Genomic DNA, 142,259 nt, shown 5'->3' with positions numbered 1-142,259 from the left:
CCACTGGTAGCTTGTTAAAAGGTATTAATAAAAGTATTTCTGTAGCAGGAGAAGGTCACTGCCTGGTGGGCATTCACAGACCAAGGTCAAAGGTGACTGTGTGAATAAGGCAGCCATCTTTTAACATCTTGAAATACAGCGTGTAGGTCAGTATTCAATTTAATTCTGGAGAATTAATGGAGAAGAATTAATGGAGAATTAATGGAGAAGGGAGGGCACTTTCTTTTGATTGAAATGGGCATGGATAGCTCCCTGAACCTCTGTAGGGCTGCTTCAGAGGTACAAGGAGCAGCTCCTTATACCACCACTGATAAGATTTGGAGAAGAAGGGCTACCAGTAGGTCAAGCACCTGGACTTGAGAGGAACTAGTAGACTTTAAGTTTGGGACATATTTGTTTGTCTCATCTGTGCTCTGTGTTTTCTTTCATGTCATGGTTGTTGTTAGAGGCAGACCCATTTTCTTAAGACTGGGGCTTGAGGGAACACGCTCCTGCCTCTTGTTACATAAATCCTGGTGAGTTGGAGCTGCATTGTGTGTGTGTGTGTTTTGGGGGGCGGTGGTGGTGGTGAGAATGGTCTGTGTGTGGCTTAATTGTGCCAAGGGAGGTGTCCTGGTCATGAGTAGCAGGACAGCAGGGCCAGGAGCCCAGTGGGGGTGATCCAGGTGCTGGGCAGTACTGTTTCTTTAAGCCTATTCACCCCCACCCCACAACCCCATGGCCTTGGGAATAAGGCTGGCATTTGGGAGCCCCACAAGCCATCTGGCCCCATTTTTCCACTCTGATCACCCACCCTCAGTTTGCTGTTTTTAAAAAATTTTATTTCTTATTATAGTTTTTAAAAAATATTTATTTTATTCGGCTGAACTGGGTCTTGGGGCTTCCCAGGTGGCTCAGTGGTAAAGAGTCAGCCTGCCAGAGCAGGAGGAGTGGGTTCAATTCCTGGGTCGGGAAGATCCCCTGTTGGAGGAAATAGCAACTCCAGTATTCTCGGCTTGGAAATTCCATGAACAGAGGAGCCTGGTGGGCTACAGTCCATGGGGTCACAAAAGAGTTGGACATGACTGAGCGACTAAACAACAAACAGCCAGGTCTTAGTTGCAGCATATGAAATCTAGTTCCCTGATGAGAGATTGAACTCTGGCCCACTGCATTTGGGAGGGTAGAGTCTTAACCACTGGACCACCAAGGAAGTCTCTATATGAGAGAATAATTGATTTATAATGTGTTAGTTTCAGGTGTACCAGAAAGTGAATCAGTTATGCATGTACATATATCCACTCTTTTTTAGATTCTTTTCCCATATATGTTAGAACAGAGCATTGAGTAGAGTTTTCTGTGCTATACAGCAGGTCCTTGTTGGTTATGTATTTTATATATAGTAGTGTGTATTTGTTAATCGCAAACTCCTAATTAATCCTTCCTCCCACCTTTCCCGTTTGGTGACCATAAGTTTATTTTTGAAATCTGATCACTCTCACTTTGGGAGGGCTAAGCAGATTCCCCTCTTCCAGCAAGCCCCTGAAGACCACTCTCCCTCCCACTGCATATCCCTTATATTGGAAAAACAATGCAAAAATACTGGAGCCCATGTATTTCATTCTACCATGTACTCTGATTAGTTTCTCCCGTCTCCTCTGTTCGACCAAAAGAGAAGGGATGGAGAACTAGTTACGTGTCTCCCTCCCTTATGTTTTTCCCATGGAGCTCAGAATAATAACCAGATATGCATTAAAATTAGACTTTATTTAGCATATTTAAGAAGAATATACCAAGGACAGATTAACAGCACCTATTTAAGAAACACAAACATTATTTAATAATATTTAGTTAAACCACAAACATCAATCTCTCTGCATTCCCCAAGCAGGAGTCCATTATTCCTGTCCAGCAAGAACATGTGCTGTAACCATTTTTAGAAAGGATCCAACTGAAGTCAACCAATATATGAAACCTTGTCCTTGGGCAGAGTCTCTGAGACTCCTGATCTGTGTAACAGTATTGATGTATGAATTTGATTAGGGTGTGAAGGGGTTTCTCTTCTTGCTGGGGGGAGGAGGATTAAGTCCACCCCTTTTGTGCACCTGAAGGTAAGTTGTGCCAGTGGGAACTTGGCCCCAGGATTGTAGTTTGGCAATCCTTTGAAAAGGCACTTTTAAATTGCAAATACTTTTTGAAAAGGAAAAGGAAAAATTCAAATTCAAAATACTAATGAAAACTGTTTATTGACTGAATGCATTTTCCTCCTGCTTTCAGTCTCAAAAACAGCACATAAAATTTGGTATTAAAAGGCAGTTTTAGAAATTATTCAATATATATATATATATAGCTTTTAGCTTTACTATTTTTATTCTTAAAATATAATGAACTCATCTCATAGTTCTCTTTTCTTGTCTGATGCAAATGCTGTTGCTATATGATTGTAATTCTCAAACATCTTAGCTGTGACTCCCGGAGGTGTCCCACTACTTCTTTATCTATTTACTCATCTAAGCTCTTCTCAGGCAATCAATCAAAGAAAATAAAACAGAGCAGCCTTTTTCTGGTTTGTGGTACTGCTTTGGGAGGGGAGAGATGGTCACAATATAGATCTGCTCAATGCAAACTGTCAGTTCACAGTCAGGTACTGGTTGGATTTTGAGAGTACATCATTCTTTCCATCCTGCTAATAGGATTCCAATAGCCTGTCCTGGGGTCTTTGCTTTATAAGGATGAAAGGATTGTCTTTTTCATTTTGCATTCTATACAATGAATGGAAAACAGGCGTGCCAGTGCCAAGCGTGTCATCGAACTGCCAGCGAGAACTTCACCCAAGACGATTAAGTTGCCGTAATTACCAATTGTACCAGAATCAGTTCTCACCTGTCGTATACTGTACCAGGGATTTAAGAAATGAAAGGCACCACTTCCTGCCACCCCACCTTGAAGCCTCTTCTACATCCTGTAGTATACACTTTAAAAAGAAAACTTTAAACACAAATATACTATGTTCTACTTCAGAAACTGACCAAGGTGTGGGTCACAAATAGAATCGTGCATGCATTTGATTCACTAACTTTACATGGACACACTACCCATTTTTGATGGTGACACAATCTATAGACACATACAGTCTAATATCTAGCACCTTATCTCCAAGAACACATATTTTGTATACAGTAATAGCTTACATTTAGAAGAATTACTACAGAATGGAATACACCACTAAAACGGACAAAAATACCAAAAGTTTTAACATCAAAGTTGTAGCACAGATGAAGGGGTGGGGAATCCACTCAACTTTGAAGCACCAAACTGAAACCAATCTTGTTTTTGCGTGTATTTTAGAACAAGAGAGATCCAGGAAGGAATTCTCGGCCATAGCAAACCTCTTGTGAGTGTACAAGTTACTGTGTTTTCCCCTTGGTGTGTAGACACTGAGATAGGTGAGCTTTGAGAGGCAGTGATGAGAATACTTGACAACTATTGGCAACCTTCACTGACCTTGAGGATTCTTACTCTACTTTTTAACAAAGAGCAATGAACTTTAGTTGTGAATTTTAGCTTTCCTAGTTCTTCCTTCAGTCAGCAGTGCTGCTTTTAGCAGAAGACTGCTGTAAGCAAGCTGGGCCTTTGCCGTAGAGGAAGAGATTGTAAGTAACTGGAAAGAATTTATGACAAGGGTCTCTCTCCTTTTTGACTTCTAAGCTATGATCTGTTGTTTGTGGCGCTGCTTCTGTCTCCTCATGCCTTAACTTGGAAGGGCTTTGAGAGGGGCCAAGAGCACCTGTCTGGCCCATAGAAAAGGAGAGACAGAGATAAAGACCAAGAAGGTCAAAAGCCATGACTGGCCAGATTTTCTCTCCTTATCTTGGTGACTGGCTCACAGCCACCTGTTCCTTTAATCGTTTGTCTGCTCTAGAGGGAAAAGACATTTTGCTTAGAGAAGCCTCTCCTGACAGCACAAGGGTGTGTCTTAAAGAAGAATACAATAAGAAAGATATTATGAGGGGAAAACACTTCTTTTGATTTTTTTTTCTCAAAATCTGGGAGAGGGCAGTTATGAGAAAAAAAATACAGTCCACAAGTTGACACTGGTACTCTCTTTGTTTGATCTTAACGACCTCTGAGGGTTTTATTTTGAAGCATTCAAATGACCAGATGATGCATAATTTTTCTCTTCCAAATGGTATATTTCAGATAGTTTTAAGAGCATTTTGGCAAAGTCTAAAAAGAAAGTGTAGTTTAATCTTACATGTTACTCTCTAGGTAGTATGAAAAAATCTTTTGAAGTAACTTTACCTAGTTTAATTGGCTAATTATGTAGAAAATAAGGCAGTATCAGGCACCTTACAATTTTATAGGTAATTTTTTAGTGGTTTTTTTTTTTCTGAAATAATTGGACAGTATCTACAGAATTGAATGTGCTCCCAAAGATGTGTTGTAGTGGGTGTTTCTTGATAAGAAATGAGGTGCCTACCCCCTCCTATGATAAAATGGCAGTTTTCCTTACCTGCTGAATTTGAAGTAGATATCCCCTCATCTTAAAATTGGACTGGAGTTGGGGGAGGAGACAGAAAAATACCTTTAATTGCTGGTCCCTCTGTTTACTTCTGTTCTTCCCTGCTTCATGGGCCCCGGGGTCCCTGTCAGCTCTGGGTGGGAAGGGGATGAATGGGGGTGAGTGAGCACACAGAGCTTCAAGAAGGGCCAGCACAGCAGGGGGAGGGCGTGAAGGCAGTGGGCATAATGGCAGGAGGTAGGCAGGGGGCCGGAAGTACACAGGACTTCCAAGCAGCTGGTATTTGTGGTGCCATAGAGAAGATGGACCCTTGCAATCATAAAAGTCACAGAAGCCTGGGGCTTGCTCCTTATTACTGCCTTCCCAAGCTTGTTGAAATTGGTGTGTTAGTCAAAGCACCTGCGACTCCTTGGCAAACTGGATGCTCTATTATTTTTAAATAAGGAAATCATTAAATTGGAAACCACATCATTTCAAAGTCTGGTTTGTCTGGCCCCTGGACTTTAATGGGATTTTTACTGCATGTATGAAGTGGCCTTGGCAGAAGAACACCTCCTTTAAAAACATTCAGGGAAAGCTATTGCACACGAGGATCTGTGAGGCTAATGATGACTTCTGTGTGTGCTTTCAGATTTTCAAATGACAAAACAGTATGTGCAGTAAAACCTCATTAAGTTGATAGTGTTTTATTCAAAATAGCCTACAATTTGAAGCAGTTGCTATCTCCAAGCTCACTAGAGGCCCTATTGTTCATTAAGAAAATGTCAGCAAAGCAGAATGCTCTTAATTCAAAGGTTCTCTTTACCCAGTCCCCTGTTTTCAAAAGGTTTTCGACTTTGAAAAATCCAATTTGCTATGAGAATGGACAATGACTAAATTAGGGAAAAGAGGAACTTGAAAAAGGAAATTGGTGAGTGTTGGTGCCCTGGAGGATGTTGTGTGTATTAAGTGAACTTACCACACTTGGACAGGTTCTGCTTCCATTTGGATTTGGGATTTTGGCAAACAATTTTCTCTGATACACTTTGAAGGGGTTGCGCTTTAAAAATAAAACAAGAAGTTCAGTTTCAACAAAATATTTGGAGACACTTATGTTTGAAAACCTGTTTCCTACCCAGGTAAGCATTTCTACTTAAAGGGCAGGCTACCAGTACGTCAAACTCCTTTGACCATGACTGATCTTCAAGGCAAAACCCCTCCCCCCATAGAAGGACTGGTCACATGGGCCATTTCTTCACCCAGAAATCCTTTGAGGACAGACTGTTACAAGAGCTTGGCAATAAATTGGTATCATAAATTTATGACTGTTAATTCACATTTTGGTAGAAAAATAAATGATTTACAAAGGTAAACTTTAGCCCCCATGTCTTGTCTGAATTACCACAAGTTCCAAATTACTGGGGTTGAAATCAATATGATTTTCATGGATATATCAAATTCATGGGTCAGCTCAATACTATTTGGGTCTATCCCCAAATTTATTTCCTAAATTCTGAACATGGCAATGCCAAATTCCATGCAGACTTATTCATAGCCCAAATACACTGACTGCTGTTTACCTCTTCCCCCTTGAGATGCTCATGCTGGAATCTGTCAGGAGGAAGAGATAAAATATAAGTGAGCTTGGCTTTTAAATGAAAGAAATTTCAGTTCTAATACAGACATGGTCATCACACAAGAATGAGACTAAACCCTGAATATGGCCATCTTTATATACACCACCTGATCAACCATTTTTTCCATGAAATGCTCTTTCCTCTCCCTCCACCCATATTAACATTGGATTTCTGCCTGAACACTTGATCACAGAGTTGCTTTAATGTGATCTTCAGGAGGATCAAAACACTGTCTTGACCATTTTTTGGTTCTGTGTTATTTGGTCATGTCAATATGGTCTGTGCCTTCAGAAATACACAAGTATATACCCACTCAAAGTGATTTCAGGGTTTGGGATTTGAAATTTCTTCCTCTGTATTGACCCTAAGGATGATTTAGATCTTGTAAAGGTTTTCCCAAAGTGATATACTTCGACAGAAATAATGAGGATAAGTCTGACCTGAATGTTTCGATTTAGCATTGTCTGGAACAGGTCAAGTAATAGGCCAGGTATTGAAAAAGCATCCTCTCTGTTATTTCCAACTCTTATTTTTCTCTGCCACATCTGTGGAGAGCTTATGGGTTTCAGAGATGGTCACAAGTAGAAAAGACTCCTGGGTGTGCCTGGACGAAGGAAAACATTTATCTTGCCTTACTTTTGCCCCATGTGGAGATCATATGTCTTGTTTATGATCTCAGGGGCACAAAAGACATTTCTAGTGGGCATATCTCTCTTGATTGGCAGTGTGAGTTTTGTAGGACAAGTGACTGGCAGAGGTGATTTGGAGGATTCTCATGAGCATCTCAATTCAATCACAAAGGGAAAATTGTAAAACAGTGGTGATTTCTGTCCCACTATTATTCAAATAGGAGACAGAAAATAGTTCAGTGTTAACAGACAATTTTCCATTTGCATAAAACAATTGTGGCCTCCACCCATGCCCAAACCCAGGATTGTATAGAAAAAAGTCAACTGTTTAGACCCACAGATGTGTGATTTTCCTATCTTCTCCCTTGGATTAGCTCCCCATTTCATGCTCTATTATCTTCTTTGACTTTTCTGGATCCCTTTGGAGGATATAGAAACCTTCTTGGTCTTTTAACTACACAATGCCCTTAGTTTCTGTAATAGTCTTTGCACCAGATTGTGGGGGCTCTTCAGTCTAGAATTTGGCTAAAACGTTGATCAGTCGGTCAGGTTCTGCTTCCTGGGCTCCATGAATGACTTGGTCCATTGCTTTTCTTTCTGTTGAACATACGCTGGAGCCCTTCCCATGAGCTCACAAGTCCTTAAGTTCACCAGCATCATCTTCCTTTTCCCTCAGAGCAAAAACTGATACATGGTAGCTCTGGGGAGACAGACATAATACCAAGCACGTGCCCAAATTGGATAGCCCTTGTTGCTTTAAGAAATTTAGAGCCTAATAACTTTTTTTTTGGGGGGGGAGAGAAATTTCAGTCAGAATCCTCAAGTTTATTCTTTGAGGGGCACACTTTTTAGGGAAGACCCCAGTTCCTACCTCTTCCATATATGTATCTACCTTGTGGTGAGAGGAGCATGTGCAGAACCTTTGCCTGGAATGGTATGGGTTGGCATTAACACGATTGTGGATGGTCCATTTAAGAGAAAGCTGCTCCTGTATTCTGTGAACAGTTCAAGGTTTACCTTAGAACCAACTTCAAGGCGAAGTGGCAGAATCATGAGAAGGGACGATCTTGCCTTCAGTTCCACCCTCGGTGCCGGCTTCGGTTCCGGGCAGGTCTGGGTGGCTGTTTTCTTTGGGGGGCTTCTCCTTGCAGAAAAACTTCTTCAGCATGTCCTGGATCTCCTTCTTGATGGTCTTATGCATGTAGCCATAGACGTAGGGGTGGATGCAGCACTGCAGGAAGAAAAGCCAGATAATTATGGTGATCACCCACTGGGGTACCTTGGTTTGGACATCCACCCACACGGCCAGGACTGCTAGAAAGCAGTAGGGCCCCAGAGACAGCACGTAGGAGAAGATGATGAGGAAGATCACTTTAGCAGCTTTGCACTGGTAGCACCTGGGCAGAGGGGGGTCACCGTTGCTGTTTCGACGACTGACTGGGAGACTCTCTGGAATGTTCACTGCCTCGATGTCATCCTCACTGAAATGGAGGTCATCCTCACCAAACTCTAGGTCGTCTTCACCCAGGTCAATGTTGCACTGGGTGACCTCTAGGCGGCCCTTGTCTGCCTTCCTGCTGCTCTGAATTTTGGTGCTGCCTTTGGCCACCGAAGAGTTGCTTTCTCTGACCTCTTCACTGCCAGTGGCCTCCATGCTCCCCTCACCAGTCTCCACGCTCCCTTTTTTGGCCTTCTTGCTGCCCTCCATGGCTTCCACGCTGTCCTCCTTGGCCTTGACCTCACCTTCATCCTGGCCATGGAACTCACTCTCGCTCTGGAACTCATCCTTCTTGCTGCCCTCTTCGTTCTCATTCTCCACCCGGTCCTTGGCTCGCACTTCCAAGCTGTGGCTCTTGACGTTGTAGAGCAGTGCGTGCTGCCGGCGGGCAGCCCCGAACACCACAGAGTAGCAGGCAATCATGACAATCAGCGGGATGACGATGAAGGACACGACACTGACAATTGTGTAGCTGGGGCTGGCCCCCCAGATCATGGAGCAAAGGGCATTGCGCTCATCGAAGGCAGCCTGGCCCCAGCCATAGAGTGGGGGCGTGCTCTGCAGGATGGCCACGATCCAGGTGCCATAGAGGAGCAGGTAGCCCCGGCGTGGGGTCATCTTTGCCGGGTAGGAGAGAGGGTGGATGATGGACAGGTAGCGATCCACGGACACCACCACGATGGTGTTGACGCTGGCGAAGGCAAACAGGTGAGTGAGGCTAACCAGGGCAGTGCAGAAATGGCTGTTGAGGGGCCAGAAGATGGGTACGGAGGTGGCCACCACCCAGGGGGCCACGAGCGAGATCTGCAGCAGGTCAGTGACGAGGAGGTTAAAGATGAAGCGGTTGGTCACCTGCAGCAGCTGAGGCTTGCGCTGCAGCACGAACGCCAGCACTATGTTGCCCACGAAGGAGGCGGTGAGGAAGATGAGCAGAACACTCGAGCGAATGATGCCATGCGCCAGGCTGATGGGCATTTTGGAGAGGGGCATGCACGCGTGGCTGCTGTTGTTTTCGCGCGTGCTGTTGGTGCAGGTGGACGCCATGGCGGCAGGGGCAGGAGGGCGACAGGTGCGGGCGCCGGGCCGGCCCCGGCGGGCGGCGAAGGGGCGCACGGAACACACTCAGCGCCTAGGCTGGGGACGAAAGAAACACGCGGGCTGGGTTAGTCCCCCTGCTTGGGGCGCGAGGGTGGGGTGGGCGCTTCCACGCTGGGCAGCAGCGCTGCAGGACCCCAGCCCCGGGGACCCCGTGCGCGTGCCCCGGTCTCTCCCCCGCGTCCGGGCAGTTTCTCTAAATCCTTCTCTTATTCTCTGGGTCTCTCTGCCTCTCCCTCTTTTGGGGGGTTTCCGAGACACCCCTCCCACAGCTGTCTCCAGCTGGCGCGTGCGCCTCCCACACTCTCTGGGGGTCTCGCAGTTTGGGTTTCTCCAGAGGTCTCTCCCGGGCTCTCCCGCTAGCGCATGCGCGCGAGCGCGCTCCATCCCTGCCTGTTTACGTGTGTACACTTCTCTTTTTCTCCCCAGAGTCTCTAATTAGCGCACTTTCCCTGTATCTCGTGTGTGTGTGTGCGCGCGTGTGCGTGCGCGCGTTACCGGTTTTCTCTGGCTGTCTCACCCTTGTCCCTCACTCTGGGGTCTGTCCCTATTTCCCAGACCCTTGCCAGCACGTGCACGCTGTCTCTCCTCTGCCAGTCTGTTCTCCTCTCACCTCCGCTTCTGTTACTCCCCTCTCGCCCTCCCACTCGCGGTCAGCTTCTCCGCCTCAGTTTCCCTCTGAGTCTGCTTTCGCCAGCGCACTTTCTCCGTGGCTGTGTGCACGCGCGTCTCTGCGTCTCGCCGTCTTTCTCTGGGTCTCGTCCCTGTCTCCTACCGTCTCTTTCTGATGCCCTCTCGTTTCTGTGTCTCTGCCAGTCACTGTCTCTGTCGCTCGCCAGTGCGTGCGCTTCTGCGTCTTCCCCGGATGCTGTCTTGTCTCCCCACTTCTCTCCCACAGTCTATTTCCCTGACAATCTCCGTGGCTCCTCGGTGCACCTGTTCAGTATCACTCGCTGACTGTGTGTCTCTGACCGTCTCCGCATCTCTCCAGCTCTCCTGTCACCATGTCTCTCTCGGGTTCTGTCTCTCAGCGTCTCCCATCTCTCGCTGCTCTTGTTCTGAATTTCTCGCATCCTCTTCCCTCGGTGTCTCTCCCTGTTTACCCGCTGCAGCTTCTGTCTTCCCCGCGCCTTAAGTTCTCTCCTTATCATTATCTGCTCGTGTCCCTCAGGATCTACTGCGTTTCTCCTGATTGTCTCTGCCTCTGCGTTACTCAGACTCTTTACAGCGCGTGCACTTAAAGGAAGTCAGCTTCTCTGTCTCTCACTCTCTTCTCTGGGACTTTCGCGAAACACTTTTTTTTTTTTTTGGTATGTTTGAGTGTGTGTGCAGTCTCTCTCTTACTATCCTTCTCCGATGATCTCTCACCTCGGTTTATCTCTGGCTGGATCTCTATCTCTGATCTCTATCTCTCTGTCGACTTTATTTTACCATGGAAACCAGCTGCCGCCTTGGCCGCCGCGGGCTCTGGTGGTTAAACCTCCCAGTTTCTCAAAGCACAGAAGCTGCTGGATGCAGGGGGGATGCCTACTGCGGACGCCCCCCGCCCCCTAATTCGGCATCCTGTCTCCATTCTCCAGCCCACCCGGCCTCAGCGGTGGCGGGTGGAGGGATGGGTGAGCTGGGGAGAGCCAGGGAAGAGGCGGAGGTGGTGGAGGAGAAGTCTGAGAGAGAGAGAGCGCCCAGAGATTGAGAGGCAGACAGAGAAAGAGAATAAGAAAACATCAGGAGACAGAGACAGAAAAAGATGAGAGACAGAATGAGAGCCACTCAGAGACAGAGAGAATGATAGAGAAAAGAGACCTAGAGTCAATGAATGAGCCAATGAGAGAGACAGAAGAAGGAGAGACGGGGAAACAGAGACAGAAAAATTTTAAAAAGAGAGGATGGGAAGCAGAGAATATGAGAAAGAATGGGAAGACATCGAGAAGATAGGGGCGGGGGACGAGGGAAAGTGCGAGTGAAAAAGCGAGGGCGAGGGACTGGCCGAGAAGGGGCCGCGCCAGGGGTTGGGGCGCGGGGTGGGGGGACTCCACGCGGGGCAGCGCAGTCGCCGACCGGCCGCGGCGGACGGGGCGTCCGGGGCGCCAGAGCGCGGGGGTCCGGCTGGGCGCAGGGAGCAGGGCTGGGGCCGCTTACCTGTTGCTGCCGGAGGCGTCGCGCCGCGGGAGCTGCGTGCCGGTCCCTCGGGACGCGGAGCGCTGGACCAGGCGGCCTCCCGAGGCGCCGGTGGCGGCTGGCTGGAACCCGGCGGCGCGAGCCGCAAGAGCCGAGGCGCCCGAGCCCGCACGTCCGGCCGGCGCGGCGCGCTGCGAGCTCTGAGCGGCGGCGGGGGCGCGCGGCTTCTTAAGGCGGCGCGGGGCCCTCACCTTGCGGCGCCCCCCTCCCCCCCCGCGCCCGCCCGCGCCGCTGACGCACGAGGCCGCGGGCGTCCGGAGGAGCGGGCGGGCGGGGGGCACTGCGTCGGGCCCGCTTAGCGCCGCTCACCCCGCATCAGCGCCCCGGGCGGTCCGAGCTCACTGGAGACTCAGACTGGGGAGCGTCACCGGGGCTGGTTTCCCTGCCGACTAGGCCCCCAGATTTCGGTCCAGGGACAGGCCCCAGATTGGCGTGCGTCTTCCGAAGAGAAGCAGAAAGCTGGCCAGGGCCCGGGGCCTCGACCTTGGAAGACCCTCCCCCCGCCTCATTCCCACCCTCCCTCAAGTATGAACCTCCCCGGGACTCAGAGGAAGTGACTCTGATATCACCGATTTGCCACAATTTGCTCTAGCTCCCAGTAAGAGCTAAAGAGCAGTTCCTTTCCTGTAGGCCTTGGGAGCATTTCCTCTAAGACGAGCTGCTCAGTTATCCGCTCTAGTATTTGATTGAAGTCTGTCTATAAGTCAGTCTCTTGGTCCACCCACCCCCAGGTACTGTGGGAAAACTGTTTACATAGAGAATACCGCTGAATCCTTACCCCAGCCCTGTGAGATAAGTGCTGCTATTATCTTCATTTTTATAGAGACAGAAGCAGAAGCCGAGAGAAATTACCCGACTTGCCAGAAGTTCAAGTAAATGTACCTGCTCTGTTAACTAGGGGCTTCCCTAGTAGCTCAGTTGGTAAAGAACCTGCCTGCAATGTGGGAGACCTGGGTTCGATCCCTGGGTTGGGAAGATCCCCTGGAGAAGGGAAAGGCTACCCACTCCAGTATTCTGGCCTGGAGAATTTCATGGACTGTATAGTCCATGGGGTCCCAAAGAGTGGGACATGACTGAACGACTTTCACTTCACTATTAACTAAGACTTTCTGGGCCTCTCTGAAACACATGCACATCGTTGTTTGCTCTTTACCAGGCGGGCAAATACCAGACTCCCTCTGCCTCCCAGAAGAGAGTCATGTCCAGGAAGGTGGTCCAGATGAGGGGTTGTTTTCATCTGGTTTCCAAGGGATGATGAGACGCCTTCTGGGCATGACAGACGGGGAGAATGTGATCTTCTAGAAGGAGATGCATGGGCAAAGAGGGCTGCAGCAGAGAGCTGGGTGCCAAGAGAGGCTGCAGCACACTGAGTGCCAGCAGGTGAGCCGGAAAAATGGAGTGGAGGCAAATCCTGATGGGCCCTGAATGCCGGTTTGGACTTGATCCCGAGATCTGTGGAGGGCCGTTGAGGATATGTTTTATTATGCACAGTTTCAAACATGCACAAATATGATGAGAATCATCATATAACTCCCTGTTGTTCTCACCATGCAATCCTAACAAGTATTTTGCCATTATTGTTCATTGATTTTTTTGAAGGTTTAATGAGTGAGAAAAATCAGAGTATAAAATTAGATACTATTTTTTGTTTTGGTTGTGCCACAGCTGCTTGCGGGATCTTAGTTCCCTGACCAGGGATCAAACCTGTTCCCCCTGCAGTGGAAGTTCGGTGTCTTAAACACTGGACCGCCAGAGAAGTCCGCTAGATACTTTTGTTTAAAATGGCCTATACGTTTTTTATACATGAATTCAGAATATGAAGGTGGATGTGTTATACGTTTTTTATATGTGAATTCAGAATATGAAGGTGGATGTGTTATAAGTTATCATCTAGTGTATGATAACATTATATATTATTTTAAAATGATTTTCAGTTTTCACTGATGGTTTCTGTGTAGGGCCATATGAAAAGAGTTCTGTTTTTCTAGGGTCTCCTCGGAGAAGGCAGTGGCACCCCACTCCAGTACTCTTGCCTGGAAAATCCCATGGATGGAGGAGCCTGGTAGGCTGCAGTCCATGGGGTCGCGAAGTCGGGCACAACCGAGCGACTTCACTTTCACTTTTCACTTTCATGCATTGGAGAAGGAAATGGCAACCCACTCCAGTGTTCTTGCCTAGAGAATCCCAGGGATGGGGGAGCCTTGTGGGCTGCCGTCTATGGGGTCGCACAGAGTCGGACACAACTGAAGCGACTTAGCAGCAGCAGTGTCTCCTAGAAGCAGAGGTGGGGTTGGGAGTGGAGGGGGCAAGACTTTGAATGGGGAAAGAGCACAAAGAAGGCTGTGGCAGGAAACAAGACAGTCTCAACAGGTCACAATGAGGGGGCTGAGCATAGACCCCTAGACAGGCAAAATTGACAGTGGAGAGGGATAAGGACAGGGAGGTGCTGGGGAGGGTCTAGGATGATACAAGATTCTGAGTTGATTGATGGGATGGATGGAGATCCACCCCTCCCCCCACTGCACCCCATGCCTTTGGGCAGGAATACAAGGCAAGTGTAGAATCAGGCCCCAAGATGTTCTTTGGATTTCAAGTCCTATCATTTGCTGTAGATTTCTTTTCTTTTTTTTTTGGGCGGGGGGGGGGGGTAGGCCTGTTTTTATCTTCTGAAGTTTGAATAGTATAACTGTGGATGTTTTTCTTTGGAGACAGTTTCCATGATAGTCACTCACAATTATTAATTCCCAGTCTCACACTGGCCATGGTTCAGAATCCTGGGTGGCATGAACTGTCATGTGGCAGTTCACTCAGACTCCATATTTTAGAATCATTTGGGAGACTGTCAAGCTGGGAGAAATGACCAAAGACAAAGGCTAGTCTAGTCTGTCCTCCTCTTTCTTCTTTTTTACTGTAGTCCTGAGAATTTCCTGGACTGCTGGGATCCAGCAGGGAACAGGGAGAAAACCTCTTGGTACATGTCAGAAGTAAGTGCCTCAGAGAGGTGGGCTCATGGAATCAGCATCTACACCCCTTAGTGCCAAGGGACATGATGGAAGAGCTTGAGTGTGATGAGGCCTCTGCACCCAAAGTCAGTCTGCCTGCAGGAGACAGTACAGAAGGTGGGGAAGCCCTGAGGAAGAAACGTAAGCCACTTTTCTGTACAGGGAGTTGTTTGAGGGTTGTTAATCCTCAGGTGTCTATTTCTTCTTTTTTTCCCTCCAGGCGGGAGCAGAGTTGGTGTCCTTGAATTTCAAAAGCATGCAAGTATCTGCATCCCAACTCGAGGTATGTGGGGGGCCTTGGGGAATGTGGATCTGGCTTCAGGCCCTGCAGGGTCTGATTCTAATGGCCTTGGGAGAGCCCTTCGACTGACAAGCTTTGTTAGATTCTGTGGAGGTTCTTTGGGATGAGACAGGGAGAGTCTGGGATGATGGCACCAGAAGTCACCTTAGCAGCAGAGGTAAGATCGGGCTAGTGGTGTTAATGAAGCAGAACTGGAGGGCGGGAAGCTACTAGAAAGCCTCTGGGGCCTGATGACAACCACAAGTTGCAATACCAGCCAGCAGTGTGCCAGCCCGGTCTTCCCAGACTTGTTCACCTCATCAGACTGCCCCAATGCATATACCAACTGCCAGGTGAGGGAAGTCAGAGGCTCAGGACCCAGTCAAGTATTGGTTCCAGTAACAGTGGGAGTGCAGGAGTCCTTCAGCACCTACCACATGCCAAACTGTATGTATGCTTGCTTTATCCTATTTAATCCTTGAGGAGACTCTGCACGTTAGAGATTAATACGGTATTTTTAGAATCCAAGACATCATATACTATCAAGAATGAAAAACTGCAAATTTAACCTTCATACCACTGCTGGCAATATGCATCTTGATTTCAAAGATGCTAAACTGCAAAAAGAATGAGCATTAAAATCAATATATGCCAGTACCCTCCCAGTCCTTACAGAGAGGTTAAGTAACTTTACCCAAGGTCACACAGCAAGTAAGTATTGGAGCCGAGATGTAAAACCTGTTCTGACTCCAAAGCAGGAGCATATCCTAAGCAGGAGCATATCCTAGGCTGCTTCTTGGAAGAGTCAAGAGGCAGGACAGAAAGAAAAGCTCCCAGAGACCAAGCCCAGAAAGAGTTTTTGAATCCAGATGAATAGCTAAAATTGTGGGAAGACAAATGCAGTTGCGGTGATAATGGCTTCTTTGTGTAGGATACATGGTTCCCATAGGTGGTGAAATGACTAAATTAGCCAATCTAGATTCTAAGTCACACTCTTTCCTGCATAGTGAGTTCATAATAAGTCAATTGGGAAAAATATATGGTTTTGTTCTGGAGTGCCTACCCGTGGGGGTATTTTAAGTTTTTCAGTGTTATGAGCTGCTCTAGTATTCACTTTAGGCCAACCCTAGGGATTGTGATTGCAAAAATCACATGAAATTAAATACCCTCTGGGTGTGAGCTAATTTTTCCCACTCAATGGGCTTGGGCAAGACAGAAGGTCTAGATTTCTAAGCTGTATCTATCCAAATAAAATGGTTTGGAAGAAAAAATCAGCAGAAAATAACCAGATGGAATACAAATAAAGAGCAGGAGACCTGATTTTTAGTCCTAATTCTGTGGCTAGAATTAGGTGTGTGACTTTGGGAAGATACCTTCCCCTCTCTGATCTCAGTTCTGTTAATCCACCAAATGAAGTGGGGGTAGTGTTAGGTAATCTCCAAGGGTCCTATCAGGCTTTGACTGATTCCATCTATTTTATATCTTGATGTTACTAAAAATCTCCAAACTAATCTACCTCAACTATTTAAAAACTGAAAACTGGACCTATGCCTCTGGCCATGGACGAGTAACAGGAGCTGGATTTATCCTTCCTTCTTAACTAACTAAGAAAGTGGGCAAAATATATGAAATAATGGTTGTCCTGCATTGGAAAATAGGATGTGCAGGACAGTGATTGTCAAGGAAGGGAAACAAATGAGGTGAGCCCTACAATTGCCCCAGTTGACTACCTAGAGAAAGTTTACCAGCTTGGAACCCAAGGTGAGCCTAGAAGTCTGCCTAAGCTGAGAAGACAGAGGTCAGAATTCAGGGAGGTAGGTAAGGGTGGCTAGAATTTGCAAGGGATGTTTCATAGAGGAGCTTCCCAGAGAGAGAGCTCTGAAGACCTGACTCAAAAGGGTAGGTGGAGTGATTTCTAGAGCTCACACAGGACTTGGAATAGCTCAGTTTCCCAATAGCCAGAGAGAAGAAACTCGTAATATTCAGGGCATTAGACTGAGTACTCAAAGAGGATTACCTCAGCAGTGGAGCCAAGTTAACCTTGGTGTAAAGTTTGTTCGGTTCCACGTAGCAAAGCTTAAAAGCAAGCTTTAAAAGAGTTGAACTGTTTTCAAGTATCTTTACTGCAATTTAAAGCAAGGCTCAGAAATATTTAAAGGAGTACAAAATTCTCTAGCACACCAGAAGGTAAAATTTGCAAAGTCTGAAATCTAATAAAACGTTATAAGGCATGCAAAACAGGAAAATACAACCCATAAGAAGAAGAAAAATCCTTAAATAGAAATAGACATGAATTATGAAATTGGGCAAAAAAAGTAAAGTGACTTGAAACATGTCTTTTGTATGTTTACGAAGGTAGAGGAAAGTGTAGGCATGTCAAGGAGAGACAGAAAAGATAGAAAATAGATGTAAATCTTACTTCTGGTGATGAAGAATATAATGTCTGAAATAAAAATACAATAGATGACATTATTAGTACATTAGATACTGCAGCAGAAAAGTTTAGTGAACTTGAAGACATAGAAATAGAAACTGTCCAAAATGAGAAAAAAAAAAGAAAAAATATAAGTAGAGAAACAGTGAGCTGTGGGACAATTTCAAGTAGCCTAATATAAGTGGAGCCCCAGAAGAAGTTAGGAAGACAGAAGTGTTATTTGAAGAGATAGTCACTGAAACTTTCCCAAAGGTAATAAAAACTAAACCAACAGATCTAAGAACCTCAACAAAATTCAAGCACAGGAAACATGAAAACCATACCAAGGCACATCACAGTAGTTCCTGTTTCTCCATAAATCCTTGCCATATAATTGGCGAGGATACTTGGAGAAACTATAACTTTGATACACTGCTTTTGGAATGTAAAATAAAACAGCCACATTGATAAAGAGTTTGGCTGGCTTAAAATAATTTAATATACACTGAACATATGACTTAGCTTTTCCATTCCTAAAAGAAATGAAAGCATTTGTCCATGTAAAGATGTACATGAATGTTTATAGAACCTTTATTTGTAAGATACAAACTGGAAATAGCTTCAGTGTCTATCAACAGGTGAATGGTATATTCACACGTTGAGGTTAAGAAAATATTCTAAAATTGAGTGTGGTGATGGCTACTTACCCAAAAAGAGAACAAAGTGTTGCTATATACAACAGCGTGGCTGAATCTCACAATAATTATGCTGAGTGAAAGAAACCACTCAAAGAGAATACATACTATATGGATTCCTTACTATGTAAAATTCCAGAAATTCAAACTAAGTGACGTAAAGCAGATCAGTGGTTGTGTTGAGATGGGGGAAGAGAGAGGAAAGGGTATGAAGTATCTTTTAGAGATGACACATATGTTCTCTATCTTGATGGTGGTGTTGATGGTTTGTGGTGTATTCCTATCTCAAAACTCATCAAATTGTACTGTTTAGATTTTGCAGTTGAATCTACATGTATTATACCTAAATAAAACTGTATGTAAAAATAAGTCCCCAGGGGAAAAAGACCCAAAGCGAATGGTTTGGGTGTCCAGGATCCCACCTCCAACACTAGAATACTCACCTTTCTTTGAGGGAATCATCAGGCCTCCCAGCACCCCGTCCTGGTTCTCATCAGCATACCCTTGTGTTTGAGTAATCAGTGTTCTTGCCCCTCTGACCCTCTGTGATGGGAACATGATGTGAGCTCTTTCCAAATGCTTGCAGAATTGTGTACATCCCCTCATGGCAGTTTAGCAGCTCTCATTTACTGAGGATTTAACAGTGTACCTAGCACTTGACTTCTCCCAGCTCATTTAATGAACACTGTGCTATCATTTACCTCATTTTATATGTGGGGAACCAAAGGCTTAGACAGAAGCTGTGGCTTACTCAGAGTCACTTGGAAACAGGCAGGGCTCGAATTTGAATTTAGGACTGACTATGAATTTATAGCCCAGATGCTTAGCAGAGACACGATTTTGCTTCCTTTTTCTAAGCAATTTTTAAAAATGTATTATCACTCATAAGTGAGGAACTTTATACACCTTATCTCATGTAATTCTCCAACAATCTTGTGAGGTGGGTATTGTTAATATTCCTTATTTTATAGATGAGAAAACTGAAGCTCAGAGAATCTAAATAATTTGCTCTAAGCCACCCCAATAGCATATGGATAACTACAGTGCCCACTCTCCATAGCTGTTTTGCTTACTGTCATCCTCAGGGTCAGAAAGATTTAAATCCTCTCATCTTTGGAACCACACTTAACTCTTCTTGAATCCAGTTGTTCAAAGGCTGTAGAGTTTCACAGCCTAACTTTGGTGCCGCGTCAGGTGCCAGGAACACTGAAATGGCCTGCTCTGTTTTATGACACATGAGTGGAGTACTTGGGTGGTTAAAACTGATGTATGGTTGGTGAGTACTGGATATTCAAAGTACCAAACACTTCAAACCTCCCATGTCTCTGCATGAAATGTTAGGGTCTGTGGAATTTTCAAATGCAAATTTATATTTTGCTTTTCATTGAATTAAGACTTGGAAATTTGATTAAAAAAAAGAGTTTGATGGTGGTTAAGAATCAGAAGGGAGCCGCAGAACCTGTGGGTCAGCTAGAGAGAGAGGTGGTTCCTCAAATATGTTCTGGTGCATTCCTTGAACTGTTAGTATTGCTTGTTGGCTGTAGAGATGTGGCCAAAGTGCCTCAAAATGGAGTTGACAGAAAGTAGGATTATGTTTCCACATTTAGGAAAATATTTCTGCCATGCTCAGATATCAGCATTAGAGGGGGAGAAAGCAACCTCTTCAAGTTAAACTGTAATGACCATATAATTTTTAGAGCTTTTGCCCAGAGGAATGCAAAAGGTGGCAGTTTTCTGGAAGCTGCTCATGTGAAATTCTTCAAAAAGAGTGTTCTGTGGTACAGTGTGGTAGAGACAGTCTAGAGACAATCTGTACTGGTTCGTGAGAGCTGGTGTACTGGTTTGTTGTGTTATCAGGAATTTTGCAAGTGATGGTTAAAAATTAAATTGCATAAGTGTACAGTTAAATGAATTACATTAAAAAAGGTAATAAATACTCAAAACACATCACTTCCTAATTATTTCATCACCTTTTACTATTATCCATGATTATCTATGCCCATTGTATATGTGTAGTGCAAATACTTTATAATGGTGTGCTGCCACACAACTCCTTACAACTCCATGTTGACTGACATCACATTGATCACTTGAAATTGGCCAAGGGAGTATTTTTACCATGGAAATCATCAAACACTACAAATCAGGACTTTATTTCTCTGAAAGCCAGATGTTAAACCTTTACTGACACATCACTGTCTGTAGAACATACTGTTTTTATTTATGTAGCTTTATTGAGATATATTCTACATGTAGCTCAGTCAGTAAAGAATCTGCCTGCAGTGCAGGAGACCTGGGTTCGACCCTTGGGTTGGGAAGATCCCCTGGAGAAGGAAATGGCAACTCACTCCGGTATCCTTGCCTAGAAAATCTCATGATGAGAGGAGCCTGGTGGGCTGCAGTCCATGGGGTTGCAAAGAATCGGGCACGACTGAGTGACTAACACTTACTTACTTACTACATGCCATACACCCATTTAGTGTACAATTCAACTGATTTGAGTATATTAACAGGTATGTGTGACCATCACCATGCTCAATTTTAGAATATTTTCATGACCTCAAAAAGAAACCGTTTAGCTAACAGCCCATTATCCCACATCCCATGTCCCCACTCCTTAGCCTTAAGTAATCGTTAATCTATTTTTTGTCTCAAATCTATTAAATTGACCTATTCTGGACATTTTGTATAAATGGAATCATATACTATGTCATCTTTTGTGACTGGCTTCTTTCACTTAGCATTGTGTTTTCAAGGTTTATCCATGTTGTAATATGTGTCAGTACTTCATCCCTTTTCATGACTGAATAGTATTTCATTGTATGGATATACCACCTTTTGCTTATCTGTGTATCAGCTGATGGACGTTTGAGCTGTTTCTACCTTTTGGCTATTGTGAATAGTGCTGCAATGAACATTCATGTCCAAGTTTCTGTTTGAACATCTGTTTACAATTCTTTTGGGCATATGCCTAGGAGTGTAATTTCTAGGTCATGTGGTGATTCTGTTTAACTTATTGAAGATCTGCCAAATTGTTTTCCACAACAGCTGTACCATTTTACATGTGCACCTGTAGTGTATTGGGATTTCAATTTCTGCACATCCTCGCCAGTGCTTATTTTCCTTTTTTGATTATCGCTATCCTAGTGGATGTGAAGTAGAATCTTATTGTAGTTTTGATTTGCATTCCCGTAATGACTAGTGATGTCAAGCATCTTTTCAGATCCCTTTGTAGAGCACTTTTAAAATACTTCTACTGATAACAACCTTGGAAAGTATGTGTCATGATTCCCATCTTACAGTTAAGGTAACCGAGACTCAAAAAGATTAAGCAACTTGCTGAATTTGTACACAGCTAGAATGTATCTGAAAACCTGTGCTCCCTCCATTATACCATACTGTTTCCAAGACTCCTTCATCTGTCCACTCATGCTGCTGCTGCTGCTAAGTCACTTCAGTTGTGTCCAACTCTGTGCAACCCCATAGATGGCAGCCCACCAGGCTCCCCCATCCCTGGGATTCTCCAGGCAAGAATACTGGAGTGGGTTGCCATTTTCTTCTCCAATGAATGAAAGTGAAAAGTGAAAGTGAAGTCGCTCAGTCGTATCTAACTCCTAGTGACCCCATGGACTGCAGCCTACCAGGCTCCTCTGTCCATGGGATTTTCCAGGCAAGAGTACTGGAGTGGGTTGCCATTGCCTTCTTCACTGTCCACTCATACTTTAAGGCTAATACTCTTTGCTGGGGCTTCCCAGGTGGGGCTAGTGGTAAAGAAGCCGCCTGCCAATGCAGGAGACAGAAGAGACACTGGCTCAATCCCTGGATAAGGAAGATCCCCTGGAGGAGGGCACAGCAACCCACTCCATTATTCTTGCCTGGAGAGTCCCATGGACAGGAGCCTGGCAGGCTACAGTCCATAGGGTCGCACAGAGTCGGACACGACTGAAGTGACTGAGCGCACATGCATGCACTCTTCTGTGATTGCTCTGCTCCCAGTGAAGTCCTTTGGCCTGTGTTCTAGTCCTGGCTCTGTCCCTCAGCCTCCATATCCTCATCTCTAGCTGGATGACCTCTGTGTCACTCCATTTATATAATAGAAGAATTAGCCCTTTCATTTTGGATGCAGATGTCCTGAGGATTGTACAAAGAAGGCTTGATTGCTTCATGTGTTATTTTGAGTGGTTAATGGGATTCTTTTCCATGGTGCATTATGTTGTGCTTGCCTACACTGACGCTCACCTGCTACTTTTCAGCCCACTCGTTCAGCCTCTCAGCATCTTCTGCAGTTTAATCTAAAGAGCTTAACATGTTACTACTCAAAAGGGTTGAGTGTTGCCTGGAAACCTGAAGTTTTTACTAGGCTGATTTTCTTCCACATAATTTTTGAGTACGTCAGATGAACTAGATCTCTCCATCAGTTTTTTTGGGGGAGGCCATAATGTCTAGAAGGTGTCCCAGGTGGCTCAGTGATAAAGAAATTTGCTTGCCAATGCAGGAGATGTGGGTTTGATCCCTGGGTCAGGCAGATCCCCTGGAGTAGGAAATGGCAACCCACTCCAGTATTCTTGCCTGGGAAATCCCATGGATGGAGGAGCCTGGTGGGCTACAGTCCATGGGGTCACAGAGAGTTGGACATGACTGAGCATGCACACACACACACGGGGTCTAGACTTCTCTCCTCAGAGAAAATCAGGTTTTTCCGTGTTTCCTGTCCCTGTGCTCATGATTTATCCTGATACAACCATACTTGCACTCCAATGGTGGTTTGGAACTGTGTCAAAATCTTTTGTTTTCACGTTCCCTTTTTAATCCATATGTATTTTTACTGCTTAAATATTTCTGATAGATTGGTTTGGCATGACTTCATCTTGTGTAAACTGTTGTCCAAATGGTCATTGAACTCATCCTTTGACTTAAAACTTATGTGTTGCCCCGCCTGTGCCCTAGGATCTCTTTAGGACCCTACTTTATGAATGGAGCTCTTATTGGCAATGTGGCAATCTTGTCATGGGACTCTGGATGAAGATAGGCTGCATCTTTGGACTTACTTTCACGTAGATACTTTGCCCCTGAGTCCGAGTAACGGGTGCATAGTTAAGCTATTCTGTAGGCCTTGGACATCCACAGCATTTGCCACTATCTAGTCTCATGACTTGGACACTTCTAGTGGGGGCAGGGAAGCAGACATCCCACTGATATTCTGCTTGGTATTTGTTCACTTTTTGGTCTCCCAAGCATGGCTGCTATCCGAACTGTCAGTTGTCCCCATTGATTGTCTTGCTGGCATTCTCCTTAGACTAGATCTCAAATTTGGCTTTTAGGTAACTTGTCTGGTTCCTTTTCAGTTCCCTTGGTCCCCCTGAATTTTAGTGCCTTTTTTCTGACACTTTTCAAGAGCATCTTTGTTCCCTTTGCTTGAGCCACCTTTCCATTTGGAGAAGGAGCGTTTGTCTTACAGCTCCTCTCTCTCTCACTTGGCTACTTTGTTGCTCAAAGGTAATTCTTTCAAAGTTTCTGATATTTTGCATTCTTGGTACACATTGTCTTGGGTTTTTGATAAGGTACTTTCTAATCTACGGCCCTCTTGTGGTTATTGCCATCAGTTCAGTTCAGTTCAGTCGCTCAGTTGTGTCCGACTCTTTGCGACCCCGTGAATCGCAGCACGCCAGGCCTCTCTGTCCATCACCAACTCCCGGAGTTCACTCAGATTCACGTCCATCGAGTCAGTGATGCCATCCAGTCATATCATCCTCTGTCTTCCCCTTCTCCTCCTGCCCCCAACCCCTCCCAGCATCAAAGTCTTTTCCAATGAGTCAGCTCTTTGCATGAGGTGGCCAAAGTACTGGAGTTTCAGCTTTAGCATCATTCCTTCCAGAGAAATCCCAGGGTTGATCTTCAGAATGGACTGGTTGGATCTCCTTGCAGTCCAAGGGACTCTTAAGAGTCTTCTCCAACACCACAGTTCAAAAGCATCAATTCTTCAGCGCTCAGCCTTCTTCACAGTCCAACTCTCACATCCATACATGACCACAGGAAAAACCATAGCCTTGACTAGACGGACCTTAGTCGGCAAAGTCATGTCTCTGCTTTTGAATATACTATCTAGGTTGGTCATAACTTTTCTTCCAAGGAGTAAGCGTCCTTTAATTTCATGGTTGCAGTCACCATCTGCAGTGATTTTGGAGCCCCCCAAAATAAAGTCTGACCCTGTCTCCAGTGTTTCCCCATCTATTTCCCATGAAGTGATGGGACCGGATACCATGATCTTCGTTTTCTGAATGTTGAGCTTTAAGCCAACTATTTCACTCTCCTCTTTCACTTTCATCAACAGGCTTTTTAGTTCCTCTTCACCTTCTACCATAAGGGTGGTATCATCTGCATATCTGAGGTTATTGATATTTCTTCCAGCAATCTTGATTCCAGCTTCTGTTTCTTCCAGTCCAGTTCTTTCCTAAGGAATGCTCATGTTTGGTCAGGGTTCTGTTTGCTGGAATGAAGTCAGTCAGTCTGTGGTGGATTTCTTTTGGTTTTCCCTCTCCCACTGGGATGCTGACTCTGGTTATTCCAGGATCAGCATTTTATAAGCCTTATTCAAAATGACCTGATCAGTATCTATTACTAACTATAGGCCTCTGTCTTCCATAGGGGCCCCGGGTGCAGGGAGATGACAGGTGAAACCAATAGGTGCTATGTGGTAATATGGGAGTGTCTGAGAAATCCAGCTTGTAGCCAGTCTCAGTCACAGTTTTCCTGAATGATAGTAGGTAGGCCATTTCCCTGCCCTGGGCTCAGTTTCATCCTTTTAATGAGAGGACTGGCCCATAGGAAGGACAGGGATGTGTAAATGTTATCCCAGTGATTCAGTTTGCATTACTATGTTTTCAATGCACACTCTTGTCCATGGATCAATCAGGCAACATTTTTGCGATACCTGAACCCTGGAGCCAGGATTTCCATCTGGATTGGTGGCTGGGACTGGGCTGTGTGGCTCTGAAGAAAATGGCCCTGAGCTTTCATCCTCAATTTCATCATGCCCGGCCCTGTATTCTGGCTCTTTGTTCTTCTTCGCAATGCCGTGGGGAGAACTGCTGACCAAGCTTAGTGTTTCTTTGAGTACAGTGATGCTAAACTGTTTGGTTTTTAGATCAGGGACCCCTTTGAGAAACTAATGAAAGCTGGGGACCCTGTCCACCAATCTGAATATAGTTGTAGGGGGTTCATGACCTGTGAAGGCAAGTCCATGTAATGTGGAGTCTAAGGATCCTGGGTTCATTGCTGCAGTTCATTGCTAAACTGTTTGGTTTTTAGATCAGGGACCCCTTTGAGAAACTAATGAAAGCTGGGGACCCAGACACACCAATCTGAATATAGTTGTAGGGGGTTCATGACCTGTGAAGGCAAGTCCATGTAATGTGGAGTCTAAGGATCCTGGGTTCATTGCTGCAGCCCTAGAAGGTGGCTCCTAGCCTGTGCTGAGCTCAGCATCCCCTACTCCGGCTTGGTTATGCTCTGACTTCATGGTCTAGGACTAGTGTTGGTGATCAGCAAACCACCAGAATTGATCAGAGCCTTGACTGTATCTGGAAGGAGTCATTTGCCCTTGGACAATAATTCTGTGCTGAGCCCCACCAACAATACAAAGGAGAGGGAATGAGGGTCAAGTGGCAGATTCTCATGGCGTCTCAGGTCAGGGTGCTTTCTGTGATGGGAGATATAGAATCACTGGGACGTACTTCTGTGGCTGGCAAATGGGGAAGAGACTCCATTGCTTTCTATTATAGCAGCCAAAATCTATGAAGAAAATAGGCAAGAGTAAGGTAAAAGCTCAATTAATAGTGAAGTTATGTTTGAATGCAAAGCTGTGGCTTGATTGAAGGTGAAGGACTAGTGGATGAAATGAATAGACTTAGAAAGCCAGTGACACAGAAAAGAAGTGAGCCTAATGAAAAGTAAATGGTAGAGGAGGGTGAATGTTATTAGTTAAAACCTTTCTCATCCTGATATTTTATTTCTTGATGGAGACATCATGATTTCCTTCAGGAGAGCTTGCTCATGTGTGCCACGGAGCTTTGGGGACATGTGAGCGGAGAAGGCAATGGCACCCCACTCCAGTACTCTTGCCTGGAAAATCCCATGGACAGAGGAGCCTGGTAGGCTGCAGTTCATGAGGTCGCTAAGAGTTGTACACAACTGAGCAACTTCACTTTCACTTTTCACTTTCATGCATTGGAGAAGGAAATGGCAACCCACTCCAGTGTTCTTGCCAGGAGAATCCCAGGGACAGAGGAGCCTGGTAGGAGGCCGTCTATGGGGTCGCACAGAGTCAGACATGACTGAAGCAACTTAGCAGCAGCAGCAGAGGGGGGAAGCTGGGATCCAGAAAGTAGAGATTAAGAGTTGGGCAAAGAGCACTTCAGGGCATGCACACTTGTCCTTAATGTACCCGAGTCTGGTCCATTTTGAAGCAGAATGTCCTTTGTGAAGGCTGAGCTGTGTTGAGCTCCTCACATTCGCCATGGTGAGCAATTAGGGAGAGTGACTAAGATACAGAGCTTGGGCAGCAGCTTTGGCTAGACTGGTCCCATCAGAGACATGCTCCTTTGGTGCTTACAGGCAGAGGGAAAAGGGGTCAGTTAGTTGGAATTCACTGTGGCAGTCTTGAGTATCTCTTTGGCATCATGAATTTACCCCAGCATTTGGCTGGCATTGACCCAGCCAAAGAGCTGGAGTGGCAGCTGAAGTGTAATGCAGCAGGCAGAGAGTCCTACTTTTCCTGTGGTGTATTCAAGCGGGACAAGCCAGTGGGGCTTGGAGGCTGAATAGCTTTCTTTGCTCAAATGTAGCACTTTCCCTGCCTAAGGCAACACGCCACTTGTGTGGGAGGTGGTAGGTGCGCTCATGGGGTAATAACCGAGGAAATGTTTGTAATCAGCCTCTTCAGAGGTGGCAGGAGTGACCTGCTGCTAACAGACCACTCACTGTCACTTACTTGCCCCACCACAAGAAGGCAGACACAGGTCTGGCCACCCAGAAGTCTTGTCTTTTTCTTCTTAAATCTCTCTTATCATCTTTATGGTCAATTAATTTTGGGAGAAAACTCTTGAGAGTAGGTTACCAGAGAAAAGGCGTTGAGGAGAGGTGCTGGGCCTGCTGAATCACTGACCTCTATAGGTTGCTGGGGACTTCCTGAGTTTCTTTAGGTCCACACTTAATGTCTGTGGGCCCTTAAGAGGAGTTTGACTTGTTCTTTAACCTTTGCCTTCCAATGCTAGACCAGGGTACATCCCATCACTTTTTGTTCATTCTTGCTTGTTGAGTTTCAGACTCAACTGCTAGAGCCACACGCAGGAAAGGCAGTTCCCAAAAGGTAGCACCTTCTGTTATGTTCTATGGGCAACAGGAATGGGGTCTATATGGGACATGCTAGTGTCTCATTCAACTTTCACTTCTAGAGCAAATAGCCTATTCCACAGCCCCCTCCCCAGGGAACTCAGTACATATCATTTTGCATGTCTTTCTTTCTTCCCCTTTCCTGCCTTCCTTCCTCCTTCCTTCCTTTCTCTCTTGCTTTCCTTCCTTCTTTCTTTTAAAAAATTATTTATTTATTAGGTCTTAGTTGTGGCATGCATGATCTTTGGTTGAGGCATGTGGGATCTAGTTCCCTGCCCAGGGATGCAACCCAGGCCCTCTGCATTGGGAGCATGGAGTCTTGGCCACTGAACCACCAGGGAAGTCCCGTCCTTCTTTCTTTCTTTCTTTCTTTTTTCCTCCCTTCCTTTCTTTCCTTCTTTCTTCACTGTTTGGACCAGAAATGGGCACCTGACCCAAGAGTGATCTTACCGAGACTGGCACCAAGGGCTTGGCCTAACGGTGGCCTTGGCAATCAGCCAGACCATGCAGACAGTGCCATCTGGAATTTGGACTAGAGAGTGTTGAGTGGCTTTGTCAATTGGTCATTCGAGTGTCACAGGACACCGTGAGAGGTAATGTGACACGTGAGAAACAGAAATGGAGAGAGTAGCAGGTCTCCAGAGAAACCTCACTTCTGGATGACTTTTAACTTCCACTTCCTCCAACTTCCTCCTCTCACTTTTTAATTATTTTTTATTGTGGAAGTTCTCAAACATATGCAAAATTAAAGACAATAGCTTAATAAACCCCATGTACCCATCACCCAGCTTAAGCAATTATGGCTGATCTTGTCTCATTTAATTCCCACCCACTTCTTCCTCCCATCTCCTGGAGCACTAAAAGCAAAATAGGTTTATTGAGTTATAATTTACAAACTATAGAATTTACTCATTTTAAAAAATTTACCCATTTGAAGTGTAAAACTGAATGGCTTCTAGTCAATATACAGAGTTGTAGAACTATCAATAACCACATCCAGTTTTAGAACATTTTTTATCACTCCCAAAGAGATTCCTTGGGCTCATTTTCCTGAGCACACTGAGCACTCTGCAACTACCAGTTTGCTTTCTGTCTCTATAGATTTGTGTTTTTAGGGCATTTTATATAAATGGAATCATACAGTATGCAGCTTTTGCTTCTAGCTTTCTACATGTGGCATAATGTTTTTGAAGCTGTGGCGTGTATCAGCTGTTCATACATTTTTAATTGCTGAATAGTATTCCATTGTAGGGATTGGGGGCAGGAGGAGAAGGGGACGACAGAGGATGAGTTGGCTGGATGGCATCACCAACTCGATGGACATGAGTTTGGGTAAACTCTGGGAGTTGGTGATGGACAGGGAGGCCTGGCATGCTGCGATTCATGGGGTTGCAAAGAGTCGGACATGACTGAGCGACTGAACTGAATTGATTCCATTGTATGGACATATCACATTTTGCTTATCCATTTACCACCTGATGGGCATTTGAGTTGTTTCTACTTTTTGTCTGTTATGAATAATACTGTTATAAATATTCACCCCTAGAACATTTTGAAGCCAATCTCAGATATTATCATTTCATCTGTAAATACTTGGATATGTATCTCTAGATCAAGCATGGGAGTCTTAAAAACAATCACAGACATACCACCATTACCACATGTAAACTAATTAATAATAATTCTTTAATACCATAGCTCTCCAATGAGATTAAAATTTCCAATCATCTCTCAGATGCTATGGGACTTTGGTAGTTATATATTTTGTTAGAATCAGGTTCTAATTATTATCTATACACTACAATTGCTTGATATGTATTTAAGATTTTTTTAATGACTTTTTTGGGCCATGCTGTGCAGCATATGAGAATCTTAGTTCCTTGACCAGGGATCGAACTCATGCCTGCTGCTTTGGAGTCTTAACCATTGGACTGCTAGGGAATCCCCTATTTAAGCTGTTTAATCTACAGGTTTCCCCCTATCTTCTCTCCTTCTTACTTTCTAATTTATTTGTTGAAGAAATGAGATCATTTGTTATGTAGAGTTTCCAGGAGTCTGGATATTGCTGATTACATCCCCATGATGTCTTTTAACATGTTCCTCTGTCCTCTGTTTTTCCTGTAAATGGGCAGTTGGATTGATGTTTGATCAGACTCACATTTGCTTTTCAGCAAGACTTCCACAGAGATGGTGTCATGTGCCTCTGTTAGGATATGCGTGTTGTGTGGTCATCTCACTCTTTGTGATGTTAGCAGCCACTGGGGATTATTAACTAGAATGAATCCTGAATGAAATTCTCCTGTCCTTTTCACTTCAAAGTACCTAGCTAGCCTGAGGAACTCATTTTCAAGCTGAAGCAGCATGGCAGGGTGGATCTGGAAACTCTGAAGCTTCTGCAAATGTGTGCATTTTGAAAAGAGCTGCTTGGGTGGCATACCTGGTCTAGCAAGAAGTGCCAACTATTTGGGCCTTCCTCTGTGTCTTATTTTGAGCTGCCATAATGAAAGAAATTAAACAGCAGAAATTAATTTCTCATGGCTCTGGAGGCTGGGAAGTCCAAGATCAAGGTAGGAATAGATTCAGTGTCTGGTGCGGAGATTGCTCCCTTTTCACTGTGTCCTCACGTGGTAGAAGGAATGCGGCTGCTCTCTGGGGTCTTTTATCAGGGCACTAACCTCATTCATGAGGCCTCCACCTCTGTGACCTGAGCGTCTCCCCAAGTCCCTACCTCCCAACACCATCACATTGGGGGTTAGGATTCTGACATATGAATCTGGGGGGAGGGACACAAATATTCAGTGTGTAGCACTTCATCTCTCAAGTTATGGGGTTCTGTATATGCATACTGGGACTTCCCTGGTGGCTCAGTAAAGAATCTGCCTGCAATGTGGGAGATGCGGGTTCCATCCCTGGGTTGGGACTATCCCCTGGAGAAGGAAAATGGCAACCCACTCCAGTATTCTTGCCGGGGAAATCCTATGGACAGAGAAGATTGGTGGGTTACAGTCCCTGGGATCACAGAGAATTGGACACGACTGAGTGACTGATTACACACAACGTACATACTGCCTTGCTGCTTTCCCAGGTTCCAGCATCCCACCATTCCACCTTTTTCATCACGTTTCCTTATCAATTCTTGCTTCCTCCTCCTCACTGCCCATCTTTCCATTTCTTATCAGTAACAGCCTGTTTGGCTACTGCATTATGAGAGAGAAGGAGAGATATCCAGCCCAACACATCTGATTGCTACACAGCACTCTAAGTGCATTACTAGCAAATGGTGGAGAAGATGGGAATTGGCCAGACAGTGGTGTCTCCTATTAATATTCATTTGTATTTTGGTTTTCTATAGCATAGATGAGTACCTGTTATCAAAATACAGCTGTGAAAGAAAGATGAAATAGGGATCCAAACAAGAAGAGAGGACACAGTGAACATTACATCACGCCAAGGAAATAATTCACCTTTTCTCCATTACTGTTGTCTTTTTATAAACTCTACCTGTCAGCAGGCATCAGTGTTTCAAATAAACAAACCCCCGAACTAGATGAAAAACAGACAGGGCCACCTTGTTTAATTGGTGGAAAGTGATAGATGCTATGAGCAGAGATGCGGCCCTAATTCAATTTCACAAGTCCCCAAGAGCTACTGCTTGTCCAGTGCTGACATGGCCTTTGCTCCCGTGGTTCTTGCCAGCTCTCTGTGGAGAAGGACACACACAAGAGAATCAGAGAACAGGAGATGGAAACAAGCAAGTCGCTACAGGGTGGCTCCTACATTAAGTACTAGGAGGAGATCAGAGACAGGAATTAATGTGGGCTGAAAAAGCTTCTGGAAGGAGGTAAGATCCTGGCATCAGTTAGTTTATGCCAATGTGTTTAGTGATACCTCTGGACCACTTATTGGATGCTTTTCCATTCTGTGTCCAGAAAGTAGATCTTGCAAATGTTGACAAGAAGCCAGGCCTGAGAGTCTAAAGGACTCTGGGTGTCTGGGGCCACTATGGCTCCTGGTGTGGGCGATCACTTCCTGACTCAAGTGGGGAAGGCTTACTTCAGCCAGTCTGAGATACCGCATTCAAAGGACACCAGAGGAAGGTTTGGGGGTTATTTCCAAGTGAAAAGGAATTAAGAGTCTGGGTTATTTTTATAAACTCATATGCATACTTTTTAGCTCCAGTATTTCTTGCTGGATTGAAGAATTGTGTAAGCAGTCATTTGGCCAGCTGTGTTCCCCATCAGGGAGGTGGTGTGGACAGTGAAAAGAACACGGTTTTTGTGTGAACTTCAACAGATCCTATACCCCTTCTGAGCTGCAGTTTCTGCCTCTGTAAAGTGAGGCTGAGAATGCCTCCTGGGATAGTTTTGAGGATTAAACAGAATGATTGATGTGCAAGTGCTCAGAGCGACAGTGGCAAGTACAATAGTAGGTGCTTTTTGGATGACTGTGATGCAGTCCTTAGCGGACGCCCCCTTGGTGGGTGGCACCTGGCATCTCTGAGGTGGGGTACATTCCTCAGGACAGAGCCAGCGCTAAGGGATTTGTGAGGTGCGGCAGGATGGGGTCTGATGGCAATTGCTCATTCTCAGCCGTTTAAAAATGACATTTGCTTGAGCTCCCGTGGGTGTTATGGATGCTTCCCCCTCCTTCATTTGCGTTTTGCCAGCTTGTTAGCAGAGGTTACCTGATCCGATGTTTCCGAGAAGCGCAGGCCTCTCCCTGTGGGCTGCAGAGGGAGGCCCGGGGCCGCGCGCTACCGGGGGCGTGGGTGGAGAGGGCGGTGGTTCAGGCGGACGGGCGGGCAGGTGAAGCCTCGCTTCCGTCCCTCGCCTCCCGGAGGCCCCTAAGTCCCCGCCGGTCCCCGGCTCGCGGCGAAAGCGAGCTGTGCGCGCGGCGCCCTCTCGTGCCGCGAAGCTGTCACTGCGGGAGTGCCCGAGCCCCTAGCCCGCTCGGATCACCGAGAGTGATTGCGAAGACCCCTGGCACCGCCGCGCGCCTCCACCTCCAGTCCCCGGGGTCCTGGGTTCCCCTGGACCCCAGGACGCAGACCTAGGGGGTGGCGCTCCGGGTCTTTTATTTCTTTAGCAAAACTGTGCCTAAAACGGGGCGCTCGGCCTTGGCCCCGAGGGCGCGCTGTGCCTGCAGTAGCGTGCAGCCCGGGTCCCTGCCGCGCTCTCTCGGGACCGCGGTGCCCGCCAGGCTCAGACATTGCCGCTTCCAGCCCCCATCCCGCAGCGCCCTGGAGGCTGCCATCTGCTGCCCTCGCCACCATTTACGTTTGGGGAAGCACTCTGAGGAGAAAGGGGGGCTTCTCTCTCTCTGGTACCCTGTTGGGAACCACACGTAATGTGCAGCCCCAGGAAGATGCTCGCGGGTCCGTGGAGCGCAGGCGCTGCGGGTTAGAAAACCCTGAGTTTGATCAGACGTAGAAATGGATTTTCACCCCTGCGCAGCTTCAGTCTATGTTTCGACAAACTATTAAAGAAAACTGGGTTTCACAAAGGGAAATAAATTTGCGAGGGCCTGCTGTGCCGAAATGTGGGTTGCTATCAGCACCCGGCGTTTAATGAGGACTGAATTATCATTAATACGTGGACGAAATTTATAGTGCATCATTAATACTTTTGAAAGACAACATTTCAGGCGTCGTCTCCCTCTTCCTTCTGAAAAAATATGGATGGGCTTCAAAGTGTGTGTCTGGATCGCCTGAGCGTTTCGAACTGCAATCTAATTGTCATTCATTTCTGGGTTTGGCCATAGGGCTTGTAACACCGGCCTTCATTTCCCCCTTGCTTGGTGTTCTTAATGCTACCGAGATTCCTCTCTGCTCCCTTGTAATGAATTGTATTATTGAATAGCAGAGCCTGAGAGGCTATGTATTCATCCCTTCAAATGTTAAAATGTTTTTAACGGTAAAAGTAAGAAGAAGAATTACTATTGTCTCAATTATGGCATTATCTTCTCTTACTTGAGTTCCCCCTCCTTGTACCTCCCCTCTCCTTTTATATAAACTTGGCAGGACAGGTTTATCACAAGTAGAGTGTTCCAATTCAGTACCCATCACCAAATGTGTTTCTGTGAAAGGCAGATCTGTAAGAGGTTGGAGAGAGAAAATGATAAGAGAAATACAATTGCAAGAAACAATTGCATGTCACTTTTAAGAAAACCCAAGGCTTGCAGAAGCACTGCCATTGTGTGGGCCTTCTTAAATGTACGTTTTTCTTCTTCTTTTTTCCCCCTTACCTATCCTCTCTATTTTTAATTTTATTGTTGCACATATGCAAAGTTCAAAGTTCAAACTTGATTTCTTCTGACAGTGTTCAACTGCTTGCTTTTCTCTGTAACTGTGCAACCTCCCTACAAGGGGAAAATCAGGGAAGGCATAGCAGGAAAAATACTGAAGGCCACTTCTACTGCTCAGGACTTAGTATAGGTCTGTACACCTTGGGTTAGAGGGAGATGTGCTGGACCGCCAAGAGAAGGTGGCAGAGAGCCCCAGGGGCCTTGGTTTTTTTGTTTTGTGTACTTGGTCTTCTTGGGAGATGGGGCTGGTTGGTGGACCTAAGGCTGGACTCCCAGCAAGGACCACTGAATATTTTCATGGTGTTCTTAGCACTTTTCAAGGAGGGAGGGTGGAGGGAGTGGCCTGCCCCACCCCTACAGTCTGAGACTCTGCCCTTGATCTCCAGGCCTGATGGTGGGGAGCTGTGGCAGCCCCAGGGGTTAAATTGGGAATTTCAGTTGTGCAGAGCGCTAGTGCTGCAAGGCTTCTGCTTTGATTCTCAGCCTCAGTTTCCTCATATGGAGAAGGAGGATGACAACCTGTAAGGCTGAGTGAGGATCAGAGGGGTTCATCAAGTGGATAGCTCATAGGACGCATTCAAGTTATAGTAGTGCTTTCCACTTTGTTGAGAATGTGGACCATGTGAAGTGTGTATATGTAAGGGGAGAAGACAGAGGAGAAAGAAGATTTCCATTAGACTTCCTTTGAAATGGGAATAGCAAAGTGTAGTGACTCCTAGGAGAGAGAGAGAGAGAGGAGCACTCATGTTCAAGTGGGACTAATGTCAGGGTGAGCATAGTGATGGAATAGAAATATTTCTGAGTTTATAAACCAGTGGACAAGACTGGATTCAAGAGCCGAGGACTTATCTCAAAGTGGCAGGATGCTGAACCTACCAATAAGGTTCAAATCTACTTAGGAAATCTACCAATAAGGTAAAAGGAAAGTCATCTCCAGAAAAATGAGAAGCACTGAAACCAGGGCAAGAAGAATGGAAGTCAGACCCAGAAAGAACTCTGTGAGTGAGGGCTGTGAGCAGTGTTTAGCAAAAGGAGGAAATGAAATCTCATTCTGTGGAAATACAGTATTTCTGAAGAGCCCTGCCTGAGAGCAAAACCTGGCTGTGCAGGCAGGTGGTGCAGTGGCTGCTTCACATGCTCACATAAATACAGATTTCTCCTTTCTGTTTTCATCAGAAACTGAAATTGATATCTTCTGTGTAGGATTAGACTGAAAAAAAAAAAAAAGTTCCACGATCAAAGTTACCCCTTTCCCTGAACAGTCTTAGCAGCCCTGGAATGGATTTTATTTTGAGGGAACCTTTTTATTCATACACTTATCTACAGACACACACCAAATGCCTGACCATCAGGAAGATTTTTATTTTCACAAGACAACAAGCAGTTTTGGTTGCTATGGCATTTGTCAGTATCGTTTTCACTATATAACCTCTTACAGACCCTTCATTTCTATAAAACCTACTCAAGATTCAATCCTACTATTGCTACTTTTTTTTTTTTTTTTGCTGGCTAAGTGTGTGATGGTTATAGTATTAACAAAGCTTTCTTGGGCAATGCTGACTCTCCTTTTCATGGATTAACAATACCAGGCGAGCTGTGACATTGCAGTTCTTTAAAACTCTTTACCAGGATTTCTGTACAGACGATGGCTTTGAATGTTGCATTCTTTTCTGCCTGGCTAGAAAAGTAAGCTTTTGCAAATATATTTAAGGGGAAATTAATCTGTAGCTAAGTGGGAGTGGGGGAGGTATGTGACATGTTATATAAGCTTCTCAAACATCTTCTTCTTTCATGGATACAATTGCAAAAATCTCCCTTTGTGACTAGAAGTCAGTTACTTCTGGAGGTGGAGTCAGCTTTCATCAGAAATGGGATGTACATTTTCTATTATTTATTAATGGGTAGAGTCTTGGTTTTATGGTTGCCCTGATGAGGAAGGAATCATCTCAGCCTCAGATTGGTTTTGAAATCAAGGCTGAGATGTCATAATGCACCAAGATGGTATGAAAAAGCTATTCCATCATAAGGCGAGCATGGCAAGCTCCCAAGCAGGTCCATTTAACTTGAATGAAGGAAGAGACTAGTGCTTGTTTTGGTTTTATTGTGATTTCGGCATGGGGTAAGGGTTAGGGTTCCTTTGAAATTTTGATGGTTTGAACCTCCCTGCTGGCATGAAGGGAGGGATCACTTGGACTTTATTTCAGAGTTGTGCAAACTTGGGACAAATGAGAAAGAGGGAGTGGGCTGGAAAGCCATCAGCAAGCATAAAACATGGATTCAGACTCTTTATTTTTGATGCAATTAATCTCTGATGTTTCACTGATGACTGAATTATGCTGTGTTTCATTTAATTGAATTTGAACTTGTTTAAGTAAGCCATTATGATGCTCTATGAGGTCTGCAGCCTGAGACCAGTGAGGGTCTTGAACGTTCCTTTGAATACCTGCTTCAAGAGCCTAGCATTGTGTATTCTGAAAAGTGAAATGAATGCCTCATTCACTATCAATGATGTCTGGAACTCTGAAGAGGATAAGAAGTGTCTTGCTGGGACCTTGCAGAGACATGTGTGACCTTGATTTATATTTTGGGTAACTGTGAAGCCATAAATTCCCAGAATTCTTTACCCCAAAGGAGCAACCTTGGATAAGGAATTGTTGTTGCTGTTGGTCAGACTAGGTGACCACACCATTGGCAGTGGCCCAAGAGTCTATAGAAAAAAAAAGAAACAACCAAGCAAATGCTTATGGGATTGATTGTCCAGGGTATCCTGTAGTGCTAAGATGATGGCCTGTAGTTGACTCAGTTTTGATGACTCTTGAGTCCTGTCTATGATTAGGGATGTCCAGGTTAGATGACGAACAGCAGCAGCTCTCCAGCAGCGCTGCTGTCTGTAAAGTGGTCCAGTTCCCTTTGCGGATCTGAAGTTGATCCCAAGGGGCTCTTCAGGTGATCATTGAATCTGGAAGAAGGTAATCTCCTTCAGCATCATTGGATCTGTCAAGGGCCTGGGGACAGAGGAGGCCACCCATTCCTGTAGGTGAGCTATGCTAGAAGGCCCAGGTTTGGCCCTATTATGGAAATATTATTTTCATTTCAATAAGGAGGGGTGCTGCCACCATGATCAAAAGCATCCTGGGCAGCTGGTGTGGAGAGTCTCCTGTGAGAGTCTCCATCTGCAGAAGGGCCTGGTATGCTCAAATAGCCAACAGTTGTTGCTCTAATGCATGTAGTCTGGGGCTGAGGAGCAGCTTTTGCACCAGAAAAAAAAGGTTTTCTGCATAAACAACTTATGGCCATCCTAGGTGGTCCAGAGACTCCAGGAGGCAGGAGAGGAGGTTCCTGAAGCCTCTACAGTGAAAGACTCTCTGGAAGACACTAATGAGAGTGCCTGCCATCTTGCGCTTTGGACACATTCAAGTGCATTTCATTGGTAGGAACTTCATTCAAGATGGGCTGATTTGTAAGTAACAGCATAAGTGGGTTTAAGTAAAATTTGAAAAGAAGGAATATATTGCCTTGGGAACCCCGAAATGTCTAAAAGATATTTGGCTTACTTTAATGATGTGGCTGCTGAGATGGTCAATAGTTGTTTCTTGACAGTATTGGGGTAGAGTGGCCCTTTGGCCAAATGATTCCCAGGAATTTAGCCAAATGCTGGGGCAACAGCTCATCCCCCTTTGTGAGTTCCTTTGTGGATATTTTTGTATCCTGAATCAGTGTGTCAGATGAATCTCTTCAGAGGAAGATATCATCAGTGGGATATTATACCTGTGCTCATGAGGAAAGTTGGAGACCATTGACATCTTCCCTGCAAAGATTGTGTGTGCCATGGCAGGGTTGTTGAGATACTCTGTGTGTAGCTGGGTGAAGGTGTATTATATCTCTTTGAAGATGAGGGAAGACTTCAATTGAGAGACTATGGAAATAGGCACTGAGTAGCAAGGAGATCCAACCAGTCCATTCTGAAGGAGATCAACCCTGGGATTTCTTTGGAAGGAATGATGCTAAAGCTGAAGCTCCAGTACTTTGGCCACCTCATGCGAAGAGTTGACTCATTGGAAAAGACTCTGATGCTGGGAGGGATTGGGGGCAGAAGAAGAAGGGGACGACAGAGGATGAGATGGCTGGATGGCATCACGGACTCGATGGACGTGAGTCTGAGTGAACTCCGGGAGATGGTGATAGACAGGGAGGCCTGGCGTGCTGCGATTCATGGGGTCGCAAAGAGTCAGAGACGACTGAGTGACTGAACTGAACTGAACTGAGAGCATATTCACCAAATATTTAGTAGCAAAACATTTTCTAATTGTGGATTGGGTCCAGTAATTTCAATAACATTAGTTATGGAAGCTGTGTAGTAAAGAATGTAACCTTGCCCAAAGGCAGGTCCAGCCTTTTCCCTTAGCTTCTTGGAGATAATTCTAAGCCCTTGAAATGCCATGCCTGATAGGAATATCTTCATTTGTCTCAGGACTTTGGGTCACAGTAACAGTCTGATTTAGGGTGGGAGACCTCATGATGTCTCACTTGACCTCTGGAGGGACTGAAGTTTGAGATCAGCCATATTGACGGCTGGCCAGGTGTGTACTATCAAGCCCTGATAAAGACTCTGAACTCAAGGCTCAGGTGAGCTTCCCTTGTGGACTGTACTCAATGTATATTGTCACATATTGATGCCAGGAAACGAATGCTGTCCTTGACTGTGGAGAGAGGACAACTGGAAGCTCCAATTTGGAGGAACTTGGTCCCATGTATCTCTTCCCTTGGCTGATTTTCATCAGGGAGGAGGTCTATGTGGTTCTATTTTATCACACCAGTTGTAAATACCAAATATTTAATTTTATTTCAATTTATTACTCATTTGATCAGAGCATCCATGCCCACTATGGGATGTGTTAGGGAAGTGGGCAGTTTGACCATGGGGGCTTTAGTCAAGGCAGTGGTCCTGATGGTTAAAGGTGAGGCATACCTTTCCCCGCCTCTACTTTATGTTTGGTAATTCTCTGAAAGTATAGAGGATACCTGGTGAGACCTACAGGTATGGCTTTAATTTGGGCCCCAGTATCAATTAAGGCCATGGAAGTGTGCCAGTTGGTTCATTTCAGCAGATGTTAAAATTAATTTAGAATGTTTTAGAAGTGCAAAATCCAATCAGCACACTTTTGCTTTCTGTTGCATAAATTGTTTTCAAACAATTTGGATATGCAATTGAGTCAAATTGTAGGTCTCTATTGTAGTTTCTCTCTTTACTCCATCCCACATCAATTTTTGTTTGTTTCATTTTTTTGTTTTGGTCATTACTGGATATACCTTGTGTTGGAGGACTCCTCTCTACCCTGGTCATGTTTATAAGTTTCTTCCTCCAAAGTATCCCAAATCAGTATTATCAGGGTTAGGGACCTTTGTTATGGCAATTATTGTTTTATTGGGCCTAGAGACTCTGGGCTTAAATTGAGTTTGAATTAACCTTTTGGTATGTTGATCACATGTGGCACTCAGTTGAACCCAGAGTCTTAATTGATCCATTTTGCAACCATCTAATAAGGTGATGGTGACCCCTTATTCTTTAAGAGAGTTGGGAATAAATCATTAAGGATGTTTTTCATAAGGGTCTTTGCCACAGGGGTACCAGGGGTGCATGCTTTCCACTATAATACTGAAGATCAAGATATTTGTTGCACCAGAGGCATTTAGGGTCCTAATATGCCATCTGCTTTTAGGCATGTGACCTCAGCATTCCACATGACAACTGTTCCTTACCCCGATGACCACCCATGACCATCATATCACACATGTTTTCAGTCTTTTCCCTGAACACTATATAGAATAGGACCAATGCCTGGTTGAAACATACGCTCAGCAATCACTGGATAAGAGTTGTTTCCTTGAGTATGGCATCAGTCATACCTTGTGCAGGAATTGAGACATGTGACTCAATCTGAGACCAATAGGTCCAGGCTGAGATACCCAACACAGGGCCACTTTAAGTAGGGTCCCAATCCCATAGTCTTGGCCCAAAATGCAAATCTTCTGACTCGGGTAGATTAAATCAGTGACCGAGGCTTGCTGCTGCTGCTTCTGCTAAGTCCCTTCAGTTGTGTCCGACTCTGTGTGACTCCATAGATGGCAGCCCACCAGGCTCCCCCATCCCTGGGATTCTCCAGGCAAGAACACTGGAGTGGGTTGCCATTTCCTTCTCCAATGCATGAAAGTGAAAAGTGAAAGTGAAGTCGTTCAGTTGTGTCCGACTCTTAGCGACCCCATGGACTGCAGCCTACCAGGCTCCTCCATCCATGGGATTTTCCAGGCAGGAGAACTGGACTGGGGTGCCATTGCCTTCTCCAGACTGAGGCTTGCTAGGACTTATTAAGTGCTGCAGCAACTCTAACGTGAGTTCACTAGTAGGTAGCAGCATGGTTCAAAGAGCACACTAGGCAGCAGGCCCTAGGGAGCAGCTCAAAGTGTAGATTTGCCTGCAGGCTGTAGAGCCAGGTAGTTAACTGGAAGCAATAGAAGAAAGGCCTCCAGGAGGTGCTGGGCATCTTTTAGACACTACTGCTCTCAGCACCAACCATCTTGGAGTTCCTCTGTGAAAGGGCAGTATCATACCTGCTACTCACACACCAAATTGATTTGAATCTTGAGGCCAAAGATGCCACACATGTACCAGGAGGATGTGAAAGTTTTATTATTCATATCATGAGTCTTTCTGGAGAGAGTAGGGCTGGCATTCAAGCCCATCCACTTGCCTTGTGCAAAGGATATGTGGTGAGTGGCTCTGGTTTTTAGTGTGTGTAGAAGATGGGGTTGGGGTGAAGAGTCTTGAACATGGCTTGGGGTGTACTTGGTTTGAGCTTTCTCATCAGCACCAGGCGAGAGAGGGCCCAGCCTTTCTTATTAGCTTACTAGATGTGGGGCAGAAGGGGAAAAGGGGAAAGTAGCTTGAAAGCTGTCAGCAGTCAGATATCAACAATGGAGCTTTTTGTTACCGTCTTCCTGTCACTTCAGATAATATATTGCATGCACAAATACAGTTAATAGGAAAGTAAGATCAATAAAATGATGAAACCACCAAATTACTTCAAGGGAAAATATCACATATTGAGTTCAGAGGAAATCAGTTGGGAGTTAAAAATGATCATACACCATAGAAGCAAAAACAGAACTCTGAAATGAAATGACTTTGGCCCAAACTAAAGAAAATGGAGCACTCCTTGGCTTTGCCGTGGTCAGTTCCTGAGGGCCCTAAACTATTGAGAGAAAGTAAACACCTAGCACTATTCCATTTAATACATTTTCAAGCAAGGTCAAGATTTGTAAAAAGTTCTTTGTTTATACTTAATCCTCAAACTCCCTGTTTCCCCGATGCCTTTCTTTCCCTAAGCTACTCAGCCCACTCTGAGGGGAAGACAAATTGCTGTCTCTCAAGCTGCACTGTCCGGTAGGTAGTCACTAGCCCTGGTTGACTGTGGAGCACTTGGAATATGTTTAGTATCAGTTGAGTTGTGCTGTAAATACAAAGGCTTTGATTTTGTATTCATTTCCTAGAGCTGATGTAACACAGCACCACCCATTGAGTGGCTTAAAAAACAGAAATTTATTTCCTCCTTGTCTGGAGACTGGAAGTCTGAGGTCAAGATGTCTGCAAGGTGGTTCTTTCTGAGAGTTCTAAGGGAGGATCTGTTCCAGGCCTCTCCCCTAGCTTCTGGTGCTTTGTTGGCAATATTGGGCATTCCTTGGCTTCTGCTCCATCACCCCAATGTCTGCCGTTGTCTTTACATAGCTTTTTCTCTTTGTATGTGTCTGTTTCTGTGTTCAAATGTCCTCTTTTAATAAGGATAACAGTCCTACTGGATTAGAGCCCATTGTAATGACTTTGTCTTCATATGATCACCTGCAAAGACCCTCTTTCAAATGAGATCATATTCACAAGTACAGAGGGTTAAAACTTCAACACCCTTTTGAGAAATTCAGTTTGGCTCATAACCAATTTCAAAGACTTGGTATGATAAAAAACATGTAAAATATCTCATTAATAATTTCTTTGTTTGTTGTGTGTTGAAATGATAAAATTTTTGATATACTGGGTTAAATGAAATATACTATTAAAGTACTCCTCTAAAAATACACTACTAAAAAATACACCTCTTTCTTTTGGCTTTTTAAAATGTGGATGCTAAAAAAATTTAAAATTACCTCTGTGGCTTGCATTTGTGGCACAGATTATATTAGATAAGGACTTCTCTAAATCAGAGATTGGCAAGCCATGACATGAACACCAAACCTTGCTCACTGCCTGTTTTTTTCTTGTGATTGAATTTATTTTTTAATTAAAGGATAATTGCTTTACAGAATTTTGTTGTTTTATGTCAATCATCAACATAATACAGCCATAGGTATACATATGTCCCCTCCCTCTTGAACCTCCCTCCCATCTCCCTCCCCACCCCACCCCTCTAGGCTGATACACAGACCCTGTTTGAGTTCCCCAAGACATATAGCAAATTCCCATTGGCTATCTCTTTTACATATGGTAATATAAGTTTCCATGTTACTCTCTCCATACATCTCACCCTCTCTTCCCCTCTGCTTGTGTCCATAAGTCTGTTCTCTATGTCTGTTTCTCCATTGCTGCCTTGCAGATAAATTAATCAGTACCATCTTTCTAGATTTCATATATATGTATTAGTATATGATACTTACCTTTCTCTTTCTGAAATACTTCACTCAGTATAATAGTCTCTAGGTTCATCCATCTCATTAGAACTGACTCAAATGTGTTCCTTTTTATGGCTGAGTAATATTCCATTTTGTATATATACCACAATTTCTTTGTCCATTCATCTGTCAATGGACATCTGTCAATGGACATGCTTCCATGTTCTAGCTATTGTAAATAGTGCCGCAATGAACATTGGGGGTACATGTGTCTTTTAAAATTTTGGTTTCCTTGGGGTATATGCCTAAGAGTGGGATTGCTGGGTCATATGGTGGTTTTATTCCTAGTTTTTTAAGGAATCTCCATACCATCTTCCATAGTAGCTGTATCAATTTACATACACACCAACAGTTCAAGAGGGTTCCCTTTTATCCACACCCTCTCCAGCATTTATTGTTTGTAGACTTTTTGATGATGGCCATTCTGATCGGTGTGAGGTGATATCTCATTGTAGTTTTGATTTGCATTTCTCTAATAATGAGCAGTGTTGAGCACCTTTTCATATGTTTATTAGCTATCTATATGTATTCTTTGGAGAAATGTCTGTTTAGGTCTCTTCCCCACTTTTTGATTGTTTTTTTTTTTTTCTGGCATTGAGTTGTATGAGCTGCTTGTATATTTTGGAAATTAATCCTTTGTTAGTTGTTTCATTTGCTATTATTTTCTCCCATTCTGAGGGTTGTCTTTTTACCTTGTTTATAGTTTCCTTTGCTGTGCAAAAGCTTTTAAGTTTAACTAGGTCCCACTTCTTTACTTTTGTTTTATTTCCATTACTCTAGGAGGTGGGTCATAGAGGATCTTGCTTTGATTAATGTCATCAAATGTTCTGCCTATGTTTTCCTGTAAGAGTTTTATAGTTTCTGATCTTACATTTAAGTCTTTAATCCATCTTGAGTTTATCTTTGTGTATAGTGTTAGAAAGTGTTCTAATTTCATTCTTTTACATGTAGCTGTCCAGTTTTCCCAGCACCAGTTATTGAAGAGGCTGTCTTTGCCCTGTTGTATATTCTTGCTTCCTTTGTCAAAAATAAGATACCCATAGGTGTGTGCGTTTATCTCTGGGTTCTCTTTCTTGTTCCATTGGTCTATATTTCTGTTTTTGTGCCAGTACCATACTGTTTTGATGACTGTAGCTTTGTAGTATAATCTACAGTCTGAAGATTAGGAAATTTGATTCTTCCTAATCTGAAGAATCTGAAGTCATGAAGGTTGATTCCTCCAGGTCCATTCTTCTTTCTCAAGACTGCTTTGGCTATTCAGGGTCTTTTGTGTTTCCATATGAATTGTGAAATTTTTGTTCTAGTTCCGTGAAGAATACCATTGGTAATTTGATAGGGATCACACTGAATCTGTAGATTTCATTTGGTAGTATAGTCATTTTCACAATTCTTCCCACCCAGGAACGTGGAATATCTCTCCATCTGTTTAGTCATCTTTGATTTCTTTCATCTTATAATTTTCTGTATACAGTTTTTTTGTCTCCTTAGGTAGGTTTATTCCTAGGTATTTTATTCTTTATGTTGCAATGATGAATGGGATTGATTCCTTAATTTCTCTTTCTGATTTTCCGTTGTTAGTATACAGGAATGCAAGTGACTTCTGTGTATTGATTTTTGTATCCTGCAACTTTGCTAAATTCACTGATTAGCTCTAGTAATTTTCTAATGGTATCTTTAGGGTTTTCTATGTATAGTATCATGTCATATACAAACAGTAAGAGCTTTACTTCTTCTTTTCCCCATCTGGATTCCTTTTATTTCTTTTTCTTCTCTGATTGCTATAGCTAGGACTTCCAAAACTATGTTGAATAATGGTGAGAGTGGACACCCTTATCTTGTTCCTGATCTTAGAGAGAATGCTTTCAGTTTTTCACCATTGAGAATAATGTTTGCTGTGGGCTTGTCATATATGGCCTTTACTATGTTGAGATAGTTTTCTTCTATGCCCATTTTTTGAATAGTTTTAATCATAAATGGGTGCTGAATTTTGTCAAAGGCTTTTTTCTGCAGCTATGTTCATCAGTGATATTGGACTGTTGTTTTCTTTTTTGTGTGTTGTCTTTGGTTTTGGTATCAGGGTGATGGTGGCCTTGTAGAATGAGTTTGGAAGTGTTCCTTTCTCTAAAACTTTTGAAAGAGTTTTAGAAGGATAGATGTTAGCTCTTCTAAATGTTTGATGGAATTTACCTGTGAAGCCATCTGGTCCTGGGCTTTTGTTTTTGGGGAGTTTTTTTTTTTTTTTATCACAGTTTCAATTTCAGTGCTTATAATTGAGTTGTTCATTCAGAAAATGAAGATCATGGCATCCAGTCCCATCACTTCATGGGAAATAGATGGGAAACAGTGGAAACAGTGTCAGACTTTATTTTTTTGGGCTCCAAAATCACTGCAGATGGTGACTGCAGCCATGAAATTAAAAGACACTTACTCCTTGGAAGAAGTTATGACCAACCTAGATAGTATATTCAGAAGCAGAGACATTACTTTGCCGACTAAGGTCCATCTAGTCAAGGCTATGGTTTTTCCAGTGGTCATGTATGGATGTGAGAGTTGGACTGTGAAGAAGGCTGAGCGCTGAAGAATTGATGCTTTTGAATTGTGGTGTTGGAGAAGACTCTTGAGAGTCCCTTGGACTGCAAGGAGATCAACCCTGGGATTTCTTTGGAAGGAATGATGCTAAAGCTGAAGCTCCTGTACTTTGGCCACCTCATGCGAAGAGATGACGCATTGGAAAAGACTCTGATGCTGGGAGGGATTGAGGGCAGAAGAAGAAGGGGACGATGGAGGATGAGATGGCTGGATGGCATCATGGACTCGATGGACATGAGTCTGAGTGAACTCCGGGAGATGGTGATGGACAGGGAGACCTGGCATGCTGCGATTCATGGGGTCACAAAGAGTCGGACACGACTGAGCGACTGAACTGAACTGAATTGAGTTGTTCATAATCTCTATTTCTTCCTGGTTCAGTCTTGGAAGAATGAACTTTTCTAAGAATCTGTCCATTTCTTCCAGATTATCCATTTAATACCATATAGTTGCTCATAATAGTCTCTTATAATCCTTTGTATTTCTGCAGTGTTTGTTGTAACCTCTCCTTTTTCATTTCTAATTTTGTTGATTTGATTCTTCTGTCTTTTTTTCTTGATGAGTCTGGCTAAAGTTTTGTCAATTTTGTTTATCTTCTCAAAGAACTAGCTCTTAGTTTTGTTAATCTTTCCTATTGTTTCTTTAATTTCTTTTTCGTTTATTTCTGCTCAGATCTTTATGATTTCTTTCCTTCTGTTAATTTTTTTTGTGTGTGTGTGTGTTCTTTTTAGGTGTAAAGTTAAGTTGTCTATTTGATGGTTTTCTTGTTTCTTGAGGTAGGATTGTATTGCTATAAACTTCCCTCTTAGAACTGCTTTGCTGCATCCCATAGGTTTTGAGTTGTCATGTTTTCATTGTCATTTGTTTCTAGGAATTTTTAAATTTCCCTTTTGATTTCTTCAGTAACCTGTTCATTATTTAGAAATGTATTGTTTAATCTTCATGTGTTTGTGTTTTTTACAGTTTTTTTCTTGTAATTGATATGTAGTCTCATAGCATTGTGGTCAGAAAATAATCTTGGCATGATTTCAATTTTCTTAAATTTACTGAGATTTGATTTGTGACACAAGATGTGGTCTATCCTGGAGAATGTTCCATGTGCACTTGAGAGGAAGGTGTATTCTTCTGCATTTGGATGGAATATTCTGAAGATATCAACGAGATCCATCTCATCTAATGTATCATTTAAGACGTGTTTCCTCATTAATTTTGTTTTGATGATCTGTCCATCGGTGTAAGTGGGGTGTTAAAGTCTCCTACTATTATTGTGTTACTGTCAATTTCTCAGTTTATGTATATTAGTGTTTGTCTTATGTATTGAGGTGCTCCTACATTGTGTGCATCAGTTCAGTTCAGTTCAGTTCAGTCTCTCAGTCGTGTCCAACTGTTTGTGACCCCATGAATCGCAGCATGCCAGGCTTCCCTGTCCATCACCAACTCCTGGAGTTCACTCAAACTCACGTCCATCGAGTCAGTGATGCCATCCAGCCATCTCATCCTCTGTCATCCATAGATATTTACAATTGTTATATCTTCCTCGTGGATTGATCCCTTGATCATTATGTAGTGTCCTTCCTTATGTTGTGTAATCTTCTTTATTTTAAGGTCTATTTTGTCTGATATGAGGATGGCTACTCCAGCTTTCTTTTAACTTCCATTTGCATGGAATATATTTTTCCATCCTCTCACTTTCAGTCTATATGTGTCTTTAGGTCTGAAGTGGGTTTCTTGTACATAGCATATATATGGTACATATATATATATATATTTGTATCCATTCAGCCAGTCAGTGTCTTTTGGTTGGAACATTTAATCCATTTACATTTAAAGCAATTACTGATATATATATATATATATATATATTCCTATTGCCATTTTCTTAAGTGTTTGGGGTTTGTTATATTTTTCTTTTTCTTTTAATTTTCTTTTAATTGGAGGCTAATTACTTTACAATATTGTGGTGGTTTTCCCATACATTCACATGAATCAGCCATGGGTGTACATGTGTTCCCCATCCTGACCCTCCCTCCCTATCCTGTTTCTCAGGGTCATCCCAGTGCACCAGCCCTGAGCACCCTGCTTCATGCATTGAACCTGGACTGGTGATCTATTTCACATATGTTAATATACATATTTCAATGCTATTCTGTCAAATCATCCCATCCTCGCCTTCTCCCACAGAGTCCAAAAGACTGTTCTATACATCTATGTCTCTTTGCTGTCTCACATATAGGGTCATTGTTACCATCTTTATAAATTCCATATATATGTGTTAATATACTGTATTGGTGTTTTTCTTTCTGACTATATTTGCTCTGTATAATAGGCTCCAGTTTCATCCACCTCATTAGAACTGATTCAAATGCATTCTTTTTAATAGCTGAGTAATATTCCATTATGTATATGTAGCACAACTTTCTTATCCGTTCATCTGCTGATGGACATCTAGGTTGCTTCCATGTCCTGGCTATTATAAACAGTGCTGTGATGAACATTGGGGTACACATGTCTCTTTCAATTCTGGTTTCCTCAGTGTGTATTCCCAGCAGGGGGATTGCTAGGTCATAAGGCAGTTCTATTTCCAGAAGAGTTGACTCATTGGAAAAGACTCTGATGCTGGGAGGGATTGGGGGCAGGAGAAGAAGGGGACAACAGAGGATGAGATGGCTGGATGGCATCACTGACTCGATGGCTGTGAGTCTGAGTGAGCTCCGGGAGTTGGTGATGGACAGGGAGGCCTGGCGTGCTGCAGTCCATGGGGTCGCAAAGAGTCGGACACGACTGAGCGACTGAACTGAACTGAAGGAATCTCCGCACTGTTCTCCATAGTGGCTGTACTAGTTTGCATTCCCACCAACAGTGTAAGAGGGTTCCTTTTCCTCCATACCCTCTCCAGCATTTATTGTTTGTAGACTTTTGGATAGCAGCCATTCTGAATGGTGGGAGATGGTACCTCATTGTGGTTTTGATTTGCATTTCTCTGATAATGAGTGATGTTGAGCATCTTTTCATGTGTTTGTTAGTCATTTGTATATCTTCTTTGGAGAAATGTCTGTTTACTTCTTTGGCCCATTTTTTGATTGGGTCACTTATTTTTCTGGAATTGAGATGCAGGAGCTGCTTGTATATTTTTGAGATTAATTCTTTGTCAGTTGCTTCATTTGTTATTATTTTCTCCCACTCTGAAGGCTGTCTTTACACCTTGCTTATAGTTTCCTTCATTGTGCAAAAGCTTTTAAGTTTAATTAGTTCCCATTTGTTTATTTATGCTTTTATTTCCATTACTCTGGAGGGGGCTCATAGAGGATCCTGCTGTGATTTATGTTGGAGAGTGCTTTGCCTATGTTTTCCTCTAGGAGTTTTATAGTTTCTGGTCTTACATGTAGATCTTTAATCCACTTTGAGTTTATTTTTGTGTATGGTGTTAGAAAGTGTTCTAGTTTCATTCTGTTACAAGTGGTTGACCAGTTCTCCCAGAACCACTTGTTAAAGAGATTATCTTTTCTCCATTGTATATTCTTGCCTCCTTTGTCAAAGATAAGGTGTCCATAGGTACGTCGATTTATCTCTGAGCTTTCTGTTTTGTTCCATTGATCTATATGTCTGTCTTTGTGCCAGTACCATACTGTCTTGATGACTGTGGCTTTGTAGTAGAGCCTGAAGTCAGGCAGGTTAATTCTTCCAGTTCCATTCTTCTTTCTCAAGTTTTCTTTGGCTATTCAAGGCTTTTTGTATTTCCATACAAATTGTGAAATTATTTATTCTAGTTCTCTGAAAAATACCGTTTGTAGCTTGATAGGGATTGCATTGAATCTATAGATTGTTTGGGATAGTATACTCATTTTCACTATGTTGATTCTTCTGATCCATGAACATGGATATTTCTCCACTCTTTGTGTCACCTTTGATTTCTTTCATCAGTCTTTTATAGCTTTCTATATATACGTCTTTTGTTTCTTTCGGTAGATATATTTCTAAGTATTTAATTCTTTTCGTTGCAATGGTGAATGGAATTGTTTCCTTAATTTCTTGTTCTGTTTTCTCATTGTTAGTGTATAGGAATGCAAGGGATTTCTGTGTGTTAATTTTATATCCTGCAACTTTACTGTATTTATTTATTAATTAGCTCTAGTAATTTTCTGGTGGAGTCTTTAGGGTTTTCTGTATAGACAATTATGTCATCTGCAAACAGTGAGAGTTTTACTTCTTTTCTAGTCTGGATTCCTTTTATTTCTTTTTCTGCTCTGATTGCTGTGGCCAAAACTTCCAAAACTATGTTGAATAGTAGTGGTGAAAGTGGGCATCCTTGTCCTGTTCCTGCCTTTAGGGGAAATGCTTTCAATTTTTCACCATTGAGGATAATGTTTGCTGTGGGTTTATCATATATGGCTTTTATTATGTTGAGGTATGTTCCTTCTATTCCTGCTTTCTGGAGGGTTTTTTTTTTATCATAAATTGATGTTGAATTTTGTCAAAGGCTTTCTCTGCATCTATTGAGATAATCATATGGTTTTTATCTTTCAATTTGTTAATGTGGTATATTACATTGATTGATTTGCAGATATTGAAGAATCCTTGCATCACTGGGATAAAGCCCAGTTGGTCATGATGTATGATCTTTTTAATATGTTGTTGGATTCTGTTTGCTAGAATTTTGTTGAGGATTTTTGCGTCTATGTTCATCAGTGATATTGGCCTGTAGTTTTTTTTTGTTGTTGTTTTGTTTTTGTTTTGTGGCATCTTTGTCAGGTTTTGGTCTTAGGGTGATGGTGGCCTCACAGAATGAGTTTGGAAGTTTACCTTCCTCTGCAGTTTTCTGGAAGAGTTTGAGTAGGACAGGTGTTAGCTCTTCTCTAAATTTTTGGTAGAATTCACCTGTGAAGCCATCTGGTCCTGGGCTTTTGTTTGTTGGAAGATTTCTGATTTCTGTGCTTGTGATGGGTATCTTAAGATTTTCTATTTCTTCCTGTTTCAGTTTTGGAAAGTTATACTTTTCTAAGAATTTGTTCATTTCTTCCTAGTTGTCCATTTTAGTGGCATATAGTTGCTGATAGTAGTCTCTTATCATCCTTTATGTTTCTGTGTTGTCTGTTGTGATTTCTCCATTTTCATTTCTGATTTTGTTGATTTTATTCTTCTCCCTTTGTTTCTTGATGACTCTGGCTAATGATTTGTCTATTTTATTTATCCTCTCAAAGAACCAGCTTTTGGCTTTGTTGATTTTTGCTATGGTCTCTTTTGTTTCTTTTGCATTTATTTCTGCCCTAATTTTTGTGATTTCTTTCCTTCTACTAACCCTAGGGTTCTTCATTTCTTCCTTTTCTAGTTGCTTTAGGTGTAGAGTTAGGTTATTTATTTGATTTCTCTCCTGTTTCTTGAGGCAGGCTTATATTGTTGTGACCTTCCCTGTAGCACTGCTTTTACTGAATCCCATATGTTTTGGGTTGTTGTCTTTTCATTTTCATTTGTTTCTATGCATATTTTGATTTCTTCTGTGATTTGTTTGTTATTCAGAAGTGTGTTGTTTAGCCTCCATATGTTTGTATTTTTAATATTTTTTTCCTGTAGTTGACATCTAATGTTACTACATTGTGATCAGAAAAGATGCTTGAGATGATTTCAATTTTTTTGAATTTACCAAGGCTAGATTTATGGCCCAGGATGTGATCTATCCTGGAGAAGGTTCCATGTGCACTTGAGAAAAAGGTGAAATTCATTGTTTTAGGGTGAAATGTCCTATAGATATCAATTAGGTCTAACTGGTCCATTGTATAATTTAAAGTTTTTGTTTCCTTGCTAATTTTCTGTTTAGTTGATCTATCCATAGGTGTGAATGGGGTATTAAAGTCTCCCAGGACTATTGTGTTATTGTTAATTTCCCCTTTCATATTTGTTAGCATTTGCCTTATATTTGCGGTGCTCCTATGTTGGGTGTGTATATATTTATAATTATTATATCTTCTTCTTGGATTGATCCTTGTTTGTCTCTTTTCATGGCCTTTTTTTCAAAGTCTATTTTATCTGATATGAGTATTGCTGCTCCTGCTTTCTCTTGGTCTCCATTTGCATGAAATATCTTTTCCAGCCCTTCACTTTTGGTCTGTATGTGTCCCTAGGTTTGAGGTGGGTCTCTTGTAGACAGTATATATAGGGGTCTTGTTTTTGTATCCATTCAGCCAGTCTTTGTCTTTTGGTTGGGGCATTCAACCCATTTACATTTAAGGTAATGATAAGTATGATCCCATTGCCATTTACTTTGTTGTTTTGGGTTTGAGTTTATACACCTTTTCTGTGTTTCCTGTCTAGAGAAGATCCTTTAGCATTTGTTGGAGAGCTGGTTTGGTGGCGCTGACTTCTCTCAGCTTTTGTTTGTCTGTAAAGCTTTTGATTTCTCCTTCATATTTGAATGAGATCCTTGCTGGGTACAGTAATCTGGGTTGTAGGTTTTTCTCTTTCATCACTTTAAGTATGTCCTGCCATTCCCTTCTGGCTTGAAGAGTTTCTGTTGAAAGATCAGCTGTTATCCTTATGGGATACCCTTGTGGGTTAATTGTTGGTTTCTATTGCTGCTTTTAATATTTGTTCTTTGTGTTTGATCTTTGTTAATTTGCTTAATATGTGTCTTGGGGTGTTTCGCCTTGGGTTTATCCTGTTTGGGACTGTCTGGGTTTCTTGGATTTGGGTGGCTATTTCCTTCCCCATTTTAGGGAATTTTCCCACTATTGTCTCCTCAAGTATTTTCTCATGTCCTTTCTTTTTGTCTTCTTCTGGGACTCCTATGATTCGAATGTTGGGCTGTTTGACATTGTCCCAGAGGTCTCTGAGGTTGTCCTGATTTCTTTTAATTCTTTTTTCTTTTTTGCTCTCTGCTTCATTTATTGCTACCATTCTATCTTCCACCTCACTTATCCTATCTTCTGCCTCAGTTATTCTACTATTGGTTCCCTCCAGAGTGCTTTTGATCTCAGCTATTGCATTATTCATTATTGATTGACTCTTTTTAAATTTCTTCTATGTCCTTGTTAAACTTTTCTTGCATCATCTCAATCCTTGTCTCCAGACTATTTATCTGTAACTCAATTTTGTTTTCAAAATTTTGGATTAGTTTTACTACCATTATTCTGAATTCTTTTCAGGTAGACTCCCTATCTCCTCCTCTTTTATTTGGTTTTGTGGGCTTTTATCATGTTCCTTTACCTGCTGAATATTTCTCTGCCTTTTCTTCTTGTTTAGGTTGCTGTGTTTGGGGTGACCTTTCTGTATGCTGAAAGTTTGTGGTTCCTCTTTATTGTGGAGTTTCTCCCCTGTGGGTGGGGTTAGGGGAGTGGCTTGTCAAGGTTTTCTGGTTAGGGAGGCTTGTGTTGGGGTTCTGGTGGGTGGAGCTGGATCTCTTCTCTCTGGAGTGCAGTGAGGTGTCCAGAAGTGAGTTTTGAGGTGTCTATGGGTTTGGTGTGACTTTTGGCTGCCTGTATTTTTGTGCTCAGGGTTATGTTCCTGCTTTGTTGGAGAATTAGCTAGGTATGTCTTGCTCTGAAACTTGTTGGCTCTTGGATGGAGCTTGGTTTCAGTGTAGGTATAGAGGCTTTTGGATGAGTTTTTGTTGATTAATGGTCCCTAGAGTCAGGAGATTTCTGGTGTTCTCAACTTTTGGATTTAGGCCTCTTGCCTCTGTCTTTCTGTCTTATTCTTATAGTAGACTCAAGACTTTTCCATCTATACAGTAGTGATGACAAAACATCTAGGTTAATGGTGAAAAGCTTCTCCACAGTGAGGGACACCCAGAGAGGTTCACAGAGTTACATGAAGAAGAGAAGAGGGAGGTGGGAGATAGAGGTGACCAGGAGGAGAAGAGAGGGAATCAAAAGCAACAAGAGCAAGCCAGCCAGTAATCAATTCCCTATTTGCTCTCCTCAGTCTGGAACACTCAGAGAGGTTCACAGATTTCCACAGAGAAGAGAAGAGGGAGGAAGGAGATAGAGGTGACCAGGAGGAGAGGAAGGGGAGTCAAAAGGAGAGAGACCAATCTAGCCTGTGATCAGTTCCCTAAGTTTTCTCCACAGCCTGGAACACCTAAAGAGATTCACAGAGTTAAGTAGAGAAGATAAGGGGCAGGGACGAGATAGAAGTGACCTTGGGGAGAAAAAGGAGAGTCAAAAGGGAAGAGAGCAATCAAGCCAGTAATCACACCCCTAAGTAAAAATGAGTACTGAAGATTTGATTCTTAAAAGTTCAAAATTGGTAACAATTACCAAACAGCTAAGATTAAAAGTCAGAGTAGAGGTTAGACTCTCAAAAATCCGATATTAAAAAAAAAAACAAAACAAAATCGCAAAAGTGATAATAAAGGAATATGAAATTTGCTTTAAAAATAGGGTCTTTTTTTCCTCAAGTTAAAAGTAGGATTTAAAAATGAAATTTAAAGGATTAATAAAAAAACTTTAAAATAAATTAAAAATGATAATAGTAAAATACATCTAGTAATTTCTCTGGAGCTGTTGAGGGCAGTGTGTGGTCAGTTCAGTTTCAGATAGTTCCATGTTTCACCTTATACTTCTTAAAGTCTGTAGGTCCCTTCCAATGTAGTCAGTGTTAACTACAGGGTTTTAATCTGTTGCACCTGTCACTTCCAGAGCCATTCCCTCTTCTTGGTTTATTTTGGCTTCCTCTGCTTGCAAGTCTCTTCAGTATCTAACTTCCGCCCTGACACAAGGGGGCGAAGGCAGTCATTTATTTAGGCTCATTTGTTCAATTGTGCTGCAGGAAGGGAGGAACACTGCAAACAAATGTCACTGGTGTGTGTGGGGAGTGCTCGCAATGTCTGGGTCACACTGGGTTTGCCCCTGCTCACGGCATGTGTGCTTTCCCCGTCTACACTGCTTAGGCTTCAGGTTGCTCTGCTGGGGAACTTTCTGGGGCATGCTCTGAGTTGCATGGACTTCCAAGATCTACGTCGCTCAGGTTCAGGTTCTTGGGTACTCCACAAGGCACAGACTCAGTTGGGCCTGCGTTTTGTGCCCATGTTTTGTGCCCTTCCTAGGTCTGAGCAGCTCAGGCGACCAGGTGCTTGGCAAGTGCACATTCCCCAGATGCGGTGTGTCTTATCACCTCCCTGGTCCGAGCTGCTTGGTTTCCTGGGTGCGCAGCTGCATCTTAGGTGTGCCTTGTGTCTCTTCTGGGGTGCTGATCTCTGGCTGGGGCCCTCCTGATGGATCCCAGGAAGACTTGGTTAGTGACTGAGAGCCTGCTTGCAGTTTGATTGGGGATGCCGTCTCTGAGGCTGAGATTGCCCCTTTCCTTCTGGCTCTGGCTGTCACCTGCCTGCCTCCCTGCCTCTGGCGGGGGATGGGCTGGTCTGCAGCTGGCTAGCTCTCCTCTGGTATTCTCTCAGGCTTTTGTTCTGTGAGCGGTCCCGGCAGTGCCTTAGGTTAGAGCTTTTCACGGGAAAATTCTCTCTCCTTTATCCTTTTATTTATTTTTTTTTCCTCTCTGGCTCTCCCGCAGTTTGGTTTGCTATCTCATGTTAGCTCCCTCAGATTGCCCTCAGGGCGTTCAGGCCCGGTACTTACCCTAAGCAGTGCAGCCTGTGCCTCCCTGTTCAGCCGCCGCTTGCTGATGGAGGACAGGAGCGTCTGAGCTACTTGTCCTCTGGGAGTTGTAGTTAGACCCCCTAATCTGTGGGTATTATTTATTTTATTAGTATTTATTTTACTGTTGTTTATTTATTTTATTTATATTTTCCCGATTATGTTGCCCTCTGAGATTCCAAAACTCCCCACAGACCCGCCGGTGAGAGGGTCTCCTGGTGTTTGGAAACTTCTAAGACTCCCTCCCCAGGATGGGCCTCCATCCCTAACTCTTTTGTCTCTCTTTTTATCTGTTATATTTTGTCCTACCTCCTTTTGAAGACAATGGGCTGCCTTTCTGGGTGCCTGGTGTCCTCCGCCACATTCAGAAGTTATTTTGTGGTATTTTCTCAGTGTTCAAATGTTCTTTCGATGAATTTGTGGGGGAGAAAGTGGTCTCCCCGTCCTTTTCCTCTGCCATCTTAGGATTGCCTCTGGGGTTTGTTTTTGTAGATCTTTTTCTTCTCTTGTATTTCCTGACTATATAAGTCCCGTTAACATTTGTTGTAAAGCTGGTTTGGTGGTACTGAATTCTCTTAACTTTTGCTTGTCTGTAAAGCTTTTTAATCTCTCCATCAATTTTGAATGAGATTCTTGCCAGGTAGAGTAATCTTGGTTGTAGATTTTTCCCTTTCAGTACTTTAAATATATCCTGCCATTCCCTTCTGGCCTGCAGAGTTTCTGCTGGAAGATCAGCTGTTAAATGTATGGGGGTTTCCCTTATATGTTATTTGCTGCTTTTCCCTTGCTGCTTTTAATATTCTTTTTTGTGTTTAATCTTTGATAGTTTGATTAGTGTGTGTCTTGGCTTGTTTCTCCTTGGATTTATCCTGTATGGGACTCTCTGCACCTCTTGGAGTTGATTGACTATTTTCTTTTCCATGGTGGGGAAATTTTCAACTATAATCTCTTCAACAATTTCCTCATACCCTTTCTTTTTCTCTTCTTCTTCTGGGACCCCTATAACTCAAGTGTTGGTGTGTTTAACATTTTCTTAGAGATCTCTGAGGCTATCCTAAGTTCTTTTCATTCTCTTTATTTTATTCTACTCTTCAGCAGTTATTTCCACCATTTTATCTTCCAGCTCACTGATCCGTTCTTCTGTTTCAGGTATTCTGCTATTAATTCCTTCTGACTGAAAAAAAAAAAACTGAAGTCACTCAGCCGTGTCCGACTCTTTGCGACCCCATGGACTGTAGCCTACTACACTCCTCCGTCCATGGGATTTTCCAGGCAAGAGTACTGGAGTGGGTTGCCATTTCCTTCTCAGTGCTTTTAATTTAATTTCAGTAATTGTGTTGTTTGTCTCTGTATGTTTATTCTTTAATTCTTCTGGGTCTTCTTGCATTTTCTCCATTTTATTTTCTAGGTTCTGGATCACCTTTACTATCATTATTCTGAATTCTTTTTCAGGTAGTTTGCTTATTTCCTCTTCATTTATTTGGACTTGTGTGTTTCTAGTTTGTTCCTTCATTTGTGCAGTATTTCTCTGCCTTTTCATTATTTTTTTAACTTATTGTGTTTGAGGTCTCCTTTTTCCAGTCTTCAAGGTTAAATTCTTTCTTTTAGTTTCTGCCTTCATAAGTTTGGTCCAGTGGTTTGTGTAAGCTTCGTGTAGGGTGTGACTTGTCCCTCTGGTGGGAGGAAGTGAGGTTTTTTTCCCTCTGATAGGCAGGGCTGAATGAGATGGTAATCCTGGCTGCTGACTGGATTGTATTTTTGTCTTGTTTGTTGCTTGGAGGCCTTCCATGGTGGCTCAGCTGGTAAGGAATCTGTCTGCAATGCGGGAGACTTGGGTTCAGTCCCTGGGTTGGGAAGATGCCCTGGAGAAGGGAACAGCTACCCACTCCAGTATTCTGGCCTGGAGAATTCCATGAGCTGTGGAACTTTGCAACATGGGGTCTCAAAGAGTTGGGCATGACTGAGCGACTTTCACTTTTGTTGTTTGGATGATGCATCCTGCACAGAGTGCTACTGGTAGTTGGGTGATGCCGGGTCTTGTATACAAGTGGTTGCCATTCTGGGACTTCTCACTATTTAATACTCCCTAGGGTTAGGATTTCTTTGGTAGTCTAGGGTCTTGGAGTAAGTGCTCCCATTCCAAAGGCTCAGGGCTTGATGTCTGGCCAGGAATGTAGATTCCACAGGTGGTTTGTTATGGCATTAAATGAGATTGAAACAGATACCCTAAAATGAGAAACCAAAGACAAACCCCAGACAAATGGCAATTACAAAACCAGGCAAATAATAATTAAAATAATGGAATATACACACATACATATACACCCATAAGCAAAATCAAAACAGTCCAACAAAAATAAAGTACAATAGGTTGACCCAGCAAACAGAGGAACCCAAAAATGATATCCACCAGTTAAGAACAAAACTAACTAAAGCACAAACTGGAAAACAAAACTAAAGCGAGGTACCAACTGGGGAATAAAGCAATGAAAACAAAACTAACAAATATGGTGAGGAAAAAGAAAGGAAAGAAAGAATAGAAATGCAAAGTTAAATAGAGATAGATAAAGTTTTATATCTCTTTTTGTGCCTAGCTCAGCCATGGCTCAGGGTCCCAAGAAGCACCTGAAACACGTAGCAGCTCCAAAACATTGGATGCTGGATAAACTGACTGGTGTGTTTGCCCCTCTTCCATCTACCGGTCCCCGCAAGCTAAGGGAATGTCTCCCACTAATCATTTTCCTAAGGAATAGACTTACGTATGCCCTAACTGGAGATGAAGTAAAGAAGATTTGCATGCAGTGTTTCATTAAAATCAATGGCAAAGTCCACACAGATATAACCTACCCTGCTGGTTTTATGGATGTCATCAGCATTGATAAGACTGGAGAGAATTTTCGTTTGATCTGTGACACCAAGGGTCGCTTTGCTGTTCATCATATTACACCTGAGGAGGCCAAGTATAAATTGTGCAAAGTAAGAAAGATATTTGTGGGGACAAAAGGAATCCCTCATCTGGTAACCCATGATGCTCGTACCATCCATTACCCTGATCCCCTCATCAAGGTGAATGACACCATTCAGATTGACTTGGAGACTGGCAAGATTACTGATTTCATCAAATTTGACACTGGTAACCTGTGCATGGTGACTGGAGGTGCTAACCTGGGAAGAATTGGTGTGATTACAAACCGGGAGAGACATCCAGGTTCTTTTGATTTAGTTCATGTGAAAGATGCAAATGGCAACAGCTTTGCCACGTGGCTCTCTAACATTTTTGTTATTGACAAAGGCAACAAACCATGGATCTCTCTTCCCCGTGGAAAGGGTATTCGCCTTACCATTGCTGAGGAGAGAGATAAGAGATTGGCAGCCAAACAGAGCAGTGAATAAAATGATCTCTATGTGATGTGATTGGAAAAGTCTTTGTAAATTAAAGATAATACCAAGTAAAAACAAAAGAAGTTTTATATATTGTAAAAATTAACTGCAAGGGGGAAAAGAATAGTAGGAAAAGCAAACAAAGGAATAAATGTAGAAAAATTAATGTTTAAAAAATTTAAAAATTTAAGGAAAACTCTACAGAACTGTGGAAGGCCAACATAGAGGCAGAAGTTTATAACAGAAATAAAAAGCGTGATTTAAAAAAAGCTTAAATAGATTTCATAGTGCTAATAAAATCAATGACTAGACAACTACAACAGACTGGAGTGGGGGTGGGGGAGAGGAAAAAAAGAAACCAAAATGAAAAAAAATAATCCAAAAGTAACTACAGAACAAGTCGAATATAAGAATAATAAATGTTTTTCTTGAGTCTCTGCTGTCAGTGTCCTTTCCCTCGCTGGGAGTCACAGTCCACCTCACCTCCCTAGGATGCCCTCCAATGCTGTGCTCATCTCTGGACCTGCTCTAGGGGCAGCTCGGACTCTAATCTGGTCCTACTCCTGTGTGTTCTTGCCTCCAATGTCCACAACTGTCAGAACTAGTGCATTTTCTTTTGTGGGAGGTCCCAATGTCCTTTCATGTATTCCATAGACACAGAGTCTGCCTAGTTTATTGTGTGGATTTAATCTGCAGCTTGTACAGCTGGTGGGAAGGTTTTGGGTCCTCTTCCTTAGCCACACTGCCCTGGGTTTCAATTGTGATTTTATTTCCACCTCTGCATGTGGGTCATCCACTGGGGCTTGTTCCTGAGGCTGCCCTAGAGGACTTGGGTCTGCCCCAGTGAGTGCCAGGGGTAGAGGTGGTGCAGTTGCTTGGGTCACAGGTGCCCTGGCAGCACCAGGTACTCAGAGGAGTTGGTGGCTAGGAAATACAGTGCTCTAGAAGGGTATGGTATCCCACTCCAGCATTCTTGCCTGGAGAACCCCTCTGGCAGATAAACCTGGCAGGCTATAGTCTACAGGGTCGCAAATAGTTGGACATGACCAAAGCAACCACATGTGCATAGATGCAAGACTTTTCCCCTCGTGGCAGCTTTGCCCTGGTGAGGGTTGAGTGTGAAGGTGGTGCAGCTGTTTGGGTCGTGGGGACCCTGGAGGTATTAAGTATGCAGGGACATGGACTGTGTCAGCCACAGGAGTTATGGCCCTATCAGAGCCTTTTCTCAAGCCTCTGGTAGCTGGCGATCATAAGGCCTCTTTGGCTAGTCTTTCTGCGTTGCTCCGCCTGTCCAGGCACTTTGAGGGCTCCCTTGCCTGGGGTCCTACTCTGTTGTTTGGTGCATCAGGCACCAAAAGGGAGCACCCTGGGTGGGGTCCTACTCTGTTGTTCCACACAACAGGCGGTTGATAGGCCAGCCTCTCTATTGTTCAGCTGCCAGTGCTGATGTGTGGGGAGAGAGAGGCTATGGTGATGGCTCCACCCGCTATGCATGACTCAGCAGCATCACCTTACTTCCATGGCTGCCTGACTTTCCCCCATAGGCATTTCCCACCACAATCTCCTCCCTCACATCCCCTCAGTCCATCTCCCAGCAGTCAACAGCAGCCCTCACCCTGGGATTGCTCCACAATCCCTGAACTCCAGCTCCTAGCCACTGCACCTTCCCGGGGACCTGTGTCTCTGTCCAGGGTACGTATGGCTGTGGCAAATTGTCTGATTCTCATTCCATTTAGGCTGTGACAGATCAGCTGCTTCACTCTCAGCCTTAAATGTTTCTCCTCTGACCCATACAATTGCCCTGAGGTGGGAATTAGACCCCTGCTTCAGTTTCCCCACCCACCAAGGGCAGGTCCAGTCCTACTAGTACTCCTGTTTTGCCCCCTACTTCCTTCATCCTACTGAGTTTTTGTGTGGTTCTGTATATTCTTCTCCACTGGTCAGGTACTCCTGTGTGCTCTCAGCTGGTGTTCTGCATGCACTTCTGTGTCTGAAGGTGTATTCCTGATGTATCTGTGGAGAAAGATGTATTCCGCATCCTCCTACTCCTCCTCCATCTTGTTCTATCTGCCTGTTTTGTTTTAATGAGGAAAGTTTTATTGGAACCCAGCCATGTTCATTCATGGATGTTTTGTCTATGGCTCTTTTCATGCTGCAGTAGCAGATTTGATTAGTTATAACAAAACTCATATGGCCTGCAAAGTCTAAAAATTTATAATCTGGCCTCTTATGAACAAAATTTGCTGACATCTGCTCTAGACAATGGCTCTGATTATGTCACTGCCCTCTCCAGAACCAACAGAGTCTATTGCTTATCAGAGGCCCTTCAACCAGACCACCCTGGCTCCCCTTACACCTCACTCTTCCCACTGATCATCAGAGGAAACCCTTTTAAAAAAAATGTATTGTGTGTTTATTTGGCTGCACCAGGTCTTAGTTGCTGCACTCAGGATCTTTGATCTTTGTTGAGGCTTGGAGGATCTTTAGTTGTGGCATGTTTGGTCTAGTTCCCTGACCAGGGATTGAACCCAGGTCCCCTGCATTGGGAACGTGGAAACTTAGCCACTGGACCACCAGGGAAGTCCCCAGTGGAAACTCTTTTAGGCTGTTGGGCTGTTGTGGCTCTTCTGTAAATTCTACACTGCTTAGCCATGGTTTGGTACTGTAGGGCCATAAAAGGTGTTCCAGAATTAATTGCAAGTGTTACAGGCACTTGGTTAGCAAGTAGGGTGTGGCAAAAGATGAATCCAAACTGAGATGAGCTTTACTGGACTTTTGTTGCCTCTCATCAGATTTGTGAAGGAAAACCCACATTGAAGTGGTTCCGGGTTCTACCTGCAGGCACTGTAGGGCTACAGTGGTTGAGCTACTAGTGTTGCTTTGGCTATCTGCAGCTATCATTTACTGGAAGCTTACCAGGTACTAGGCTTTTTGCTAAAGGCATTATTTCATGTAATCTTCCCAAGCCGAGGAGATTGGTACAGTCAGTTCTGCTATAAAATCTTCTTTTGAGAAATGTGAATTTGTTCTAATGGGATTGATTTTTAGGGACCAGTTTGAGCATAACATGAACTTCATGTATGCTTGTGTACAATCTCTCCATGAGAAAGTCTTAGTGAACACAGGAAACTGCATGTAGCTGAACTGAGCCACAGAGTAGTACACAAAGCATGTGCATGCAGGAATATGAGTGCACTTGTGCATGCATGAACACACACACACACATACACGATCCAAACGTCCACCAGCTCTGTCAGTTCACCATGTGTGATACGAGCCACACTTGCCCACATCTGCTTGACAAATTTCTGTCTGATTTCATATCACCCTCCCTCCACCATGGCGTAAGAACTCAAAAGCTGCAACCCTCTTAACAGCTGCCTCCACAAGTCAGGTCTTTTTTTGTTGTTGTTGTTACAAATCAAGTCTTTTTAAAGTGCTACCTTTATTATAGTTTTTATGTATCTCTTAACCATCTAACATGTAAAACTGTGATACATCACATTATTGCAGAGCTCACTGTAGTATTCATGTATGCTCAGTCCCTTTAGTCATGTCTGACTCTTTGCAAGCTTATGAACTGTAGCCCACTAGTCTCCTCTGTCTATGGGATTTCCCAGGCCAGAATACTGGAGTGGGCAGCCATGTCCTCATCCAGGGGATCTTCCTGACCCAGGGATCAAACCCTAGTCCCTTGCATTGCAGGCAGATTCTTTACTGCTGAGCCACCAGGGAAGCCTGACTGTACTATAATTACTCCCATTTTGCAGGTGGTAAAACTGAGGTCTCAAGAGGCAAAGTGGTTTGTTCAAGATCATACAGCTAGGAGATTTGGGAACTGGCTTTTAAGTCTAGATCTCTCTGACTCCATAACTTCAGCTCTTAACTACTCCATTGTATTGACTTATAGCATAAAAAATAAAGTATAATTTTGGTTATAAAGTTTTCAAATCAAAAATTGGAGAGATCTGGGGAAATTAGGCAAAAAGCCTTTAGTTTACTTCTTGTAATGCTTTTGTCTTTTTGGTTGTTGCTTTTCAGGGCTTTAACAAATAGACCTGAGGGTTTTGTTGCTTTCTGCATTTCTCCAATTTTGGTCCAGAGGATGGGAGGGTGGGGGGAAGATTGGGAGTGGTGAATGAACAGGAACTTCTTATGGAGGGCTGGAGAGGAAATCAATTCTCTCTTTGCCTGGAGATGCAAACATAATGGAAAGATCTGGGCGTCATAGGAGACCATAGAGTGAGTCAGCAGATCAATGCTGGTTTGTTTTTTGAAAGCTAATGTGATGCTGTGGTGTGTAATAATAATAGGAATACAACCTGCAGGAATCATAAAATAACTCCTTAGCATTGATCAGGGCCTTATTAACGTGGTGTGATCAGCTTGGGGTCTGTAATTGAAGAGGGAAGTGAAGATGTCACAGAGGAAAGAGAGTGCTGTTGTGGCTTGTCCCTGGATCCTGCATGCTGCAAGGACTCTGTACACAGCCCATCCCCCTCTGCCGCCAGCTGTGGTAGTCGCTGTTGCCATAATGCCATACTGGGCCTATAGGCTCTGTGAGAGAAAGATAGGGGTAAGGGATTGTGGGGGATGGTTTGCTAGGAGGCAGAGAACCTGGGGCCAAAGCAGAACAAGGGATTAGACCAAGGGAAGCCAGAAAGCTGGATACTAGGGACTGCAGAGGGACACAGCTAACTCCAGCCTCTGTCAGGAAGCATTGTTTACACTTACAACTGGAAATCAGGTAGATTTGGCAAGGGAGGTGAGAGCACAGTGCTAGGTTAGGACTGCAGGGAAGTGGATCTGCCCCAAGATGTGAGAGTGGAGTTGGGTCCAAGGGCTGAATGTGAGTGCTGAGAACTTCAAAGTTCCTGGGTAAATTCTTGATTAAAAAAAAAAAATCCGAGTAAAAAAGCAATGCATAATTATGGTTGGATGGCACCACCGACTCAATGGATGTGAGTTTGAGTAAGCTCCGAGAGTTGGTGATGGACAGGGAAGCCTGGCGTGCTGCAGTCCATGGGGGTCACAAAGAGTCGAACATGACTGAGTGACTGAACTGAACTGAACTGAACTGAATTATTATAGGGAATTTGGAAAATAAAGAAAAACAAAAGCAGAATGTACCAATTCCTTTTTACCCTGTCAGCCAGAGATAAGGTACTGGTAACATACTGGTGTTTTTCTCTCCTTGTCTTTTTTTCCCTATAAATGCTGAATCTGCATGGTGTTACTGTATTGTTACAGAGCTTAGGCTGTGAAATCAGACTGCCTGGGTGGGAATCCTAGCTCTGCCATTTAGTAACTGAGTGTCCTTTGATACAATTATTTACCCTTTCAGACTTTCAACTTCCTTTTCTGTAAAAATTGATACAGTGCCAGTAACTGTCTCACAAGGATTGTGGTAAGAATGAAATGTGGTGTGTACAACATGTAAAGGGTTTCCCAGGTGGCGCTAGTGGTAAAGAATCCGCCTGCCAATGTAGATAGACATAAGAGACGTGGGTTCAATCCCTGGGTGGGGAAGATCCCCTGGAGGAGGGCATGACAACCCACTCCAGTATTCTTACTTGGAGAATCCCATGGACAGAGGAGCCTGGCAGGCTACAGTCCATAGGGTTGCACAGAATTGGACACGACTGAAGCGACTTAGCACACATGCATGCACATACCATGTAAAGCTTTCTGTGTAGAGTGTGATACATTGTGAACACTCAAATATTTTAATCATTCAAAGACCGTGTTATATAATGTTACATTCAGTTCAGTTCAGTTCAGCCGCTCAATGGTGTCCAACTCTTTGTGACTGCATGGACTGCAGCACACCAGGCTTCCTGTCCATCACCAACTCCCAGAGCTTGCTCAAACTCATGTCCATCAAGTCGATGAGGCCATCCAACCATCTCATCCTCTGTCATCCCCTTCTCCTCCTGCCTTCAATCTTTCCCAGCATCAGGGACTTTTCCAATGAGTCAGCTCTTTGCATCAGGTGGCCAAAGTATTGGAGTTTCAGCTTCAGCATCAGTCCTTCCAATGAATATTCAGGATTGATTTCCTTTAGGATGAACTGGCTTGATTTCCTTGCAGACCACAGGACTCTCAAGAGTCTTCTCTAATACCACAGTTCAAAAGCATCAATTCTTTGGGGCTCAACTTTCTTTATAGTCCAACTCTCACATCCATACATGACTACTGGAAAAAAACATAGATGGACTATGTTTTTGAGTTTGACTAGATTGACTATCACATATTATATATATATGACATTTATCCATTTAATGATTATTTATTGAACCAAGCACTATTACATGGCAGCCACTGTTCTAGGCACAATAGACAAATTGTTTACACAATAAACACCATCAAAAATATACACATACTGCATTTGTAGTTTTGCATTTAGTTTATCCACTTTAATTATATCATGAGCATTTCCCCAGGTCATTAAATATTCCTTGAAAGTACAACTTTCATTGACTGCTTAGTATTCCCTTATATCTGTTACCCAACCCACTATTGTTGGACAGGTCGGTCGTCCATTTTGTTGACCATTATAAATGTGTATCATTATGTAGAATTATTTTTCTGGATTTTGTTTCCCCACAGAGGATTGATTTCCAAATGGGGAATTGCTGGGTCAAAGGCTTATGATGCCGAGAGCCAAATTGCTTTTCAGAAAGGTTTTACCAGTTTCCATCATCTTGGTTAGATTCTTATAAAAATTATTCTTCTAAGGTCTTGAAGAAATTTATTTTATGTTCTCTGGTGTGAGTAACATCTGTGGAGGAAAGGAATAGTATGGGTACATTCTGAGTATAAACATTTCCGTGTGTAGCCAGTCGGGGACCACTCTGCTACCCATGGGGTGTTGGCAATGTGCAGGGCAAAGGCAAGATGCAGTTGTACTGTGGGCCTTTCTTTCCATCGTCCTTCTCTTTGGGTGGTGTTCTCCTTCTCCCCTATGGGCTAATGCATTCACATGAAGGAAGCAGATGTGATGCACCACTAATACTTTGGTGGGACATGCCAGGAATGCTGGCATTTGAAATAGACTCAGGAACCCAGACAAAGGAGTTCTGATGTTGATATTTGAGACGTGTGAGCACTGTGATGGGAGAGAGATGCTCTCTGGTGCATGACATTGCAGCATGTAAACAATTGCCTTCTCTTGGCACGAGTGTAAGTGAGGTAGCATCTCTGTCTCAAGGAGCTTGCACTCTTCTAGAGAAGACTAGAAAAACACCTGCTGCTGTACTCCAAGTAGACTGTGATACGTGTTTGAGAAGAAAGCTTGTATGATTTCTTGATGCACTTAACATATGGTGTAAGAGCAAGAGAAGAATCAAGGGTGTGGCAAGGATAGGGGAGACCAAAGGAGGGACTGGTAGGGGTGGGAGTGGAGAGTTGGGAACTGTGAGATCCATTTTGGCTTCCGAAGAGTTCATAGTCTTGACAAAAGATGATGGTGGCTTGGAGTTGGTTATTTGCAAAAAAGAAAGAAAACGGAAAAGGGGCCAGAAACAAGACCAACTGAAGAGGGAGCATCAACAGGACTTAAAATTGATTATATTCTTAGGACACAAAAAACAAAAATCATAAAAGAAAAATATGATAAACTAAATATCATAAAAATTTGTAACTTCTCACCAAATGATACCATTCAGAAAATGGATACGTAAGTCTTAGATTGAGAGAAAATATTCACAGCACTAAGAACTTATACACAGAATATATAAAGAACTCTTATAACTCAATAATGAGAAAGTACAGTAAAAAAATAGGCAAATGGTTTCAACAGACACTTCTTAAAGGGAGAAAATACAAATGGCTGATAAGTACCAGAAAAAGTGTTAAACATCATTGGTCATTAGGGAAAGCATACCAAAATCATGGGATACCACTGTACATTCACTGGGATGGCTAAAATTTAAAAAGACTGACTGGCAGGTGTGGAGAAAGATGGAAACAATTGGAATATTCACACGTCTTTGATGGGAAGGTAAAATGGCATGCCACTTTGGAAAAAAAATCTGGTAGTTTCATATTTAACTAAGCACACTTTTACCCTATGACCCAGTCATCCCACTCCTAGGCATTTTCCCAAGAGAAATGAAATGGAAGCCTGATTCCACTTGTAAAAGAAGGATTATACCAGTTTTATTACCTCCAACTGGAAACAACCCAAATGTCTATCAGCTGGTGAAGGAATTAAAAAAACTATAGTATAGTCATGTATTAGAATTCTACTTAGTGAATAAATATATAGATGAATATCTATGAAAGTGAAAGAAGTCTTATCCAAAAGAGTATATGGTATTATGTTTCCATTACATGAATACTGTGATGTTGGAGAAGACACTTGAGAGTCACTTGGACTGCAAGGAGGTCAAACCAGTCAATCCTAAAGGAAATCAGTCCTGAATATTCATTGGAAGAGCGATGCTGAAGCTGAAGCTCCAATGTGTTGGCGATGATGTGAAGAACTGACTCATTGGAAAAGACTGTGATACTGGGAAAGATTGAAGGTGGGAGGAGAAGGGGATAACAGAAGATGAGATGGTTGGATGGGATCACCAACTCGATGGACATGAGTTTGAGCAAGTTCTGGGAGTTGGTGATGGACAGGGAGGCCTGATGTGCTGCAGTCCATGTGGTCACAAAGAGTTGAACATGACAGCAACTGAACTGACTGACTGAAGTACTAAAATAGGGTGTAGTGAGAACAGTCACACCACTGGGGCTCTGAGGGTGGTGTGCACACATGTGTTTGTATGAGCATGTGTGCTGACTACAAAGAGGAATGAGGGAACTGGGGTGAGTGATATATTCTATGTCTTGATTGGGATGTGGGTTATCCTTGTGTGTGCATTATCAAAACTCATTGAATGGTTCCTTTCAGGGATCACAGCCTTGTTGAAGGTGTTTGTGTAACTCAATAAAGCTGGGCCATGCCATACAAGGTCACTCAGGGTGGATGGGTCATACTGAAGAGTTCTGACAAAACGTGGTTCACTGGAGGAGTAAATGGCAACCCACTCCAGTATTCTTGCCTGGAGAAACTCATGAACAGTATGAAAAGGCAAAAGATATGACACCAGAAGATGAAACCCCACAGGTCAGAAGGTGTCCCATATGCTACTGAGGAAGAGGAGAGGGCAATTGCTAGTAGTTTCAGAAAGAATGAAGAGACTGGGCCAAAGTGGAAACAGCACTCAGTTGTGGATGTGCCTGTTGGTGAAAGTCAAGTTCAGTGTTGTAAAGAACAATATTGCATAGGAACCTGGAATGTTAGTTTCATGAATCAAGGACCTGGTCAAGCAGGAGATGGCTAGATTGAACATCAGCATCTTAGGAATCAACAAACTAAAGTGGATATGAATGGATAAATTTAATTCAGGTGGTCGTTATGTCTACCACTGTGGGGAAGAATCCCTTAGGAGAAATGGAGTAGCCCTCATAGTCAACAAAAGATTCCAAAATGCAGTACTTGGATGCAATCTCAAAAATAACAGAATAATCTTGGTTTGTTTCCAAGGCAAACCATTCAACATCATAATAATTCAAACCTATGCTCTAACCACTAATGCTGAAGAAGCTAAAGTTGACAAGTTCTGTGAAGACATACAAGACCTTCTAGAACTAACACCAAAAATGATGTCCTTTTCATCATAGGGGATTGGAATGAAAAAGTAGGAAGTCAAGAGATGGAGTAACAGGCAAGTCTGGCTTTGGAGTAAAAAATGAAGTAGGGCAAAGGTTAACAGTTTTGCCAAGAGAATGCATTGTCATAGCAAACAACCTTTTCCAACAACACAGGAGATGACTGTATACATGGACATCACCAGATGGTCAATACCAAAATCAGATTGATTATATTCTTTGTAGCTGAAGTTGGAGAAGCTCTGTATAGTCAGAAAAAAACGAGACCTGGAGCTGACTGTGGCTCAAATCATGAGCTCCTTATTGCCACATTCAGACTTAAATTGAAGAAAGTAGGAGAAACCACTAGGCCATTCAGGTATGACCTATATCAAATTCCTAATGATCATACTGTGGAGGTGATGAATAGATTCAAGGGACTAGATCTGGTAGACAGAGTACCTGAAGAACTATGGATGAAAGTTCATATTTTGCAGGAGGTAATGACCCAAATTGCCAACATCTGCTGGATCATTGAAAAAGCAAGAGAGTTCCAGAAAAACATCTATTTCTGCTTTATTGACTATGCCAAAGCCTTTGACTGTGTGGATCACAAGAAACTGTGGAAAATTCTTAAAGAGATGGGAATACAGACCACCTGACCTGCCTTTTGAGAAACCTATATGCAGGTCAGGAAGCAACAGTTAGAACTGGACAGGGAACAACAGACTGGTTCCAAATAGGAAAAGGAGTACATCAAGGCTGTATATTGTCACCCTGCTTATTTCACTTCTATGCAGAGTACATTATGAGAAATGCTGGGCTGGAAGAATCACAAGCTGGAATCAAGATTGCCGGGAGAAATATCAATAACCTCAGATATGCAGATGACACCACCCTTATGGCAGAAAGTGAAGAAGAACTAAAAGCCTCTTGATGAAAGTGAAAGAGGAGAGTGAAAGAGTTGGCTTAAAGCTCAACATTCAGAAAACGAAGATCATGGCATCTGGTCCCATCACTTCATGGCAAATAGATGGGGAAACAGTGGAAACAGTGTCAGACTTTATTTTGGGGGGCTCCAAAATCACTGCAGATGGTGACTGCAGCCATGAAGTTAAAAGACGCTTACTCCTTGGAAGAAAAGTTATGACCAACCTAGATAGCATATTGAAAAGCAGAGACATTACTTTGCCAACAAAGGTCCGTCTAGTCAAGGCTATGGTTTTTCCTGTGGTCATGTATGGATGTGAGAGTTGGACTGTGAAGAAGGCTGAGCGCTGAAGAATTGATGCTTTTGAATTGTGGTGTTGGAGAAGACTCTTGAGAGTCCCTTGGACTGCAAGGAGATCCAACCAGTCCATTCTGAAGGAGATCAACCCTGGGATTTCTTTGGAAGGAATGATGCTAAAGCTGAAACTCCAGTACTTTGGCCACCTCATGTAAAGTGTTGACTCATTGGAAAAGACCCTGATGCTGGGAGGGATTGGGGGCAGGAGGAGAAGGGGAAGCCAGAGGATGAGATGGCTGGATGGCATCACTGACTCGATGGACGTGAGTCTGAGTGAACTCCGGGAGATGGTGATGGACAGGGAGGCCTGGCATGCTGCGATTCATGGGGTCGCAGAGTTGGACACAACCGAGTGACTGAACTGAACTGAACTGAATGACAAAAACCATGTGTGCATGTTACATCGCTTCAGTCGTGTCTGACTCCTTGTGACCCTATGGATTCCCTCTGTCCATGGTATTCTCCAGGCAAGAATACTAGAGTGGGTTGCCATTTCCTCCTCCAGGGGATGTTCCTGACCCAGGGATTGAAGCGCGTCTCTTACATCTCCTGCATTGGCAGGCAGGTTCTTTACCACTAGCGCCACCTGGGAAGCCCAATGACCAAAAGCATCCCCAAGAAAAAAAATGCAAGACGGTAAAGTGGTTGTCTGAGGAGGCCTTACATATAGCTGAGAAAAGAAGAGAAGTGAAAGGCAAATGATAAAAGGAAAAATATACCCATCTGAATGCAGAGTTCCAGAGAATAGCAAGGAGAGATAAGAAAGCCTTCTTAAATGAACAATGCAAAGAAGTAGAGGAAAATGATAGAATGGGACAGACTAGAGGTATCTTCAAGAAAATTAGAAATATCAAGGGAATGCTTCATACAAGGATGGGCATTATAAAGGACAGAAATGGTAAGGGCCTAACAGAAGCAGAAGAGATTAGGAGGTGGCAAGAATACACAGAACTATACAAAAAAGTTCTGTGTATATATGACCCAGAAAACCACAGTGGTGTGGTCACTCACCTAGAGCCAGACATCCTGGAGTGTGAAGTCAAGTGGGCCTTAAGAAGCATTGTTACAAACGAGGCTAGTGGAGGTGATGCAATTCCAGCTGAGGTATTTAAAATCCCCAAAGATGATGCTGTTATTGTGGTCCACTCAATATGTCAGCAAATTTGGAAAACTCAGCAGTGGCCACAGGACTGGAAAAGTCAATTTTCATTCCAATCCCAAAGAAGAGCAATGCCAAAGAATGTTAAAATTACAAAACAATTGTGCTAATTTCACATGCTATTAAGGTTATATTCAAAATCCTTCAAGCTAGGCTTCAGCAGTGCATGAATCAAGAACTTCCAGATGTCCAGCTGGGTTTAGAAAGGGCAGAGGAATCAGAAATGAAATTGCCAACTTTTGTTGGATCATAGAGAAAGTAAGAGAATTCTAGAAAAAAAAAATCTACTTCTGCTTCATTGACTACACTAAGACCTTTGACTGTGTGGATCACAACAAACTGTGGGAAACTCTTAAAATGATGAGAATACCAGACCACTTTACCTGTCTCCTGAGAAAGCTGTATGTGGGTCAAGAAGCAACAATTAAAACCTTACATGGAACAACAGACTGGTTCCAAATTGGGAAAGGAGTATGTCAAGGCTGTATATTGTCACTGTGTTTATTTAACTTATATTAACTTATATTCAGAGTACATCATGAGAAATGCTGGACTGGGTTAGTCACAAGCTGGAATCAAGATTGCCGGGAGAAATATCAACAACCTGAGATAGGTTGATGATACCACTCTACTGGCAGAAGGTGAAGAGGAACTAAAGCACCTCTTAATGAGGATTAAAGAAGAGAGTGAAAAAGCTGGCTTGAAACTCAACATTCAAAAACCAGATCACTGCATCCTGTCCCATCACTTTATGGCAAATAGAAGGGGAAAAGGCTCCAAAATCACTGCAGACAGTGATTGTAGCCATGAAATTAAAAGATGCTTACTTCTTAGAGGAAAAGCTATGACAAATCTAGACAGTGTATGAAAAAGCAGAGACGTCACTTTGCTGACAAGGGTCTATATAGTCAAAAATGGTTTTTCCAGTAGTCATGTATGGATGTGAGAGTTGGATCATAAAGAAGGCTGAGTGACGAAGAATTGATAACTTTCAAACTGTGGGGCTGGAGAAGACTCTTGAGAGTCCCTTGGACAGCAAAGAGATCAAACCAGTCAATCCTAAAGGAAATCAACCCTGAGTATTCATCAGAAGGACTGATGCTGAAGCTGAAACTCCAATACTTTGGGCACCTGATCGGAAGAGCCGACTCATTGGAAAAGACCCTGATGCTGGAAAAGATTGAGGGCAGAAGGAGAAGGGGACAAGAGGATGAGATGGTTGGATGGCGTCACTGACTTAATGGAAAAGAGTTTGAGCAAACTCCGGGAGATTGGTGAAGGACAGGGAAGCCTGTCGTGCTGCAGTCCGTAGGGTTGCAAAGAGTCAGACACTACTTAGCAACTGAATAACAACTTTGAATGGTACACTTAAGACCTGTGCATGTCTCTGTATACATTTTACTTATAAAAATCAGAAAAAAGCAATCAAGGGATGGAACATAGGTGCCAGGGATGAAACTGACCATGAGCATTTGCAGGGAGTTGGGTGCTGTAGAGGCTGGAGCAGCCCCTCCCTTACAGTATCTTGGATTCACTGGTTGCCACTGACGAGTTCTGGGAGCCCTGACTGGGAATTGCCACAGAAGCCAGTGATCTCTCTCTGCCAAGAAAATCGCTTCATTGACCTGACCGAAGAGCTACCTATTCCAGTTCAGGGAGAGCCTATGGTTCAACTGGGACACACTTGAGCTATTATTCTTGTTTTGCACTTAAAATACGGGAAGAGACACAAGGAAATTGACTCTGAGATGAGAAATTTCCTGCATGAACCTAAATCACTCCAGTTCTCCTTGGCTCTACTCCTGTGCCCTCCTCCTCCCAGTTTACTGTTCTCTCCCACTCTGAACAAAGCAGTTGCTAGAGTTCTAATTTGCCTGAGGGCTTTCTATTATGATCAGTTCAAACACAATGAGGGAGAAAGCTCTCACTGTTGCATAATTATTTTCAGTAATTAGTAGGGCCAGGGAGTATGAAATGACTTGCCGTGTTTGTGGGTGAAAACCATGACTCTGCCTTATTTGTGGCTCTTCTCCAGTGCAGAAGTTCATAGTCCTGCAGGCATAGTCATTATATAAAAACAATAAAAATAGCTTTCTGAGAAATTGATGGGCTCATGAGAGATACAGACCAGGGCAAAATTGGGTAGAATACAACTTGTTTAAGGGCAGCCCCGTTTATCTTTGAGGTTTTTTTTTTTTTTTTTTTTTTTTTGCCATGAGTGCTGATGAATGGTCCAAGGTGTTCTCTTTGCAGGGCGGCAAGCTTTCCCCTCCTTGTTCCTGAAAAGAAGCCATGAAGCTGAGGAATTGGGTGAGTTCATAGCCATGTTGTAGGGTTACACAGTGTGATTCTGGAGATCAGGCTGGTGAAATTCCAAAGCTGAGTTTCCAGGGAGAAGGAGATGCTGGGTTAAGCTCAGTGTTTTTTGGTGGCTGCAAGAGAATATGCTTGTTAACATGGAGCACTTCTCTTTGCATTCAGTGGGACAGTCAGTCTTTGCATTGAAAAGCTCAGACATCTTCCTTTGTCAGTGCTGCATGTGGGTGGGCCAGTGTGACGGGGTGCTGATGAAGCCATTCTAAGAGCTCCTCTGTCTCTCTTACCTATACTGACCACAACTCCCTTTCTGTTGACACCTAGCACCTAGAGAGAGCACTGGGAGTCAGGAAGCCTGAGTTCTAGGCCTGGGCCTCTCACTGACCAGCTGTATTACTTTAAAAAAATGTATTGAAGTATAGTTGATTTGCATGATGTGTGAATTTCTGCTGTACAGCAAGTGACTCACTTTTACAGATATATATTCTTTTTCATATTCTCCTCCATTATGGTTTATCACAAGGTATTGAATATAGTTCCCTGTGCTACAGCTGTATTACTTGGAACAATAACATTCTATGTCTTAGCCTCATCATTTTGAAAGAGGAGAGAGTAGCACCTATCTTACCCACTGCCTCCCAGGTTGTTATGAGGAGAAATGCAGAATAACATGAGGCAAAGTACTTCATGAGAATATAACACTCATATAAGCTGGTTTCATATGCAGTGTATACGTGAACCACCAATGACACTGGGTTATTAGTTGGTTATTCGTCCTGGCACGGGGTGTGAATATTTTTGTGGAAAATAGCTGGAATGACATTGTTTAGCCATGGCTTGAGCTAATTGCCATCCTGTATACATCTGTGAGCCCAGGAGGGGTAAAGGCAATCCTGTTGGCAGATGGACTCTAGGATTTGAATGGCCAACAGCCAAGTATCTGCCAGTTGGTTGCATATAGTAAAGGAGTCACATTACCTACATATTCCCTCTGCCTCCCTCTCTCTTGCATTGTCTGATGCCTGGAGGTGGGTGGCAATAAGGCAGACACTGAGATGAGAGGGTACACCTAGCTCTGGGTCAAAGCAATTGGTACACTCTTCTACTCAGTCTGATTGGGAAGTGGAGTGGCTGAGTAATCAACTGGTCTGCCTAATAGATATGTACTACATTCATGGAAGATGAGAGCTGAGAGGAATGAAAACAGACCTAACTATACTTACTGCTAAAAGCACTTTGGAATCTTGCAGCTTCTCCCAGCAACCACATGAACTTGGGTGGTCCCTAAATTGTAGAGAACATTACCTCACGTTTATAATCTGCTTGAGAATCTGCAGGCATTGCCAAGTACTTTATAGTGTCCCATCCTCTCATCTTGATTTTAAGTGTCATAACGATGTTGTGCAGTAGATACTGTGATTTTCCTATGTGCTACTGTTCAGAAACAGTTCAGAGAGGTAGAATGACTCAGGCTCACCTGGCTCGAAAAGAGAAAAGACTGGACTTGAACTCAGGTGACATAGCAGTAACAAGAATCCTGGCTTAGTGTGCAGAATAAGCCAATTTCAGCTATGTTACTGGCTGTGTTTTAAAAGAACACATATTTTCCTAAAGAATAGGGGAACTGATTGCTCTTGGTTTTGACTTTTGACTTTTGACCATTAATTTGGGGGGGTTAAATAAACACTATTACTATTATTCTAAGGGATTTAACTAAGCTTTAGTGCCTTTGTTCCTTCTCCCCTTCTCCCTCTCTGCCTCGCTGCTCAGTCCTGTCTTGTTTAAGAGCAAATGCAGGTGTTATTAGAGAAAAACTGACCAGATGATTACGCTGCTCCTTGGAGGCATTTGAGAATGTCCCCCGAATGGGGGAAGTCAAGAAGTCAAATTGAGTGCCTCCTTTGACCAGCGAGTTTCATCGTCAATAAGTAGTTGAATGTCTTCTGCACAAATAAAGGGAGAAGTGCTTACAGAGTATGTTTCTAAATCAACAGCAAAAGATAGTATTGGCGATGTCATCAGGCTAACTGAGAAATCTCTCAGCAATGACAAAATAGCAGGATTGTATTTGGTTTATATTAACTTTACCGGTTGTGGGCTTAGGAATGATTTCTGGTTCGTTTCATAATCATAAAAAGTTTGTTAAATCAAAACATGTATTAATATTTTGCAGCCCTCCCAGGGCTGTACCCATAGCTGTTCAAAGTCTTTCATCAATGCATGCTTCAAATGGTTATCAATGGATATTTAGAACATTTTTACTCTCCAGTAGGGTGGGAACATAGGGAATTTGCAGCAGTATCCATATAGGATACTGAACTGATGAAGCATTTGACCTCAAGGGGGATTTAAGGTCTGCTGTACTATCAAGGAGAGGAATTCTTTCACCAAGTCTGCAAGTATCTCAGCTCTCATGACCTAACCTTGAGGCCACTGATTGGGTGATTGCGTTAGAGACTGTTTTACCGCCTAGACTTCCAAGTAAATATGTGGCATTTTGTAAAAAGGTGCTACATTTGCACAAAGGTGCTTTGTAAAAAAGAACAAAATAAAAGGATCTGGTCCCAGGTAGTACCAGACAAGCTCCTGTGAAATTACTTTTTGTCAAACTTGATGTATCCACAAACTTCAGTGGCAGCAAATACAGCCTTTGAGAGGGATTGTATTCATGCTCTGAGATTCACTAGTGTCAGGCAACATGCCCTGCTGAAAAAGATGACTAATTGGGAATGTCCTCTCTGGCTAGTAGTCCCAGGAGAGCTGGGGAAAGTACGAAGTCCTTATGATCAACCAAGTTCTCATGAGACTCACCAAGAGGCAAAGTCACCAAAAATCATTATGAAAGGAAATAATATGGCAGAGAAAAAAAAAATCTGCTCCCACAGCCAACCCTTCTAGTCTAGGGCTTCCTGTTTCTGTTTATAAGAAAATCTGAATGCATTTAGGGTCATGATGGTACATTAGTGCTGCTAAGACATTTCTTGATGCAGATGGATTTTGCTGATGGGGCAAATGTGCAGCGAGCATGGGTAATGTTTATGGCTAACATTACTAACTTTCTGGCAGTGCTTATTACAACATTTCATTGGCTTATAAAATGATTTGAATATTGTCATGTGCTCAGGTTACATGTAAAACAGATTTTTCTCCCTTGAGGAAAATTAAAAACCAGACTGAGGAGGAGAATGACTAAAGAGCTCTTAGAGGCTTGTACACCACACACACAAATAAAGAGTATTTGATTGAGCCTTGACTCTGATAAAGACAGCCTAGTAAGAGAAAAACCCTGGGGAAGAAATCGAGCATTTCCAGTTCATGTGGGAATGTGAATTTTACTCACTAATGAGAATATTATAGATACCAATACATTTTGTGTAGAATGTGCTTTTCATAGCAGATCCTCAGTTGGGTATTTCAGCTGGGTTTCACTTGAATTTACCTAACAAAGTCAAACACAGGTCTAAGGCTGTCAGAAAGCCTCTATGTTAACCCAGAGCAGCATCTTAGACCAGGAGGTCTGTGAGAGTGATCTCAGATGGCCCTCAGAGGATGAAGAGGGATGTAGGAGCCTGGTAATGAAAGGCATGAAGAGGAAGGTGGTAGGAAGCTTCAAGAACCCAGTGAACCTCCAATAAATTGCCCCAAATGACTGCTCCCTGGACGATTTAGCATGAGATTTTCAATGGAATCTAAGAGCAAATGCTAGATTTCACAGGACCACTGATAAATGACTGAATCCACTGTATGCTTTATTTGAAAAGAAGATCATGAAATTCCCCTGCTTTCCCCCATTGCTTATTGATTATAATGCTCCCAGCCATTTCAAGGCAGTATATAATCTAAGAGATATAAAATGCAATTTAATTACAGTATCAATCCCATTCAGAATGGCCTTGGGTTTTCTTTCACATTTGCTTAAGGGCTAGCCACAGGTTGGCCATCCTTTACTCAGGCTATTTTTGAAGTGCCCCTTTCTTTGCAACTCCCACATCCAGAAAGTCCCACTGCTTGGCCCAGGGATGTTACATTGGTATCATATCCCTAGCACCAAAATAATAATTCCCCTTTATATCCTTTTTGGCATTCAAATGCAAAAAGCTTGACACATCATGAGAATGTTAAAGTGATGTGCTATTTGCATGAAGGTAATTGATCCATGAAGCATATATCTTATTTACTTAGCAATGTGGTTTGGTACATCATGCTTATGTTGAGATGATTACTTCCTGCACAATAAATATACTAGAAATTTTATCAGTATGAGCAGGAGAGACAGCTTTGAAATATGTATTTAATGGTGGTTGCAAGGATGACCAACTGGCAGCTGGTTTGCCACTGCCTGTTTATCTCCAAGCAACCACCTGGCAAAGGGCCTTGCTCTCTCCTCTCACAGACATACATCAGGCAAAGTAGGAATAGAGTTTTATACCAGCAGTGAATTTATTCCTGGAGTAAACAGTTCCAACCAAAGGAGAGTTGCGGAAAGAAATAGTTTGTTTCCTGTTTCACTGTGAATAATCCCCAGGGAGCCAGTTGGTTTCTGGCCACTGCAAAGCAAAGGTCAACTAGCAACTTGTATCCAGCAGTAGCCCTTCTAGGATCTATGAATGTCGGCTGGAGAAGGCAAACTTTCTGGGACATTACATTTAGAGGGAAAAGTTTTGTTTTCTAAATCAGAAAAGAACTTCTCGATTCCTTCTTGCCTGTTTGCCATGACATTTTCAAAAGGCAAACGAGATGCTAGATGTTGGCGAGGAAGAAGCCACTCTATTGTCAAGTTGCATTCAGAGCCTGTCACATGTTCCTTTGAATCTCCTCTGTGGTGATAAATCTTTCCTCTCAGAACAGGCTATATTGGAACAAACAGCCCAAAGTCTTTAGAGCCCACACTGGTGGATAAGGTGGGTGATCATGCTCAGCAGTGAATGTTTTAAATTTTGAAATGAGCTCTGTCTCTCTGGTGAGGAGACAAATTTTCCTGTGTAGCTTCAAAGTGCATTTTGTAGGCAGTTCTGATAAAGAGGGTTGAAGAAATGTTGGAACACTGGATCAATGCTCATGTCCTTGGAATCAGTGTATGTCCTCCCATGGGTGCCACTCAGAAGGTCATCATTCACTTTGATACAGAAGTTCTGGTGGTTGATTGGAAAAGAGAAACCACATTTTACTTTGTTGTCATGCATTGTATGAATGTGGATTATAACACTTGGAGTTCTTTATAATATTTGCCCAGTTCTGAAAATATGATTCTTAGTGGTGGCATGGAGGGACACCAAGGTAATGGACTTTGGAGTCAGACAGACCTAGTTCTACTTACTAGCCATGCTAGATTTTGATTGTGTGTTAGATTTTGACTTACCCTTCTTCATCTGTAAGTGTCTATTTTACAGAACTTTAAATGAGTATTAAAGGAATCTGTATACATAAATGTACATTTACTACTGTGTCCAGCACATATTAGGGGCTCAATAAATTGTTGCTATTATGACTGTCAGTATTATTACTATTCCCCAGTGGCTCAGAGGGTAAAGCGCCTGCATGCAATGCGGGAGACCCGGGTTCGATCCCTAGGTCGGGAAGTTCTCCTGGAGAAGAAAATGGCAACCCACTCCAGTAGCCTTGCCTGGAGAATCCCATGGATGGAAGAGCCTGGTGGGCTACAGTCCATGGGGTCGCAAAGAGTCAGACACAACTGAGCGAGCTCACTTTACGTCACTTCATTATTACTATTACTACTGCTATTATTGCTGTTAATACAATGAAGCAGATAGCCAATGGTAGAGAAATGACTAGGAGACTATTTTGTAAGTATTCACTGATAGGATGGCATTGTTGCAGGCAGGGGATATGGGAGTTGGGGAGATATGGAGGAAGGAGAATCAAGGTCATGGGTAGATGTGAATCTAGGGACATTTTGAGGACAGAATGAAGGTGATCCCCATCTGTTTCTGAGCCTTCCATTTTTAGCAGGATATGTTTGTTTTTCAGAGAAGTTGGTAATGAGAGATTTGTTTAGAGTTTATTATGCAAATGTTAGAGGTCAAAAAACTGTATTGATGTTCTCCTCAATTAAGCTGGAAATATTTAAGGCATTTATTCAATTAACTGCCTTGTTTACATGAACACTATGATAAATTAAAACATCCTAGATTGGCCAGAAATCACCGCCCACCACACACACAAGCGAGATCAACAAAGTGAAATTTTAACCAGAGCTGAGTTTTCTTTTCTCTCTCAGCCACTTTCTGCTCATCAATTTCATGCTGGTCACTTTTGCCTTGGAGTTGCTCTTTTTCACTGATGAGTTTCACAGTAATGAGGATATTTAAAGGTAGGCTCTGCTGCTGCTGCTGCTGCTAAGTTGCTTCAGTCATGTCCGACTCCTAGCGACCCCATGGACTGCAGCCCACCAGGCTCCTCCATCCATAGGATTTTCCAGGCAAGAGTACTGGAGTGGGTTGCCATTGCCTTCTCTGAAAGGTGGGGCTTCCCTGGTGGCTCAGAGGGTAAAGCGCCTGCATGCAATGCGGGAGACCCGGGTTCGATCCCTGGGTCGGGAAGTTCCCCTGGAGAAGGAAATGGCAACCCACTCCAGTATCCTTGCCTGGAGAATCCCATGGATGGAAGAGCCTGGTGGGCTACAGTCCATGGGGTCGCAAAGAGTCAGACACGACTGAGCGAGCTCACTTCACTTCACTTCTCCGAAAGGTAGGCTCTAGGGTTTTAAATATTTGTTATGAACATGTTTCATATGCATACAGTGACTCAGTTGATCCATAAGCTTTAGTTCAAAGCTCACGTGGAATGACTTTGATAGAGCCCCTGGTGATAAGGAAACAGAGTAGAGATGAGCAACTGCAAATTCCCATGCACTGTTCCGTAGAGGAGATTGAATATTTCTCAATATCAATTGGAAAGCAATTGGTGGGAAAGTGCTTGTCTCATGCACTTCTGTTTTCTTAGTCTCCTGCCCTGAAGTAAAGCTTACTTGTAGGATCATAAATAAGAAGCTACAGAAGTCATGGCAGTGGAAGAGAGACGTGTGTTGAGTGGTGGGCCCTCAATTCAAAATGAAGGGCATTGTAGGAGATGCCTGGGACTGATGGCTTAATGCTGCCTCACCAAGGCCCTTGGATCACTGTGGAATCTGCATCTTCTAATATTTTTTCATTGTGCTAAAACCAACAAAAAAGTTTACCATCTTAACTACTTTAAGTGTACAGCTCAGTAGTGTTAAATATATTCATCTTGTTGTTCAACAGATCTCTGGAACTCTTTTCATCATGCAAAATGGAAACTCTGTACCCATTCAACAACTTCCCATTTCTCTCTCCCCCTAGCCTGTGGCAACCACCATTCTGCTCTCTGATTCTATGAATTTTACTACTTTATATAAATGGAATCATGGAGTATTTGTCTTTTTGTGAATGGTTTATTTCACTAAACATAATGTCCTAAAAGTTCACCCACATTGTGGCATGTCTCAGAATTTCCTTCCTTTTCAGGGCTTTATTCATTCATGGTGGATGAACTTTTAAGTCCTTCTCCTAAATTTAAGGGGATATTTCCTCCACTGCCCCTACCTTACAATCTCACACAGTATAAAATGCAAAAGATAAGAAGATCTTGGCAATTAGGGAAATACATTACAAGGATTGGCAAAGTGAGGAAAGGGAAAAGAACACTATTTAATTTATCATGATTCCTGCATGCTGAGGGAATCCTACCAGCTATACTATTTTAAAGTACAAGTAAAAGTGTAAGTCAGAAGTGTCCTGGGACTAGGATTTCCAGATCTCAATTTTCACAGACAACAGAGCTCTTTCTTATCATTAACACAGCTTCTAGAAAATGATGAAAAGATTTTCAACCTGTAAGATTGAGTTGATGAATAATGTGGTAAAAAGAGAAAATGTGAGTGAAAACACCTCGACTAGTGAGGAGGCTCAATAAATGTTGATTAAAGTAATAATTAACTTACTATTTTAAAAAATTTTATTGAAATATAGTTGATTTACAATGTTGTATTAGTTTCAGGTGTACAGCAAAGTGATTCAGTTATATATATATAACTGAATTGTGTATATTGTGTGTATATATATACACACAATACTTTTATAACTTATTTTTTATTTTTATGATTTTTAAAAATTAATGTATTTTAATTGGAGGATAATTACTTTACAATATTGTGATGGTTTTTGCCATACATCAACATGAATCAGCCACACACTGTACTTTTTAAGATTCTTTTCCATTTCAGTAAGTCCTTGCTGGTTACCTATTTTATATCTAGTAGTATGTATATTTTAATCCCAAACTCCTGATTTAATGCTCCCCTCTGTGCCCTTTGGTAGCTATAAGTTTATAATTAACTTACTATTAACTATTTCATTAATATGGGTCGTGTGCTTTCTGTGTGCAAGGCCGGGTTGAACAAGTGGAGTGGAGTATAGAACTATGAACTGATATAGCTGCTGTTTCCTGAGCGTGTCAAAGACAAAATGGAGTCACAGACAGAATTAACAAGGGTGCTGATTCATAAACTTGCTGCAGTAACTTTTGTTTCAGCAGGTGGGGCACATGTTACAAAGGAGAGTAAGTTTTATAGAGTATAAAAGAGGAAATACAAAGATAGTCTTTGATTGGCAAGTGTTCAATTGGTGTGGGAATTTTGGAAGCAGGGTAACTTTTAATTCAGGTATGGTTGGCAGTCGGTGATTAGCTCCATGGGGGTAAACAAGCATTTTAGGGACATTTCAATAGAGGTAAGATTATTCATTGTTAAGAGTGTCAGATTGTCTGTAGCTGGCCATTTCCTGAAACAGGTCAGGGTCAATAGGGTGTGTTTTTGTGCCCAAACTGTTATCATGGTCCTTACGGTGAAGTACAGAGAGGTTAAATGCCTTGTCTGAAGACCCATATTTGGTAAGTAGCAATATTCTTTATAAAACATGATCTGTAGTGACAGATGGGAAAGAAGGGACATTGATTCTATTACAAAAGAGAAGGCTGAGATGTGTGCCTGGTGGAGAGGTATTTATTCTTATGAAAATCATCATCTTCATCATCCCCTTAAGCAATATTTGTTAAGTGCCCTGACACCATATGCTGAATGAGGCCTTTGGGATCTCAAGAGAGAAGTAGTAGATCTGTTTTTCTCAGCATAAAGAGGCGCATTTTGTGATATTTTTGTTTGTTTGTGCATTTCCCCCTATTTTAAGATAATCCAACTTTATTTTTCTTCAATTGCTATTGCTTCTGAAGGAGAAAATGAAAACAATTGTAGACCAAATGCTTCTCAGCAACAACAATATGTATAGTCATCTCAGAAGTCCCAACAAGAGATTGGAAAGAGCCTTGTCGGGCCAGTGAAAGAAGAGACAGGGTGACTCATCTCAGGTATCTAAGCAAGGCTTAGATGATTTTGATTTTGAATTTGATGTGTGAGAAGTCAAAATAGCATGTTTCAAAGTCATGTGTTCTGCTAAATTCAGATTAGGGCCCTAAGGTCTAGGAGGGAGCCAGGGGGACTTTCTCAGGAAGTTTCCACCTTTCATTTTCCTTGGATCAAGAGAGATTAAGTAGTGTGGACACTAATAGGTGCTGAAGAGCAATGAAGCCATTGTTCTTCTGCCCTACCTTTTGGGTATTTCTCAGATGGTTTCCAGGGTTGAGAACAGGAAAGAAATTTCATCTTGGAAACAACCGTTGCCATAATCTTAGCCACAAGCTCAAAACAAGGGATTTAATACCATAGGTAGTCAATGTATCATCTAGTCACCATGCTTGGGAAGGGCATGTGTCTTGTTTCTTTTCATCCTTAGAAGAACCTAGTGTGTTAAGGACTACTGTTAGCATTTCCATTTTATGGATGAGGAAATTGGCAATCCAGTAAGTTAGGTAATGTGCTCAAGGTCACACAGGATAGGAGAGGAGTTTGGACTCAAATTCAGTTCTCTCTGCTCAGTTCAGTTCAGTACCTCAGTCATGTCTGACTCTTTGCGACCCCATGGACTGCAGCACACCAGGCCTCCCTGTCTATCACTTACTCCCAAAGCTTGCTCAAACTCGTGTCCATTGAGTTGGTGATCCCATCCAACCATCTCATCCTCTGTTGTCCCCTTCTCCTCCTGCCCTCAATCTTTCCCAGCATCAGGGTCTTTTCCAATGTGTCAGTTCTTCATATCAGGTGGCCAAAGTATTGGAGCTTCAGCTTTTATATCAGTCCTTCCAATGAACATTCAGGAATGATTTCCTTTAGGATGGTCTGATTTGATCTCCTTGCAGTCCAAGGGACTCTCAAGAGTCTTCTCCAACACCACAGTTTAAAAGCATCACTTCTTTGGCACTCAGCTTTCTTAAAGTCCAACTCTCACATCCATACAGGACTACTAGAAAAACCATAGCTTTGACTAGATGGACCTTGGTTGGCAAAGAAATGTCTCTGCTTTTAAATATGCTGTCTAGGTTGGTCATAGCTTTTATTCCAAGGAGCAAGCGTCTTTTAATTTTATGGCTGCAGTCACCATCTGCAATGACTTCGGAGCCCAAGAAAATAAAGTCTGCCACTGTTTCCACTGTTTCCCCATCTATTTGCCATGAAGTGATGGGGCCAGATGCCATTATCTTAGTTTTTTGAATGTTGAGTTTTAAGACAGCTTTTTCACGCTCCTCTTTTACTTTCATCAAGAGGCTCTTCAGTTCCTTTTCACTTTCTGACATAAAGGTGGTGTCATCTGCATACCTGAGGTTATTGATATTCTGTCTGCTCTATTGGTCTTAAAGTTTTGGGATTTCTTTCTGACCCAAATTCCTAATTTTCATATTAAGTACTAATACCTGCCTATTAGAATATGTGCAAGTTCTGCCTGCAAACATGTTTAGGACAGAAACTTTGGAGTCCTTGGGGAGTTGGTTTGAAAAGGCTGAAACAAATCCACAGCTTATGACTCGCCTCCTTCCTCAAACTTGGGAGACTTGGCTCTTTAAGGGGAAAGTGGCAGCCCAAGGACAGCTGTATCTTATCCATATGTTTCAGTGGCCACACAATGATAGTAAGAGAAAAACAAACCAAGTTCAAGAGAAACGCTCACAGGTTGTTCTGGAAATCATCTTTGGACTGTCCTTATTTACTCCTCCCACTTTACTGCTGAAGAAACGGAGGCTGAGAGAATGCCAATGCAGTTACCAGGTGAGTTAGTGGCAGATCTTGGATTTGTCTCTGAGTTTCCCAGGCCAGAGCTTGAGAATGCTGCCTGAATTTGCACTTGGGACATTTCTTCTTTCTTTAACATCATGACTGGTGACAAGAACTGGTGGCAACAGGCCTGGGAGCAAGGAGTGGGTGTTTCTGCACTTCGTTAAGATGGAGGGCAAAAGAGAAGTGAGGACCGTTTCCAGGAACTAACTTTGAGGAGCAGCAGTGTTCATTACAATCATTTTGCTGTATTGTTACGGCATTATCAATTTGACTCCACTGCAAAACTTGAAGTGTAGAAGAAAGCAGCCATTTGATGCTGGTGCCTGATATTTAAACAGAGTCTGTAGTACAAACAGTGGTGCATCTCAGGCAAGTCCCAAGTGACTTGTCTCGGTCCCAGAACCTAAGCACATTTGGACACAGTAATCAACATTTCTCATCTAATGAGTCTGATTAATCCATAGATACAGTTGAGCATATTCCTTAACAATCCCCATGCAAACCCTTCAGAGAGCTACTTTGATTTTCCCTGTCAAATGTCATAGAAGGTTTCCAGAGAAAGTTTAATACAGCTCTACAAACAGACCCCGGAAAGATCAGCTCATGAAGGTCTTTCCTGGCCATGTTTGCTTTTCGCCGCACACGTGTTTCCCCCTCCCTGCTCTCACAGCATCTTGTGAAAAACCTTCCCTACCTTGAAAAAATGTAACAGCAGGTTTGGGGAGATGGGGGAGCATTTTTTGAGGGTTTCTTCATTCTGACTTTTGTATTTACACTTCATTTCTTTTCAGGCTCTGGATGGCTGGGCTGGTGCTAATTGGTACAGCTGGTTTGATATTTAAATAGGTTGAGGAGCAGGTGGAGCAGCTGATGGGGGACAAGACCTCTGGGAATGCTAGGGAGATAGCTGCTAAGGAGGAGGAAGAATCTTGTGGAGATAGTCTTCTAGAAGCTACTAACAATGAGCAGTGAATCTCCCCTCTTCCAGCGCCTGCCAGTCCTTCTTGTTCACAAAGCCACCCAGATTCCTTCTGCCACTCTTAAAACCTGGGGTCACCAAATACCATTGGCACAGCTTGTTTCAAGTAACAGGTAGTTCTTACTCGGGGCCCTGGGCTTTCCTGCTTTTTTCTCTATATCTATGCTCTTCTCTCCAGCCCGGCTCTGTTGTGTTAAATCCAGTGGTCAGTTTTCAGACCTCCTTATCTTAATGTCTCTAGAGCATCTGACCCCAATGACTGCTCCCTCTTTCTTGAAATTCTTCTTGGCTTCTGAGACACCTCACTCCCCAGAATTTTCTCCTACCTTTCTGCTCCCCCCTTTTTTTCTTTATCAGACTCATTTCCTTCTTCCCAGCTTATCAATGTTGGAGTGACCCAGGACTGAGTCCTGGACCCTATTCTCTTTTCGACATTTTCTCCTAGCAAATGATCTCATCTAACCAACAACAACAACAACTAAACAAAAACAATCTCTCCCAAACAAACAACCAACCAAAGGAAAACAAACAAACAAACAAACAAACAACAACAAAAAACCCAAACACCTACAACCACAGCAACTGAAAGTCCTTACAAAGACATAGAGTATGTGAAGGGAGTGCTGTGTATGGGTCAGTACAGTTGAGGATGTTGATTGGGAGCAAGGAAGTAGAAGGAGATGGCTGTCAGGCTGAAGCTTTTTATTTTGTAGACAATGTGGTTCAGGATGTGGACACCTAGAGGCATGTGAGCAGCTGAGTGGCATGATCAGACCTGCAGTTTTGGAAGATGTTTCAGGAGGCAGACCATGAGAGCTTATCTTTTCCTTTGAAGAGGTAAAGGCAGTAACAATTGCTCTTCCATTTGGACATAAAGAGTTGCATTGAAAAACCTGCTCAAATATTTGACAAAACATGTGGGGTCTTACCTTTCACTGTCCTACAGAGTTTCAATATAGCCATAGTCTTAGGTGAGTGCTTAGCAGCTTTCCTGGCTCTTAATCGTTTTCAAGTAGTCATTGAAAGGGTCAGGCAGACAAATGTCTTCCCTTTCTAGGCCTAGATCTCATGGAGAGCACTCAGACACTAAGATCCTGGGTAGAATTACATATCTGAGCTCTGAAGTCCTTATATATTTTTTACTTTATTTTTAATTTTCTTAAAATATAAATTTATTTATTTTAATTGGAGGTTAATTACTTTACAATATTGTATTGGTTTTGCCATACATCAACATGAATCCACCACGGGTATACACGTGTTCCCCATCCTGAACCCCCCTCCCTCCTCCCTCCCCATACCATCCCTCTGGGTCGCCCCAGTGCGCCAGCCCCAAGCATCCAGTATATTTTAACTTTCCTTAGGTTTTTCTGCATTACGGTCACATATTTCAGGTCCTTAAATCCGGGATAGTTATTGCAGCCAATTACAAGAGCAATTTTCCCCAACATACTTACTTTGTTCTGCAAATGGCACATTCATAATTACATTATTTTTATGCATCACCATAAAATACCAAGAGTCATCTAATATATCACTGACAAGAGGTAAGTTTTAGAGAGTTTAAAATAAACTGCTGAAAAAGTTAGATGGCTTTTTATTATTATTATTCCCTTAGAGCCAAAACACTCATGATCAAAAATTGCATCTGATTGGCTGGTATTTGCATTAGGGTTTGAAGTGAGAAAACAGGAGAAAAAAAAAGAGTCCCAGCTCCTGTTTTGTAATATTTTTTTTCCAACTGCTTTTCTGCATTATCCTTTGATCATGGAATGTGGCTGCGGTCTTCTGTGCTGGAAATGTTCTGGTTTTCTGTTTTGCCCACAGAGGCGTCTCTCTTCTGTTTCTGATTCATGCACTTAATAGCATCCCCAGATAGTATCCCTGAACATTAATCTAATGCTATTTGGGGACCCTACTTAAAACCTAGACTTTGGTTGGAGGAAAGGAATAGGATGCAGAAATTTCCTATTAGTGTTCAGCAATGAGAATTTGCCTGTAATGAAGAAATGACTGAAAGGTCATGAGATAGATTTTGGCTTTTAAGCTTGGGAGGATGTCTAGGCTGCATGTAAGAATGCATCCATTCCTCAAAAGCTGGCTACAAGCAAGCTTTTCTTGGGATCTGTCTTCAGAGGCAGTTTATGAACAAAACAGAAGAACCAGGTCTTATAACATTGGAGTCACAGGTGGTGGTTGTTTTAACTAAAATAGCATCACTTACCTTTTCACCATTGGCTTCCTCAACCACCCTCTACCCTGAAGGCTCAACATATCTGGTTCCAAATAGCTTATGGCTGTTTGCAAAACTTTAAGCCCCACCCAGAGGGTGAAGATATGTGGCCACTGAGCACACTTGAAATTGGGACTGCAGGTCCTGAAGGCAGTTTCCCAGGAGGTAGTCACACACTTCAGATCTTCTCTGGAGAGCGGAGGGCCTCTGACGGGGTCAGCATAACACAAAGGATAGTCGTGTCTATGGTTAAGGTCTTATGTCACCTTTCTTTGGGATTTAAGAATGTAATAACTTTGTTGCTTCCCCCGCACCCCCCCCCACCGGTTATCCATATTCATTGTGGTAATTTAAAAAACTACAATAACAAAGAAGGAAATAAAATATGTTAATAATACCTCCCACCCTGAATGGATACATATGTATGCATGGCTGAGTTCCTTTGCAGTTTACCTGAAACAGTTACAACATTGTTAATTGGCCATACCCCAATACAAAATAAAAAGTTTAAGAAAATACCTCCCATCCTGAGATAGTCCCTACTAACACTAGGTGGTTATGTTCCCAGACATTTAGTAGGCACAACACACACTCACAAATATTCATCCACCTAAAGTCTAGGTTTTAAATAGGGTCCGCAAATGGCATTAGATTAAAGTTCAGAGATAATATCTGGGGATGCTATTAAGTGCACGAATCAGAAATAGAAGAGAGAGGCCTCTGTAGGCAAAACAGGAAACCTAAACATTTCCAGCAAAGAAGACCACAGCTATATTCCATGATCAAAGGATAATGTAGAAAAGCAGTTGGAAAAAATTATTACAGAAGAGGAGCTGGGACTCTCTTTTTCCAGTTTCCTCACTTAAAACCCTAAAGTTGTCAGCTTGACTTGTGAAATTCATCTTGATATCTTACTGCTACTTCTAGTGTCACTACCATGATCCAAAAATCTCCTTCTGTCACTTAGACATCTGCAGTAGTGTCCTAACTGCGATCTCTGCCTTCACCCTGGCCCTTGTCCAAATCATCTTCCCTCCCGTGGCCACTGTGACCTTTTTGAAACACAAATGCAATCATCCGCCTCCCCTCTTCCTTAAAGCCCCTCTTAAATATGCCTGTTTTTGTTAAGATAAAGGCAAAACTTCAGTGGCTTACAAGGATCTCATGATCTGTTCACTCTCTTTCAGCCTTATCTTCTGACAGTCTCCCTACCAGGCCCTACAGTAGCCACTCTGCCTTCTCATCATTTCCTCAACAGGTTTTTTTTTCTTTCGCCTCTGAGCCTTTGCTCTGGCTGTTTCCTAGAACAGTCCTTCATGCTGCTTCTTCCTTGAACATTCCATCTAGATTAGGCCCTCTTTGTTATCTCATTTTCCTCTGATGCTGACTTTGATTAGTCCCTGCACTACCGTGTTTGTCTGGTAGGAGTTCTTCAAATTAGGAACAAAGAGAACACATTTGGAACTGAGCAACCCCCCAAAGTACTCTTGAAGTCCTGGCTTGTTCCCACACCTTGTTCTGTCTCCATGTTCTTCTCTGAGCCCTCACTGGTCTTCCTGCTGTATCTTACTGGTCTCCAGGTTGTGCTGTGCTGTGCTTAGTCACTCAGTTGTGTCTGACTCTTTGCGACCCCATGGACTGTTGCCCGCCAGGCTCCTCTGTCCATAGGGATTCTCCAGGATACTGGAGTGGGCTGCCATGCCCTTCTTCAGAGGATCTTGCTAACCCAGGGATCAAACCCAGGTCTCCCGCATTGCAGGCAGATTCTTTAACATCTGAGCCACCAGGGAAACCTGGTCTCCAGCTTACTCCAGCCCATTTCCTGATATAACCCTAGAATTTTGTCCTTTTTTTTTTTTTTTTTTTTTTGCTTCTATCATCTAATTTTTGTTCTCTACTTTGTCTATTGGCACTTGGCTCTTCTTTCCTGGGAATTCACAGAAATCTTGGAAAGGCAATGTGTTTTCCAAAATTTATGGAATGGGAGTTGAATAGTCGTACAATGGTGAATTGCTCAGCAATAAAAATGAATGAAATGCTGATATATGCAGTAGCATGGTTGAATCTTCAAAGTATGTTGAGTGAAATGAGAAAGACACAAAAGATTATACACTGTGTGATTCCATTTATAAGAAGTTCTATAATAAACAAAACCAATCTATGATGAAAAAATTGTAGCAATCATTGCCAGTGGTGGATAAGTAGCAATTGACTAGGAGAGGCAGCATAAGGAAATTTACTAGGGTGATAAAAATACTCTACACCTTGTTAGAAGTTTGGTTTACACAGGTCCATGCATTTGTCAAAACTCATTCAGTGGTTTAGATATGTACATTGTACCTTTTACAATTTTAACCTAAAGGAAAGAACCATAAACAAATGTTAAACTTTAGTTAAAAATGCATACTATAGTGTTTAGGGGTGAAAATGTTTGCAATTTACTATGTAGTGCATCCAAAATAAGACAGATTGATCAGTGATGTGATAAAATAAATATAATGAGATGTTCACTGTATAATATAAGTGATGTGTATATGTGTGTTCATTGTACAGTTCTTTCAAAGTTTTCTGTATTTTTGATATTTTTCTAATAAACATATTGGAGAAAATGCTCTAGACTGAAAACCTCTCTACATTATGAAATGTTTTATGAAGTAAATACACTGAAAATGACAGGGTATTAGAAGTGATTTCCACATAATTTTTCTGTTTTGGAATACGGAGGGTATTTTGAAAGAGTAAAGCCCATCTCTAATGGGTATATAGACTAAGAAACAAGGTCTTAGGAGGATTCTTATACCAGCCCGGGGATTCTGGGAGCCAGGGAGATATTTTGCAAATAAGCAAGGAACAGAAACTAGGATGTGTATGTATGTATAGAGGGGGTTCGGTGATTCCTGACTCAGAGTCCAAAAAATCTAAAATCAAAGCTTCCCCTTGACCTAAACACCAGACTCAAAAGGAGAGTAGGGTTCACAGCCTTAGAAAGGGATTGTTTTACAAGCTAGGAGATCAGTTACCTTAAACTTTGGGGTAAGTGGCCTGTGTTTCTCTAGCCAGGAAAGATAGGAGGGAACAGAAATGCTCAAGGTCTCTGAAAACTCTCCTTGATCATGAACTTTCTGGAAATTCTGCTAGACAGTAAGCTTTATGATGACTCATTTTGTCTTCTTCAACACACTTTCCTTGGCATTCAGGACAGAGCCTGGCACTCAACAAATACCCATTAAATATATGAGTGTGCAAATGAATACAATTTGTTGATTCTTATGCAGCTAACTTCTTCCAGGTCTCAGGTTAGTTGCCACTTCCTCTAGGAGTCAGTCCTGAGAGTATCCCTGGCCATCCCAGATCATGTTAAGCCCTTCCTTTATATCCTGTTGTTGTTCTTTTTTTTTTTTAATCTTTTTTATTTTATTTTATTTTTTTGAATTTACTTTTTTTTTTAGTTTTTTATTTTTTAAATTTTAAAATCTTTAATTCTTACATGCATTCCCAAACATGAACCCCCCTCCTTCCTCCCTCCCCATAACATCTTTCTGGGTCATCCCCATGCACCAGCCCCAAGCATGCTGCATCCTGCGTCAGACATAGACTGGCGATTCAATTCACATGATAGTATACATGTTAGAATGTCATTCTCCCAAATCATCCCACCCTCTCCCTCTGAGTCCAAAAGTCCGTTATACACATCTGTGTCTCTTTTCCCTGTTGTTCTAACCTTCAGGGCATTTTAAAATTGCAGTTTTAATGTCTATCTTGCCCACTTTCTTATAAGTCCCATGAGGGCAGGAGTGGTGCTTGTCTTCAGTTACCACTGTTCCCCTCATGTTCAGTAGAGGAGATGCATAGATTCAACGAAGGAGTTCAGTCCTTCCCTGATTGGAGTAAATTACCCTGCTCTGTGTTTGCACTCTGCTTTTCCCAGTGGGATTTAGACTTTCTCTTCCTCATTGTGCAGGGCACAGAACAGGCATCAATCAAACACAGTTCATGATGGCTGGATCGTCATGCATAATGATGTTTCTTCTCATTGGGAACAGCTGACACTGAAGTTTTGCCTACAATATACCATGGCCGAACAGCTTTAATAAGGACTAAACCAGCAGATCTGTGGCATAGTCTGACTGACAGAATGCTTTTTAATGATTCATATCCAACTGACTCTGGCTCAGTCAACATAAGGGGAGGTTAAGTAGAGATATTGAAGTTGGCCAATGTTGGTTTGTGGCCCTTGGTTCTCACCCCTGCCCCTCAAGTGGTAGCTAGGAGTGGTTGCAGAGTTGTCTGTAAGTTTCCAGGTAGCTGAGGGCACAGGCTGTAGAATGAAGTGAAAAGTGAAAGTGAAAGTCACTCAGTCGTGTCCAACTCTTTGTGACCCCATGGACTGTATAGTCCATGGAATTCTCTAGGCCAGAGCACTGGAGTGGGTAGCCTTTCCCTTCTCCAGGGGATCTTCCCAAACCAGGGATCAAACCCAGGTTTCCCTCATTGCAGGTAGATTCTTTACCAGCTGAGCCACAAGGAAATGAAGTTGCCCCCTTAAAACTGCAGTCTGGGAGAGAGCTGGGGACTGGGGACCATCTACGCAGGTTATGGCTATAGGCACTGCCCTGCCATGTGGCCAGTGGCCAAAAAGTGGGCAGGTGGTACAGCTCCAAATAGAATGCCTTCTGAAGTCCAGGAAGGCATCCTGCTCATGCTGCTACAGGAGCAGACAGATGCAAACACAGAATAGTTCCTCATGTAAATGAACCCAGGGTCTATGAGACAAGGCTGATTGTACCACTCTTAATTTCCCTCATGGTCTGCTTCCATGTGCTGTGTAGAGGCAAAAACAAGCCAAAAGAAAAATCACCGCCGCCACCCCCCCCAAAAAAAAAAAAAACCTTGTGCCAAATATAAGAAAGATATTTCTCTGGAGAAGAGCCTAATAAGACTTTAACTTGGGGTTTTTTCTTCTTACTGTTATGAAAACAAGTAACTTGAGTAGCAAATATTATATATTCTTGATGAGGCTAATCATAATATCATTTTTTGTGCAAATTATAACCCTCTACTTTAGCCACCTGATGTGAAGAGCAAACTCACTGGAAAGGACCCTGATGCTGGGAAAGATTGAGGGCAGGAGAAGGGGGCGACAGAGGATGAGGTGGTTGGATGGCATCACTGACTCAATTGACTTGAGTTTGAGCAAGCTCCGGGAGATAGTGAAGGACAAGGAAGCCTGGTGTTCTGCAGTCCATGGGGTTGCAAAGAGTTGGACACAAACAACAAATAACCCTCTTGAGAGTAAAAGAATACCATAAACATAGCCTGGGACTATCCCACACACTTTGGGATCTGTATGATTCCTCCACCCTTGACCATCAGCTTGGATAAACTTAATGCTGTCTTGAACCCTGGCATTCAGTAGCATGGAATATTTTCTTTTCTTTTCTTTTTATAAATTGTTAAAGTTGACTTTATTTTATTTTTATTTTCTTTTAACTTTTATTTGTTTATATATTTTTAAAATTTATTTTTTCTTAAATTTTAATTGGAGGCTAATTACAATATTGTGGTTTTTGCCATACATTCACATGCATCAGACATGGGTGTACATGTGTTCCCCATCCTGACCTTCCCTCCCACCTCCTCCCCATTCCATCCCTCAGGGTCATCCCAGTGCATCAGCCCTGACCACCCTGCCTCATACATCGAACCTGGACTGGCAATCTATTTCACATATGATAATGTATGTGTTTCAGTGCTATTCTCTCAAATCATCCCACCCTCGCCTTCTCCCACAGAGTCCAACAGTCTGTTCTTTACATCTGTTTCTCTTTTGCTATCTTGCATATAGGGTCATCATTACCATCTTTCTAAATTCCATATATATATGCGTTAGTATACTGTATTGGTGTTTTTCTTTCTGGCTTACTTCACTCTGTATAGTAGGATCCAGTTTCATCCACCTCATTAGAATTGATTCAAATGAATTCTTTTTAATGGCTGAGTAATATTCCATTGTGTATATGTACTACATCTTTCATATCCATTCATCTGCTGATGGACATCTAGGTTGCTTCCATGTTCTGGCTATTATAAACAGTGCTGCGATGAACATTGGGGTGCATGTGTCTCTTTCAATTCTGGTTTCCTCAGTGTGTATGCCGAGTGGTGGGATTCCTGGGTCATAAGGCAGTTCTATTTCCAGTTTTTAAGGAATCTCCACACTGTTATCCACAGTGGCTGTACTAGTTTGCATTTCCACCAGCAGTGTAAGAGGGTTCCCTTTTCTCCACACCCTCTCCAGCATTTATTGTTTGTAGACTTTTGGATAGCAGCCATTCTGACTGGTGTGAAATGGTACCTCATTGTGGTTTTGATTTGCATTTCTCTGATAATGAGTGATGTTGAGCATCTTTTCATGTGTTTGTTAGCCATCTGTATGTCTTCTTTGGAGAAATGTCTATTTAGTTCTTTGGCCCATTTTTTGATTGGGTCGTTTATTTTTCTGGAATTTTATTTTCCTGGTTGTTTATTTTTCTGAGCTGCAGGAGTTGCTTGTATATTTTTTAGATTAATTTTTTGTCAGTTGCTTCATTTGCTATTATTTTCTCCCATTCTGAAGGCTGTCTTTTCACCTTGCTTATAGTTTCCTTTGTTGTGCAAAAGCTTTTAAGTTTAATTAGGTCCCATTTGTTTATTTTTGCTTTTATTTCCAGTACTTTGGGAGGTGGGTCAGAGGATCCTGCTGTGATTTATGTTGGAGAGTGTTTTGCCTATGTTTTCTTCTAGGAGTTTTATAGTTTCCGGTCTTATATTTAGATCTTTAATCCATTTTGTTTATTTTTGTGTATGGAGTTAGAAAGTGTTCTAGTTTCATTCTTTTACAAGTGGTTGACCAGTTTTCCCAGCACCACTTGTTAAAGAGATTGTCTTTTCTCCATTGTATATTCTTGCCTCCTTTGTTGAAGATAAGGTGTCCATAGGTGCGTGGATTTATCTCTGGGCTTTCTATTTTGTTCCAATGATCTATATTTCTGTCTTTGTGCCAGTACCATACTGTCTTGATGACTGTAGCTTTGTAGTATAGTCTGAAGTCAGGCAGGTTGATTCCTCCAGTTCCATTCTTCTTTCTCAAGATTGCTTTGGCTATTCGAGGCTTTTTGTATTTCCATACAATTTGTGAAATTATTTGTTCCAGTTTGTGAAAAATGTCATTGGTAGCTTGATAGGGATTGCATTGAATCTATAGATTGTTTTGGGTAGTATACTCATTGTCACTATATCGATTCTTCCGATCCATGAACATGCTATATTTCTCCATCTATTTGTGTCATTTTTTTATTTCTTTCACCAGTGTTTTATAGTTTTCTATACATAGGTGTTTTGTTTCTTTAGATAGATATATTCCTAAGTATTTTATTCTTTTCATTGCAATGGTGAATGGGCTTGTTTCCTTAATTTCTCTTTCTGTTTTCTCATTGTTAGTGTATAGGAATGCAAGGGATTTCTGTGTGCTAATTTTATATCCTGCAACTTTACTATATTCATTGATTAGCTCTAGTAATTTTCTGGTGGAATCTTTAGGTTTTTCTATGTAGAGGATAAAGTCATCTGCAAACAGTGAAAGTGTTACTTTTTCTTTTCCAATCTGGATTCCATTTATTTGTTTTTCTGCTCTGATTGCTGTGGTCAAAACTTCCAAAACTATGTTGAATAGTAGTGGTGAAAGTGGGCACCCTTGTCTTGTTCCTGACTTTTAGGGAAATGCTTTCAGTCATTCACCACTGAGGATAATGGTTGCTGTGGGTTTGTCATATATAGCTTTTATTATGTTGAGGTATGTTCCTTCTATTCCTGCTTTCTGGAGGGTTTTTTTTTTTTAATCATAAATGGATGTTGAATTTTGTCAAAGGCTTTCTCTGCATCTATTGAGATAATCATATGGTTTTTATCTTTCAATTTGTTAATGTGGTGTATTACATTGATTGATTTGCAGATACTGAAGAATCCTTGCATCCCTGGGATAAAGCCCACTTGGTCATGATGTATGATCTTTTTAATATGTTGTTGGATTCTGTTTTCTAGAATTTTGTTAAGGATTTTTGCATCTATGTTCATCACTGATATTGGCCTCTAGTCTTCTTTTTTTGTGGCATCTTTGTCTGGTTTTGGTATTAGGGTGATGGTGGCTTCATAGAATGAGTTTGGAAGTTTACCTTCCTCTGCAATTTTCTGGAAGAGTTAGGGTAGGATAGGTGTTAGCTCTTCTCTACATTTTTGGTAGAATTCAGCTGTGAAGCCATCTGGTCCTGGGCTTTTGTTTGTTGGAAGATTTCTGAATACATTTTCAATTTCTGTGCTTGTGATGGGTCTCTTAAGATTTTCTATTTCTTCCTGGTTCAGTTTTGGAAAGTTGTACTTTTCTAAGAATTTGTCCATTTCTTCCAAGTTGTCCATTTTATTGGCATATAGTTGCTGATAATAGTGTCTTATGATCCTTTGTATTTCTGTGTTGTCTGTTGTGATCTTTCCATTTTCATTTCTAATTTTGTTGATTTTTGATTCTTCTCCCTTTGTTTCTTGATGAGTCTGGCTAATGGTTTGTCAATTTTATTTATCTTCTCAAAGAACCAGCTTTTGGCTTTGTTGATTTTTGCTATTGTCTCTTTTGCATTTATTTCTGCCCTAATTTTTGTAATTTCTTTCTTTCTACTAACCCTGGGGTTCTTCATTTCTTCCTTTTCTAATTGCTCTAGGTATAGAGTTAGGTTATTTATTTGACTTTTCTGTTTTTTCTTGAGGTAAGCCTGTATTGTATGAACCTTCCCTTTAGCACTGCTTATACAGTGTCCCGTAGGTTTGGGGTTGTTGTGTTTTCATTTTCATTAGTTTCTATGCATATTTTGATTTCTTTTTTGATTTCTTCTGTGATTTGTTGGTTATTCAGCAGTGTGTTGTTCAGCCTCCATATGTTGCAATTTTTAATAGTTTTTCTCCTGTAATGGACATCTAATCTTACTGCATTGTGGTCAGAAAAGATGCTTGGAATAATTTCAATTTTTTTAAAATTTACCAAGGTTAGATTTATGGCCCAGGATGTGATCTATCTTGGAGAAGGTTCTGTGTGCACTTGAGAAAAAGGTGAAATTCATTGTTTTGGGGTAAAATGTCCTATAGGTATCAATGATGTCTAACTGGTCTATTGTGTCATTTAAAGTTTGTGTTTCCTTGCTAATTTTCTGTTTAGTTGATCTATCTGTAGGTGTGAGTGGGGTATTAACATCTCCCACTATTATTGTGTTATTGCTAATTTCCCCTTTCATACTTGTTAGCATTTGTCTTACATATTGCAGTGCTCCTATGTTGGGTGCATATATATTTATAATTGTTATATCTTCTTCTTGGATTGATCTTTTGATCATTATGTGGTGTCCTTCTTTGTCTCTTTTCACAACCTTTGTTTTAAAGTCTATTTTATCTGATCTGAGTATTGCTACTCCTGCTTTCTTTTGGTCTCTATTTGTATGGAATATTTTTTCTAGCCCTTCACTTTTGGTCTGTATGTGTCCCTTGTTTTGAGGTGGGTCTCTTGTAGACAACATATAGAGGGGTCTTGTTTTTGTATCCATTCAGCCAGTCTTTGTCTTTTGGTTGGGGCATTCAACCCATTTACATTTAAGGTAATTATTGATAAATATGATCACATTGCCATTTATTTTGTTGTTTTGGGTTCGAGTTTATACACCCTTTCTGTGTTTCCTGTCTAGAGAAGATCCTTTAGCATTTGTTGGAGAGCTGGTTTGGTGGTGCTGACTTTTCTCAGCTTTTGCTTGTCTGTAAAGCTTTTGATTTCTCCTTCATATTCGAATGAGATCCTTGCTGGGTACAGTAATCTGGATTGTAGGTTTTTCTCTTTCATCACTTTAAGTATGTCCTGCCATTCCCTTCTGGCTTGAAGAGTTTCTGTTGATAGATCAGCTGTTATCCTTATGGGGATCCCCTTGTGGGCTGTTTTTCCCTTGCTGCTTTTGATATTTGTTCTTTGTGTTTGATCTTTGTTAATTTGCTTAATATGTGTCTTGGGGTGTTTTGCCTTGGCTTTATCCTGTTTTGGACCGTCTGGGTTTCTTGGACTTGGGTGGCTATTTCCTTCCCCATTTTAGGGAAGTTTTCAACTATTATCTTCTGAAGTATTTTCTCGTGGTCTTTCTTTTTGTCTTCTGGGACTCCTATGATTCAAATGTTGGGCCGTTTGACATTATCCCAGAGTTCTCTGAGGTTGTCCTCATTTCTCTTAATTCTTTTTTCTTTTGTGCTCTCTGCATCATTTATTTCTACCATTCTATCTTCCACCTCACTTATCCTATCTTCTGCCTCAGTTATTCTACTATTGGTTCCCTCCAGAGTGCTTTTGATCTCAGCTATTGCATTATTCATTATTGATTGATTTAAAAAAAATTTCTTCTATGTACTTGTTAAACTTTTCTTGCATTGTCTCACTCCTTGTCTCCAGACTATTTATCTGTAACTCCATTTGTTTTCAAAATTTTGGATTAGTTTTACTATCATTATTCTGAATTCTTTTTCAGGTAGACTCCCTATCTCCTCTTCTTTTGTTTGGCTTGGTGGGCTTTTATCCTGTTCCTTTACCTGCTGAATATTTCTCTGCCTTTTCATATTGTTTAGGTTGCTGTGTTTGGGGTGGCCTTTCTGTATGCTGGACGTTTTTGGTTCCTTTTTATTGCAGAGGTTCCTCCCTGTGGGTGGGGTTGGACGAGTGTCTTGTCAAGGTTTCCTGGTTAGGGAATCTTGCGTGGGTGTTCTGGTGGGTGGAGCTGGATCTCTTTTCTCTGGAGTGCAATGAGGTGTCCAGAAGTGAGTTTTGAGGTGCCTATGGGTTTAGTGTGACTTTTGGCCGCTTGTATTTTTGTGCTCAGGGTTATGTTCCTGCTTTGTTGGAGAATTAGCTAGGTATGTCTTGCTCTGAAACTTGTTGGCTCTTGGGTGGAGCTTGGTTTCAGTGCAGATATAGAGGCTTTTGGATGAGTTTTTGTTGATTAATGGTCCCTAGAGTCAGGAGATTTCTGGTATTCTCAACTTTTAGATTTAGGCCTCCTGCCTCTGTCTTTCAGTCTTATTCTTGTAGTAGCCTCAAGACTTGTCCATCCATACAGCACTGATGACAGAACATCTAGGTTAATGGTGAAAAGCTTCTCCACAGTGAGGGACACCCAGAGAGGTTCACAGAGTTACATGAAGAAGAGAAGAGGGAGGTGGGAGATAGAGGTGACCAGGAGGAGAAGAGAGGGAATCAAAAGCAACAAGAGCAAGCCAGCCAGTAATCAATTCCCTATTTGCTCTCCACAGTCTGGAACACTCAGAGAGGTTCACAGATTTCCACAGAGAAGAGAAGAGGGAGGAAGGAGATAGGGGTGACCAGGAGGAGAGGAAGGGGAGTCAAAAGGAGAGAGACCAATCTAGCCTGTGATCAGTTCCCTAAGTTTTCTCCACAGCCTGGAACACCCAAAGAGATTCACAGAGTTAAGTAAAGAAGACAAGGCAGAGGGAGGAGAGAGAGGTGACCTGGGGGAGAAAAAGGAGAGTCAAAAGGGGAGAAAGCAACCAAGCCAGCAATCACACTCCTAAGTAAAAATGGGTACTGAATATTGGATTCTTGAAGGTACAGAATTGATAACCAATACCCAAAAGCAAAGATTATAAATCTAGAGTAGAGGTTAGACTCTTGAAAATCCAATATTAAAAGAACAAAATTGCAAAAGGTATATAAAAAATATGAAATTTGCTTTAAAAATAGGGTCTTTTTTTCTCAAGGTAATAGTAGGTTTTAAAAATGAAAATTATAGGATTAATAAAGAACTTAAAATTTTTTAAAAAATTGAAAAATGATAATAGTAAAATATATCTAGGAATTTCTCTGGAGCTGTTGAAGGCAGTGTGTTGTCAGTTCAGTTTCAGATAGTTCCTTTTTCCAACTTATACTTCTTCTCAAGGTCTATAGGTCCCTTCCAATGTAGTCAGTGCTAACTACAGGGTTTTAATCTGTTGCACCTGTCACTTCCAGAGCTGTTCCCTCTTCTTTGTTTTTTTTTTTTTTAAATTTTAAAATCTTTAATTCTTACATGCATTCCCAAACATGAACCCCCCTCCCACCTCCCTCCCCATAACATCTTTCCTCTGTTAGCAAGTCTGTTCAGTATCTAACTTCTACCCTGACACAAGGGGGTGGAAGTGGTCAATTATTTAGGCTCACTTGTTCAGTTGTGCTGCGGGGAGGGAGGAACACTGCAAACAAGTATCACTGGCGTGTGTGGGGAGCGCTCACAATGTCTGGGCTACACTGGGTTTGCCCTTGCTCACGGCATGTGTGCTTTCCCAGTCTGCACTGCTCAGGCTCCATGCTGCTCTGCTGGGGAAGAGGCTAAGGCGGGCCCTGGGTTGTGTGCACTTCCCAGATCTACGCCGCTCAGGTTCAGGTTCTCGGGTACTCCACAAAGGCACAGACTCAGTTGGGCCTGCGTTTTGTGCCCTTCCTAGGTCCAAGCAGCTCAGGTGACCACGTGCTTGGCTACCGCTCTTTTCCCACATGGGCTGTACGTCTTATCACCTCCCCGGTCCCAGCTGCTTGGTTTCCTGGGTGCACAGTGGGAGTGCCATCTCATGTGTGCCGTGTGTCTCTTCTGGGGTGCTCATCTCAGGCTGCGACCCTCCTGATAGATGTCAACCGTCCAGGAATCCAGGAAGACTTGATTAGCAACTGCGAGCCTGCTTATAGTTTGGTAGAGGATGCCCCTTTCCTTCCAGTTCTGGCTGTTGCCCGCCTGCCTCCCTGCCTCTGGTGGGGGATGGGATGGTCCGCAGCTCTCCTCTGGTATTCGCTCAGTTTTTTGTTCTGTGAGTGGGCCAGCAGTGCCTTAGGTTAGAGCTTTTCGCAGGAAAGTTCTCTCTCTCTCTCCTCTTCTTTTTTTCCTCTCTGGCTATCCCATGGTTTGGGTTGCTATCTCATGTTAGCTCCCTCAGATTGCCCTCAGGACATTCAGGCCTGGTCCTTACCCAAAGCAATGCAGCCTGCACCTCCCTGTTCAGTCCCCGCTTGCTGGTGGTGGACGGGAGAGTCTGGGCTACTTCTCCGCTGGGAGTTGCAGTTAGGCGCCTAATCTGTGGGTTTTATTTATTTTTTCCTCCCGGTTGTAATGCCCTCTGAGATTCCAAAACTCCCCACAGACACGCTGGTGAGAGGGTTTCCTGGTGTTTGGAAACTTCTCCTCTTTTAAGACTCCCTCCCCGGGATGGGTCTGTGCCCCTAATTCTTTTGTGTCTCTTTATATATTTTATATTTTGTCCTACCTCCTTTTGAAGACAATGGGCTGCCTTTCTGGGTGCCTGGTGTCCTCTGCCAGCATTCAGAAGTTGTTTTGTGGTATTTGCTCAGCGTTTAAACGATCTTTTGATGAATTTGTGGGGGAGAAAGTGGTCTCCTCATCCTATTCCTCCGCCATCTTAGGACCTCCTCCATAAGGAATATTTTCAATGGCTGATAAACTACAGACATAAGAGAGTGCAAGCAGCAGTCACACAACCATGGAACCAACAAATGAAGAACAGTTGTTGCATGGGCCGAGCTGCTTGGTTATCCATCAATCACTTCTCCCTCACACAAAGGTGAATGAATAAGTAGGGTGGCTGGCAGCAGCCTCATCGCCAAGCGTAATGATAATAGCTTGCAACCACTGAGAACTTTCTATATACTAGGCATCGTGTGAAACACTATGCCTTAGGTCATGTTGCATATTTGTTGTTGTTGCTGTACACGTGGAAGGTTTTTGTATGTAGTGATTGCTTTTGAATTTACTACTGTGTTACTATTTACTTACCCCCCTCCCCCCGACACACAATACAGGGATGTAGGCATTACTATGGGCTTCCCTGGTGGCTCAGGTGGTAAAGCATCCACCTGCAATACAGAAGACCCAGGTTCAATCCCTAGGTCAGGAAGATCCCCTAGAGAAGGGAATGGCAACCCACTCCAGCATTCTTGCCTGGAAAATTCCATGGACAGAAGAGCCTGATGGGCTACTATTGATGGGGTCAGAAAGAGTCAGACGCAACTGGGTAACTAACATACACAGGCATTACTATGCCAATTGCCAAATGAGAAATCAAGGCTCAGAGAGGTAAGATAGCTTGTAAATAACTGCTGGAACTGGAACTTAAATCCAAGTCTGTTGAACTCCAAATTAATATTTTTTAAATTTCTAACTTAAAAAAATTGAAGTAGAGTTGATTTACAGTGTTAGGTTAGTTTCAGGTGTACAGCATAGTGATTCAGTTACATATACATATAACTAAATATATATATGCGTGTGTGTGTGTGTGTGTATGTATGTGCATATTTGCTGTTGTTCAGCTGCTAAGTCTGGAGAAGGCAATGGCACCCCACTCCAGTACTCTTGCCTGGAAAATCCCATGGATGGAGGAGCCTGGTGGGCTATAGTCCATGGAGTTGTGAAGAGTTGGACATGACTGAGCTACTTCACTTTCACTTTTCACTTTCGTGCATTGGAGAAGGAAATGGCAACCCACTCTAGTGTTCTTGCCTGGAGAATCCCAGGGACGGGGGAGCCTGGTGGACTGCCATCTATGGGGTCGCACAGAGTCGAACACGACTGAAGCGACTTAGCAGCTGCTGCTAAGTCACGTGTGACTCACTGCAACCCCATGCATGCCAGGGTACCCTGTCCTTCATTACATAGATGCAAACGTATATTCTTTTTCAGATTCTCTTCCCTTATAAGTATTACAAAATATTGAGTATAGTTTCCTGTGCTGTATAGTAGGTCCCTGTTGTTTTTAGGATATATAGTAGAATGTATCTGTTAGTTCCAGATTCCTAATTTATTCCCCTCCTTTTCCCCTTTGGTAACCATAAGTTTGTTTTCTAAGTCTGTAGATCTATTTCTGTTTTGTAAATAAGTTCTTTCATATCTTTTTTTTTTTTTTAAGATTCCACATATAAGCATATTATCTTTTCTCTGGCTGGCTTACTTCACTTAGTATGATAGTCTCTAGGTCCATCCATATTGCTGCAGATGGCATTATTTTCTTTTTTTAAATGGCTGAGCAATATTCCATTGGCCTTACTGGGTGGTGCTAGTGGTAAGAACCCTCCTGCCAATGCAGGAGACATAAGAGACTTGGGTTTGATCCCTGGGTTGGGAGGACCCCCTGGAGGAGGGCATGGCAGCCCACTTCAACATTCTTGCCTGGAGAATCCCATGGACAGAGGAACCTGGCGGGCTACAGTTCATGGGATCCCAAAGAGTCAGACATGACTGAAGTGACTTGGCATGCACACATGCCTACTCCATTGTGTATATATACCATATCTTCTTTATCCATTCTTCTGTTGATGGACATTTTGGTTTCTTCCATGTCTTGGCTATTGTAAATTGTTAAACTCTAATTTCTATATGCTTTTTGTGATACTATACCTGATTAATATATTAATTTAACAAATATTTCGGAGAAGGCAATGGCACCCCACTCCAGTACTCTTGCCTAGAAAATCCCATGGATGGAGGAGCCTGGTAGCCTGCAGTGCGACTGAGCGACTTCACTTTCACTTTTCACTTTCATGCATTGGAGAAGGAAATGGCAACCCACTCTAGTGTTCTTGCCTGGAGAATCCCAGGGACAGGGGAGCCTGGTGGGCTGCCGTCTCTGGGGTTGCACAGAGTCAGACACGACTGAAGTGACTTAGCAGGAACAAATATTTGCAAATCAATCCTATGTACCAAACACTGCTAGGTGCTGAGTACAAACATGGTGGGCTCAAGCTGTGAGAAAAGAAAGAAACAGAAACAATCTCTGTCTCAAAGGGCTTCCCCTTTAGTAGGGGAGAAAGGCACAATAACACAGAATTTGAATACAATAGGTATTCGATAGGCCAGATATCATATTCTATTTTTATAATGTTTTTTGAAATAGGAAATATATAATAGCATTATATGATCTATTAATATAATTTAATATGAGCTATACTGATGTATTAGAGAAGGAAATGGCAACCCACCCCAGTATTCTTGGCTGGGAAATCCCATAGACAGAAGAACCTGGAGGCCTTACAGTCCATGGGGTTGCAAAGTGTTGGACATGACTTAGTGACTAAACCACCGCCACCATACTTATTATTTTATATTTCATTATTTTATATATCAGTAAATGTGTAGCATATTACAAAATACTGTGGGAGCACAGAGGAGAGGCAGGGAAGTTTTTACAGAGAGACTAACATTTGAGGTGGGCCTTGAATGGTACCTAGCAGTTTGTCAGGTGAAGTAAGGGAACCAAGCCCACAATAGGCAGGAAGAACACACTGTGCAAAGACACAGGGAAGAGTAGACATATTTGGAAAACACCAAGCAGGTTGGTGAGTTCTCCTCTGTGAGAACTGCCCACTTGAATATTGACAGGTGAGTGTATGTGAAATCTGGGGTTTGCTCCAAAATGCTCCAGAAAGATAAAAGTCTGTGGGGTGGGGAGGAGACCAAATAGACAAAACAAGAATGACAGAGAGTGGATAATTTTGAAGTACAATGATAGATATTAGGAGATTAATTGTCCTATTCTTTCTATTTTTGTGTACATCTGAAATTTTCCACAATAGAATTTAAAACAAACAAAAAAAGAGATTTGTTATAGTTAGGACAAAGTAAAGGTGAAAGTGAGTGTCCAAAGGTGAAGCTGATGAAATAGATGGTATGATTGGGGTGAGAATGTTGGGCAAACTATTAAAAGCCCTTAAATACCAAGCTAAGGAGTTGGGTAGTTTCTCCTTGGAAGCTAAGGAGTTGGGTGCTTGCTCCTTGGAAGAAAAATTATGACAGTGTATTGAAAAGCAGAGACATTACTTTGCCAACAAAGGTCCTTCTAGTCAAAGCTATGGTTTTTCCAGTAGTCATGTATGGATGTGAGAGTTGGACTATAAAGAAAACTGAGCACTGAAGAATTGATGCTTTTGAACTGTGGTGTTAGAAAAGACTCTTGAGAGTTCCTTGGACCACAAGGAGATTCAACCAGTCCATCCTAAAGGAGATCAGTCCTGAATGTTCATTGGAAGGACTAATGCTGAAGCTGAAACTCCAATACTTTGGCACCTGATGTGAAGAACTGACTCATTTGAAAAGACCCTGATTCTGGGAAAGATTGAAGGCAGGAGGAGAAGGGGATGACAAAGGATGAGATAGTTGAGTGGCATCACCTGACTCGATGGATATGAGTCTGAGTAAGCTCTGGGAGTTGGTGATGGACAGGGAAGCCTGGTGTGCTGCAGTCCATGGGGTCATAAAGAGTTGGATACGACTGAGGGAGTGTATTGAACTGAATTGGAGGAGTTGGGACTTAACCCAATAGATAATAGGGAACCATGATAGGGTCTTAATCATGAGATTGAAAAATTCATGTTGTATTTTAAAAAGATCATTGACTCTGTATAGAAAATGGAATATGAGGCATGAGTTGGGGAGAAGCAGGTCCAGATGAAAGATGATGGGGGCCTGGAGAGATGAGGAAACAGAGGTCTGAGTTATGTCTGGGTTTTATTCTAAGTGCAGTGGGAAGCCACTGGAGGCGGGGTTAAGAAAGGATGTAATGTGATATGATTTGCATATTGTGTCCATACCTCCACTCCCTACAAAAGAAGAGGGACACAAGGAAACTTTTGGAGGTGATGAATATGCTTTTTACCTTGATTTTGATAATGGTCTCGTGTATATGTGTATATCCAACTCATCAAGTTGTATTAATTATGTACAGTTTTATATTTATATCTCAATAGTTATAAAAGAAAATTTACAAAACAGTTACAGAATACACAATATAACCCATAACCTTACCTCACGGAATAAATTTTCCTTAACATTTTAGTATATTTGTATAATATGAGCACACATTCATATATGCCAACTACATATTTATAAACACTGTAATATTATGTAATTTTGTTGATATTATTTATTAAAATTTGGTTCAATTTTCTTTACCTTAGTATTTTTAAGTACCAAATATCCTGAGTAGAAAAATGTGTAAGATCCAGCTCCTCATCTCTACAATTTTGCAACCTAGTGGAAGAGATAGATATGTATACAATAAAGGGTGTGACAATATGTGAAGTGCTATTTTTGCAGAATAAAGTAAGTGCTTCCCCACTTCCATGAGTAAGTGCTATGAGAACTTAGAAAAAAAGATCCCTTGGGTTGTTACGTGGAAGATGGACTGGGAAGAGTGGGCATGGGTAGAAGTGGGTAGATCAATGAAGAAGACTATTGTCACAGCCCAGATGATGTAGCTTGGACTAGGTTAGTGACTTGAAGTAGGTAAGTGGCTTGGACTAGGTTAGTGGCAGTAGAGTTGGTAAAAGTAAATAGATCTGAGACATATTTAGGAAGTAGAATGAATGAGAATTGGTAGTTGGCTGGTTGTGGGGATTGAGAGGGAGGGATGAAGGATATTGCCCAAATTTGGGGATGAAGGATAACTCCCAGAAGTATGAAGTGGAGGAAGGTGCCATTTACTAAGATAAGATGCATAGGAAGAAAATGGGGCATCTGTTATATAAAAGAAAATGGCAGTTGGCAAAGGTTCTCAAGAGAGTGGGGTTGTCTTCTGAAACTTTCACTCTATTTGGTAGTACATAGACATTATGGGAAGTTGTAATTACACTGTGAAGTCTGCAGTTCCCAGAACCACTGCTAATAGTTTAGAGTGTATTATTTATTGCTTTATTGTATAAAAGAGTTAATTATCAACCAAGACACAGAAATGTAGCAGTTATCCAGCCCAATCCCCTTTTTTCAGTAAGGCCCAGAGAGAAGTGATTTAAACAAAGTTACAAAGCTAGTTAGTAGCAGGTCTAGGTCTAGAAGCAAGTTTCTTTACTGGTAGCTTTACATTTCTTCTGCCACACAGTTCCTTTTTCAACTGTACAATCAGAATTCTTCCAGTCTCCATGGACCCGTTTTCCTTGCCTAAGCAAACGTGTATATAGAAAGGTATAAGAAATTCCATCTACTTTCTTTATGATCAGGCCACATGTCCTGTGTTTATGAATACACATTGTTGAAAGAGTAACCTGATAAATTTACCATAGCAGAGCCTATTCTTCCTTTGGCTATAAGGCAACAATTCAGATTGTACTTGAACTCCAGTCTTTCCATAGAACAGACCATGGGACTGAGGGCTTCTAGCCTTGTCATTCTGGGGTTTTTGACTAGTCTGTTAAAATGCTTGCTGTTTTTTCTAGACTGAAGTCATCTTCAAAGTATTTTACACCATCCCAAGATTGCTTGATGATCCAACAATTGATTTTGCAGTCTGTCAGGTGAGGAATTTTTATCATTTCCTACTACCTTAGATTCAGTTTCTACTTTCAAGGTACCTCATTGCCCAAGTTTGTCCCCCTCATTACTTTTTGCAGTGCTTTAGCATTTCTCACCTTGACCATCTGTACTTGTTGAAGGAAGTATTCTTTAGCGATGGTGGTGGGGGGCGGTGATAGTTATTGATTTCATCTTTACTAAAAATTATCTAAGCCCATAAAATCAGTAAGTATGGACCCCTACAGTGCCTGATATTAACTAGTTTTTTTTAGTGCTTATATTAGCCAGAACCTATGCTAAATTATGCTAGCTGCATATATTATCTCATCACATCCTCACAGCACCTGCTTGCAGAATGTTCTTGGTTAAACTGTCTTCCCCCCAAATCTACATGTTGCAGACCTAACCTACAGTACCTCAGACTGTGTCCTTAGTTGGAAATAGGGCCTTTGTAGAGGGAATCAAGTTAAAATGAGGTTGTGAAGGTGGGCTGCAATTTGATATGATCCCTGTCCTTATGAAAAGAGGACATTTGGAGACAAAGACAGACAGACATAAAGGGAAGTTGATGTGAAGAGACACAGGAATAAGATGGCCATCACCAAGCCAGTCAGAGAGGTCTGGACTAGATGCTTCCCTCAGAGGCCTCATAAGGAACAACCCTGCTAACAAGTCTTAAGACTTCTGGCTGGCTGAACTGTGAGACAAATACCTTTCTGTTGTTTAAGTCACTCAGTTTTTGGCACTGTGGTAACAGAGTACCCTAGCACACTCAAACAGGGATTACTAGTTTTATCCCTACTTTACAGATGAATAAACTGAGGTACAGAAATGTAAGTGACATGTGCAAGGTCACAGAGTAAGGGCAGAGCTGGGATTTGAACCCAGTTCAGTCTGACCTCAGAGCCTGCTTGCTACTGGCCCGTTACTTTCCTATCTTGGATCTCAGGCTACACTCCAAAAGGCTGGCTTCTTATTGTGTTGATTCTAAAGAGTTAAATCACCACCATGATCAGTTCAGTTCAGTCGCTCAGTTGTGTCCAACTCTTTGTGACCCTATGAACCGCAGAATGCCAGGCCTCCCTGTCCATCACCAACTCCCGGAGTTTACCCAAACTCATGTTCATTGAGTCGGTGATGCCATCTAACCATCTCATCCTCTGTCATCCCCTTCTCTTCCTGCCTTCAATCTTTCCCAACATCAGGGTCTTTTCAAATGAGTCAGTTCTTCACATCAGGTGGCCAAAAACTGGAGCTTCAGCTTCAGCATCAGTCCTTCCAATGAACATTCAGGACTGATTTCCTTTAGGATTGACTGGTTGGATCTCTTTGCAGTCCAAGGGACTCTCAAGAGTCTTCTCCAACACCACAGTTCAAAAGCATCAATTCTTCAGTGCTCAGCTTTCTTTATAGTCCAACTCTCACATCCATAAATGACTACTGGAAAAACAATAGGCTTGACTAGATGGACCTTTGTTGACAAAGTAATGTCTCTGCTTCCTTAATATGCTGTCTAGGTTGGTTATAACTTTCCTTCCAAGGAGTAAGCATCTTTTAATTTCATGGCTGCAGTCACCATCTGCAGTGATTTTGGAGCCCCCCAAAATAAAGTCAGCCACTGTTTCCACTCTTTCCCCATCTATTTGCCATAAGTGATGGGACTGGATGCCATGATCTTAGTTTACTGAATGTTGAGCTTTAAACAAACTTTTTCACTCTCCTCTTTCTCTTTCATCAAAAGGCTCTTTAATTCTTCTCCTAAGGGTGGTGTTATCTGCATATCTGAGGTTATTGATATTTCTCCCAGCAATCTTGATTCCAGCTTGTGCTTCATCCATCCCAGCATTTCTCATGATGTACTCTGCATATAAGTTAAAATAGCAGGGTGACAATATACAGCCTTGATGTACTCCTTTTTCCTATTTGGAACCAGTCTGTTGTTCCATGTCCAGTTCTAACTGTTGCTTTCTGGCCTGCATATAGGTTTCTCAGGAGGCAGGTCAGGTGGTCTGGTATTCCCATCTCTTTCAGAATTTTCCACAGTTTATTGTGATCCACACAGTCAAATTTTAGGGCCAGAGAGTCATTACAGTGGTTACTGAAAGCCATATTAAAATTCTTTTTTTGTTTTTAAGAACTTTTTTTTTGAGAGACAGGGAAAAGGAGTCACTGGAAGATAAATGTAATTATTACTGAAAATTGTTCCTGGCACACCCAAGAGTGGTATTTCTTCGCCTAAAGCTGTCAAGTCAATATTGCCCGACAAACCGACTTCTTCAGTCATTGTCACTCTGTGCAGCACGGAGCCCTGGGACTCAGTTTAGTCATTCACTCAGGCTGCTTCCTGAGAGACTGGTTAAGCTAGCCCAATCTGATTTCCTCCTTTTTATTCATGACAGAAGGTGGTGGAAAAACAGAACAAGCACTAAATCACTTCCGTTCCTCATGCTTAAAGACCAGTTTTAAGTTACTTTCTGTGCAACAGTTGAGCCTAAATTTACTTGATGTGGGTACAAAAGTTTCTCTGTCGAAATATACTGGGTTTATTAGAGACTCTCCCAGGGTAGGACAACAGTTTGGATTATGTAGCGAAGCATTTCAAAACAAGCACTACGTGCTAATGGTTTATATAAATGTGATGATTAGATAAAAGGGGCTTTTGGAGTTAATGCTTGAAGACACTAATTAAATTCACATCAACAAGTCAACATATTGGTCTCATATGGATTGGAGCACTTTGGAAATGCTTCTTTTGTTTGGATACCATTAATTAAATTCACACATTTTCCTGAGATTGGAACAGTTACCTTAAAACACAGAAGGCAAACGTTAAGGCTTTGAACAGCACTTCTGAGTACATTTCTGTGCAGCCGAGTAAATTAGAACAGTTTTTCTTTTCAAGGAGCTAATTGCCTAGAATTTTCAAAATTTCACGGCAGATAGTGAACAGTTGATTCATTCTCAACAAATTCAGTCCAAATGATGCATGCTTTTACTTAACCACTACAGGCTTAACTGCAGTTTTAAATTATTCTCAGTACAGAGGCAATAAAGCATTTCAGTAAATAAATCTCATAGGAGGAGTTAGGAGGGAAATGCACCAGTATTCCCAGTAGCCACTGTTCAGGTCACTGTTTGAAACCACAAAGCACATGTCAAAGAATTATGACCTACCATGGGCAGTATTTTTCAGTTAGGAGTTTATAAATATCTTGAGGGTCTGAAGAAATGATTCCAAACAGAAAATAAGTAAACCCTACAGGGATATTTCATTTGAAAACTAAGTATCTGTGGCCTTGTCAACAGAATCGGTTTTCTCTCTGTTGTTGTGTTGTTTCCACTTACGACTGCTCCAGAATGGAGATCTAGGGAGAAAAGCTGTGTGTGTAGAGTCGTTAGCATGGCTGTGGCTTAATGACAGAAGCCACTTGCCAAAATGAAGGAATTCATTTTTTGACAGTTTCTCTTGCCCTTCGCTCCCTAAATCCTGAGTTGCAAATGGCCATATGGATTTGCTCATTTCACTCAGCTTGAAAAAGTAATCCCAGCTTTAGAACACTATGATGGAGTATTAAATTCACTTTAGTAGATATCGATCAATCTAGTGATGATTGTGTACAAAGCCCTGCATTGGTACTGGTGAGGTGGTGGGGATGGAGGCAGAGAGGTGGAGGTGACAAGGATAAAGGATAAATGAAAGATGGCCTCTGCCCTGTTGAATAATCACTAACATTTGTTGAATGCATCCAATGTACCAGGCGCTGTTCTACGTTCTTAAAAACCCATTACTTGGGACTTCCCTGGATGTCCAGCGGCTAAGACTCTGTGTTCCGAGTGCAGGGGGCTTGGGATCCATCCCTTGTCAGGGAGCTAGATCCCACATGCCACAACTGAGCATTCACATGCTGCAAAGAAGATCAAAGATTCCTGTGTGCTGCAACTAAGACCTGGTGGAGCCTAAATAGATAAGTAAATATTTTAAAAGACCTGTTACTTAATTCAGTGACTCTAAGTGAAAGTCACTCAGTTGTGTCTGACTCTGCGACCCCTTGGAATATAGCCTGCCAGGCTACTCTGTCCATGGAATTCTCCAGGCAAGAATACTGGAGTGGGTAGCTGTTTCCTTCTCCAGGGGATATTCCCAACCCAGGGATTGAACCCAGGTGTCCTGCATTGCAGGTGGATTCTTTACCATCTGAGCCATCAGAGAAGCCCTCAGTGACTCTATAGAAGTACTATTTGTATCCCTATTGTACAGAGGAGGAAGCTGAGAGAAACTAACTGCTGCTCTTTCTCATTCTCTTTTGTGGATTTATCTTCCTGACCTAACTCTGGAGTACCCCAGGGCTTGGTCTTTGGATCTCTTCTTGGTCTAGATTTGATCTCATTTAATTTTATGGCACCACCATATTTAGATCCCACCATATTTGTTGAATAGGCATCTCAGATTTATGTCCTGAATGGAGTTCCCCTTCCCTTAAAATGCTTTTTCCTTATCTTCCCAATCTGAGTTGATGAGATTGTTGCAGGAAAATGGGGTGCGAGAGGATGGTCATGTCCCAGATCTCCAATGAGATGGGATGGGCCATCAGGTGAGGGTCCTAGGCTTTGCACAGGAAATTTTACACTGACCCATAGTAAAATGAAGGAAGGTTTATTTAGAGAGATGCGCATTCCATGGGCAGAGTGTGGTCAGTCTCAGACAGTGAGAATAGACCCAGGGTGTGAGTATGGTTTTTATGGGCTGGGTAATTTCATAGACTAATAAATGGGAGGATTATTCCAATTATTTTGAGGCAAGGGGAGGAGATTTCCAGGAATTGGGCCACCGACCACTTTTTGGCATTTTATGACCTGTCTGTGTGTTATTTAGCATGCTAATGTACAACTCAATGGACATGAATTTGAGCAACCTCCAGGAAATGGTGAATGACAGGGAGGCCTGGCGTGCTGCAGTCCATGGGATCATAAAGAGTCTGACATGACTTAGCAACTGAATAACAACAGCAAATGTATACTGTGAGCATATAGTGAGGCTCAAGGTTCAGTGGAAGTTACATCTGCCATCTTGGACCTAGCTGGTTGTAAGAGTCTTAACTTTTCCTGTTCTTCTCAGTGCCCTGCCTTCTTCCCTCCTGTCTTGGGAATCTCTATTCTTCCTGCTCTTGGATCAAAAACTTCTTTCTCACATGTTCAAAATACATCTGGAATTGGACTATTTCTGTCCATCTCCATGGCTCTGATTTTGGCCTGAACTACTGTCCTCTCTTATCTAAATTGCTACCGTTGATAGTAATTGTTCTTCTTAACTGGTTTCCAAGCTTCTTCTCTTGCCCCCTATTGCTGCATAACAAATCAAACATAGCAGCTTAAAATGGGCTTCCCTGGTGGCTCAGATGGTAAAGAATCTGCCTGTAATGCAGGAGACCTGGGTTTGATCCCTGTGTTGGGAAATCCCCTGGAGAAGGGAATGGCTACCTGCTCCAATATTCTTTCTTGGAGAATTCCATGGACAGAAGAGCCTGGCAGCAGGCTACAGTCCAAGGGGTCACAAAGAGTCAGACACGACTGAGCAACTAACACTTTGAGCAGCTTAAAATAACATTCATATATTATCTCACAGTCTTGTATATGTCAGGAGTCTGGAGGGTTTGGCTGAGTTTTCTGCTTAGGATCTCACAAGGCCAAAGTTGAGGTGTCAACCAGACTGGATTCTTACCTGGAAGCTCTGAGGAAGAATCTGTTTCCCAGGTCATTCAGGCTGTTGGAAGAATCCATATATTTGTGGCTGTAGGTCCAAGGTCCCCATTTCCTTGCTGGTCGTTGTCAGGGGGAGAACTAAAGACCAACCACATTCCTTCCCATGTGGTCCCTACATCTTTAAATTCAGCAATGGCGCATCGAATACATCAAAGACTTGTGTTTCTCAGATCTCTCTGAATTCCTCTTCTGCTACCACCCAGAGAAAGGGCTTACTTGATTGGGTCCAGCCCATCCCGATAATCTCCATGATTTATTTTTTTAAAGCTTAGATTTTATTTATTTATTTATTTAGGCTACATGGAGTCTTTGTTGCCGTGTGCAAGCTTCTTGAGTTGTGGTACATGGGCTTAGTTGCCCTGTGGCATATAAGATCTTAGTTTCCCAACCAGGGATGAAACCTGAGTCCCCTGCATTGGAAAGTGGATTCTTAATCAGTGGACTGCCAGGGAAGTCCCGATCCCCATATTTTAATGTCAGTTGATTTAGGACTTCATTTATGTTAGAAAAATCTTTTCACAGTGCTACCCAGATTAGCATTTGATTGAATAACCAGGAGATAGAATTCTTGGCTGGGGATGTATATATATTCCATCTTCTGCTTACCACATCCCCTTGCAGTATCTCCTCTACCCAGCAGTTAGTAAGCCAGATCCTGTCATTCTTCTACTCAAAATTCTCCAGTGACTCCCAGGCTCATTCAGAGTAAAACTCAAAGTCCTCAAGGCCCTTTATGATCTGGACTCTGCTCCTTACCACCTTGACTTCATCTCTTACTTTCTCCCTCTCACTTACCTTCCTCCTCACTTATTCTCCCTCTAGCTCATACTTCATATTTCAAGCATGATCTCACCTCAAGACATTTGTTCATGCTATTTCTTCAGCTTGAGATGACATTCTTCTTGATAACCACATGACTAGTGGCTTCATTACCTCAAAATTTCTCAACTGCCGCCTTCTCAGTAAGACCTTTCTTGACAGTTCTGTTCCAAATTCCTCACCACCCCGTGCTTTCTAAGCTCTCTTACTACTTCATTTTCCTCCAGATCTCTTGTTGCTATTTGATATAAAGTATGTAAATATATATACCTGGCTTTCTTGGTGGCTCAGATGGTAAAGAATCCACCTGCAATGTGGGAGACCTTGGTTCGATCCCTGGGTTGAGAAGATACCCCAGAAGAGGGCATGACAATCCACTCGAGTATTCCTGCCTGGAGAATCCCATGGACAGAGGAGCCTGGTGGGCTACAGTCCATGGGGTCACAGAGTCGGACACAACTGAGTAAGCATGTATAAATATATAAAATACATTTCACTCTTATCTCATTTACTGTTTGTCTTTCTCTCTAGAAGGTATGTCTCACAGGGGGCTCTGTTCACTGCTGCATACCTAGCACTTGGTAAGATGCATGGAAAATAGAAGGCACTCAATAAATATGTATAAAGTAAATGACTAAAAGAGCTTGCCTAAGGTCACACACACTAGTAAGTAATTGAGTTGGAAGTTGAACATAAAGCACATGCTTCCTCCCTGGGGCTCAGAGACAAATAGTGGTAAGGGTGAAGGTATACAAGGTTAGGACTATAACAGAAGATGTTCTAAGGAAAATGACATAAAGGAAGTGCCACTCAGGGATTCTTGAGTTTCCAAGGATAGAGAACATGAGGGTAGAACTTCGGACTGGAACCAGCAGGTAAAGTCACATCTGGCTGAGGGATCACAAATATCATTATGAGACAGAAGAACATAAGACACACAGAGACTCAGAAGGCAATGTGAAGATGGAGACAGATTGTAGCAAAGAAGCCACAGTTCAGTTCAGTTCAGTCGCTCAGTTGTGTCCAACTCTTTGCGACCCCATGGACTGCAGCACGCCAGGCCTCCCTGTCCATCACCACTCCCGGAATTTACTCAAACTCATGTCTATTGAGTAGGTGATGCCATCCAGCCATCTCATCTTCTGTTGTCCTTTTCTCCTCCTGCCTTCAATCTTTCCCAGAATCAGGGTCTTTTCAAATGAGTCAGCTCTTCGCATCAGGTGGCCAAAGTATTGGAGTTTCAGCTTCAACATCAGTCCTTCCAATGAACATTCAGGACTGATTTCCTTTAGGATGGACTGGTTGGATCTCCTTGCAGTCCAAGGGACTCTCAAAAGTCTTTTCCAACACCACAGTTCAAAAGCATCAATTCTTCCCACTCAGCTTTCTTTATAGTCCAACTCTCACATCCATACATGACTACTGGAAAAACCATAGCTTTGACTAGATGGACCTTGGTTGGCAAATTTAATGTCTCTGCTTTTTAATATGCTATCTAGGTTGGTCATAACTTTTCTTCCAAGGAGCAAGCGTCTTTTAATTTCATGGCTGCAGTCACCATTTTCAGTGATTTTAGAGCCCCCCAAAATAAAGTCTGTCACTGTTTCCCCATCTGTTTGCCATGAAGTGATGGGACCAGATGCCATGATCTTCATTTTCTGAATGTTGAGTTTTAAGCCAACTTTTTCACTCTTTCACTTTTCACTTTCATCAAGAGGCTCTTTAGTTCTTCTTTGCTTTCTGCCATAAGGGTGGTGTCATCAGAATATCTGAGGTTATTGATATTTCTCACAGCAATCTTGAAACCACAAGCCAGGGACAGACAACTGCCAGGCAGCCACCAGAAGGTGGAAGAGATTCTCCCCTAGAGCTTCCAGCAGGAGGTGTGGCCCTGCCAGCACCTTGATCTCAGGCTTCTTGCCTCCAGAACTGTGCTCTGTTAGGGCAACCACAGGAAACTACTGAATGAGATGTGAATGATGGGTATGATTGCTGTGGATTCTGTGCTGTACTCCCTCAGTCCCCTTTTAGGTCTGAAGGACTTATTCACCCAGCTTCTGAGGTTCTGTTGCATACCAGTCTTCAGCTGCCAGCTTTTTATAGGAATTGCTTCTGTTGAAGAGAGGACCTTGTCCAAGGTCAAGCCTTCTTCTTGGGGACAACTTGCATCCAGTGACTAGTCAACATGAAGGTTGTATTATATATCAATTGAAATGTAACAAATTACCACACACTCTGGGGCTTCAAACAACCAAGTTTGAAGGGTCACACTTTATTATTTCACAGTTTTGGCGGGTCAGGAGTCTGGGCATGGCCTAACTGGGTTCTTTATTTAGGGGCTTATAGGTCTACATCAAGGGATCAGTCAGGCTGCATTTTCATTTGGAGGCTAGACTGGGGAAGAATGTACTTCCAAATGCTCAAGTGTCAGAACTCTACGTTAGCTATTCAAGATCATGTTGCTCCAGGTGTAGGGCTTGAGATGTTCTGGACCACCCAGATAATCCTAAGCAGGGCTGTAATCCATGCGAGGTATGGTTTATTTCCAGTTTATGCTTATGCCACCTAGTGTTTGGTCTTTTGAGGTCCCCGCCCCAGATTAGGGGTGGTTTACACAGTTCCCACCCTTTGTGGATCCTGGGCTCCAACTTTTGTTGCTCTAGAACTGTCAACAAGGCTGCTCACCTTTTGATATTGGCAAAATCCCCATGGGCAGTAGTGGGCCAAATACCTATCTGAGTTTTCTAATCCAAGCCTGCATCTAGGCTTGGTAATTCTACACTCTTTTATTAGTTCCTTGATAATTTAAAATATATGTTCTTATAAAAATACTTTGTTGGTTTCCTTTAGCAGAAAGGTAGTTCTGAATGAGCTCATCTGCAATGATCAGAAACAGAACTCTATGTTTTAAGTTTTCATCTCTAAAATAAGAATTACAGAAGCCACCTGTGTAACTCCTCTCTTTTCCAGGAGGAAAGCATTATTCTGATTTTGGTTTTTATCATTTCATACATTAAATACATAGCTGCATATCCTCAAATAATGTATAGGCTTGTTTTGTATGTTTTTAAAATTTTAAAACATGATATTGTGCTAAATATATTCTTCTGTAACTTTCGCATTCTGTTCAACATGATGTTTTTGAGATTTATCAATTTTGTTACATGCAGTGCTAGTGCATTCATTTAATTTTAATTGCTGCATGGTATTCCATTGCATAATGGCATCACGATTTTCTCATTCATTCATTCTCCTGTTGATGAATATTAGGGTTATTTGTGCTTTAAAATGTGCAATCTGGTCCAAAAAATTGATGTAGGCAATGGTAGTTCTCTCCAGGCTATTTACTTAACTGAAGTATTTCTGACTCAACAAAGATGAGAAAGCAGTGCCTCTTAGGTGTAAGAAAGGCTGGAATGAAAGTTTCATGCCTACAAATATCCCAAGGGAAGTTTAAAATTCTCAGTTGACAAATGAAGCCCAGAACCTGATTTCACTAAAATTCTTCGAATAAAACTTTGATCAGAGCTGGTGAAGACATGCCCTCCCTCCTTATCTAATGGTTCTAAGTGTTCACTGTCCATGGTTTTATGCTAGACAGAGGACAGCTATATGTGGTTTTGGCACTGTGCCTCTGGAGGCTTGCTGTTGAGAAGACTTTGCATGCTATGGGAGTGGACATATGTGGGTTCCAGACCTTTCTCTGCCACTTTCAAGCTGGGCCATCATGTGTAAGTCATTTTAACTTTGATTTCCTTACCCATAGCATCATTTTGGGTATCTTTTAAAAGACTTGTTCCTTTCTGATAAACTTTAAAATCCTATGACTCCTTTCATAGTACTTTCTCATGCTTTGCTTTTCTTCCAATATTTTCTTATGAAAAATTTCAAACACACAGAAAAGTTGAGAGACATTCATAGTGAACATCTACACTTTCATCCTTCCTTGGATTTAACAATGAACATGTTGTTTTTGCTTTATTATATATCTATCCACCTATCTATGTCTCTTTCCATCCATCAGTCCATTTTATGAGCTTTGTCTTGATTATTGGAAAATAAGTTGCAGACATCAGCGTACATCACTTCCAAACTCTTCAGTGTGAATATCATTAAGTTCAATATTTATTTGTTTTTAATTGAAATACATTTACATATAGAAAAACATAGCAATCTTTTAAAAGATTTAGAATTAGTTTATTTCACTTTAATGAGTATTAAGTAACTATTCTTCTAGTGTACTTTTCTTACTGCTATAGTGAATACAAAGGCTATGTGAGACATTTGTTGTTAGTCACTCAGTCATGTCCGACTCTTTGTGACCCCGTGGACTACAGCATGCCAGGCTTCCCTGTCTTTCACTGTCAATCGGAGTTTGCTCAAACTCATGTCCATTGTGTTGGTGATGCCATTGAACCATCTCATCTTCTGTTGCCCCCTTCTCCTATGTGAGACATAGTCCCTGTATAAAAAGTTTATATTCTAGCCAGGGTCTTGTGACTAACATTTAGGAGTGATTAAAATACAAGACAACACATTTTTTAATTCAATAAAGACAGAGAGATACATTAAATATTTAAGGATTAGAGACATTTTGAATAATTAGAATTATTGGATGTAAGAACTGCAGAGACTATAGGAATAATCTAGTCAAGGTCCATCATTTTTGCAGAAGCAGAAAAGTTGTACATTGGTTAAGTGACTTGCTCAGTGATTGAACTGACTACTACATTTGATATAAATATAATATATTAACTCCTATATGAGGGCTCTTTCTAATACAGCCTGCATCCTTGTTAATGTCATTTCCCTAATGACTTTGAGTGGGGTTTCATGTGCTTATAGCCATTTGTAAATAATATTTGGTATGAAATGTCTGTTCAAATATTTGCCCATTTAAACAATTTAATTTATATTAATTTTCTTATTGTTAAATTTTAAGAGCTCTTTCTATAGTCTAGAAACTTTGTTACATATCTGGTTTGCAGATATTTCCTCCAAGTCTATGACTTGTCTTTTAAGTCTCTTCACGGTATCTTTGGCAGAGGAAAAGTTTATAATTTGACAAAAATCCTATTCATTAATTTTTTCTTGTAAGACTTATGATCTAAAAACTAATTGCTAAACCCAAGGTCACAAAGATTTCTATTTTTTTTTCTAAAAAATTTTATAGCTTTATGTTTCATTTGTAAGCTTATGATCTATCTTGAATTAATTTTTATTTATGGTGTGAGGTTTAGGTCTAGGTTAATTTCTTTTTTGCATATGGTTGCATATGATTGTCCAATCATTCTAGTAGTGTTTGTTGAAAAGATATCCCTTCCCCCTATTAAATTTCCTTTGCCCCAAACAGTGTGTCCATATTTGTGTGACTCTGTTTCTGAATTCTATATTCTGTTCTTTTGATCTATGTGTGTCCCTTTCTTTCTTTTTTTTTTTTTTGAGGTAACCACTATCATCTCTGTGTATCCTTCCAGACATATTCTATGTATATATAGACAAATCTATAAGTGTACTTTGTTTTCCCTTTTCTAGTTACTAAAATAATTTACATATAGTTCTGCACCTTACTTTTTTTTAAATCATTTAACCTTGTATCATGGAGATGAGTCGATATGAGTTCAGTGCAGTACTCTTGCCTGGAGAATCCCATGGAGGGAGGAGCCTGGTAGGCTCCATGGGGTCGCAAAGAGTCAGACACGACTGAGCAACTTCACTTCACTTCACTTCATTTATTTTAGTGGCTGCATAATATTCTACTGTATAGATTTTAACCAATTTATTTAACCAATTTCCTATGCTGAATATGTAGGTTGCTTCCAGACTTTTGCTATTACAAAAAATTCTTCAATGCATAACCTTAAACATATTTCAGTCTGCACCCATATGACTATGTCTGTAGGATCAGTTCCTAGAGGTAGAATTCCTGGGTCAAAGAATATGTGAATTTTATATTTTTATAGATTTTGCTAAATTTACCCCTCAAATATTGTTCTTAGAGATTTATTCTTCCATCAGTAATATATGAGTGTCCATTTTCACCATGCATCATGCATTTTTAAAAATCTGATAGGTAAAAAGTTATATCTCATTGTAGTTTAAAGGTATATTTCTTTTATTATGAGTGAGACTGAGTATTTTTTTCATGTGTTTAAGAACACATTTATTTCTTCATATTAATTTTCTTTTTATCTATAGAATTATTCTTCTTTATTTGGTTTTACACATACATATAGATATAAATATATAGTCCTTTGCCTATGTAGCAGTTAGGAATATTTTTGGCGACAAGCTGTAGAAACTTGATTGTAGTGGCTGTACTGGGCTTCTCAGGTGGTGCTAGTGGTAAAGGACCTGCCTGCCAATGCAGGAGATGTAGGAGAAGTGGGTTTGATCCCCGGATTGGGAAGATCCCCTGGAGGAGGGCATAGCAACCCACTCCAGTATTCTTGCCTGGAGAATCCCAGAAACAGAGGAGCCTGGCGGGCTACAGTCCGTAGGGTCACAAAGAGTTAGACAGGACTGAAGCGACTTAGCAGCAGCAGCAGCAGTGGCTATATTCATTTTCTGGGGCTGCCATAACAAAATACCATAGACTAGTGGTTTAAACAATAGTCATTTATTTTCTCACAGTTCTGGAAGCTGGAAGTTCAAGGTCAAGGTGCCCATAGGGTTGATTTCTCCTAAAGCCTCTTTCCTTGGCTTGCAGATGGCCATCTTCTCACTGTGTCCTCACATGGCCTTTCCTCTGGGAATGTGCGTCTCTGGTCTCTCTTTCTCTTGTTATAAGGACGCCAGGAATATTGGATTAGGACTCACCCTTATGACTTGATTTAACTTTACCTCTTTAAAAGCCCTGTGTCCAAATGCAGTCACAAGTACAGGCAAATTCTATTAGATCTTAAAGCTCAAGTATAATCCTCTTTGGCTCAATGCTCTGCCCTCTGGGCCCACTGCAATAGCAGCATCACCTGTGTAGCTGTGAATGGTGGCCCTGTCCCTGTGGCACTGTGCAGCGGCAGCATGGACTGCTGAACCTGAGGAGGAGACAGCCTTGTCGCCTCGGTCTGTGATGGGAGTGGCAGCCCTACTGACTTCTGAACACTTTCAGGGTCATTCTTCCCTCTTCTTGAAAGACAGCACATGTTTGCTGCTGGACAGCTCTATTGTTTCATCTTATAGAATCCCAGGAGTCTAAGAGCCTTCCTTCGTTTTGACCTCTGTCCTCTTTAGACCAAGCTGGCAATATTTCTGTTAATATAATCTCATTGCTATTCCTAGCTTCTGCTGAGATGGCTGATTAAATCTATGAATAGCACCCATAATCTTTTTATCAAATGATTTTCCAGCCATTCTCTTGGTATTCTCTCCAGAACATGCTTTCTCATTTTTCGTAATAAGAATAGGCTGAGACATTTCCAAATCTTCAAGTTCTAGTTCCTTTTTGCTTAACGATTACTTCAATTTGTCTCTCCCCTCTTATTTTACTAAAAACAGTGAGGAGAAATGAGACCGCACCTTCAACACTTTGCTTAGAAATCTCCTTGGTTAAATATCCATGTTTATCACTTTTAACGTTCCACAGAACACTAGAACACAACTTCTTTACTACTTTATAATGAGGATCACCTTTCCTACAGTTTCCAATAACATTTTCCTTATTTTAAGCTGAAATCTCCTCCCAATCACTTTAAAATTTCCTTTCTTAAAAAAAACTTTTTAAATTGGAGTCTAGTTGATTTACAGTGTTTTATTATTTTCAGGTGTAGAGCAAACAATCAATTATACATATATCCACTGTTTTTTTTGACTCTTTTTGCATATAAGCCATTACAGAGTATGGAGTAGAGTTCCCTATGCTATACAGTAGGTTCTTATTAGTTATCTATTTTATATATAGTAGTGTGTTTTAATGATCATATTCCTACCAACAATCTCCTCAAGATAATGTGGATATTTCATTTGTTAAATTTATTCCTATAAACTTTATTCTTTTTGATGCTATTGTTGTTGGAATTATTTTCCTAATTTCATTTGAATTGTTTATCAGTAGTGTATCGACTGAGCGACTTTACTTCCATGTTTCACTTTCATGCATTGGAGAAGGAAATGGCAACCCACTCCAGTGTTCTTGTCTGGAGAATCCCAGGGATGGGGGAGCCTGGTGGGCTGCCATCTACGGGGTCGCACAGAGTCGGACACAACTGAAGCAACTTAGCAGCAGCAGCAGCAGTGTATAGAAATACAATCAATTATTGTATTTGTTCTTTTACATTGCAATCTTGGTGAACATATTTATTAGTGCTAACAGTTTCTTTGGTGTATATTCCTTTGAATTTCATGTACTCAAAATTATGTCATTTGTAGTTAGAGATAGATTTACTTCTTTTCTAATCCAGAAGCCTTTTATTTCTGTTTCTTAATTGCCCTGACTAGAACTTCCAGTACAATATTGAATAGGCATGGCAAGAGTGAACATTCCTGTTTTGTCTTTGATCTCTGGGGAGGAAAGTTTTCTGTCTTTCACCATTATGTATGATGTTAGCTGTGGATTTTTCATAGTAAAGGGCAGAAGAAATTCATTTCTTTTTCTGGGTTGTTTATTTTATTTTTATCATGGAAGGGTTTTGGTTGTATCAAATGACTGTTACACACCTGCTGAAATGATTATGTGGTTTTTTATCTTTTATTCTATTAATATGGTATATTACATCAATTAATTTTCTGATGTTGAACCAACCTTGCATTGTTGGGTTAAATCTCAGTCAGTCATGGTTTACAATCTTTTGTATATGTTGCTGGATTTATTTATGGTTATTTTGTGTAAATATGCTAGTATTTTGTGATGAAATTTTATATCTCAGTTCATAAGAGCTTGGTTTATAGTTTTCTTTTTAAGTCCATCTTGTTTTAGTATCAGGGTAATACTGGCCTCATAGAATGAGTTGGGTAGTATCTCCTCTTCTGTTTTTAGATGAATGTGCAAGTTTTTGGTGTTAGTTCTTCTTTAAGATTTGCTGGTGAAGCCATAGGGACCTGGGCCTTTCTTTGTGGGAAATTTTTTGATTGCTGACTTAATAGCTTTACTTCTTAGAGTTTTATTTAGACTTCCTATTTCTTCTTGAGTCATCTTTGCTAGTTAATGTCTTTCTAGGAGTTTATACATTTTTCCTGGGTCATCTGAATAATCTACATATTCAAGAAGTTCAACAAATTCTAAGTAGGAAAACTCAAAGACAGCGACACCTAGACATATCATAATTAAACTGTTGAAAGACAAAAAGAGAATCTTGAAAAGAGTGTGGGACATACAAGGGATTCTCAATAAGAGCTGATTTCTCATTACACATACACATGGCTTTCTAGATTCTGTGGACTATGTCAGAGCTTGTCAAAGCCCCTGGATATCTCATTCTCCAGGTTTTCCTTTTAAACTTGCTTATTAGCCTATTTTTGAACTTTTAACTACTCCTAAAAGGCAGTCTTGAAGTTTTTCAACCACTTCTTATTATTTTCTATAATTTTCCCTGGAGAAAAGATTTTAGGTATTTGACAAGCTCCTAATTGGAGAAGGCAATGGCACCCCACTCCAGTACTCTTGTCTGGAAAATCCCACTGATGGAGGAGCCTGGTGGGCTGCAATCCATGGGGTCGCTAAGAGTTGGACACAACTGAGAAACTTCACTTTTACTTTTCACTTTCATGCATTGGAGAAGAAAATGGCAACCCACTCTAGTGTTCTTGCCTGGAGAATCCCAGGGATGGGGGAGCCTGGTGGGCTGCCATCTATGGGGTTGCACAGAGTCGGACACGACTGAAGCGACTTAGCAGCAGCAGCAGCAAAACTTGTGAGTGGAATCTTCCAGGAAATCACCAGATAGGCCAAATAAGGACAATTTTCTTCTCTGGGTTTTATAGTTTATTGAACCCCATTTTTCCTCCAGTGGCTGCCAGGCTATTCACTGTAATTGTAGGATGTTAGGTTTCAAGGCTACTCTTGAGCTGGGGAGAGCCATGTGGGAATAGAGTCAGTTAAAAATGCCTCAAAGCTCACTCTTACACAGAAAACCAGCCATTTTCTTAAAAAATACAGTTGCTGCAATCTTTTCATTAATATACAGAGTTCTTAAAATGTTGATTCTAACAATCCCCCCTCCCATGTTCTTGTTGATTTTACGGACGAGAGAATTTTTAGATGTCCATACTCTGTCATTCCTACTGATGTCAATATGGAGATTTCTAAAACACAAAATTTTTTTCTGTCCCTCCCCCCAATTTTCTCTGTTATAGTTCTGGATTCTATTATTTATGCTTTATTTGTTGCTCATTTAATTTTGGAGACTTTCCTAAAATTTATTCATTCATTCAACAATATTGAGTAAATTGTTTTAAATGAACAAAAAAGGAAACAAAACCTTTGCTTTCATGGAGTTTATGTTCTAAGTGGGATGATGATATGTCAGATGATGATTGGTACATATTCAATATATTTAAGAGTGAGGTACAAAAACACTTATAGGAAGTCTGTGTGCAGATAAAGCTTGTTGAATGGTAGCCTACAACTGGTAGTTGGATGAGAAGCCAGACTTTTCTACTGGGATCCTCACATCTCAGCTGTAAGTATGTGGAGATAGTTTGCTCAAATAGGCCAGTGTCTCCAAAAATAATACTTCCGTGTCTTGGGGGCAGGATTTGACAGAAGCCTGGCTGTTGTCATTTTTTGAACCTAGCAGGGAGGAATCTGGAGGTGGGAGTGAGAATGGTCTCACAGTTTAAGAAGCAAAACTTTAATATATCTAACCACTGCTCTCCAGCATAGTTTGGTGTCTTTTAAGACATGACCTTATTCATTTAAGTTTCCAGAGATAAAACCTATAGTTTCTTGCCTTACTGCTTGGAATAAGGGTAGGGACATCAGAGGATGTTCAGTTCACACAGATACTCAGCCATTCTCCAGTATTCATTTCTGAATTACACTCCTACCTTATTGGTGTCTCTCAGGGATTTCACAGAGCAGATCAGCTGGCTTATCCAGTATCCTCCTCTGAAGTCTCTACTTCCAAGAATTGTTGAAATATCACCCATGGCTTCTGAGTGATGGCTTCTGATGATTTCTCTCTTAATCTTTTTGGTCTTTATAGGTTTATACCTTAAAAAAATTCCTTTGGTGTCATTTTAGAAGTTCGTAGGAAGGAAAGGAGATAAATATGTGCTGTCAATCTAGCATCTTTAACCAAGTGAATATATAGTTTTTCACATTCTATATGACCCTTTGCAGATTTTGATTTCCTTTTCTCACACTGAGAACACTTGGTCAATTATATTAGGCATCTATCAAGGCATTTTAGTGCTCTATTTTAGAGATACACAGACCTGAGTTATATTTCCACTTATACTATTTACTGTGACCACGGAAAAATCACTTAAATTCCTTGATCCTCAGTTTCTTCATGTTTAAAAAACAATGGTGATAATTATTGTTTTCCAAATTTAATTTCTATTTTATATTAGAGTATAGTTGATGTACAATGTTGTATTAGTTTCAGGAGTACAGCCAAATAATTTAGTTATATATATATGTATATATACATATATCCATTCATTTTCAGATTCTTTTCCCATATAGGTTATTATAGAGTATTGAGTAGTTTTCTCAGTGCTATACAGTAGGTACTTGTTGATTATCTATTTCATGTACAGTCGTATGTACATGTTAATTCAAAACTACTAATTTATCCCTCCTCCCACCTTTCCCCTTTGTTAACCGTAAGTTTGTTTTTGAAGTCTGTGAGTCTGTTTCTGTTTTGTAAATAAGTTCATTTGTATCTTTTTCTTTGATTCTACATATAAGTGATATTGTGTGATATTTGTCTGTATCTGTATGACTTACTTCACTTAGTATGAGAATCTCTAGGCCCACCCATGTCACTGCAAATGGTATTATTATATTCTTATTTATGGCTGAGCAATATTCCATTGTATGTATGTACCACACCTTTATCCATTACTCTGTCAATGAGCATTTAGGTTGCTTCCTAAATGTCTTAGCTATTGCAAAGAGTGCTGCAATGAACATTGGGGTACATATATCTTTTTGAATTGTGGTTTTCTCTGGACATATGCTCAAGAGTGGGATTGCATCTATGGTAGTTCTGTTTTTAGTATTTTTTAAGGAACCTCCATATTGTTCTCTATAATGGTTGTACCAATTTACATTCCAACCAACACTGTAGAAGGGTTCTCTTTTCTCTATCAATGGTGATAATTATACCATGTCAAAGAGATGCTATAAGTACTTAACGAGATAATCTATGTAAACCTGTTAGTATAGACTTTGGTTCATTATCAATAACTGCTCTATATTATTATTAAATCTCTCCTTGTCCTCTTTAACTTCTCATCAATGATTCTCCTTCCTCTGGGAAGAATAATAATTTGATAGAAATAGGGAGTACTTAAATTCCATAGGCCATAACCACACTGGCTATGATTCTGTAAGTTGCGTCTGTTGTTTGTAAATCCAAGAGGACTTGCTCAGTAGGAGGTATGAAGACTGCCTAGTTAATTTTACCACATAGTAATACTGATCATATTTATTCATTTGGCCATTCACTCTTTAATTTTTTGATTTATTTGTCCAATGTTTTTTGGTCTCGTCCCATATGTCAGGCCAGAGAAGGCAATAGCACCCCACTCCAGTACTCTTGGCTAGAAAATCCCATGGATGGAGGAGCCTGGTGGGCTGCTGTCTATGGGGTCGCACAGAGTCGGACACGACTGAAGCGACTTAGCAGCAGCAGCAGCAGTATATGTCAGGCACTGTGGTAGGTGCTGGAAGAGTGAGAGTCAGTAAAGCACGTAGACAGAGTTCTCGTCCTTAAGGGCATGAGTCCAAAGGGGTAGACAGATGAGGAAAGGCAGTCTAGAAACGGTATGATTGTGCTCTGTTGAGACACATGCTACTGTGATTAAATAACTGTTTAATATCTGTCTCTTTCAGTATAAGAGTGAAGACCTCATCAGTCATATTACTGTTGTCTCAGTGCCTAGCATCATTCCAGGCACATATGTGAAAGTGAAAGTTGCTCAGTTGCGTCTGACTCTTTGTGACCCCATGGACTGTAGCCTGCCAGGTTCCTCTGTCCATGCAATTCTTCAGGCCAGAATACTGGAGTGGGTAGCCATTCCCTTCTCCAGGGTATCTTCCCAACCCAGGGGTCGAATCCAGGTCTCCTGCATTGCAGGTGGATTCTTTACCATTTGAGCCACCAGAGAAGCCCAAGAATACTGGAGTGAGTAGCCTATCCCTTCCCCAGGGGATCTTCCCAACCCAGGAATCAAACTGGGGTCTCTTGCATTGCAGGTGAATTCTTTACTAGCTGAGCTACCAGGAAAGCCCAGGCAAAAATGAAGTACTCAATAAAATTTTTTGTTATTGAATGAATGATGTGCAGTGAAAACCTGTCTTTGAAAGGGTTATACAGAAAAGGTTGTACTTGAAAAGTCCTCTTCCATGTTTATGGAAGGGAGCATTTTTACGATGAATATGTGCTCACTTAGTGAGTGAGTGAATGAATATATGGCAAAAAGTGAACCAAGGGTAAGAGGAAGTACATCCCAGTTCAACAAGTATTTCCTGAGTGCCAGCTATGTGCCAAGGCATGGTGCTTGACATGGGAAATACAGAAATGAATATCATATGGCCTTTGCCCTTGAGGATCTGCAAATCCAGTCTGGAGACAGACAAGTAAACGATTATAGTACAGAATGATAAGGGCCATAAATAAGGTTCAAATTAGATACGGATCCTAAGCTTGAGGGCTTTGGGTAAGGCTTGAGCTATTAAACATCATTCTGAAGACATGTTTCATTTTCTATAATAATATTTGGCAGGGAAACAATTGCTCAATGAATCTATTATATTTTAAGAGAAAGTGTGAAAATCTCATTATTGTTAATGGCGATAGAATAGAGAAGAAAATGGAATGAAGAGCAATATCTAACTAAGCTATCATTATATATAAGAAATGGCCATTATGTAAGAAATGGTCATTTAGTGGTTAAGTGGTGTTTCTTAGGAAGTTCTCTTAGCAATAGCTTTTGGAAAAAGATGATCAAAAGCACATCAAGAATGCCAGTTAATGCCATCATTATTTACTTAATATAAATTTACCGTAACAGGAAAATATGTTTATGAAAAAAAATCATCTAAAGAATTGAGCATGATTTTCATCTTTATTGTTATGTCACTTTCCTTTAAAAAACAAACAAATCTGTTTCTAACTTTACTGTAGGAAACAGGGACTGAGTTGCTAAAAAAGGTATGTATACTTAGGTAGGAAAAACAAATAACTGACTTAGAAGTTGCCATGCTGTCTTAACAAATAGAAAGCTGAACAAATGGAAAAGCCCACAACTCTTCCTAGATCTGTCAGAGAAGTGAGGTCACAGGGCAAATTGCTCCCCCTGAAATTGGATAGACAGACAGACATATACAGAGAATCACTACTTGATGAATTAGAAATCTATGAGGAGAAACCTCCTTGGGACCCAGTGTTGCAGTAGGAGAGTCTGAACTGGAATCAATGAATTTCAGTTACAGTAAACTGAGCTGGAGGGTCAGTGTGGACAGCTCTAGGAGTTAGAGACCCCAGAGGGACCCAGTCATATGGGGGCCACCAAACTTCTGTGAGTTTTTCTTCTAGGAGCTTGACCAGGCCCTCACAGTAAATATCAGAGAGGATTCAGGAGAAAAGAAATTATGTTGGAACCATTATGTTCTTCTTAACAAGGTATGCTCTCAGGAGAAGCTATTTTACCAGAAACTATTTTACTAGAACCTCACATGCTAGAGTTTTTAAAAGCCTACTTGAGGGAAGGGAAGCACCCAACTCTAACCCCCACTACCCATCCTGTGAAATTTACCATCCAAGGGTACAGGATCACCAAAATATTATGACCTAATCATAGGGCTATTGAATGCTTCCTCTTCCCCTACACCTTATCATGACATTACTAAATGCCTATTTACCACAGTTCCTTTTACCTAGTTGTCTTAGTTCAGGCTGCTATAACAAAATATGATGTAATGGGTGACTTAAACAATAGACATTTATTTATCACAGCGGGCAGGAGGAGAAGGGAACGACCCAGGATGAGACAGGTGGATGGCATCACGGACTCGATGGACGTGAGTCTGAGTGAACTCCGGGAGATAGTGATGGACAGGGAGGCCTGGCGTGCTGTGATTCATGGGGTCGCAAAGAGTCAGACACGACTGAGCGACTGAACTGAACTGAACTAGTTAATCTAGTTAATTAGTTAATCTATCCATAGGTGTGAGTGGGGTATTAAAGTCTCCCACTATTATTGTGTTATTGTTAATTTACCCTTTCTTGCTTGTTAGCATTTGCCTTACATATAGTGGTGCTCCTATGTTGGGTGCATATATATTCATAATTGTTATATCTTCTTCTTGAATTGATCCTTTGATCATTATGTAGTGTCCTTCTTTGTCTCTTTTCACAACCTTTATTTTAAAGTCTATTTTATCTGATCTGAGTATTGCTATTCCTGCTTTCTTTTGGTCTCTATTTGCATGGAATATTTTTTCCAGCCCTTCACTTTTGGTCTGTATGTGTCCCTTGTTTTGAGGTGGGTCTCTTGTAGACAACATATATAGGGGTCTTGTTTTGTATCCATTCAACCAGTCTTTGTCTTTTGGTTGGGGCATTCAACCCATTTACATTTAAGGTAATTATTGATAAATATGATCCCATTGCCATTTACTTTGTTGTTTTGGGGTTGAGTTTATACACCCTTTCTGTGTTTCCTGTCTAGAGAAGATCCTTTAGCATTTGTTGGAGAGCTGGTTTGGTGGTGCTGACTTCTCTCAGCTTTTGTTTGTCTATAAAGCTTTTGATTTCTCCTTCATATTTGAATGAGATCCTTGCTGGGTACAGTAATCTGGGCTATTGGTTTTTCTCTTTCATCACTTTAAGTATGTCCTGCCATTCCTTCTGGCCTGAAGAGTTTCTACTGAATGATCAGCTGTTATCCTTATGGAATCCCCTTGGGTGTTATTTGTTGTTTTTCCCTTGCTGCTTTTGATATTTGTTGTTTGTGTTTGATGTTCGTTTATTTGCTTAATATGTGTCTTGAAGTGTTTTGCCTTGGGTTTATCCTGTTTTGGACTCTCTGGGCTTCTTGGACTTGGGTGACTATTTCTTTCCCCATTTTAGGGAAGTTTTCAACTATTATCTTCTCAAGGATTTTCTCATGGTCTTTCTTTTTGTCTTCTTTTTCTGGGACTCCTGTGATTCGAATGTTGGGATGTTTAACATTGTCCCAGAGGTCTCTGAGGTTGTCCTGATTTCTTTTAATTCTTTTTTCTTTTGTGCTCTCTGCTTCATTTATTTCTGCCATTCTATCTTCCACCTTACTTATCCTGTCTTCTGCCTCAATTATTCTTACTCTTGGTTCCCTCCATAGTATTTTTGATCACACTTATTGCATTATTCATTATATATTGACTCTTATTTATTTCTTCTATGTCCTTGTTAAACATTTCTTGCATCTTCTCAATCCTTGTCTCCAGGCTATTTATCTATAACTCCCTTTTGTTTTCAAGATTTTGGACCATTTTCACAAGCATTATTCTGAATTCTTTATCAGGTAGATTCCCTGTCTCTTCCTCTTTGGTTTGGTTTGGTGAGCATTTATCCTGTTTCTTTACCTGCTGAGTATTTCTCTGCCTTTTCATCTTGTTTATATTGCTGTGTTTAGGGTGGCCTTCCCGTATTCTGGCAGTTTGTGGTTCCTCTTTATTGTGGAGGTTCCTCGTTGTGGGTGGGGTTGGACAGGTGGCTTGTCAAGGTTTCCTGGTTAGGGAAGCTTGTGTCCGTGTTCTGGTGGGTGGAGCTGGATGTCTTGTCTCTGGAGTACAATGAAGTGTCCAGTAGTAAGTTTTGAGATGTCATGTCAGTGGATTTGGTGTGACTTTGGGCAGCCTGTATATTGAAGCTCAGGGCTATGTTCCTGTGTTGCTGGAGAATGTGCATGGTATGTCTTGCTCTGGAAGTTGTTGGCCCTTGGGTGGTGCTTGGTTTCAGTGTAGGTATGGAGGCTTTTGATGAATTCTTTTTGATGAATGTTCCCTGGAGTCAGGAGTTCTCTGGTGTTCTCAGGTTTTGAACTTAAGCCTCCTGCCTCTGGTTTTCAGTCTTATTCTTACAGTAGCCTTAAGACTTCTCCATCTATACAGCACTGATGATAAAACATCTAGGTTAATAATGAAAAGTTTCTCCACAGTGAGGGACACCTGGAAAGGTTCACAGAGTTACATGGAGAAGAGAAGAGGGAGGAGGGAGATAGAGGTGACCAGGAATCAAAAGGGGAATCAAAGGGGGAGAGAGCAAGCTAGCCAGTAATCACTTCCCTATGTGCTCTCCACAGTCTGGATCCCTCAGAGATGTTCACAGATTTACACAGAGAAGAAAAGAGGGAGGAAGGAAACAGAGGTGGCCAGGAGCATAAAAGGGGGAATCAAGAGGAAAGAGACAGATCCAGCCAGTAATCAGTTCTCTAAGTGTTCTCCACAGCCCAGAACACACAAAAAGATTCACAGAGTTGGGTAGAGAAGAGAAAGGGGATGGAGGAGATAGAGGTGACCTGATGGAGAAAAATGAGAGTCAAAAGGGGGAGAGAGAAATCAAGCCAGTAATCTCACACCCAATAAAAATGCATACTGAAGATTGGGTTCTTAAAGGTACAAAATTGATAACAAATAACAAAAATCAAAGATTAAAAGTCTAGTGTAGAGGTTAGAGTCTCAAAAATACAATATCAAAAAACAAAGTCACAAAATTTATAAAATATACATATGAAGTTTGCTTTAAAAATTGGATCTTTTTTTTTTGCAAGGTAATAGTGGGTTATAAAAATGAAAATTAAAGGAGAAATAGATAACTTAAAAATAAAAAAAATTCAATTAAAAAAATTATAATAGTAAAAATATATCTAGGACTTTCTCTGGAGCTGTTGTGGACAGTGTGGGGTCAGTTCATTTTCTTTTTTAAAATAAATTTATTTATTTTATTGGAAGTTAATTACTTTACAATATTGTATTGGTTTTCCCATTCATTTTCAAATAGTTCCTTGATCCGGCTTATACTTCTCAAGATCTATAAGCCCCTTCCTATGTAGTTGATGCTAACTACAGGGTTTTAATCTATTGCACCTGTCACTTCCAAAGTGGTTCCCTCTGTTTATTTTAGCTTCTTCTGTTTGCTGGTCTCTTCAGGGTCTAATTTCCGCCCTGACACAAGAGGGTGGTGGTGGTCACTTTTTTAGGCTCACTTGTTCAGTTGTGCTCTGGGGAGGGAGGAATACTGCAAACAAATATCACTGGCATGTGTGGGGAGTGTTTACAGTGTTTCAGCCTCACTGGGTTTGCCCCCGCTCACAGCGTGTGTGCTTTCCCAGTCTACACTTCTCAGGCTCTAGGTTGCTCTGCTGGGAACTGTCTGAGGCAGACCCTGGGTTGCGTGCACTTCCCAGGTCTAAGCCACTCAGGTTCAGGTTGTCAGGTACTCCACAAAGGCGCAGACTCGGTTGGGCCTGCATTTTGTGCCCTTCCCAGGTCCGAGCAGCTCAGGTGACCAGGTGCTTGGTGAGCACAGTCACCCCCAGTTGGAGGGTGCATCTTATTGCCTCCCCCGTCCCAGCTGCTCAGTTTTCTGGGTGTAGAACAGGCGCGCCTTCTCAGGTGGGCCATGTGTCTCTTCTGGGGAGCTGATCTCTGGCTGCAACCCTCCTGGTGGATGTCAACCATCCAGAATCCCAAGAAGTCTTGGTTAGCAATGGAGCCTGCTTGCAGTTTGGTTGAGGATGCCTCTCTGGGGCTGTGATTGCCCCTTTCCAGCTCTGGCTGCCCTTGCCTGCCTGTCTCTGGCAGGGGATGGGCCAGTCTGCAGCCGGTTAGCTCTGCTCAGTCCTTTGTTCTGTGAGTGGGCCTGGCAGTGTCTTAGGTTAGGGCTTTTTGTGGGATAGCTATCCCACAGTCTGGGTTGCTATCTCAAGTTAGTTCCCTCAGATTGCCCTCAGGGCATTCAGGCGCAGTCCTTACCCTAAGCAGTGCAGCCCGTGCCTCCCTGTCCAGCTCCCACTTGCTAGTGGTGGATGAGAGTGTCGAAGCTGCTTCTCTGCTGGGAGTTGCCATTAGGCATGTAATCTGTGTGTTTTATTTATTTATTTATCCTCCCAGTTATGTTGCCCTCTGAGATTCTAAGCCTCACCACAGACCCACCAGTGAGAATGTTTCCTGGTGTTTGGAAACTTCTCTCTTTTTAAAGACTCCCTTCCTGGGATGGATCTCCATCCCTACCTCTTTGTCTCTCTTTTTATCTTTTATATTTTGCCCTACCTCCTTTCAAAGACATTGGGCTGCCTTTCTGGGTGCCTGATTTCCTCTGCCAGCATTCAGAAGTTGTTTGTGGAATTTGCTCAGTATTCAAATGTTCTTTCGATGAATTTGTGGGGGAGAAAGTAGTCTTCCAATTCTATTCCTTTGCCGTCTTAGGACTGCCCCCGTCTCTGCTTTTAAATATGCTGTCTAGGTTGGTCATAACTTTCCTTCCAAAGAGCAAGTGTCTTTAATTTCATGGCTGCAATCACCATCCACAGTGATTTTGGAGCCCCCCAAAATAAAGTCATCCACTGCGTCCACTGTTTCTCCATCTATTTGCCAAGAATGATGCGACCGGATGCCATGATCTTAGTTTTCTGATTGTTGAGCTTTAAGCCAACTCACCTAGAGCCGGACATCCTGAACTGTGAAGTCAGGTGGGCCTTAGGAAGCATCACTATGAACAAAGCTAGTAGAGGTGATGGAATTCCAGTTGAGCTATTTCAAATCCTAAAAGATGATGCTGTGAAAGTGCTACACTCAATATGTCAACAAATTTGGAAAACTCAGCAGTGGCCACAGGACTGGAAAAGGTCAGTTTTCATTCCAATCCCTAAGAAAGGCAATGCCAAAGAATGCTCAAACTACCGCACAATTGCACTCATCTCACACGCTAGCAAAGTAATGCTCAAAATTATCCAAGCCACGCTTCAGCAGTCCATGAACTGTGAACTTCCTGATGTTCAAGCTGGTTTTAGAAAAGGCAGAGGAACCAGAGATCAAATTGCCAACATCTGCTGGATCATCGTAAAAGCAAGAGAGTTCCAGAAAACATCTATTTCTGCTTTTTTACTATGTCAAAGCCTTTGACTGTGTGGATCACAATAAACTGTGGAAAATTCTGAAAGAGATGGGAATTCCAGACCGCCTGACCTGCCTCTTGAGAAACCTGTATGCAGGTCAGGAAGCAACAGTTAGAACTGCACATGGAACAACAGACTGGTTCCAAATAGGAAAAGGAGTACGTCAAGGCTGTATATTGTCACCCTGCTTATTTAACTTATATGCAGAGTACATCATGAGAAACGCTGGGTTGGAAGAAGCACAAGCTGAAATCAGGATTGCCAGGAGAAATATCAATAACCTCAGATATGCAGATGACACCACCCTTATGGCAGAAAGTGAAGAAGAACTAAAGAGCCTCTTGATGAAAGTGAAAGAGGAGAGTGAAAAAGTTGGCTTAAAGCTCAACATAAATTTTAGGGGGACGCAAACCTTCAATCCATAACAGCAGTACATTATGTTCACCTTACGACAAAAAAAATCACAAGGCATACTATAAGTCTGAAAACATAGCTCAAAGAGATTGAACAAGCATCAGAACCAAAGTCAGATACGGCAGAAATGTTGGAAGACTGTGGTTAATATGTAAGGACTTCAGTGGAAAAAGTAGATAATAGGGAAGAACAGGTAGATAATGTAAGCAGAGAGATGGGAATTCTAAAAAAAAGAAAAGATAGTGATAAAAACAGTGTAACAGAAAGAACAATTTTGATGGGCTCATTAATAGATTAGATATAGCTGAGAAAATAATTTCTGAACTTGATGATGAGAGAACAGAAACTTCCAAAACTGAAAAATAGAAAAAAGACTGAAAAAACCTAGAATGGAATAGCCAAGAACTGTAGGACAACTACAAGTGGCATAACATATATGTACTGGAATATCAAAAAGAAAAGAAAGGGAAAATAACAAGCAATATTTGAAACAATAATGACTGAGATTTTCCCCAAAATTAATGTCAGATGCTAAATCACAGATATAGGAAGCTCAAAGAACACCAAATGAGATAAATGCCAAATAACAATCACACATATGCATATCATATTCAAACTGCAGAGAATATAAAGGAAAAATCATGAAAGAAGCCATAGTTTAAAAATACTTTACCTATAGAGAAGTAAACATAAGACTTATAATGATTTCTTCTCAGAAACCATGCAAGCAAGAAGAGATTGGTTTGAAATACTTAAAATGTTGAGGAAAGAAAAACACTTGTCTAGAATTCTGTACTCTACAAAATTATTCTTCAAAAGTGAAGGAGAAATACTTTCTCATACAAACAAAAATTGAAATTTGTCATCAGTAGATGTGCCTCGTAATAAATGTTAAGAGAACATTTTCAGAGAGAAGGAAAATTGTGTAGATCAGAAACTCTATATAAAGAAAGAGCATTGCAGAAAGAATATGAGAAGGTAAAATAAAACTTTTTATTTTTCTTATCAATTGATCTAACAGAAAATAGCTTGCTCAAAATAAAAAAATAACAACAATGTATTTGATTCTGTATGCTTATGTATAAGCAAAATGAATGACAGCAATGATAAATTTGGAAAGAAGGAATTAGGAATATTTTGTATATGATACTTACACTGTGGATTAGTTATAAATGTATATTGCATACTCTACGGCAACCTCTAAAAAAGTTTAAAAAAAAGGAATATAACTGATATACTAAGAAAAGATGGAAAACAAAATAATAAAATGCTCAATTATACTAAGTCTCCTACATGTGAACCTTCAAATTGCAGACTTTCAAAGATGCAAATGTGCATTCCATTAACCTCAGGTATGAGTGAAATTGCAGCTTACACTCCATCTCCTATTGCTGATGCTCTTTCAGCTCTACCCTTTCCGATCTCCCCTCCCTCCTCCATCCAATAATTCTTCTTGCCTGTTCACTGGATGCCAACCCCTCTATGCCCTCTATGCAGTGATCATGGTGGTGTAGATATCTCTTCAAAGTTATGATTTCAGTTCCTTTGGATATATACCCAAAAGTGGAATTGCTGAACCTTTTGTAGTTTTATACCAAGTCCCCTATATACAAATGAGTTTCATTCTGAGAGTGAGTTTGTTAAGTCCAATTTGTCCATAAGCTGAACAAAGTTAGCTTAGGTACCCAACTAACACAAACAGCAACATAGTACTGTACTATACTAGGTTAATAGTACTTTTCACACAACTAATACATAAAAAAACAAACACAAACATAAAAAGAAAAGATGTTTAATCTTACAGTACAGCACCTTGAAAAGTACAGTAATATGTACAACTGATCAATGGATAGAGAAAATGTGCTTATACATACAATGGAATATTACTCAGCCTTAAAAAGGAAATTCTGCCATTTATGATAACATATATAAATCTGAAGGACATTATGCATAGAGGAATAAACCAGACACAGGACAAATATTACATGATCCCATTTATGTGAGGGATCTAAAACAAACTTATCAACAGAGGAATGGATAAAGAGGATGTGGTACATATATACAATGCAGTATTAGTCATAAAAAAGAGCAAACAATGCTATTTGCAGCAACATGAATGGTCCTAGAGGTTGTCATACTCAGTGAAGTAAGTCAGAAACAGAAAGACAAATATCATATGATATCACTTATATGTTGTTCAGTTGCTAAGTCATGTCTGACTGCGACCCCATGAACTGCAGCACACCAGGCTTCCCTGTCCTTCGTTATCTCCCGGAGTTTGCTCAAATTCATGTCCATTGAGTTGGTGATGCTATCTAACCATCTCATCCTCTGCCACCACCTTCTCATTTTGCTTATGTAAGAAATCTTAAAAAAAAGTATAAATGAACTTATTTATAAAACAGAAGTAGAGTAATAAATGTAGAAAACAAACTAATGGTTACTTCTTAATATGCTGTCAAGGTTTGTCATAGCTTTCCTTCCAAGGAGCAAGTGTCTTTTAATTTCATGGCTGCAGTTACTGTTTGCAGTAATTTTGGAGCCCAAGAAAATAAAATCTGTCATTGCTTCCACTTTTTCCCCATCTATTTGCCATGAAGTGATGGGACCAGATGCCATGATCTTAGGTTTTTGAATGTTGAGTTTTAAGCTAGCTTTTTCACTCTCCTCTTTCACTCTCATCAAGAGGCTCTTTAGTTCCTTTTCACTTTCTGCCATAAGGGTGTTATCATCTGCATATCTGAGGTTGTTGCTATTTCTCCCATCAATCTTGATTCTAGCTTGTGATTCGTTCAGCTCTTCATTGTATATATGCCTAACAACAGACTGCCAAAATACATGGGATGAAAACTGATAGAATTGCAAGGAGAAATAGATGAATTTCACTATTTTATTTTATTATTTTTAAAACATTTATTTCTTTATTTGCCTGCATCAGGTCTTAGTTGTGGTGCATGAGATCTTGATCTTTCATTGCAGTGCATGGGCTCTTTTTTGTGCTAAGCAGGCTCGATAGTTGCAGTGTGCCAGCTTAGTTACCCTGCGGTGTGTGGGATCTTAGTTCCTTGACCAGGGATCAAACTCAATGTGTCCTGCATTGGAACATGGATCCTTAACCACTGGACCACCAGGGAAGTCCTGAGAATCCACTCTTGGAAACTTCAGCCTAACTCTATTAGGAATGGACAGATTCAGCAGGCAGAAAATTAGTGAGGACATAATTGAACTCAACAGCACCATCAGTCAATTGGATATAATTGACGTCTATTGAGTACTTTACCCAGCAAGAACAGATAACATATTCTTCTCAAGCTCACGTAGAACATCACCAAAATGAACTGTTAATACAGTTTGGGCCATAAAACATAATTTAACCAATTTAAAAGAATAGATATTATATAATGTTTATTCTCAGATAACCACAATGGAATTAAAATAGAAATCAATAACAGAGAGCAGAAAATCTCCAAAATACTTGGAGATTAAATAATACACTTCTAAGTAACACAGACAGACCTCAAGAGAAATTAAAAAACATTTTGAATTAAACAAAAAGGAAAATACAACCTATCAAATTTTGAGGGGTTCTGTGAAAACATTGGTTAGAGGGAAATTTATAGCATTGAATGCATGTATTAGAAAATAAGAAAGATTTAAAATCAATAATCTAAGTTTCCATTTTAGGAAACTACAAAAAAAAAAAAAAGCAAATGAAATTCCATGTAAGCAAAAGAAAAGAAATAATAAAAATTAGAGCAGCTACCTGTGGCTGATTCATGTTGATATATGGTAGAAATCAGCACAATATTGTAAAGGAGTTATCTTCCAATAAAAAATAAATAAAAACAAAAAAATTAGAGCAGAAATCAATGAAATTGAAAACAGGAAATCAACAGAGAACATCAATGGAAACAACAGTTAGTTCTTCAGAAAGAGCAATAAATTGATAAACATTAGGCAGGCTAAGAAAAATAGAAGACACACATTGCTAATATAAAGAATGAAAGAAGGGACATCACCGCAGATCTTATGGACATTAAATGCATAATAAAAGAATATTGTTAACAACTAGATGCCCATAAGGGCTTCCTCGGTGACTCTGTGGTAAAGAATCTGCCTGCCAATGCAGGAGATGCAAGTTTGATACCTGGGTCAGGAAGATCCTCTGGAGAAGGAAATGGCCCATTCCAGTATTCTTGCCTGGGAAATCCCATGGACTTTGCAGCCTGGAGGGCTATAATCCATAGGGTCACAAAAGAGTCAGACATGACTAAACAACAATGACAGATACCCACAAATTTGGTAACCTAGATGAAATCAATCAATTCCTTGAAAGAAATTCAACTGCCAGTACTCACACAAGAAGAAGTAGGCAATATGAATAGACTGATTTCTATTAAAGAAATTGAATCAATACTTAATAAACTTTAAACAAAAAGCACTAAACCCAGATGGGTTTACTGGTGAATTCTATTTCACATTTAAGGAAGAAATTATACCAATTCTCTACAATCTCTTTCAGAAGAGAGAAGCAGAGGAAATGCTTGCTAACTCATTTCATGAGACCAGTATTACCATTAATACTGACATCAGAGAAGACATTATAAGAAAAAAAACTACAGATCAATAATTCTTAAGAACATACATTAAAAAATCCACAGAAAAATATTAGCAAATTGAATAAAAACTATAAAAAAAGAATTATATACCATAGCCAGTTGGAATTTATCCCAGATAGCTAAGGCTGGTTCAACATTCAGAAACCAATTAATGTAATTCACAAAGCAACAGACTAAAGAAGAAAAATAAAATGATTATATCAATAGATGTGTAAAAAGTACTTGGCAAAATCCAATGCTCATTCATGACTCTTAGTAAGCCAGAAATAAAGGGAATTTCCTCAACTTAATAAAGAACTTCTGCAAAAACCCTGCAGCTAACATCATGCAGCTGTGAGAAACTCAAAGCTTTTCTGCAATGATAAAGAACAAGGCAAGGATGTTGCCTCTTATCACTGCTTTTCAACATCATACTGGAAGTCCTAGCTAATTCAATAAGATAAGAAAAGGAAATAAGAGGCATATAAACTGAGAAGCATGAAATCAAAACTGTCTTTATTTGCAGATGACATGATTGTCTATATAGAAATTCTGAAAGAATTGCACGGGGATGACCCAGAGAGATGTTATGGGGAGGGAGGTGGGAGGGGGTTCATGTTTGGGAAGGCATGTACACCCATGGTGGATTCACGTCAATGTATGGCAAAACCAATACAGTATTGTGTAAAGTAAAATAAAGTAAAAATAAAAATTAAAAAAAAAAAAGAATTGACCAAAAAACCCCTTCTGGAACTAATAAACCAAGATTGAAGGATAAAGTTAATATACAAAGTCGATTTCTTTCCTATACGCTAGAAAAGGACAGGTGGAATTTGAAATAAAAGGCACACTACTATTTACATCAGTTCAGTTCAGTTGCTCAGTTGTGTCCGACTCTTTGCGACTCCATGAATCGCAGCACGCCAGGCCTCCCTGTCCATCACCATCTCCCAGAGTTCACTCAAACTCATGTCCATCAAGTCGGTGATGCCATCCAGCCATCTCATCCTCTGTCATCCCCTTCTCCTCCTGCCCCAACCCCTCCCAGCATCAGAGTCTTTCCAATGAGTCAGCTCTTTGCATGAGGTGGCCAAAGTACTGGAGTTTCAGCTTTAGCATCATTCCTTCCAAAGAACATCCAGGGCTGATCTCCTTTAGAATGGACTGGTTGGATCTCCTTGCAGTCCAAGGGACTCACAAGAGTCTTCTCCAACACCACAGTTCAAAAGCATCAATTCTTAGGTGCTCAGCTTTCTTCACAGTCCAACTCTCACATCCATACATGACCACTGGAAAAACCATAGCCTTGACTAGACGGACCTTTGTTGGCAAAGTAATGTCTCTGCTTTTGAATATGCTATCTAGGTTGGCCATAACTTTCCTTCCAAGGAGTAAGCGTCTTTTAATTTCATGGCTATAGTCACCACCTGCAGTGATTTTGGAGCCCCCCAAAATAAAGTTTGACACTATTTCCACTGTTCCCCCATCTGTTTCCCATGAAGTGATGGGACCAGATGCCATGATCGTTTTCTGAATGTTGAGCTTTAAGCCAACTTTTCCACTCTCCTCTTTCACTTTCATCAAGAGGCTCTTTAGTTCTTCTTCACTTTCTGCCATAAGGGTGGTGTCATCTGCATGTCTGAGGTTGTTGATATTTCTCCTGGCAATCTTGATTCCAGCTTGTGCTTCTTCCAGCCCAGTGTTTCTCATGATGTACTCTGCATATAAGTTAAATAAGCAAGGTGACAATATACAGCCTTGACATACTCCTTTTCCTATTTGGAACCAGTCTGTTGTTCCATGTCCAGTTCTAACTGTTGCTAACTCAATTAAACTATTTATATAAGCACCCTCAAAAATGGAAAACTTTAGGTATAAATTTAAAAATGGTGCCAGAGGTCCCTGTTGAGCTGGCTAAGACTTTCTACAAGTCACATCAATGTACAAAATCCCTATGATGTACATGTGCATGATCTATATATAAAGAAAACTACAAAACTCTGATATAGGATATTAAGGAAGAACTAAATAAATGGAGAGATATTCCATGTCCATGGATAGGAAGACTCAATATTGTCATGATGTCAGTTCTTCACAACTTCATCTGTAGGTTCAATGTATCAATAGTAATCCCAGTCAAAATCCCAGAAAGTTATTTTGTCGATATTGACAAACTGATTTTAAAATTTATATGGAGAGGCCAAAGATCCAGAACAGCCAACTTAATATTGAAGGGGAAGAACAAAATCAGAGGACTGACACTACACAACTTCATGACCTATAAATTACGTATACCAACAGGGCACTGGTGAGCCTGACTGTGTGGACAAAGATGGCCCCGGCGGCTCGGCAGTCCCCATCTATGTGCACTTCCTCATTGTCGGGTTGGTGTTTCTTGCCTTCATCATCTTGGGATCCCTTGTGGCTGCCTGCTGCTGCAGATGCCTCTGGCCCAAGCAGGAGCCTCAGCAGAGCCGAGCCCCGGGAAGACCCCGCCTGATGGAGACTATCCTCATGATCCTAAGTTCCAGCACCTCCCGGGGCTCCTCCTCCCACCAGTCCTGCACAGCCACCAGCTCCAGCGCCAACTCAGGGGATCGGGTGCCAGACCAGGTCCCAGACCAACTGTTGTTTGCCTGAGGGCACCGTGAACAATGTGTATGTGGACATGCCCACTAAATTCTCTATGCTCAACTGCCAGCAGGCCACCCAGATCGTGCCCCATCGAGGGCAGTACCTCCATCCCCCCTTTGTGGGGTATGCTGCAGCCAGACTTGGTGCCCATGACCCCAGTGCCCCCATTCCTGGACTGGCTGCAGACAGGCTACAGGCAGATCCAGGCTCCCTTCCCTCACACTAACAGCAAACAGAAGATGAACCCAACAGTGACCTTGTAATGCAGAGTGTGGCTGGGGGCCTGGACCAGACAGAGGCGAGTGGGAACTGTGGGCTTGGGAAGGATTCTAGCTTGGAAGTCCGTGCCTGTCAGTGGTGTTTATGGCATGATTCTGTTGGATGGCTTAATTTGCCCCCAAACTGTATGAAAACATCTTTCTCCAAATGAGTATTTCTAAATATGTTTTGGGCTTCCCTGGTAGCTTAGCTGTAAGTAATCTGCCTGCAATGCAGGAGACCCTAGTTTATTTCTGGGTCAGGAAGATCCCCTGGAGAAGGGATAGGCTACCCACTCCAGTATTCCTGGGCTTCCCTGGTGGCTCAACTGGTAAAGAATCTGCTTGCAATGAGGGAGACCCGGGTTTGATCCCTGGGTTGGAAGATCTCCTGGAGGAAGGCATGGCAATCCACTACAGTATTCCTGCCTGGGGAATCCCATGGACAGGGGAGCCTGGTGAGCTACAGTCCACAGGGTCACAAATAGTCAGACAAGACTGAGTGAGTAAGCACAGCAACACTTTTTATAAACCAGCACAAATATCCTCAGCAAGATGTTCTCTTCTCTTTCACCAACATTTCATTCCACCTCTGCTCTAGCAAACCCATTCCTTTCCTGTCCATATATAGGGAAAGTTATTTCTGTCTTTTGTCTCTTGACCTAGGCATTCTCTCTAATCAGAACATCCTATTCTTTTAACCTCTCTATGCCATTTCTTCTCTTTAACCATCTTTATAACATTCAGTTCAGTCACTTAATTGTGTCCGACTCTTTGAGACCCCATGGACTGCAGAATGCCAGGTCTCTCTGTCCATCACCAACTACCAGAGTTTACCCAAACTCATGTCTGTTGAGTCAGTGATGCCATCCACCCATCTCATCCTCTGTGGTCCCCTTCTCCTCCTGCCTTCAATCTTTCCCAGAATCAGGGTCTTTTCAAATGAGTCAGCTCTTCGCATCAGGTGGCCAAAGTATTGGAGTTTCAGCTTCAACATCAGTCCTTCCAATGAACACTCAGGACTGATCTCCTTTAGGATGGACTGGTTGGATCTCCTTGCAGTCCAAGGGGCTCGCAAAAGTCTTCTCCAACACCACAGTTCAAAAGCATCATTTTTCAGCACTCAGCTTTCTTCATAGTCCAACTCTCACATCCATACATGACTACTGGAAAAACCATAGCTTTAACTAGATGGACCTTTGTTGGCAAAATAATGTCTCTGCTTTTTAATATGCTGTCTAGGTTGGTCATAACTTTTCTCCCAAGGAGTAAGTGTCTTTAAATTTCATGGCTTCAGTCACCATCTGCAGTGATTTTGGAGCCCCCCAAAAATAAAGTCAGCCACTGTGTCCACTGTTTCGCCATCTGTTTGCCATGAAGTGATGGGACTGGCTGCCATGATCTTAGTTTTCTGAATGTTGAGCTTTAA

At 41.7% G+C, this 142,259-nt stretch overlaps 2 protein-coding genes and 1 pseudogene across 5 annotated transcripts; 2 read left to right on the top strand and 1 right to left on the bottom strand.

Moving 5' to 3' along the window:
- Positions 1 to 1,727: 1,727 nt before the first annotated feature.
- On the bottom strand, positions 1,728 to 9,334 carry GPR101 (G protein-coupled receptor 101). Of its 4 annotated transcripts, none has more exons than XR_006058239.2 (3): positions 6,061 to 9,334; positions 5,460 to 5,540; positions 1,728 to 4,634 (listed from the first exon to the last, which is right to left on the bottom strand). XR_006058239.2 is itself a non-coding variant. In XM_042241684.2 (3 exons), the coding sequence occupies exon 1, from the start codon at positions 9,286 to 9,288 to the stop codon at positions 7,777 to 7,779; it is 1,512 nt and encodes a 503-aa protein (XP_042097618.1). In that variant the 5' UTR covers positions 9,289 to 9,334; the 3' UTR covers positions 1,728 to 5,540; positions 6,061 to 6,091; positions 7,764 to 7,776. The 4 variants fall into 4 exon arrangements, 2 of the variants coding, with proteins under 2 accessions (XP_042097618.1, XP_014960494.1); XM_042241684.2 differs by having other exon boundaries at positions 1,728 to 5,540; positions 6,061 to 6,091; positions 7,764 to 9,334; XR_006058238.2 differs by having other exon boundaries at positions 5,460 to 9,334.
- A 47,735-nt stretch (positions 9,335 to 57,069) lies between these two features.
- LOC101102787 (small ribosomal subunit protein eS4, X isoform-like) lies at positions 57,070 to 57,940 on the top strand. The gene has a single exon (XM_012107246.3). The coding sequence runs from the start codon at positions 57,093 to 57,095 to the stop codon at positions 57,882 to 57,884; it is 792 nt and encodes a 263-aa protein (XP_011962636.2). The 5' UTR covers positions 57,070 to 57,092; the 3' UTR covers positions 57,885 to 57,940.
- A 1,001-nt stretch (positions 57,941 to 58,941) lies between these two features.
- Positions 58,942 to 140,836, top strand: LOC101110411 (protein shisa-2 homolog; annotated as a pseudogene).
- Positions 140,837 to 142,259: the final 1,423 nt, after the last annotated feature.

This window comes from Ovis aries, chromosome X (genome assembly GCF_016772045.2).
Source record: "Ovis aries strain OAR_USU_Benz2616 breed Rambouillet chromosome X, ARS-UI_Ramb_v3.0, whole genome shotgun sequence".
NCBI lineage: Eukaryota > Metazoa > Chordata > Mammalia > Artiodactyla > Bovidae > Ovis > Ovis aries.
Note: the sequence above shows the minus strand (reverse complement) of the source record. Positions and strands in the feature narration are given on the sequence as shown.

What these genes read in the sequence shown, in the direction of transcription:
- GPR101 (XM_015105008.4), bottom strand. Translation starts at nt 9,288, where the DNA reads ATGGCGTCCACCTGCACCAACAGCACGCGCGAAAACAACAGCAGCCAC.
- LOC101102787 (XM_012107246.3), top strand. Translation starts at nt 57,093, where the DNA reads ATGGCTCAGGGTCCCAAGAAGCACCTGAAACACGTAGCAGCTCCAAAA.